The sequence below is a fragment of the Spermophilus citellus genome (assembly GCF_964194105.1).
Source record: "Spermophilus citellus genome assembly, chromosome: 9".
Taxonomy (NCBI): domain Eukaryota; kingdom Metazoa; phylum Chordata; class Mammalia; order Rodentia; family Sciuridae; genus Spermophilus; species Spermophilus citellus.
The window spans coordinates 116568382-116686662 of record NC_138191.1 but is presented as its reverse complement, the minus strand read 5'-3'; the positions used below and the strand labels follow the sequence as shown (position 1 = coordinate 116686662).

The 118281-nt window shown below is 45.6% G+C and overlaps 1 protein-coding gene, 1 long non-coding RNA gene and 1 pseudogene across 3 annotated transcripts; all 3 read right to left on the bottom strand.

Moving 5' to 3' along the window:
* Positions 1-1025: 1025 nt before the first annotated feature.
* Positions 1026-21490, bottom strand: LOC308656895. The gene is made up of 4 exons (XR_014023793.1): positions 21307-21490; positions 19521-19640; positions 19349-19431; positions 1026-1097 (listed from the first exon to the last, which is right to left on the bottom strand). It is a non-coding gene; the product is annotated as an uncharacterized lncRNA (long non-coding RNA).
* A 502-nt stretch (positions 21491-21992) lies between these two features.
* Positions 21993-86899, bottom strand: SPOCD1 (SPOC domain containing 1). The gene is made up of 17 exons (XM_081306917.1): positions 86798-86899; positions 46145-46451; positions 44279-45617; positions 32224-32265; positions 31163-31339; positions 30797-30922; positions 30630-30687; positions 30334-30424; positions 29426-29585; positions 29214-29330; positions 27758-27883; positions 25353-25464; positions 25004-25154; positions 24574-24709; positions 24023-24112; positions 23583-23769; positions 21993-22770 (listed from the first exon to the last, which is right to left on the bottom strand). The coding sequence occupies exons 3-17, from the start codon at positions 45578-45580 to the stop codon at positions 22112-22114; spliced, it is 3534 nt and encodes a 1177-aa protein (XP_081163043.1). The 5' UTR covers positions 45581-45617; positions 46145-46451; positions 86798-86899; the 3' UTR covers positions 21993-22111.
* Positions 86900-89899: 3000 nt separating this feature from the next.
* LOC308655568 lies at positions 89900-90807 on the bottom strand (annotated as a pseudogene). Its single transcript has 2 exons — positions 90799-90807; positions 89900-90215 (listed from the first exon to the last, which is right to left on the bottom strand). The product of its transcript is annotated as an uncharacterized misc_RNA (transcript).
* Positions 90808-118281: the final 27474 nt, after the last annotated feature.

The following is a 118281-nucleotide window of genomic DNA, read 5'->3' as shown; positions in this document are numbered from 1 at the left end:
TGGACAAAAGTGGGGAAAGCGGTCAGGACATGGGTTGCCCACAAGAATCCAAGGAGTGGCCCTTAGAAATCTCCAGGACCCTGTCCTCCAGAGTTCCAGCCCTTTCCTCTTCTACAGAGAGCCTGCCTCCTTCTTTATGAATATTCATGATCATTTGCATACTAGAGACCCAGAGCCCAGAGAAACCCAGGCAGATCTCTTGCAGATGTGATGCAGCTGGATCCCTAAGGCCCCCTCCCCCGCTTCCAGGATCCAGCTGGGTGAGGGGTAATAGGAGGGGCTGGCTGCAAAGAGACAGCAGCGTTTTTGTCTGTTTCTCTTGTTTCTTGGTAACCCTCTGACTTCTTGACCCCATTCATTCAGCCACATCGATGGATGGATGCCCTAGAAGAGACAGGTGGTAGGACAGAGTGAGGGACTGACACAGTTGGTACCTCATACCCCCAAGGAAGGGGAGTTCTCAGGGCAGGCTGGAGTGGGAGGGCTGTGGGAGCTGGGTGGACACACAGGACCTGCGAGGGTTGTGCAGAAGCCGGTGAACTAGGGCAGACCTGTGGAAGCCTCTCCCTGGAAGTGCCTCCTGCATCAGGATTTCCCACCTCCTTTCCCATGAGCCCCTGCCCTTCTAGACTCACTCTGGTGATAATGCCGCCCGCCCGCCGGCCTGGGAGGACTTGGAGTAATTACAAATCGCTTCCATATTCAAATCCAGCTGGTTGGGGAGAAATTACTTCTCTGAACAGCCCAGGCGGGGGTGGGAGGAACAAGTCTTAGCCCCAGCAGGGGCCTCCAGGGAGGCTGGGGCAGTCTGGGCACCCGAAGGGGTGCCTGTGAGCTTGAGCCCAGAGGGCTTGGGCAGACATAGCCCTATCCCCACATAGTGGACAAAGGACAGTGACCTCAGCCCTATAGCCCCATTGGGCCCCCCTCTGGAACCTCTAATGGGATGGAGGACCAACCCCACAGGGCAACTAGGGGCCAGGCTCCCCACCCTGCTCTCACACTGCCATGCTAGGTGACCTTGAGAAAGTCCCTTTGGCTCTCTGGACCTCTGTTTCCTTATCTGTGAAGTGGTGTAAACCATCTCAGCCTGGCTCCTGGAAGGTAAAAGGTATGGATTAGCAAGGGCTATGCCCTGGATAGGGGCCTTTAAAATAACTATCTTATTATCAATTAATCAGTATTTTTATTAACAGTAACAACCACCAATGCACCAGCTGGGAGGCAGCAGAGCCAGCAAAGCTCAAGCCAGGGGGCAATTCACGAGAGGACGGTAGGTCAAGGAAGGGAGCTCCCCGGCCTCACCCGCCTGGCCTCAGCCTTGCCTCCCGCTGGACCAGTGCCGCTATGCTTCGTTGCCCTTTAAACAGATGAGAAAATGTTCTTCTTTCCTTCCCAATGATTTATTTGGCCCAGAGCCTAGACAGGTTTCCCTCCAGCAAGTGGGACCTAGGAGTGCCCCCCTTCAGCCCCTCCCCACCATTGCCACTCAGCCAGATAATCCAGGACCAACCAAAGCCCTGGGTACCAAGACGTCCTTCCAGGACACCTATCAGGAACTCATATCCCCAAAGACACTCAAACCCACGTGACAATCTTCTCACCAAAGTCTGCCCAGAGCTCATAGGACCAATACTTCACTGCTGTAAATGTCATGAATCCTAGAGGGCTGTGCTAGAAAAGGTGAAGTGCCCACTTCACCTACAGGAAGTTCTGCATGTCTAGCTTCCATCCTTCCTGCTGCAGATGGATTAGGAACCTAAAAAAACAATCTGGGCTGGGTGTTTGTTCTGTATTTTGGGGAGGGAATGGAGGATTCATTGTTCCCTACCCATATCATTCCAAAGTTTTTTTTGTTTTGTTTTGTTTTGTTTTGTGTGTATCCCATTTATGCAGTACCGGTGTTCTCTGTTCCTTGGCCCCTTGGGCAAAAGATTCAGAAACACTTTAAGGTCCTGGGTGATCACACACCAGAGGATGTGCACGAGAGTTTACAGAGTCTGGCAACAAGAAGGTTCATTCATTCAACAAATATTTATTGAGTGTTTGCTATGTTCTAGGCACTGGGATCCAGTCCATCAGCAAGTTCGTCAGTTGCTTCTACCTCCCAAAATATCCCCAATCTATCTACTCTTCACATCCTCACTGCCAACACCAGAGTCCAAGCCTCCATTATCCAGTGCCTAGACTCTCCCTGACTTAATTGCTGGGCTCCCACCCCGACCTCTCTGACCCCAGTCCATTCTCCAGGAGCCACTGAGCCAACTCTTTCAAGGGTAAATCAGAGTGTCTCTTAAACCCTCGGGGACTCCCCACAGCACTAAGCACTGTGGCCTCCCAAACCTTGCAGCTGTGGCCACACCAGCCTCTCCAGACCCAGCTCTAGTCCCCACCTCCCCCCCACCCCACACTGTGTCCTAGTCAGTCACAGGAGTAGTCACTCTGAAAACTTGTGGCAGGGACTTGTCCATCTATTCAGAGCTGGATTCCCCGGGCACCTAGCACTATGCCAGGTACAAGGTGGCTACTCAGTCTCTGTTGAGTGAATGCAGGGTCAAAGGGCAAGTAGAGACCCTTCCCTCACAGAGCTTTCAACCCGTGACCCTTGATGGATGCTCATCAGCAAAAGCGTGTCTCAGTATCTCACATGAACAATCAGCTGAGTTCAGGCCACGAAATCACCTAGATCTGGATCCCTGCCTCCCTCATAGCAGGGATGGCTGTGTCACCTTCGACAGGTCTCTTATGAGGTCTAAGCCTCAGTTTTCTCTTCTGTAAAATGGAAATAATGATTCCAGCTTAGCAGAGCTGACATGGGTCACATGAGATGACAAAGGCAAGGAACCTCATCCAGGGAAATTCATGCCACTGGAATGAATGGGAGCCCCTTTCAGACTTACTCAAGGCGGAGGGCTATTCCAGGTTCTGGGGACACGGAGATTACTCCAAATTAGGGTTTCAGGCTTTACTCTTTCCCAGCTCTCCCACACTCCCCAAAAAGAGAGAGGCATAACAGCAGGAAGAGATAACAGCACAGTGCAGGGTGGGGTGGAGGTGGGGCACTGGAGCTGGGTCTGCTGAGATCATCGCAGATAAGGACACCAGGAGCCCAGTAAGAGCCCCAGGTTCTGGTTCTGCCCATAGGGCCAGACAGTGCACATGGAGAAGCAGGATCCGGATCCCTTTCCCTGCGACACCTCCTCTCCTTACTGGGGGCTTCCCTTCCCCTTCTGCCCTCCAGTCTGTGTAAACACACAGGAGCTCACATCTGCATGTCCTCATCCTGCCCAGTCTCCCAATCACATGGCTGTCTGGGGTTCACACGTACATCAGTTACCACGTATGACCCCAAACATGCACCCACCGTTTTTCGGGTGGGGGCAGCAGTTTGCCTCATTTATCAGTTCTGTCACCTCTTGCTTTGGGCTGGGGTCAGGTGCACTCCCTCTCAGGGTTGGCCTAAGCCAACAATTTGCTTCTGAACCCTAATCCCCACCTGCCTGCTGCATATCTTAAGGACAAGGAGCCCTGGCAGCCACTCCAGCCACACAAGCCACTGTGCCTGGTGGACAGGCAGAGAGGGTGAAGGTGCCTGTGAAGAGCTGCTCCCAGCTTCCTGCCAGGGGGATAGGAAGGACAGTCCCTTAAGGGAGGGGTGGGGACACTTTCCCAGGCATGGGGCACACCAGCAGTGAAGGACCAGTGCATTCCAGCTGCCTGGGATGTCCCAGTCCTCTCCCCTGGGCTCTGTGCCACCTGGATCCTGCTGGACTGGACTTGTGCCAAGCAGGACACAATGGGCAGAATAGGCAGGGTGGGGTGACCTAGAGATTGGGGGGACCAGCTCATGCTGCCAAACCCCTTTATGGATAGACACTGTGCCAGCCTTTCACTTATTGTTAAAATTAACTCTCAGAACAACCCTAAAATTGGTATGCCACCCCCATTTCACAGATGAGGAAACTAGCTTAGAGAGAGGCAGAGCCAGGACCCATGCCTCCGCCTCAGGCTTCATTCAGGGTTTATGCAAGACCCTGCCTCAGTCCTGCCTCGTCCTCATCCTCCCTGCCACCCCTAGAGGACGACAAGCTGTGGAAAACAATTTATTTCAGGATTGGAGTTGAGCTTCCAGAGAAGACCAGCTCCCTGAGGGTGAGAGAAGTGGGGCGGCCTGACTGCCCGGGCTTGGCCCTTTAAGAACAGGTAGAGGCTGGACACCAGATTTTGGAGGAGGCAATGTGAGTTGCTGAGGGTGTTGGGAAGAGCAAGGCACAGGACCACTGACACCCACATGCCTGCAGGCATGACCCCTTTCCTCACTGACCCCTGAGAAGGACACCTACCCCTCCTGCTTGGATGTTCACGCAGGATATGGGCGGTTTGCTCTGGCAGGGAAGCAGTTGCTGCTGGATGAGGGGGTGGGCTTCCTGTCACTGCCAGCCTTGGCATGGCTGGACCTCAGGGTGCCCTGGACTTGGGGGTGAGGCCTGGGATGGATGGGGAGGGGAAGAGGTTCCTGAGTGTTGTGGTTGGGGGCAGGGGCCCTGGGAGCCTGGCTGAGCCAGTGTTCTGTGTCAGAGTGGGAGTGAGTGGGGCTGAGCTCGGGTACAGGAGTGGGTGGTTGTGTGCGTCAATGTGTAGGGGGAGAGTCTGTGTGTGTATGGTGTGCCTGTGCGCAGGTTTTGTGTGTGTCTGCCCAGGCCTTGTACGTCAGGCGCCTGGACCTGGCTCTGGATGTCTGCTCCACGCATATGTCTGTCCGTCTGTCTGCATTTCCTTTTCTGCTTGTGTGCATGAACAGTGTAGAATGCCGCCACATGTGTGGGGCTGAGGTTTGTCTAGGTGAACGCGGGGTGTGTCACTGGAGTTTCTATGCAGCCAGAGGGTGGTACTTCCTTGTGTTTCATGTGTGTTTAAGCTCGTGTGTGGTGTGTGTGTGTGTGTGTATGTACAGAGGAAATGTTTTCAGACCTATGTGTTTGGTCTTTGCTGAGTCAGGATATGTGGCATTTGCTGGCCTGGGTGGGAGGTGTCCCTGTGTGTCAGTGTCTTTGACAGTCTCTGGTGTGTTTCCCTGTGTGCTGTGGGGAATGCCAGCCTGGTTCTCAGCTTCCAGTGAGGTCTCTGGGCAACACTATTTGGCATGTGTCTGTGGGGCTGGGTGTCTAGGGGGGGTGTGGGTCAGTGTGTGGTGGTCTGCAGGCGTGCCAGGGCGGCCTTGGGATTCTCATCTGCAGGGACTTGTGGAACTGCTTATCCAGGACACCTCTCCTGCTCCCAGGCTAAAACCTGGGCCATGTCCTCCACTGTCAGCCAGCTTGGACAGCCCTGTACCTGCATTGCCTCCCCTTCCTGAAGGAACCCTGAGACTGCCTATCACTTCAGGTCAAGGTCACACAGTGGGGACAGCAGGAGCTCCTTTTCCTATGTCGTCTGGCACAGCTCCCAGCTCACAAAGGGCCTCACGGCTGAGGCCACCCACTCATGGAGCCCTGCTGGGTCCTCCTGGACTGAATTTTAAATTCCACTTGCTGGGGCTGGCAGGCCTGCATAGTGAACTTCGAGCTAGTGCTGGCCATGGCAGTGGCAGGGGTGCTGAGGGTGGGCACTCAGCTGCAGAAGAGAGCAAGTGGATCTGAATTTCAGAGGCAGCTGGGCCTCCAAGTGCATCTGCGTGATGCAATAGCGTGTGTTGGCAAATGCGCGGTTGTGAGTGTGGCATGTCTGGGTACACTTGTTTTGTGACTATACCTTTGTGAGGCTGTGTGCAAACTCTTGCATGGGTCCTGTGTCAGTGGGCTTGAGGGTTCATGGGTGACTGCCACCGTGTGAATGACCCTGAGGGCTTGTCACTGTGTGGGTGCTGCTTCTGGGCAAGCCTTTGCATCTGAGAGTGTATATTTTTAGGAACGAGTCCCTATGAGTGTGTCTGTGCCTTTGTGTGTCCGTGTTCTGGCCGCTGTGTGTGTCTTTGGCAGAGTCGGTGCCTTTGTGTGCTTGTCTGTCTGTGTCACCGTGTGTCTCTGGAAGTGTTTGCACCTGCCAGGGTTGGTGTGTCTGTGCCAGTGTGTGGTAGAGCATGGCCATGGGCTGGAGGGTACGGGTGACGGAGGGGTCCAGGCCTTCCTTGTCCCCATACTGTGCCAGTGCTGCCACTGCCCTCCGCAGCAGAACGCAGGGCGCTGGCGGCACACCCGCCCTCTCCAGTGGCCGGTTCGGCGACCCGCGGGCGCTAGATGGGCTCTCGAGAGGCAATGGCCGGAGAGGATGGGCCGTTAGCGCAAGGGGCGGGGCGCGGCGGCGCTTGTTCCACCACCTTGCTCCGCGGAGGTCGCAGGGGCAGCCCATCTGTCTCGGGCAATGGGCATTTGCTGCCTTGCGGTCTTCGCATCTTCTGGTGGCTGTGCGGAGACTCGAGCCAGAGCACCCGGAAGACTGTCCTGTCCAAAGGCAGGGAGGCACGTGCACACAAGCACCTAAACTCAGAGGCACAGCGCCCCCAATTCCCTCTGACACGCACAGGAGTCTGGGACAAGCCCCTGACATGAAGCTCAGGGAGAAGGCCACTAATGCACACCCAAGAGCGCATGGGCAGTAAGGGAGGCGCTGGAGAGGGAAAGCTGGTTCAGAGCCGCCTCTCCTGACCCATCAGGAGCATTTGGGGAAGGGGTGGTGCTGACTCCTCCCACAAGGGCTCCCAAGGGTCCTGGCACTAAAGGTTTACTCCAAAAAACTTGCTGACTGAAGGAAAGAAAGAAATGAGCCATAGAGTGCAGGACCACTTAAGAAGTGAGAGAGTACTAGACAGGAGAGGCAGAAAGAGTACAGGCTCTGGACATGGCTGTGAGTGTGTGTGTGTGTGTGTGTGTGTGTGTGTGTGGCGGTAGTTTGAGGGTGGCCATTTGAAGCAGGAAGTGAGTCTGGAAATACATCACTGAGGGCCTTGGAAGCAAAACTAGAGGCAGGTTTTATTCTGAAAGCAAAAAAGATCTATGAAGGGTTTTAGCAAAGAATCAAAGTCAAGTTTGTTTAAGAGCCAACTGGAGATGGGTGTGGTGGCACAGGCTTGTAATCCCAGTGATTCGGGAGGCTGAAGCACAAGGATGGCCAGTCCAAGGTCAGCCTCAGCCATTTAGGGAGGCCCTAAGCAACTTAGTGAGATCCTGACTCAAAAAATAAAAAGGGCCCAGGATGTGGCCCTGGATTCAATCCCCAATACCAAAAACAAAGAAAGAAAGAAGAAACAATGGGGACAAATGGAAGGTGGATTTGAGGACAAAGGGACTGGCTACAGGCTGATTCGCTCATTCACCAAATATTTATTGAGAGCTTACTAAAACTGTCTAGCACGGAGTGAGTCAAACATACAATCTCAGACCCCAAGAAAATTCTAGAACTAGATCACAAAACTGCTGTGCTTACCCGGAGTTTACCTTCTAGTGGGACGGTGCAGGCAGATGAAAAAAATATATATATATACATACACACATGGAACATCTGTGTTGGTAAGTGCACAGAAGGAAATCGCGCTGGTCAGGGGTAGGAGAACAGGGGGATGTTTTAGGTAAGGTGGTCAAGAAAGATGTCTCTGAGAAGGTGACACTGAGCAGACACCTGAGGGAGGTGAGGACATTTAGAGGAAGAGCTGTTCAAATAGGGGAAATTGCGAGTGCAAAGGCCCTGGGGGGAGTGTGCCATTTACTCAGATGGAGAAGGACTTGTGGGAAGTCAGAGAGTTCTATTTTGGACTTGCTGCATCCAAGGTGCCTTCAGGACATCCGGTGAGAGTGACCAAGAAACAGGAGTGATTTAGGTAAAGACAGGGATTAAAGAGAATGGAATTCTAGGAATGAGTCAAAGGATAATTGCAGGGAGGAGAATGAGGGCAACTTGATGTGTAAGAGTCAATTTTGAGGACACTGGCTGCTAGGGATGGAGAATGGGGAGAACCATGTGACTAAAATGGTACCCCAGAATGACTCTGGTACCAATTGCCCCTTTTCCTGATCCTACCCTGCTGCCTGAGAGAGAGCCAGGGGAGCAGGCTAGGTTGTTGACCAGAGCCCCTTTCTAGATGGTCTCCTATGGCCCCCTGAGCTCCCACCGCCCCCATCCTGGCCATCACAGCCAGATTAGTGCTTCCTCTCTCTAGCTTGAGGCTGGATCCTCATCACTGTGCAGCCCCTCTTAACAGTTATCAAACCTGGGAAAGAGAGTCTGGGGGTCTGGGCCACAGACCTCCCAGGTGGCCTGTGAGCCTGTCTCCCTTTGCATTGGGATTTGGAGGTAAAGATGTACGCAGGACCCTCCAGCATGAATGTGACCAGAATCTCTGGAGTGATTTCATCACGCTCAGATGGGTTCAGTGCTGTGCTGGTGTCTGTTCAGAGACTGGCTCGGTGGCTGGGAAGATGCAGCCCTAATCTGTAGCATCTGCCAATTCTCAAGGTGTAAATCCTCCCACAACAGCCAATTTAAATCACCAATGTGAAGCCCACCGGCTGGCACAATTCCTAAAAATTTAACAAGCAGCTCTCACAAGCTGGGGTTAGGCGGCTCTAGCATCTTCTTTTCCAGAGAGATGGGAAGAGGCGGGGAGCTTGGAGTTTGGGTAGGGGGTCTGCCTGTCAGTGGGGGAAGCAGAAAAGCCAGGCTTTCCAACCCCATCTTCCCTTGAACACCCAAGTCACTCCCCAGGGAGAAACCCTCTAGCTTCTTGTAGGCCTCCCTTGCATCTCTGGCTCTAACCACTTGGCACCCTGCTCAGACCCTCTATCCAATGCATTCCCTACTCAAAAGGCAGCCTGGTACCCACAGCCCCACCCACTTTCTCTGCCTACTCTCTTTAGAAAACAGATACCAGAAAGCCACAGGCTAAGTCACTGTGACCCACAGCTATGTCACTGTAGACAAGTAACCTGAATGTCTGGCGCAGCTCTGCCACCAACTCCCAAGAGGTTCCTGTGTCCTCAGCTTTCCTATCTGTGAGATGGGTGGGAAGTGCCAGCCTCTCCAACAGCCCTTTCAACTGTGATGTTCTGCAATTACTGTCACTCCCCGTCTCAGCCCTGATGGCAGCTCAGAGCCTCCTCTTTCAAAGACATTTCCCCAGCCTCCTAGACCCTCACTGCTCCAGTGGCCCCCCACTGCCTCTGGCTCCCCAGGCTCCCCGATAAGGGGCCCAACTAATTACATTAGGATTTCATGCCAATTAGCAAACAATTACACAGGCAAATTGGTGTCTAATTTGGAGCAATAACGACAGCTCCACTGGCCGAGGAAAGATAGCTGCAGACAAGACTGTTCACCCTGGCCTGGCCCTGTTAGGGCCCCTGCAGGATGGAAGTCACTTTCGGCCCTGACCTGGGCCAGAGACTGCAATCCTTGTAGGATCTTTAAGCAGCTGCTATGCTGATTCCATCATCTGCCCAGGCCTTCGCTAAGTGACCAGAGTAAAAGAAAGGAACCAATGTGGATGGAGGAGCGCAAGGAAGACAACAGGCTGGCTTCACAGAGTTGGTGGAGAGGAACTGGAGAGGCAGGGAGAAGGGAAGCTGGCATCAGAGCAGGGAGGACCAAGTGCCAGAATGAGTCAAAGGAGTTCAAAGCTAATGGAGAAACCAGCAGGGTCAACACCCAGGATGGGGTGGGGAGTTAAGGCTACAGGGTATGGAGGGCCAGACTGAGACCGTCCTTCCAGGGAATTCAAACATTTTCCTGGAGTTGTTGGGAGCCACTGGAGGGAGGAGGAGACTTGCTAAGGTGCATCTTGGGATCCTGATCTTGGAACTGACAGCCACCTTCAGTCTGCTGTGGGGTCTGATCTGCCTGCCCTTTTAACTTCTCCGGAATCCACTGGCCTTGTTCAGGACCCCAAGGACCACAGCAGAGCTGCCAGTTGTGTCTGCCTACCATTTCTTGTCCATATTTTCCCCAAGAAATTGCCCCAAGGTACAAACTCAACCATGTTCCTCCTTTGCTTCAACCCTCCATGGCTCCCCAGTGCTTTCAGAATAAAGGTCAAGGTCCCTCCCCTGACATCACTGCTCTTCACCATCTGACCTTTAGGGACCTGCCAGCTTTCCCTGCTCTCCACCTCTGCATGCACCCTGTGCTCCAGGGACTAGACACCAGGCCCTCTCACAACTCCTGGCCCCTGACCACACTGTTCCCTTTGACTGAATCCCCCCCTCCCAAGACCCCTTGCTTTTTACCAAGTGTGCTGCCTCCCCAATTCCTCCAGGAAGGTATCCACTCCTCCCTCCTCTGGGTTCTCTGTAAACTCAAGGCACTGGTCACTCTGCTGCCAGGTGTGTGCATCCAGCTCCGCCTGTCCCAGCAGACTCGGAGCTGCTCTGGGGCAGGGTCTGGATTTACCCCACATCTCCTCCATCCAGCACCAAAAGTGAAAGAACAAAGCTGATAAAGGGGTGAGGTAAAAGTATTTTCCCTTGATGACAGTGGGGACAGTAAGGCAGGAATCCTGAGAAATATTCAACCTGGGGAGCGTCTCTCTTAGAAGGAGGAGTGAGGTCCACTTGCAGCCCTCTGCCCGTTGGAGCCAAGCCCTGATCTGCCCCACTCCTGTGGTTTCTGGACACCCACACAAAGCTCGAAGGTGCCCACCTCTACCAATGCCTCGAGGTGTTTTCATCTCTGCCTTCAGAGAAAGTCCCTACAGCTCAGAGTACCCCTGAAGTAATGGCAGCTCTTGTGAGGGCAGTGGCAGAGCAGACTGAACAGTATGAAGGACTGTGGGCAGGCTCGAGGAGGAACCTCCTGATCGTAAGCACTCAGCGGTCCCAAAAGGAATGACCCAGGCAAGAGAAGCCAAGAAGAGGCCAAGGATGGAACTTAAACCTTCCCGGAGGCAGGGGGATGACCTGGCTGCCATTCCTGGGAGCTTGGTTCTCACTCGGGGGGCTGCAACTCCATCGAAAGGCCCATCACTCACGTTAATTACCGAGAAAAAGTCGATTTCTCCTCATTTCCAGACTCCAAGTGACAGTATCATTAGGCTGGTAATGTGAGGAGAAATTGTGCGTGTCTGTCTTGGAACATGTCCTGAGCCAGAATGGGTGAAGGAACCCCCCCCCCCCGGCAGGGGTTTGTTTCCAAGATACTCCCACGATGTGGCAGAGGGCCAATCTCCAGAAAATATGCTGTGCCACTAGGCAGAGGTGCTCTCCGTCTCTGTTCAGTAGGCATACCAACCAAAGGCAGGGATAAGGAGCCCACAACCCACAAACCTTGTGAGATATGGTCAGAGCTGCTCTTGGACTTACATAAGGAAGCCAGGTATAGTGGCAGACATGATTGTAGTCCTAGCTACTTAGGAAGCTGAGGCAGGAGGATAGCTTGAACTCAGGAGTTCAAGACCAGCCTAAGCAACATAGCAAGATCCCATCTCAAAAAAAAAAAAAAAAAAGTCAGGCATGGTGGTACACGCCTGTAATCCCAGTGACTAGGGAGGCTCAGGCGGGAGGATCCCAAGTTTAAGGCCAGTTTGGGCAACTTAGTGAGACCCAATCTCAAAATAAAAAACAAATAAAAGGGCTGAGGCTGTAGCTCAGTGGTACAGCATCCCTGGGTTCAATCCCCAGTACAAAAAAAAAAAAGACAGTCCTCAGTTCAATGCACCCTGCTCTCCAGGAACAGGTTCTTTTCCCAGCTCCAGTCTTCAAGAGCTGAGGTGGGTGCGGCACAGGCAGGATGTACAAATATAATTATAGCTCAGTGTGATCCATGCATGACACAAAAAAGAACAAAAGGCTTATCCTCAGTAGTAATCAAAGAAATGCAAATTAAAACAATACAATACCTTTTTTTTAACCTATTGAAATTAATACAGGTTTCTGTTTTGTTTTGTTTTGTTTTTTAAAGACAGCAACTGTGTTGATGAGAACTGAAATCTGAGCCACTCTCAGACTCTGTTGACGGAGGGTAAATTAGAACAACTTTTCTGAAAGGCCATTGGGTGGTGGTGTCAAGAGCTTAAAAAACAGACACTTTGGTGCCATTAATCGACTTTTAGGAACTCAAATCAAAAAAAAAAAATCCAAAGATGTTAAAAAGACCCACGTACAAGGATGCTTATTGCTGTTATTTATAACTGTGAAAAATCACAAGCAACATAAATGTCTAGCAATAGAGGGCTGGTAAAATAAATTATGATACATCCGTATATAAGAATATTATGCAAACATTAAAAGTCATGTTCTTGAAGAATTTTTAATAACCTGGGGAAATGCTCACTATATAATAAGTGAAACACAGCAGGAAACAAAATTGTACATACAGGATGGTCTCAATTTTATCAAGAAAATATTTAATCAATTCATGTAAAGAAAGTCTGGAAGGAAATAAACTGAGACTTAATCTGAGAGGATTATGGGTGGTTTTTTGCTTCAATTTATACTTTTCTATTTCTTACAGATTTTCAGCGAAAAAGTCCTTAGGAAAGCATGCAGGGTGTACGTGGAGGGAGAAGCCGGGGTGCTCTCAGAGCTCGCAGGCTCTTCTCCAGCTTCTGCAGGTGCAGTCTGGGAAGGTGTCCTGCCCGGGCCTTGCCTGCTCTGAGCCCGGAGTGAGGAAGCTCTGGCCAACAGAAGGAGGCTGGTGTTCAAGGCCAGGAAGGTTACAAGCAAAGGCAGCGAGGCCAGAGAGATCCTCACCACGCCTCGAAATCCTCAGGAGCTGTGTGACCGGGGTAAAGGGCAACAGGTGGAGCAGGCAGGGGGCAGAAACCAGGCCAGGGAAGGCCTAGGCTGGGGGCTGCACTTTGCCTCTACAGCAGTGAGTGTTGGAGGGGCCTCAGCTGTGTTCTAGAAAGATCCTCATGACCAAAGAATGGAGGTGGGGACAGGGTCATGGGACCCAAGGCGAGGCCAGATGTGACCACCTAGGAACCAGCAGGGAGCCTAAGGCAGCTGGTTTGGGTGAGAGGGGTGGGCTTGGTCTGGGCCTTGGTGGCCAAGGCCTGTTGGAGCAGGGATTGTGGGAGATTTGACAGGACTCGGTGATTAACTGGAGAGGGGAGGCAGCGTGGGGGAGGGGAGCCTCTGTCGTGGGCACCCAGAGGGTGGATCACAGTGTCAGAAGTGCTTCCCCCACGGTTGCCCCCAGAAGGGCAGACTGGGGGCTTATTTGCTATTTGGCGGCAGAAAATCCTGGGAGAGATTGACCCCATGGCCACAGTGGGGCTGACCTCTGGCTTATCCTGGGCCCCTCTATACCTTCCTCACCTCCACACTGCCCGTGGGGTAGGGAAAAGGCCAGGGGAGGTAAGGGGCACAGGCGGGGGAGGGGCACACTCAGGAAGGCCACAGAGGGCCCTCCCTTGGACGCGACAGCCACACGTGGACATGGATCCGTAGAGATAGAGCCCAGGCACCCTCAGGGACCGAGTCAAGTCACAGGCATTGATGCACACCCAGGGACACAGCCCAACAGAGGACACTCCACACAGTCACACGCCCCACAGTCCACAGCCTCCCAGTCAGCTCCAGCCTGGGCCTCACACACAGGCCATTGTGCTCTGCCAGAGTCCCCAAGGTCCTCCTGCCTGTGCCACCCCACCCTACATCCCTCCTCCCTCCCCCAGGAGCACAGGACAGAGGGCTGTCTGGCAGAGGGGCCAGCACAGGGGACTGGCACAGGGACCTGCAGCCAAACGGGGCAGCCCAGCTCAGAGGAGGGAGGCCTCCGAGAAAGGGTTGCCACGGCAACAGGCTCCTGCAGAACCAACCAGAGGCTGAGATTCTCGGCTCTTATTTTTAGAAGTTGGGTCTGGACTGGTTGGCTCGGCCAGGGGCCAGGCTCCCACGGGCATGCCCGAGGGCACCCATACCAGAAGGAAGCCCCAAGGCTCAGGTGGGCACTGTCCCAGCTAAGTTTCTTCCACAACCTGTGGCTCCCTTCCCCGGGTCATGCCCAAGGGAGGGTCTCCTACTCCCCATGTTCACACTGACCAAAGCACCCTCTGCATCTAGGCCCCAGGGTAGAGACAGGGCCCACTGTCCCACTGCAGCCTGTGGATGGCTGTGGTTTAATTTACAGTGTGTCAGGAGAGGGAAGGGGTGGGGGCTCTGCCCAATTTGTATGGTGGTGTGTGAGGCTGTGTGTAAGTATCTGCATGAGCGCATTCGAGTGTATATCAATGGGGCTGCTCCCCCCTGGACTCCGTGTGTGTGTGTGTGTGTGTGTGTGTGTGTGTGTGTGTGTCTATGTTAATGTCCACTTCCACAAGGAAAAAGAGAGGGAAAACACCACCTCTAACCTTCATTTATGCCTGGGTCTCTTTAGAATGAGGGGAAGAAGCTAGGTGTGGTGGGGCACACCTATAATCCTGGCGCCTCCGGAGGCTGAGGCAAGAGGATCACAAGTTCAAAGCCAGCCTCAGCAACTTAGTGAGATGCTAAGCAACTCAGTGAGACCCTGTTTCTAAATTTTAAAAAGGGGGGGGGGGCTGGGGGTGTGGCTTAGTGGTTAAGTGCCCCTGGATTCAATCCCAGTACCCCACCTCCCCCCAAAAAAGGAGGGGTGGGGCAGGGGCGGAACAGTGATCTCGGGCTGGCAGGGTGGTGGCCTCCACACACCCGCCTGTCCATAACTTTCCTGTATCTGAGCACACAGCTCCTGAAGTGGTGGAAAAGCCAGAAAGAGCCCAAACAGACCCAGGTGGACCTAGCCTGAGTGAGGGGGGATCCTGGAAGAGGGAGCAAGCTGACTTTTGGTGACTCCTCCAGCTGCTGGGGATTTCTCTGTTAATCTGGGACTGCTCTGTTTGCATCTCATTTGCTTAAATTTGCATGACAAGGGCCTGGCTGGCACCAGAGTTCTAAATTCCTGGCCTGGGTAATTGTGTGAAAAAGTCTCTAGAGACCAAGCAGGAATCCTGGGGCCTGGGAAGCAGAGGCCGGAAGCTGCTGGGTTGACACTGAAGGTCCCCACCCAGTTCTAGGATACCCCACTCCTTCCCTAAGCCTGGTGCAGGAGAGTGGGATGGCTACAAGGATGGAGTGGGAGAGACGACAAGATTAAGAATTAAGGGCTGGGGTTGTGGCTCAGCAGTAGAGCGCTTGCCTAGCACATGCGAGGCCCTGGGTTCGATCCTCAGCACCACATAAAAAATAAAATAAAATAAATAAAACAAAGGTGTTGTGTCCAACTACAACTAAAGAATAAAACAGTTTAAAAAATTAAAAATTAAGTCTTTCCGGGAGAGCACCCCAACTCCTGAGAGCAAGGAGCTGGGCTCAGAATATTCCCACGGGTAGGAATGGTCTGAACTTAGTGAGGGCTAAGGTGGGAGGAGGACAGGCAACACACAGCAGCCTCTGCCCCTGCCCACCTCCGCAAGAGGGATCCTCCGGCCAGAGAGACTGGCCATGTCATATCCAGGGCCTGCACTTACTAGCTCCAGGACTCTGAGACCTGGGAAACAGGGGTCTCTTCCCTGGGGACCCCCCACTTTAGATGATGCCAGTTTGGCCCTCATCTGCATGGGGTGAGGAATTCAAAAGTAAAAAGATCCATATGCCCATAGAGTTATGTCCACCTTCTAGTCTGTACCTCAACCCAGGACCCCAGGATTCCCTGTTCAAGTAGCCCTAAGCCAGCCACCAGGGTCTTTGGATCTTCAAAGGCTGGTCATTTGCCAGGAGTGTGGATCAAGCAGGGACTGGAATGCAGGGTGTCCAAGGCACACATAGGAAGCCCCTGAAGCTGCAGGACTGAGCCCAGGGTGGGCAGAGAGGGGAGATGGGTAGAGGGCTAGGACCCTCTTTTGCTATTCTTGCCCTGGGTTCTTTAAACATTTGAGGTAGCTCTGAAAAGCTGTTTGACCTTGGTCAAGTTAGTTAACCTCCCTGTGCTCCTAAGTAGGGTTAATAATAGTTGCTGCCACCTCTGTTGCTGTGAGGGTGTACTGAGCTAATTCATGCAAAGCACTTAGGACTGTGCCTGGCACAGAGCAAGAGCACGAACGTGTTAGCTATTATTATCTATCATCCTGGGATTTGGCTTTTTTCCCTCCAGTTGCAGAAGAAGCACCTTCTCTTTCATTTTGAGAAACTTAGGATGAAGTGGAGTCTGGGGTTCTCCCTTCTACTCCTCACTCCACTCTCAGAGCCCAAACCTCCTTTTTCCTCTCCCGCAGCTGCACCTCAGGCCGGGATCCAGGAGGGCAGCCAGGCCATTAGACAGAGTGTAATGATTTATTTAATGTCCTTATTGGTTGAGTGAATCAATGAACAAATGAATGAATGAAAAACAAAGTTAAAATGAATAAAAGTCAAACTGAAGGCTCCGTGCGTGGACTGAGCAGGACAGCCCACCAGGCAGATGTTTTGTCTGTGGGAGCTTCAAATCTGTTTCCCAGACCATCACTGTTTCTATTTTCATTAGCTGATGGGTGACAGGGGAAGCAAGGGACTGGCTGGGCTCTTTGCAAGTCAGCCCTGGCTTTGGGAAGTGGCTCATCTCTGCTAGAATTAGAGTGTCCACTTGTGTCCTACGTCCTTTTGTGTCCTGTAGGTGTCTGAGTGTAGGGATGTCTCTGTGTCCAGGTTAGAAGCCCTGGGGCAGGCCCCATCCAGGTCTGCGGCAGGATGGAGGGAGACGTTGGTGAGCCTCATTACCTCCATATTTACACCCCGCCCCGCTGGTACAGCCGGCCTCAATGCGCCTGCCTGTCAGCCGGCGGGTTAGTGGTGATGGAGAGCTCTCTTGGGGCCAGCTGGCTCCACCATCTGACCTGGCTGGTGTTGGAGGCGGGAGACCTGTCAAAGGATGCCCCTTGGGCTCTCGGGCCTGGCGCTAAGCAAACCTCAGAGTGGAGGGTGTGTGGACACGTTTGTCTAGCCTGTGCTCGCCCAGATGTGGCTGTGAGGAGCATTCATGACTGTCTATGTGTATGTGTCTGAGTGAAGGTCTCCTCTTGGTCTGGAGTTTCTGTACGTGACAGTGCGTCCCACCAACGGTGGATCTTGGCCTTGGGCATTTTCTATGGGAAGCTCTGAGTAGAGGCAGGGGTGCTCTGTGAATTCCTGGCTCAGCTCTCAGTCGGGACAAGTTAACCTCAGGCCCATTTCTTTAGAGGGGTTGGTAGTTCCTGTGAGGGAAACCAAGCCAGCTGGGGAGTCCTAAAGCATCCCTGTCTGTCCTTGAGTCCCATTCCCTGGAGGTGGACTTTGGCTTCGAGCATCATCAGAAATCCTAGGTTCACCAGGAAAGCACCCCCTCACCTGCCCCAGCCCAGAGACAGGACACAAGCAAAGCCACTCTGAAGTCCAGTCACATGATTACCCAGACCTGGACACATGAACAAAGACACTCACATGTGTAGTCACAAATCCACCAGACACAAGCATGTGTACACACTCATGCATACAGCATGGCATGCACACACTCATATGGCCACATGTGTGTGCTTACACATAGGAACACACTCATAAAATGATTTTTTGGGAGGGGGTACTAGGGAATGAATTCAGGGACACTCAACCACTAAGCCAACTCCCCAGTCCTATTTTGTATCTTATTTAGAGACAGGGTCTCACTGAGTTTCCCAGGCTGGCTTTGAACTTTCAATCCTCCTGCCTCCGTCTTCTGAGTCACTGGGATTACAGGCATGTGCCATTGCACCCAGCTCATACTCATAAACTGACAAAGTAAATTCTTGCAAAGATGCACACACTTAGAATCCCATGCATGCAGACGTGCTTACATATGTATTCACATGCACTGTCACTTCTGTCTCTTCCCACCCTCACCCCAGTTCTCTCAGTCCAGTGCCTCACTGCAGCCCTTTGCATGCTCTTTGCAAGGAGGGCATCAAAGGAGGGCAAATGTCATATGCATGTGACCCAATGAGCATGAAACTGTGTGTGCCTATGTCTGTGTCCGTGTGTGTGTACTCATCAGATAAAATGTCTCATAGTCTGTATAGTTCTAGCTCTTTGAAAAACAAGGGGATGACTCTTTATGACGAGGAGCATGTTTTTCTGTGCATGTCTGTGTGTATACCTGGAAGGACTTATGTGTGGCCGTGTGTACCCACATGTGTGAATGGGAGTGAGTGACAGTGGGGATTTTTTATTTCTGTGTAACTGCACCTTGCAGGCCATCTCTTTCGTGCCTGTGTATGCCTGTCTACGTGCATATTTGCATATCTGTGAGTGTCCCACGCGTACCTGGCTCTGTGGTCCAGGCTCCATAGGCTGACTCGGCTGGCTTCACTGCCAGCAGAGGCTATGGCCAGGGTGGGGTCAGGTGAGACTGGACTAAATCCCCCAGCCAATGACAGTTGTATTTACCGAGCTCTGAGTAGGACATAATTGCTTCTATTAATCTTTCTCCGGTTGTTAATTGCTCACTTATCGGGTTGTGTATTATGCCGACTGTTGCTCTTAATTCGCCTCCATAGCTGCAGGTGTTTGCTGCCTTATTAACTGTTAATCGGCGCGGCTAGGGATAGAGATTTAATTGGCCCCCAGAGTGGGACACAGGCAGGCCAACCGGGCACTGCCAGGCTCTCAGCCTGTCCCTGGAACTCTCACCTGTGGAGCACAGGTGGCACCAGGGAAGGGGCTGGCCCACTGCCAGCAGTCAGCAGTCCTACACACAATAAGAGTCAGGGCGCCAACTGCAAGGTATAGCCCCTATGCGATCCTAACTCTTCCCAGAAGCCAACTAACCCATCAGAACCCAGCTCCTGTACTCCCTCTCCATCACCAACCTTCTACCAGGACAGGAGCCAAGCTCATTTATTTTAATTATCTGAACCTAATTGAGAACTAACGTCAACACAGAGTGGAACTGTTTTTTGCCCTTTAACACCTCTTCTGCTTTTTCCATGTGACCCTAGCGATCAAGGTCATAAAAGTTACAGAGACACTGGGAGAAAAGAGCAAGAAGCATCCAGCAGAGCAAGAGGAGTTGAAGTTAGACCCAAGAAGCACTTCCCAGCCTTTGAGAAGGTATCTGGAGCAGCTGGAGTCTACACAAAAGTAAGAGCTTCCAGGAGGAAGTTCTGCTGTCCCATCCCAGCCACACTTCTGCTTGCACAGCCCCAAGAATAGGGAACTCCTTCCCTCCACTGCCCTGCCGCACAGCTGCTCCTCAGCAAGTGAATTCTGCACACTGAGTTGACTTCTCTCCTCCAGACTGTTGTAGCAAAGGAGTCCCAATTGTCATCATGGGGAAACTGAGACCCAGAAAGGGTAAAGGAGTGGCTCCAGGGTTCCCCAGTCCTCTCTGGTAGAGGCTCAAGCCTTCTCCAATGTTTCTGCCCTCCACCTTCCCTGTGGCCCTGCTCCATCCCAGACATCTCAGTCCCAGAGGGTACCTTCTCAGCCGCCATCTCTTCTGCTCAGTCTTTAAGCCTCCCACCTCAGCAGTCACCGCTGCAGCAGCTTCTGGCTCCAGTGTCTTTGGGTTAAGAATGAAAGATTTTTGGAAACACTGGTGTCCCTGTAAGGATGTAAGTGGTGAGGGGACAGGGTCCATGTTGCACCAACCTGGCCTCTAGCCTCCAAGAAGGAAAAACAGGCAAACCAATAATCCTCATGCTGTGTCTGGAATCCAGTCTGTCCTCTCATCTGGAAGTTCTTCCTGGTGTTTAGTTGTCATATCTCGAGCTGCAAAGGAAGTTGATTTGCTTTAGCTGGGTTCTGAAAGGCTATGGACTCAGCAAGGGAGGGAGGAAGATACCATGAGTGCCTACTGTGTGCCAGAAGCAGGAATAAATGTGTGTAAAAGAGGCATCCTATTTCACCTCACATAAACTAGTGAGTTAGGGATTAGTAATCCTCTTTACAGAGAAGGAAACTGATCCATAGAGAGGGAAAAACCATACAGGCAGGATAGGGCTGAACTTGGGTTCCAACAAGTCTTGGCTTTGCTTAGGGAGCTGTCTTCCCTCAGGGATACTTGACTGGGTGGCAGTGGTCACTATCAACTCAAGCCACCCACCCCAAACCTGGGATCCCTGATGAGCAAAACACTCAGGCATGCACCTCCCACGTACTCATCAGATAAAATGGGAAAGAAGCAAAGGGAACCGTCCCGGGATAGTTACCCAAACAAGCTCAGGCCCCGCCTCTATGTTAATGACATGCAGATATGCAAATTTGCACAAGCAACTGCTCAAACCTTAAGTAGCAATGGGGTGACACAGGAGCAGTTGCTATGGAAATCCAAAAATGATGCCCCCCCACCTCCTGCACCAGCAGGTTCATAGACACGTGCACAAAGACCCAGGGTTCCTCGCTCTGGCGCCCAGAGGATCATGGAGTGGCAGAGGGTGTGAACCGGAAGGACCCTCAGAGACTGTGTCCAGCCGGGGGACGCTGAGACCCGGGGAAAGTCGCAGGAAGGGCACCATCTCGATCCTTGTGGGCCTGGGGCACCTTCCACCCAAACCCTTAGGGTAAAGGACGACTCCTACTCCGGCCTAGCAACGCGAGCTCCGCCCAGCGTTGCATAGCAACGTCCTTCGAGCCTAGCAACCCCGGCCACGCCCCCTAGCAACGTCAGGCCTAAGCCGCGCTCCCGGCCCCTACCAAAAGAGAGACGGGGAAGGGACAGTGGACTATGGCTAAAAGGTGGGTGGGGGTCACGTCACCCAGTCGCCGCCTCCAGACAGGCGACGAGATCCTCACATAGACCCCCCTCCCCGCCGGCGAGGCGTAAGAGGGCCGCGTTAGTACCCCCCTTTACAGAGAGGCAAACCAAAGCTCAGAAGGGAAGGCCCTGTCTGGAGGCTAGTGCTTATTCTTCCCGGTAGCGCAGCAAGCGCTTAGTCTCCCGGGGGGCGGAGGGGAGCCCTGGCCTGGGGGAGGGGTGCACAGCCCGTCTCCCCCGCCCCACTGCGTTAGGAAAACCACCCAAGTTGCGGACTCCAAATCGAGCTGCAGGTTTGCATAGTAATTTGCATCATTTGCATATAGTGCGGAGGCTGTGGTGCTCCCTTGTCCCTCAGAGCCAGATAAGTTCTCCAAGGAGCCCTGCTACCTTCCCTGGTTCACCTGTCGATCCCCCTCTCCCTGCCCCCCACCTACAGCCCCCCCCCCGCGCCCCCGCTTCCAACCCCTTCCACTAAGTTCACTCACCCCGCCCCCAGCTCAGCCTCTGTCCTGCCAGCCCCGACCTCCATCCCAAGGCCGAGGGCCCCCTCTGCTGTCGGCCGCGGGTAGGGCAGCCGCAGAGCTCAAGGGGCAGGGAAGAGGGAAACCACCGTGGCCCCTTCCTTCCCAGTCCATCAGGGTCCAGAGCGAGGTGGAAACGTGGGTAGAGGATACATACCTTTAGTCTCTGGAGCGAAGGGGGGGGTTCTGCAGAATTCTCTCCCCTTGGCCAGCCCCTGCTTCCCCACACTGGGCTGGCTAGCCAGGGCAGCTAGTTCTGAGGTCAGTCTTCAGACTCAATTCTCTTTATCATTAGAGCTGCTGTGACGAGCTCATTGCAGGGCCAAGGCAAGGTAGCACCGCCCAATGCTAGGCAATCAGACATATGGACGTGCATAAGGACACACATGCATGCACAGGGACACTCAAAGATACATACACACAGGAATATGGTGGCACTTTGTGGTACCCCTCATCTATCCAAAGGAAGAAATCTTGGTCACTAAGAAGCTTAAAAAAACATTGAAATTTGCTCTCCTTTTGCTCCTTAGCAATTTCCATGTCTGTGCACCTTCAAAAGCCACTGCCCACTTCTCTCCCCCCCACCCCAGTCCTGCCTTTTCCCACTGCCTGTTCTTCCCCCTAATCAGAATACTTGCAGAATGCTTCTAGAAACTACCCAGGGCAACAGCTTTTCCCTGGGGCAAAGTGATGGTTCCAAATTCCAGACCAGCAGTCAGCAAGGCTGAAAATCTATACACAAAAATCCAGACACACCAAACCACATCTGGTTGGAACTAGGGTCTCTCCTGACCAGTCAGCAGATGCAAAACTAACTTTGCCAAATTCTTTATTGAACCAAAATCCAACACCAAACAGATTGCAGGACAGGAAACAAACAGGACAGGTGGGGAGAGCTGACCCTCTTCTTCCTCCACCCTGTCTCTGTCTGGAGTAAGGGAATCAAGATCCCTGTTGATTCATCAAGATCCATCTATAGGGCCCAAAGAGGGGTCAGGGCCTGGGCCAGGGGGTTCTGGAACTGCAGCGGGCTGGCAGAGGAAGCCAAGAATCCCTGGGGCTGTAGGGGGCTGGGCAGATGATACAGAGGATGGGGGGTGGGGGTTCTGGCCTGGGGGCCACAATGAGGCTTGGAACTGGTGAGTCATAGTAACCAGGGACTCTAGGTGCTGGAGCAGGGCTTGGTGGGGACAGGAGGCCCTATGGAGGTGCTGCCCATGGCCAAAGCCACGGACAGTTGGTATAACTGAAAAGGGATATTGGGACTGGAACCATCCTGGTGCTGGGGCCCTCTGCCCTCGCCCAGGACCGTGCCAGGTTTCAGGCTCTGCCAGCAGCCTCCCCCTGCCTCTGGGAAACCCCTGCCAAGCACAGGCTCCCCTTGGAGGTAGGCTACCCTTGCCCTGGCTCTGCTGCAGGGAACCCCCTGGGGGAGGGGAGCCTCTCAGGGGCACATCTTGCCTCCTGTCCTCTTGCTGGTAGCACCGCATCTCCACTTTCCTGTTGAAGGAGACCATCTTGCGAACCTTCCTGCACACAGGGCTGGACTTAGCTGGGTCTGGAAGTCCTTTCTTGGGGAGCAGCACAGCCAGCAAGAGACTTGAGTGAGTAGCCTCCAGACCTGTAAAAAGAATAGGGAGCTATGGAAGGCCTGGTAGGGGACAACACGGAGCCCTCAAAGCTTCACTGTGGCTACAGCAGGTCTGGAGATGAGGTCCCAAGAAGAGCCCCCCAAAGTAAATGGGAGGGTGAGCCTGTCTCGGAGGAGCTGGTCTTGGCTTGACCAAGGTCCACCTGAGGATGGGGCGTGGATGTTTGACCTCAAGGCTCTGTGAATTCAAAGTCTACCTCATTGTCCCAGGACATGAAGCCCAGAAAGTCCAAACACTTTACTAGGGAACTGGTACAGTGGAACCCTTGAGTCCCCAGCCCTCCTCCCCAGGGGCTTTCCTGGAGGCACACTGTGGATTGATCCCTGCATGGAACTCAAACTTGACCAGCGCAGCTGCAGCAAAAGGACCCCTCCCTTCCTCCTGTCCTCAGTGATGTTTTCAGACTGCTATCTGTGGGTCCTGCCTCTGTCCTGCTGCACTTGAGTCAAATGTGGCTGTTCCAGAAGCTTCTACTCAGGGGTACCTAATGGCACAGGCAGTGCAGGGTAGTACTTAGGAGCCCACTTCCTGGAGCCAGGCTGCCTGGATGGGAAGCCCAGCTCTGCTGTTGACTTTGGTCAGGTCACTTTGCCTTCTCACTGCCTCGGTCTCCTCATCTGTCAAACAGTACGTCCTGAGAGGGCTGTTTTCCTTTCCCATCTGCCTGAGTCTGGAGTTCCCTTCTGAGATGTGCCTGACTCTCCTGAGACAGAGGTACCCGTACCAACAAGTCAGTCCCCTGTGAGGGAGGCAAGGTGCTGTGTGAGCAGTGAGCTCTCACCTGGGCCCCCCAGAGGGCGCAGTCTGGTGGGCAGGGGCTGGAAGGCGGGCAGCGGGAGCAGGACCACCTCCACGTGCGCCACAGCCGCCAGGCCATGGCGCTGCTTGTTGTTGAGGTAGGAGTACAGCAGGCGGCAATTCTGGGTGTCCCGAGCCCCGAGGGGACACAGTCTGACCACACAGATGTCCTGCAGTCACAGAAGGAGAGCAGCTGAGGAACAGTTGTCCCCTGGGCCTGCAGATGCCCCTGGTTTCATCCAAGTCTCTAGGAACCCAGGGAAGGAGACAGAGGGACTTGCTGAGGGTCACTCCATGAGGCTCAGTCACACAGGAACTAGACCCAATTTCTCAGGGCAGGCTCCCGCAGCAGAGCAGGAGGGGAGGGAACTCAGGAAGAGGTGAAGCAGCAGGAGAAGCGGGGGCACTGAGAGGGGCAGTCACCTTGGCCTCCGCTGGGCAGACGCTAGCCAGAAGGTCCCAGACAACGTTGGGCAGGACGCAGCTTGCTGAGCGGATCACCTCAGGCAGAGCCTGGGGGCAGGGAGGAGGCCAGTCAGCCCCCCAACTGCCCACCCCCATAGGCAGACTCGTTCCCAGCCACCCAAAGGGCCTGGGGTGAAGAAGGTGGACAGGTAGTGGACAGGGACCCTCAGGGGCTGCCAGAGGACTTACCTGCCCTGGAGGCCTACAGCCTGTCCCAGCCGATCTCTTACAACCCCTCCCCACCCTCACCAACACGCGCCCTGGTCACTGGGTCACTGGACAATCCCTCCTAAAACCCTCCTTTGCTTTAAGCCTGGGGTCACAGGGAGTGCTTTACCCTGTGTGTCCCTGTAGGGATGGGGCTGGGGTCTCATTTGCCCCCATCCAGGCATGGACAGGATGCCGTGTTGTTTTAGCAAGGGTGACAGAACGGATGGATGAAGGAAGGAAAGGGAGGCGAGCAGCCGCGGGGCAGTGTGAGGGAGGGCCAGCCAGCAGAGCGGGAGTACCTGGGCCAGCCGACAGCTGTGTCCTGAGACCAGCTGGGCCTTCACTCGGAACCGCTTGATGGAGAACATGTCAAGAGCACCCTCCCAGGGAGGGGGGCTGGGCAAGGCCTTTGTGGGCCCAGGAGGTATCTGTGGCCTAGAGGGAGGGACAAACAGACTGGGCCAGGCAGAGCAGGTCATCGGAACTGAACCCCAGCAACTCCTTCCTTTTCAGAGCAGGTGCTGGGTCACCAAGGCAGAGACTGGAACATTGGTGGCAGTGTGGCCTCGTGCAGGGGGAATCTAGTAGGCTGGAATGATTAGTTCCATTGTACAGGTGGAAAAACTGAGGTTCATGGAGCGGGAAGACTTGCCCAAGACCATACAGGAAGACAAGTCCATGCTGGGTGTGCCTCTCCCTCCCAGCCTGTTCCTCCCAGCTCCCACACACCTGTCCTGGGGCTCTGTAACAGGGGTGTCCCTGGTTTGGGACATCTCTGGAGAGGACACAGGAGCTGGGCTTGGAGCTCTCTGGGAGGCCTGGTCTTCCCTGTTTCTGGTGGCTCTGGAGAAGCCTGGCAGCCCGCTCAAGGCCTCGCAGTCTGCAAACAGCAGAGGCAGGAGCTCAAACCACAGGCGGAAGAGGAGGCCACCTGGGCTTGAGAGCCGCGGCTGCACCAGGTTCATTTCACAGTGACCTGGGCACAGGCACCCCCACTCTGCCCCTTCTCGCCAGGTCGCCATCCTGCTGCTGATCCCCACACCAGCCCTACTCCACCCAGTGCCCCACCCACCCCCACCTGTGCAGATGCGGCAGTTGGGGTCCAGGAAGTGGTGATGGTGCTGCTCCGTGGTGTCCTCCAGGGGGGCGGGCAGGGCCAGGGGGCTGCATTCTCTAGACACCACGGGTCCCTGGAAGGCACAGGAGCAGAGGGGGCAAATGGAAAGGTGGCTGGGGAAGTCAGCGGCCCTCCATGGGCAGGGAGCCTCAGAGAGATGGTTTATTTTACTTTTCTCATTTTTTTTTAATTACTGTGAACTCAAAGAAAAATTTGCAAATACAAAAAAAATGTTGAAAAAAGAAATATCCTTCCCCATCCTACCACACATACAACTCGTGATATTCCAGGCAGTCATTCCTTTATCATAGTTTTTCCACACATAGGGGTTGGGGCCCTTTGTTAAAACAGCTGAGATGGAGCATTCAACCTGACATCCTCGTTTTATAGCAGAGGCATTCGATGCGGTGAGCTGAAGTGTCCCCGTCACCTCTGTTGCTTACTGTCTGGGTCATTTGCTGGCTTGCACTATTCTGAATAGCACTGAGGAAATCTTTGTGCAGAAGTTATTTTCCTAAATTTTATATTCTTAGATCCAGTCTCAGAAACAGAGGGCAGAATCGGAGAGAATGAGCCACCTTCATTGGACTTTTAAATTTTTTTACATTTTAATTTTTTTTTATATTTTGGTACTAGGAGTTGAACCCAGAGTGCTTTTCTACTGAGCTACACCCTCAGCCCTTTTTATTTTTTGTTTTGAAATAGAGCCTTGCTAACCTGCTAAAGCTGGCCTCAAACTTGAGATCCTCCTGCCCAGCCTCCTGAGTCACTGCAATTACAGGTGTGCTCCGCCGCACCTGGCGTTCCATGGACTCCTGATGTCCCCTGCCGAATTATTGTTCCCTTTAAAATACACACCTAAAAAGAACATGTTGCTTTAGGAGGGTTTAAGAAAATTCTGAACTGCCAGGCATAGTGGCACATGCCTGTAATCCTAGCAACTTGGGAGGCTGAGGCAGGAGGATCCCAAGTTCAAAGTCAGCCTCAGCAACTTAGTGAGGTCCTAAGCAACTTGTCCAGACCCTGTCTACATAAAATATAAGAAAGGGCTGGGATGTGGCTCAGTGGGTTCAATCCCCAGCACACACACACACAAAAAGATTCTGAAACTCTGTCCTTGTCTTATAGCCACCTCGGGAGCAGTGCCGAAGCTCGGGTTTTGAGCGAGGCAGCCCAGCTTGGCCTCAGGCCAATGGCTCCAGGTTCTCCATCCCAGAATAGCACAGACCGTGTATGTCACTGCGAGGTCCGAGGCTGAATGAGGTGCTGTTTGTAAAGGGGCACAGCTCAGTGTACCGTGTGCAGTTTCCCTTCCCTACTCCACCACCTCCCCTCTCTCTGCCTCTCTCTGGGGACTGAGGACTCCTGCTGGGTCTTCCCACCTTCTCCTCTGCAGACACATGGCTCCCTCAGTCCCCTACTCTGAGGGCTGGGCTCTGGTGGGGGAGCAGCCACCGTCTCCCAGGGCTCCTCTCCACCCGGGCTGTGGCTCTCCTTGGCCTGAGCATTGGGGGTGACAGGTTGGGTGCTGGGGGTTCAGCTTGTCAGGCTCACTGCCATTTCCCCCAGAGCCTGGCACCCAGTAGGTGCTCAGTACGTATGTGCTGAGTGAATGGTCATGGTCAAGAGGCCTGAAGCCCTGAAGCTCCCTCTCCTGGAGACACAGCTGATTAGAGCCAGGGGACAAGTGACCCCACGGGAACAGCAAACCAAGCCAGTGGGCTTCTTCTGCGAGTGACTGATGTGCGCCAAGGGGAAGTTCTGTTCGGCTGCAGGAGGCTGAGGTGCCCAGGTAATAGGTTCTGGAGCTGCTGAGCCCCTGGGGCCAGATCTGCGCAAGACGGAGGAGGCCGGGGCAGGAAGGCGTGGGGTGTGCCTGAAGGAAAGCCAGTCCCCAGTGACAGGAGGCGCTGAGACTCTGAACTCTCCTACTGGTTTTCCAGATGCCAGGGCAAGTTCCAGGAGGCCCTCTGGCCTGACCACCCTGAGCAATGGGTGGCTTCCTGCCTGGGGCATCTCCAAATGCACCAAGTAGAGCTTGTCCCTGCCCCTGACATCCGGAAAACACTGCCGGAGCACTGTGGCCCTCCTGCCTCCCCGCCACAGACCTGGGCAGGAGGGCTAAGGCTGAGGCGGACTGTGGCTAGGCCTTGGTGCCACCCGCCTGGGCACCTTGGAGTGAGGCCAAAAGAAAACAGACCAGCACCAAGAAAGCATGGACACAGCAGCCTGGTGGCACTGCCTCACCGTGCCCACCTGGACCCTGCGCAGTCAGGACCACGGTCCCTGCTTTACAATGAACAAGGCGGGCCTCAGAGTAGACAGGTGACTTGCTCTCGACCACACAGCTAGTGGCCCCAACTTACCACCAGGTCCTCCAGGGTCAGCGTCTGGTCCACATCCCTTGGGATCTCCACCTCGCCCTTGTGGGTCAACTTGGAGGCCGGAAGCCCACGAGGCTCCTTCTGTTGCTGTTCAATGATCTCTAGGCCCTGAAGAGGATGAGCTCAGTCAGGGGCCTCTGGCCACCAAGGGCCCGGCCACACCTCCCCACCTCAAGGGCCCTCTCCTGTGGCTCCCCTTCCAACCAGGCCTCTCCCTGCCTCCACACTGGCTCCTTGGTTCCCACCACCCTCAGTCCTGCCTCTCCAGAGTCCACTCATTCATTCACCCTCCACGCTAATCCTGCCTCCTCCAGGAAGGCTTCCCAGACTTCACCTTCACCCATAGTCAGTTCTGCCTCTCACTGCCCTGGGGAGGCTGTGGTGGAGAGAAAGAGCACAGGTGCTGAGTCCCTGCTGGACCGTTAATAAAGACTCATGAGGCAGTGTGGCCTTGGACCACCACCGAGCTGCCCTACACCTTGGTTTACCTGTTCTCTGGGGATTCCATTAAGAGCACTGGATTAAACATCACGTGCAGAGAGCCTGGCCTGGTGTGGTTATCACTGTTGATCAATGTCATCCTACCTGCAAGGTTCCTTGAAAGCCCAGAAGGCCAGGGTCCTTTCCTCCCTTGGCAGGGTGTGGGACCATGCAGTCGCCCAGGGTCCCCGCTTGGCCTGAAGCTTTGCTGTTATCACCTTGAAACTCTTAACAGTTTTTGAGCAAAGGGCCCCACATCTTCATGTTGCACTGAACCCCACAAACTATGCAGCCAGTCCTGCCCCGGGACCCCACAATGCCTGGACAGCAGCTCTGCCCACAGCGGGTGGGTTCACCTAGTGGACTCCGGTTATGAGCTCTGACCAGCCCAGGGTCTTTCGGAAGAGCATCTCAGACCCCACCCCATACCCTCTCACTGGGCCACCAACAAGCATTTGCTGAAAATTCTCCAAAGCTGGCCAGTTCCATAATTTCCCCACCCCTGAGTTCTTAGGCATGGCGAAGCCCATGGACACTGGGTACACAGGGATGTGACTGTGGGGACTGTGAGGCCCCTTCCCCAGACTGGGGTACCAGGAGGCCTCCAGCTTTTCCCAAGGCTTCTGAGGCTGGAATGGGAAGAGGGACTCTTGGGAACTTTTCCCCCTGGAGGGTGAATGACCACCCTGGACTCCAGACTGCAGACTACCACCTGGTCCTCCCTGTCCCACTGTCACACGAGCCAGCTGCACAGAAATCCAAGTGTGTCACCTCTCAACAGAGCCCTCTGTCCCCAGTGCCTTTCACCTCTGCCTCTTCCTGCTTTCCCTGTGACTTCTCCAACGGCTTCCTGGTTCCGGTTCCCCATCTTGCACTTCCCTGTCTGTGTCCCGGTCCTTGTCCCTCTCACCTTCTCCTATCCCTGGCCTCCCTCTCCTGACTCGGCTCCACGGCTCACCCGTTTCTCCTCCTGGTCCCGCCAGCGGGACAGCTCCTGAGGGGCCAGCTGGATGGAGTTCATCCGCACCAGTTTGTGGGGGGTGACGTCCCCGTGAGCCACTTTGAGAAACAGGTCCTGCAAGGCAGGGGGCAGAGGCTGCACCAACCATCCTGAGAGCATCCTGCCAGCGCTCGGACCCTGGCAGAGGGCCCAGGTCAAAGCCCGCTCACCTGGTTCCTGGGGTCCCGCAGGTTGAACAGCAGGCTGCGGTACTTGGTCTTGTAGCGGCAACTGGTGTCTCGCGTCAGGTCAAAGAGGGCTGCCTCGATGTCCCCAGCGATGCCCTCCACCACTTCCTCACTCAGCACCAGGTCGGGACACTCCCGTAGGCTGTGGGGACAAGAGAAGGGCCCTGGGCACTGAGTCCATGGGGTTAGCCACACACTTAGCCCCAGGGGAGACCTGTGGCAAGAAACCCAAGTGGGCCAACTCACTTCCGTCACGGGCATCTCCCTACCTGGGCCTGGCTATTCTTACCCAACTTCATAACAAATAAAAATGACCGTTCTCCCTCCACAGGATGCTGAGGCTCAGAGGAGATCAGGGCTGATCAATGGCAAAGCCAGAGTCAAATCCAGATTCCTCAGCCTGGGCCGTCCCTGGCCAATGGAGCTGGGGAGGTGGGGAAGGGAGGGACCTGGCTGGTGGGGGTGAAGCATCAGCCAAGGGGAGAGGATAGTAGTGACCCTGAATCTTCCATTGACTTGCTGTGTGGCCTCTACAAAGTCCTGCCCTCTCTGGGCTTTGGCCTCACCTTCAGTAAATGAGAGCTCTGGGCACCAATCTCAGATGCTCCAGCACAGCCTCTCATTGTGTCTGAAAGTATTTGCTGTGGGTGATGCCAACAAGGCCCAGAGCAGACACTGAGGGCTGCAGTAGCTGAAGGGCAGAGCATGACCTTGAAGGCAGAGATGCCCAGGTTCACATTTCGGCTCTCCTCAGGCTGGCTGGCCAGGTGAGCCAGTGACCTCCCCCCACCAGTGGGGTTAGTCACACACACAAGCCCTCAGACCACGGCTTGGCCGGCGGGTTCATGGCAGCCTGCCAGCACACTGGGGAAGCAGAGGCCAGGCCTTACCGACTCCACAGTGCCTCCTGCATGGCGCGCACTACAGTGGCCCGAACCACGAGATCCTGGGGGGTCATCTCCTGTCGAAGCTGAAGTCCAGCTGTGGGGGAGAGAGAGCCTCCTGGGAGCCTCCAAGGGCATGAGGCGGGGCAGGGCCCAGGAGCCCAGATGGACAACATCCCACCCTCAGGGACCCAGGCCCCCCTGTCCACAGCTGGGCCCTGGTGGCCAGCAGCGCCCGCCCTAGGGGACGGACTCTAGGCTGATAGGAGGCAGGAGTCCCAGCAGGGGATGGGGCCCTTCACCTGAGTCCTCTGCCCTTTCCTGGAGAGGTTCCCCACCTGCAGCCTCCGTCAGGCCACCCTGTAGGGAGAGGTGAGGAGGGGACACTGCTTTCCCCAGTGCCTGCGGCTCCCCATGCTCTGCCACCCATTCTCCACGGTGGCCAGGTGGCAGGGGCAGGCGCACTCACCCCTGAACAGTCGGCCCTGGGGAAGGGATCCTTGAGGGGCCCAGAACAGCGGCTTGGAGGGAGGAAGAGATCAGAGAGGCTTCCAGAGTCACGTGCTGTCCCTCCTAACGGAGGTGACTGGACAACCTGGGGGCAGCAGAACATGCTGGTCAGCCAGAGACAAAGGCCTGACAGGACACCCTCTCAAACACGCTAGTCCCCCTCCTCCAAATGACCTCCCGGATTCTGGAGGAAGAACACTCAGAGCCCAGGCAGCCAGGCAGGTGGGGCCCCTGGCTACTGTCCTGAGAAGTCACACCATCCCTCTGTGCCTCAGTGACACCTCCAAGTCAGGTGACTGAGCCACACCCACCACGTGTTCTGTACCTGGTGACCAGCGGAACCCCGTGTTTGGGCCCTTTCCCTCCTTCTGGGCCTCTGGGCCGGCAAGGCTGAGCCGGCCTCCATGAAGTCCTGGAGAGCCTCCAGCTTCAGCACCTGCTGTCCCCCAGCCTGGCCGTGGCTGATGGCCCCCAAGAGCTGGATCACCGCCCCAGAACCGAGCTGCGGGGAGAGGAGAACTTGAGAACCAGCAGGAAGGAGGGCCCGCCTCCCCTGCAACGGCCATCTGTCTGTCCCCCAGGAGGACAGGGGACGTGCCTATGTCGGTCCTCACTGTTTACCCAATGTCTGCAAAAGGCCTGGCATTTAGCAGGATTTAGTAAACGTTTGCCGACTGGCTGGCCCCTGTCCCAGGAGAGGAGCCTGGGCTCGCTCCCACCCTCCTGAGCAAGGAACCTTCTCACCTCCTTCTGACCAGAGATGACCTCCTCAGGGGCCACATGTTCTGTTCTCGCACCACCTCCTCCTGTCAAAGCTTTGGACATGTCCCTTTCAGAGGCCACTAACTTGTTTTTTGCTTCTCCTTGAAATAGCCACTTGCAAACATCTCCCCTTCTGTAAGAACTGCCCACGACCCAGCTATTGTTCCTGAGAGAATCCCCTTCATTTCAAGATGCAACAGTTTTTGGTCTTCTAATGAACTATGGAATCCATCCTGCTCCTCTTTTTGCTATGGCTGCCAGGAAGCAGCTCAGTGATAACTTTGAGCCTAGAAGTTTGTGCCTTTCCAGAATTGGTAGAGGGTGGCGACTTCTAATATTTTCTTTCTCTTTTCCTTGCTTTCTTTAGGATTTAATCCCACTTCAAGTGTGCTTTGATTTTTTAAATTTATTGCAAACCACAGGAATTTTCTGGAAAGCAGGTTGTGCCTGAAAATTAATCCTTGACTGGATTATCGTGGAATGGTCAGGTTGCAAGGGAGAAACTGGAAGTCTAAGCTTCAGCATCATAGCCGGAAGAGGATCACCCCTGGGGGAGGACCCACCCACCCCGCCACACTGAAACAGGGAAGAAAAAGGTCAATAAGAAAAAAGTAAGAAACCTACGTAAGATACAAGCTTCACCCCATGGGGCATTTTCACGTCCTCCTTGGAGAGAGAGAGAATGCAGAGATTAGAATCCAAAGAACCCAGTGATGACCCCTCGGCAGGGAATTCACTGTAAGATGTTCTTTCCGAAAGGGTATGCGGCGTTCACCAGGTTGACATTTATAGCAAAATAAAGTCAGGCACAATCCAATTAAAGGGGGAAGAGTGAATACATGGTAACATATTACACCATAAATTCTGTGTGGCCAAAGAGATGAGGAAGTCCCAATAAAAATGACCTTTTACCAGGGCTTACGAAGTAGCGGGCCCTGGAGGAAGCTCATCCCACACAGTCTTATTAAGGTCTCTGAACAGCACGAGGCGGGGTGTACTACCTTTATCCCACCATTTCACAGATGTGGAGACTGAGGCTCAGAGGGGCCCTGAAAAGTCCCAGAGCTACTAAGCTGGAGAGCTGTGTTGGAGTTTAATTCTGATCCGAAAGCCCCAACACTTAACTGCTGGGCTCTGTGGAGATGCAGAAAGATTCATGGAAAGATATCATGGTGTTATTGGGAGAACAAGAAAAAAAAAAAACAGGTTACAGAACAATATTGGTTGCATAAGCCCCTTTATGTAAATATATATTTATAGATGCATAACAGCATGTATCTCTGGGGAAGGAAATTCCAGAGGGACTCTCACTTTCTATGTGTCTACACTTGGATATTTATGTTATTCAAAATGAGCATGTATTTCTTTTATAATCAGAAACATATTTTTTATTAAAAAGCAAGTGCAAAACAATATGCGTAGTGTGCTATCATTTGTGTCTCAGAGAGAATGAATTTTTAAGTTTGTATGCGCTTGAATGTGCATAAATTATCTCCAGAAGTTACCAAAAGGGCCCATAACCTGGGCTGCCAGCAGGGCAGGGGCTGGGTGCTCAGAGGGAGGCGGGTCACTTTTTGGGTGGTGTTTTTAAAACATGGGAATGAATCAGCTTTTTAAAAGAGTAATTGAGAAAGAGGAAGGAAAAAATAGAAAACAGGGTACACCTGGGAAAAGGAGCCGGGAAGATATTAAGACCAGCTCTTCACAGCTCCGAGCCTTTGGCCGGCCCTGGTCTCGAGGGTCCTTCAGCCAGCACTGAGGCTGAGAACGGCAGGCAGCAGGGTGGGAGGTGTGAAGGTCCCCGAGGCCGGACGTATGGGACCAGAATACAAAATACTATGTATAATATGTGTAAAGAAATAAAAGAAGAACCTCGCATATGAGTGAAGGGAGAAGGCCGAGTGGGTGTAGAGATATTTAAAAGGCAAATCTGGTTGAGAACCAAATGCAATTTCTGGGAATAAGGAATATAGGCAAAATTAAAATTAAAAACTCCATGTATAGGTTTCATAGCATATTAGACACAGCCGAAACAAACTGGCACATTTGAAGGTAAATTTTGTTCTTTTGGGTACTGAAGATTGAACCCAGGGGTGCTTTACCACTGATCTCTATCCCCCAATTTTTTATTTTGAGGATATATAATTTGCCCAGGCTGACCTTAAACTTGTGATCCTCTTGCCTCAGTCTCCCAAGTGGCTGGGATTACAGGCAAGTGTCCCTGTGCCCAGCTTAAAGATAAATTTAAAGAAGTGATGCAGGGGGCCGGGGATGTGGCTCAAGCGGTAGCGCGCTCGCCTGGTATGCGTGCGGCCCGGGTTCGATCCTCAGCACCACATACCAACAAAGCTGTTGTGTCTGCCGAGAACTAAAAAATAAATATTAAAAATTCTCTCTCTCTCCTCTCTCACTCTCTCTTAAAAAAAAAAAAAAAAAAAAAGAAGTGATGCAGGCCTGGCTTAGTGGCACACACCTGTAATCACAGGGGCTTGGGAGGCTGAGGCAGGAGGATCGAAAGTTTGAGGCCAGCCTCAGCAACTTAGTGAGGCCTAAGTAACTCAGCAAGACCCTGTCTCTAAATAATATACAAAAAAGTGCTGGAGATGTGGCTCTGTGGTTAACTGCCCCTGGGTTCAATCCTCAGTACAAAAAAAAAAAAAAAAAAGAAGTGATACAGAATATTCATGGCACAGAGACTGTGAAGCACAGCTAAGGAGCTACAAAGGACAGAGTGAAGAAGAGTAATTCATCTAACTTCAGTTACAGAAGGGGAGAAGAGGGGAAACGGTGCAGAGGTGGTATTTGACGATGCGTGGCTAAGAATTTTCCAGAACTGATCAAAGACAGCAATTCACAGATTCAAAAAGCTTGGTGAGGTTGGATGTGGTGGCGCATGCCTATAATCCTGGCGGCCTGGGAGGCTGAGGCAGGAGGATCCAGAGTTCAAAGCCAGCCTCAGCAACAGTGAGGCGCTAAGCAACTCAGGGAAACCCTATCTCCAAATAAAAAAATAAAAAAGAGCTGGGATGTGGCTCTGTAGTCGAGTGCCCCTGAGTTCAAGCCCCAGTACCAAAAAATAATTTAAAAAAAAGGAGTTTGGTGAATTTCAAACAGGAAAAATAAAATCCATACCTAGACACATCAACACCAGTGATAATGTGATCTTAAAAGCACCAAGAGAAAAAAAATTATAGCTAGTATTGTAAGGGCACATCAAATATGCTACTCCTGCGGTAAGCACTATACATTCTCACTATGACCCTATGAGGTACTAGTATGATTATTGCCCTCATTTGACAGAAGAGAAAATTAAGGCTTGAAATGATTAGCTTGTCCAAGGTCACACAGCTAGCAAACCAAAGAACCAGGATTTAAATCCAGGCAGTCCAATTCCACAGGCCACTCTGCTATTAATGCCACTCACTAAAAGACACTGTAGGTAGAAAAAGATTGGAAATTAACTAACAGCTAATTCCTCAATCGTCATAATGAAAGGCAAACCCTAGTGGAATATTCTTTCTTTTTTTCTTGGTACTAGGGATTGAACCCAGGGGCACTTTACCACTAAGCAGCATTCCCAACCCTTTTTGTTTTTTTCTTTTGAGACAGGGTCTCACTAAATTGCTTAGGGCCTCACTAAGTTGCTGAGACTGGCCTTGAACTTGTGATCCTCTTGTCTCAGCCTCTCTAGTCACTAAGATTACAGGCATGCACCACTGTGCCCGGCTAGAATATTATTTTCAATGTGCTTAAAGAAAATAAGTGTTACCAGCTAAGATAGAGCACCCTGCAATCCTGGTGACTCGGGAGGCTAAGGAAGGAGGATAGCAAGTTCCAATCTAGCCACAGCAATTTAGGGAGACCTTGTCTCAAAATAATAAAATAATAGGACTGGGGATGTAGCTCAGTGGTAGAGGAGCCCTGAGTTCAATCCCCAGAACCAAACCAAACCAGAAAACTGTCAATTGTAGAATCGGATGAGAATGAGGATGAGATAAAGATATTGTAGAGAAAACAAAGACAGTTGGTTTTCTTGATCATTTTATTTTACTCAATAAACAAAATGATAAACCATGGAGGGAGAAGGAAAGAAAAATTATCCCACTCAGAAAAGCTGAGATGCAATGAAGAATTCTGAGCAAAGAAAATGATAAATATGTTGTTAAATCTAAACAAACATTGCATGAAACTATAATAACAGTGTGTGATTTGTTGTATTTAAAAAATAGGATAAGGCCAATTTACTGGATAACAATAACACACAAATTGGGAAGGTGCGTGCTCAGAATGAAAGCATTCCAAGATCCTTCCCTACTTCAGAGGAGGAGGAAGACTGTAACTACTTTTACGCTTTGCTAAGTCAGGCATTCAGGCTGAGAGAACTTCTGAGAGAACATCAACAGGACGTAGAAAAAATCTAAATTAGAGATAAAAAAGGAACAAGGGAAATAATCCATCTAAAAGGGAGCAAGTATAGGAATGAGAAATTCTAAACAGAACGGTAGAAATAAATGTAGAAGAATGAGATGAGACCCTTATGGCCCTGTACAAAGTCAACCTGGAATAGATCAAAGACCTGGAAATCAGACCAGAAACTATGCAACTCCTAGAAGAAAACACAGGGTCAGTACTCCCACCTGTAGGTACAGGCAATGACCTTCTCAATAGGACTCCTAAAGCGCAGGAAATAATGCAAGAATTAATAAAAGGGATGACATCAAATTGAAAGGCTTCTGGGGGTCAGGCATGGTGTGCATGACTGTAATCCCAGTGGCTTGGGAGGCTGAGGGAGGAGGATTGCAAGTTCAAAGCCAGCCTCAGCAATGCAGTAAGGCCCTAGGCAATTTAGCAAGATCCTGTCTCTAAATAAAATATAAAGGGATGGGGATGTGGCCCAGTGATCAAGCACACCTGGGTTCAATTCCTGGTTCAAAAAAAAAAAAAAATGGCTTCTGAGGGTTGGGGATTTAGCTCAGTGGCAGGGCACTTGCCCAGGACATGCAAGGCCCTGAGTTTGGTCCTTAACCCTGGGGAAAAAAAATAAAAAGCTTCTGCACAGCAAAGGAAACAATTAAGAATGTGACGAAAGGGCTGGAGTTGTGGTTCAGTGATAGAGCGCTCGCCTAGCATGCATGAGGCACTGGGCCCGATCCTCAGCACCACATAAATATAAAATAAAGATATTGTGTCCATAATAAATAAATATTAAAAAAAGAATGTGATAAAAGAACCTACAGAATGGGAGAAAATCCTTGCTAGTTACTCTTCTGACAGAGGATTAGTACCTAGAATACATAAGGATCTCAAAAAACTTAACACCAAAAAGACAAATAACCCAGTTAATAAATGGACAAATGGACTAAACAGGCACTTCTCAAAAGAAGAAATACAAATGGCCAACGAATACATGGAGACAAATGTTCAGCATCTTTAGCAATTAGGGAAATTCAAATCAAAACTACAATGAGATTTCATCTCACACCAGTCAGAACGGCAGTCATCACGAATACAAAACAGTAAATGCTGGAGAGGAGGTGGAGACAAAGGGACTCTGTGACACTGTTGGTGGGATTGTAAATTGGTACAACCACTATGGAAATCAGTATGGACGGTCCTCAAAAGATGAGGCATGGAACCACCATAGGACCCAGCTATCCCATGCCTTAGGATTTATCCTAAAGAATTAAGGTCATCACACTAGAGTGATACACACATCCCCATGTTTAGCAGCACAATTCACAATAGCCAAACTGTGGAATCTGCCCACATGTCCATCAATAAATGACTAAAGAAAATGTTGTGTACATAACACAATGGAGTTTTACTCAGCCATCAAGAAGAATGAAATTAGGGCTGGGGCTGTAGCTCAGCGGAAAAGCGCTTGCCTAGCATGCATGAGGCACTAGCATGCATGAGGCACTGGGTTCGATCCTCAGTACCACATTAAAAAAAAAAATTAACAAATAAAATAAAAGGATTCTGTCCATCTACAACTACAAAAAAAATTTTAAAAAGAATGAAATTATATTATTTATAGGAAAATGAAATGGATCTTGAGAACACGATGTTAAGTGAAATAAACCAAACTCAGAAATTCAAGGGTCATACGTTTTCTCTCAAATGTGGAAGCTAGAGAGGAACAAGGCAAAGAAAGGTGGGGGGGAATCTTGAGAAAAATCAAAGGGAGATCAGCAGAGTAGAGGAAAGGGACCGGGGGAAGGAGGACAGGAGGGAAAGGGGAAATTCGGGGGGAATGACCATGGCCAAATTCTATTGTATGTCATGTGCATGTACAAATATGTAACAAGGCATTCCACCATTTTGTAGAACTACAAGGCACCAGTTAAAAATATGGGGGGAAAGTTTATGTTAAAAAGGAGGGTCTGGGGCTGGGATTGTGGCTCAGTGGTAGAGCGCTCCCCTAGCACGGGCGGGACCCGGGTTCGATTCTCAGCACCACATAAAAATAAAGGCATTGTGTTGTGTCCATCTACACCTAAAAAATAAATATTAAAAAAGGAGGGTCTGCCCAGGCACAGTGGCACACACCTATAATCCCAGTGGCTGGGGAGGCTGAGGCAGAAGGATCGAAAGTTCAAAGCCAGCCTCAGCAAAAGCAAGGCACTAAGCAACTCAGTGAGACCCTGCCTCTAAATAAAATATAAAACAGAGCTGGGGATGTGGCTCAGTGGTTGAGTGCCCTAAGTTCAATCCCCAGTACCCCTCCAAAAGAAAAAAAATCTAAAACTGATCCAGGGTCCCTGCTATCACCACCCATTTCTATTCAATGTCACACTGTGGTCTCGTACAGCACAAGTGAGGACAGGGAGGGGCAGACGTGAAGAACAGGAAAGAAAATAACAAAAACTGTCATCTGTCGACACATGATTGTCTGGAAAACTCAACAAAAAAATCCTAATAGACAAATTATATGAATTAGTAAGAGTTCAGCAAGATTTCTGGATACAAAATCAATAAGCGAAAATCAATTATAATTTCTATATGCCAGCAACAGCTAGAAATTGCAGTTTTTTTTAAAGTTATCATTTTATGAAAGCATAAAAAAAACTAGACATTATGGGCCTTCCAATAGAAAGAAATCACTACCACACACAAAGCTCACAACAGAATCCAATTCTAATCAAACCTCTAGATTCAACCAATTTACAGAGGACCGTGTTTAACTAAGCCACAGAGATGCAATAAAACGACAGGACAAAAATCTCATTTCTTCAAAAAAAAAAAAGAAAGAAAGGAAGGGAAGAAGGAAAATGAATAAATTCATAAATTTGGATATTTGCAATAATAAGAATTCCCCCAGACTTCTGAGTGAACACACAAAAGAATACTTGAAAGCAGGAATGCAGACAGATATCTGCCCACTAATGTTCGTAGCAGCACTATTCACAACAGCCAAAAGGTGGAAACAATCTAAATGTCCACTGAAAGATGAATGAATAAATAAAATGTGGTATATTATTCTAAGTGAAATAAGTCAGTCACAAAAGAATAACTGCATGATTCCACCACCTGAGGTATTCAGAGTTATCAAATTCACGAAGGCAAAAAGTAAAACAGCGGTTGCCAGGTGCTGGGGAGAAGCAAGAATGGGGAATTATTATTTCTGTTTTTCTTTTTGATACCAGGGATTGGACTCAGAGGCACTTAACCACTGAGCCACATCCCCAGCCCCTTTTTATATTTTATTCAGAGACAGGAGTTCACTAAGCTGCTTAGGGCCTAAGTTGCTGAGGCTTTCTCACAATCCTCCTGCCTCAGCCTCCCGAGTTGCTGGAATTACAAACAGAACTATTGTTTAATAGGTACAGAGTTTCAGTTTGGGATGAAGGAAATGTTCTGGAGAGGATGATGATGATGGTTGTTCAACAATATGAATGTACTTTATGCTACCGAACTGAACACTTAAAAATTGTTAAAATGGTAAAATTTACATTATGTGTATTTTACCACAATAAAAATAATCAAGAACTTCTGCTCACCAACAGACATATAAGGAAAGTAAAAGTATGTGCCACACTCTCCGTGAACTTTGCATAACATATAACTGAAAAGGAGTAGTGTATGCAGAACATATAAACAACTCCTACAAACCAATAAGGAAAAGCTTAACAACAAAAAAAATATTATTTTTGGCAAAAGACTTCACAGGAATTGTTAAAATGCACAAGAATCTCCTTAGTAATAGAGAAATGAAAATTAAAACAACACTGAGATATTGTAGCATATCTCTACTTTGATAATAATAATAAAAATCTGAAAATATCAATAGTGTTGGTGAAGAAGTGAAATCACTGACACATTTATATATGCTGGTGGGATATAAAACATTTCAATCACTTTGAGAGATATTTGGCACTGCTTAAGTAAAGTTGAAGAGGTGTGTATCTTTTTTTTTTTTTTTTTTTTTTTTTGGTACCAGGCATGGAACCCTGGGACACTCGACCACTGAGCCACATCCCCAGCCCTATTTATTTAGACACAGGGTCTCATTGAGTTGCTTAGGGCCTTGCTAAGTTGCTGAAGCTGGCTTTGAACTTGTGATCCTCCTGCCTCAGCCTCCTAAACCACTGGGATTACAGGAGTATGCCACTGTGCCCGGTGAAGACATGTGTATCTTATAACCTAGAAATTCCACTCCATAGAATGTTCCCTGGAGCTACTCTTGCTCATATATGCCAAGAAACACACCAAACCATTCACAACAGCACCATGTATGATAGCAAAAAAAAAACCCTGCAAAGAACCCACCCTTCCATATGGAGTCATCAAATAAATGGAGCATATTCGTGCAATAGGATACCTGCTGTCAATACTTAGGATCTGGGTGATCTTGGGAAAGTTAACCTCTTTGTGCCTCAGTTTTCTCATCAGTAAAATGGGGATAATACCAGTGTCTACCTCATAGCATTGAAGCAAGGATTGCAATCATTATTCAAGAATCTTTAAACTGTGCCCAGAACACGGCAAGCTCTCTCTATAAACATTAATGCTGATAAGGTTCCTTGGCTCCTGCCTTGGAGAGAGCCCTCCTCCTGACACGTGACCACACTTCAGTGTCTCCTGTTCCATTCAATGTTTTCTTCACTGATCTCTCACCTCACTCTTCCCAGCTTGGCCCCAACACACCTACAGCCCCGCTCCATGCTGCCTCCTGTATCTTTGCACATGCTCTGCCCTCTTCCTGCCCCGCCCTTCCTACCTGCTCTGCGTGCTGAACAGTCCTCTGGGCTTCGGTTTGCAGTTAAACTCTGGTTACTTGCTTGTCTCTCACTAGACTGTGGAGTCTGCAGAGGAGGCCTCCTCTTTGTTCAGCAGGAGGCTGTTACACATCCAAACCCTGCTAGCTGGGGCTTTGGCAGCCTGGCTGAGGGCTCAGACTCTGCTGTGGTACCGTCTGGGTTCAATGCCCAGCTTCACCTGTTACTCTCCAAGGGACCCTGAGTGAGTTGCCAACCTCTGAATGCCCATTTTCTTGATCAGCAACATGGGGGATAACACTGACTTTGTAAGCGCTCATGAGGATGACCTGAGATGACACAGGGGAAGCTCCTAGCCTATAGTAAGCACTCTAACAAAAACAGCTATTCTATTTCTATTTCTTCTCCCCCTGCCCGCCCCCCCCCCCCTGTTAGGGATGGAACCCGGGGCCTCCCGCATGCTCAGCAAGCAGCTCATCACTGAGCTACACCCCCAGCCAAAAGAGCTATTCTTAGGCTTCCCACCCGCTGCAACCACTGGCTCCTCCCTCACCAGCCTCTTGACACCACGCAGGTGCAGACAGTGAACCTGGTGCCTAGGAATCTGCCTGGGGCCAGAGGAGCTGTGTGTCCCCTGGTCGTGGTGGGCAGACTGAAGGCAGAGCTCAGGGCACTGACAGAGCTGCCCTTCCCATGTCCCCTCCTATCCCCTGTGGGGCTCAACATAGACAAAATAACGGCTTCCAGATCCCTCCTATCCCTCCTCCAAGAGTCTCTATTTTCTGCCAGTTGAAGACAACATGGGCCACCTCTCTTGCAGCTCTGGGCCCACGGGCTGCTCCCCATTTCACAGAGGATGCAACTATGATTGAGAAAGAGACATCTCTTGTCTGAGGTCACCCTGTCCTAAGAGGCAGAGCCTGACCTTGAACCCATCTGTCTGTCCCTGCCTCCAGCCAGGCAGCCTCCAGGAGAAGGAGCTGGGGCCCTAAAAGGGGGCTCCAGACCAGCTGGGCACTGAGCCCACCCCTGCCCACACCCCATTAGCCCTGTCCTTCACCACCCGCCCGTCCCTGTCACAGCCCAGCCTCATTCTTCTCCTGCAGCTGGCACCGGTCACCATGGCAACGGGATGTTTGGGAAGCTGTGGGATGATGGGCTGTACCGCAGAGTCAAGGATGGGGCCTGGGGAAGGGAGCAGCCGTGGGCTGTTTCCAGTGGAGCGAGGCAGGAACCTGGCTCTACTGCCACGCCTCAACAAGCCCCACCCCCCAAAATGCCGCAGACCCAGGAATCCCAAGTCTGGACATCTGGTCCAGATAAATCATCTGGAGTGGGGAGGAGCCAGGTGTACCGGGATGTCCACCCCAGCATCACTTACAACAGGACAAAACCGCACCTGTCAACCACAGGTAACCTTTTAAGCATTTTTCTTGTACCCAGCGCTGTGTTAAAAGCCAAACATGCGTCATCTCGTGTACTCCTCGCCACCACCCCACGGGGTAAGTGCTTTTAATAGCCACGTTTTGCAGATGAGGAGATTGGGCTCAGAAAGGTGAAGGCACTGGCCTAGGTCACTGGATAGACAAAGCCAGGACGGAATGCCAGCCCCTTGCCTGCTCCGCCACAGCGGCTGGAAATGAGAAAAGGAAGTCCCAGCCCAGCCCCTCATCCTGACAGCGCCTGGGACTGTGACAAAGCTGTCTAAGACAGCTATGACGCAGGGTTCAGGAAAAGCAAAACAAATTCAGCAGAACAACGTGTACCAACTTGGAAAGAGCTTCATCTACCATGGAGCCTACAAAGCCAAGTTCAAGCCCCAGAACAACACAGAGGGCAGAGCCCGAGCCCACTCAGGTGAAAAGGTAGAGATGTTCACATCTGCACAGACGTTCCCAGGAAAGACACTGGAAGGGCACAGGGTGTGACAGGCATTATCCCTGGATGATGGGCAATGAGCCCAGGAGGCATTCACAATAAATAAATAAAATTATAAAATGTGATAAATATGATCACAATTCCAGGTAAAGAAAAGAAATCTATGCACAGGGAAAAGATCGATACCCAAAATGCCTTCAGGAGTTGGTGCTGAACGTTGGCATTATGGGTGACTTTTATTTCTTCTTTATTTTCTATAATGAACACACATCACTTTGAAAATTAAAGATAAATGTTTTGAAGTGATGCTTACAAAGATGATATGAAGACATTCTAATGTAACCATGGTACAAATAGCAATAAACAAACAGGCAGCTCATTGGTTCCTATCCCAGGGCTACGACTTGGCTCTCCGGCCTTGACTAGGCTGTCATTTTACCCCTTGAAGCCTCAGCATCCGCATCAGTGAAATGGGTAGAAGTCAATAGCATCTACCCTGAGGGACTGTTAAAAGATTGAAGATGAAGTGCTTAGCACAGTACCCCACACATGCTAGCCCACCTAGATGTGAGGACTACTGTGCTATGACGTGGAAGATTCATGAGCAGCAAGCTCTCAAGACAGCCTGATTTGTGCCCTGGCTGTCACTGACCAGCTGGGTGGCCTTGAATCTGTTACCTTATCTCTCTGGGTTTCACAGGAAGATTATATCAAAAACATCTAGTGTGTTAATATGCAAGTACAATAACTGTGGAAACTTCAACTGTGTGGGAAATAGTCACTAAAAAATACCTTCCATTTTTGGTGTACATACATGTTAGCTGTGAATTACTATTAAAATTACTGTAAACTACAGAAAGGGAAGCAATGATTTTAGGGATAGACAAAGCCAGGACGGAATACTGACTCCACAGCTGTGTGAGCCTGGACAATTTTGTTAACCTCTCTGAGCCTCAGTGTCTCCATCCAGTCATATAAACCTAATGCCTGTCTTCTAGGGCTACTGTCCACACTAAGGAAAAGCAAATGTTAACATGAATTACATTGTTTACCTTGTACCTTATGCTGTGCTAGGTGAGTTATTTTACCTCATAAAATCTCATTTAATCCCGCAAAGAACTCTATTAAGCTGGTGTTAGTATTTCCTTTTTACAGATGGAGGAACTTAGATTAAAAAAAATATCACAAGGTCACTCATCTAGGAAAGGTCGGAGGCAAGATTTGAACCCAGGACTTCTTGGCTCCAGATGATTAGGACCCTTCCAAGAATTCAGTAGGGTAATTCATTTCCTCTTTTCTGACTCTGGCAGGCCTCAGCTTACATAAGAGTGAGAGAGAATGTTCATTAGGACTCCATCTAGGGGCTGGGGTTGTGGCTCAGTGGTAGAGCACTTGCCTAGCATGTGTGAGGCACTGGGTTCAAGTCTCAGCACTTCATATAAATAAATAAATAAATGTCCATCAATATCTAAAAAATTGAAAAAAAAGAGTCCATCTAGCTTCGCCCTATTGGATTCTACCGCCAAGCATCGTGTGAAGAGGTGGCCTGGCCCTTCCTATTCAAATTCTTAGATTCAACTTACCAGTCTGGGGCAGCCTCCTGGGCTGGCTTCCTCTGGCTCATCCTGGCAGGGGTGGTCTGAGCGTGTATCTGTGTTGTGCTCCTGGGCACCGAATGCGGGACCTCTCCTTAGCCTTCTCTGCCCCTTGAGGGGGCCTATGTCAGCCTTGCTGGTGGCGGACTCCAGGGAGGAGCTGAAGATGTCCAGGCTCTCTGGGGAGCTGGAACAGGCACTGGCAGGGGTAGCAAGTTCCCACCCTAGCCTCTCCCCGGGTGCTGGCTGGGCCTTGGCCTCCAGCTCCTCCTGGTTCTCAGTGCCAGCCCCCAGCAGGTGCTCTGCTTCCTGCTGCTCTGTGGAAGTCCCCCCTGGCACTTCCAGACACAGCACAGGGTTCAGCAGAAGGTCCTGTGCAGTGGGCCTGAGGGACTCTTCTCCAAAGGGCTCTGGGAACCCAACAGAGCCGTGGGGGCTGCCTGGCTGGACCTGGTACCCAGCAGCAGGCAAGTGTCCATACTTCTCTGCCCCTGAGGCCTGCGCAGCCCAACTTCCAACTGGATCTCCAGGCCCAGCGTCCTTGGGAGAGGGAGGCCTGCAGGGGCCCCCCAAGGACTCCAGGTCAGCACCTTGGGGGGAGCCTCCCACAGATGGGCTGTCCCCACCAGGGCTCTGATCAAGCCACAAGAAGCCATCAGCCCCTTTCCTACCTTTGGAAAAGGCCCTACATTTCCTGCTTTTTCTTCGTGACCTCATAGGGCCTGGTGAGGATGGAAGGCCCCTTCCAGGGGGCGCCTCTTTGTTGAGTGTGGGGTTTCTCCCATCACACCCTGGAGAGCCCGTGTCTTCATCTCCCACCTCCCTGGGCCTGGGGCTGCTGGCCCCTTCCACTCCTGTCAGCCTCTCTCTGCCCACCTGTGCTCTCTTCGGGAGACCTGGTGACGTGCTACAGAGGCATCTGGGATGTAAGATGTCATGCAGGGAAACCTGGAGCCTCTTGGGGGGCTGAGCACTCCCCTGAGCAGGCACTGGGGGCAGCTGCACGTGGAGCCTGGGGCCAGGCCTGGAATCTTGGCCCTGCTCCAAAGCTGGCAGCTCCAAAACCTCCAAGCTTGCCTCAGAAGCACTTCCAGCCTGGGAGCTGGCACCTGGATGGGACCCCTCCATGAGGCCCCTCTTCCTGCTCCAAGCCCAAACCTGGGCCTCTGATTTTAGGTCTGGCATGGGGATGGTTCCTGCCATGTCCTTCTGGAAGTCCCCACATCTGTGTTGGGGATGGAGAACAGGATCCTCTGCACTGGAGCCCTCTGCATCCCCCACCTGTGACATGTCTGTTCACCTGGCAGGGCCAAAGGAAGACAAGGGCCTGTGTGGAGACAGAGAAGGGAGACCACCTCAGGGGACCAGGCCTATGGGAACCTGGTTGGTAGCCTCCTTTCCAGGTCCGGCCCACTCCAAGGTCTGGAGGGGAACCCTCCAGGGATCAAGCACTCCAGCTGGACTTGGTGCTCTGGGTGTGTGTGGGGGGGGGGGGGGGGGCTGCCTCCCACGGGAGCTGCTACAGCAGCCGTGGACTCGCCCTCTCTGGGAGCTTACACTTCTGTTTAAGCGGGAGATAGTAATATCCATTGCTACTAATGGCTCATATGCACTATTTCATTTCGCCCTGGCAGATTCCTAAGGAAGCCAAGAGCCGGCATTCTCTCCCAAACCAAACGCCCAGCTCTAAATCACCCCACATGGCGCAGACAGAGCAGGGTTCATACCCATCACCCCTCCCCAGCGCTCCCTTCCGTCCCATTCTGATAGACCCCCAGCCAGTTTCCCAGGCCTGACCTGGACAGTCCCCCACCGTCCACTGAACCCTGGCCCAACAGGTCCAGCGGTTCTCACCTGTTCCCGCTCCTCCAGCTACACCCCCCAACCGGGGTCACGTGAAGTGGGAGAGCCCCGCCTTGCAGCAGGCTGGGGGCGGAGTCCTTGGTGAGGCACAAAAGACGGCTCTCCTGGGGGTGCTGGCGTTGCGGTCCCAGCAGAGGGCGCGCCCTCCCTCAGGAGGGCTTCCCGGAGGAGGTGCCAATCCTCCAGGGCAGGGTTGATGGGCGCATGCGCCAGGGGTACCAGTCGCTGAATGGCTTTACGCGCCTACTGAGTTTAAACCCGATCGTTTGGTGTTGACGGAGTGACAGTGCCTGAGCCCCTGGGGGAATATAAAAATCAGACCTAGATTTTTTTGCTTAATTATTTATTCTAATATTATTTCAAATATAATTTATGTAGCTAGCAATGTGCCCATTCAAGTCCAACCTTAGGGAACAAACTTTTTTTTAACCGTGGATATTGTTTTAGTTTGCTTGATTTCATAATTGTGAACGATATACTTATGCCTCTATTACTAAAATTATCCACTTTAACAGTATTTTTTGACTTTTTTTTTTTTTTTTTGGTACCAGGGATTGAACCCAGGGACGGTTAACCACTATCACATCACCAGCCCTTTTATTTTATTTTATTTTATTTTATTTTATTTTATTTTATTTTATTTTATTTTTGAGAGAAGGGAGACCACCTCATGGAGGGCCGGACCTGCCCGCCCTTAAATTGCTCAATGCCTCGGTAAATTGCTGACTGGCTTTGAACTTAAGATCCTCCTGCCTCAGCCTCCGCAGCCCCTAAGATTACACAGGCCTGTGACCCGCACTGGGTTAATATTTATTGACTTCTGATGTGGTGATTTAAGTAACTGCTCATTCCCCTTTCTCCTCCCAATTTTTAATTTTTAATATTTACATTTCTAGCTTTTCTATGGTTTCTGTTATCCCTGAGGATAATCCTAAGTGTCTGTTTCTTCTTTATATTCCATGTTTTGACTCTTGATATTCCCTCTCCACTTCTGCCACCTTCTATCAACTAAACCTTTACTTTTGCATCCCTGAGACTCATAACCTTTACATTCTATCTTGTAAAGATAATTCAATTTGCCATTATTCACCTATAGACTGATTCTTAACACTGAGAACCAAATGACGTTCCTCACATTAAATTATGGAAACACTTTCGCTATGGAACCAGGGGTCTGGTGGGCCTCAGTGAGGGGGCTGAACTCACTAGCACTGAATACCTTCGTGCCCCCGGGACCCTGAAATCTTCCAGGCCCATGGGATACTACACCACAGTTAGACTGAATGAATTTGATCAATACAGATGTATCTCAATCCAATGTCAAATAAAAACACTATGATGATAGTAATAAGGGAAACTGTGGGGTATATGGAAATTCTTCGTAGTTATCTTCACATTTTTTCTGTAAGTCCAAAAATCATTCTAGAATATGATTTTTTTTAAAAGAGAGAGTGAGAGAGAGAGGAGAGAGAGAGAATTTCAATATTTATTTTTCAGTTATCAGCGGACACAACATCTTTGTTTGTATGTGGTGCTGAGGATCGAACCCGGGCCCCACGCACACCTGGCGAGCGCGCTACCGCTTGAGCCACATCCCCAGCCCCTAGAAAATAAATTTTATTAAAAAAAATTATACGGTTGTCCATATTGAAATTTGTCATGATCTGACTCTCAGGGTCACAAATGAAGTGAGAATTGAGATTCATTATCACCAATAACCATAATTACTGCACTGAGGAAATAAGTGACAGGCAGGTGGCACACACCTGACATCCCAGCTGCTAGGGAGGCTGAAGCAAGATCAGGAGTTCAAAGCCAGCCTCAGCAACTTAGGCCCGAAGCAACACAGTGAGACCCTGTCTCTAAGAATTAAAATACAAAAAAAAAAAAAAAAAAGGTTTGGAGATGTGGTTCATTGGTTAAGCCCCTCTGGTACAAAAAATAATAATAAAATATATGGTTTTGCCTAGATTCTGGCCCAATGCCTTTCACTCTATTGTTAGTTGTTTGTTCCATTGACATATCATGACAACTATGCTGTATACCTGGTTCCCTTTAATACGTGAATTTACTTCTTAGTTATCTGTTCCATTAGTCAATTTGTCTGTTCCTGACCAATATACTATTGTTTTAATTCCATGGAATTGTGATATATCTTTAAATCTGGGGAGCAAGCTCTACCCACCCACCTGTATTGGTTCCTACTTTTCTTAATTGTCTTAACTATCTATCTACATGTGTTCTTCCATACGAACTGTAGAATCAACCATTTTACCAACTTCCCTGAATAATTCTATTGGGATTTCTATTCTAATTTCATTGAATTTACAGATTAGAGGCTTAATTCAAAATTTTTAATACTGTCTTCTCATCTATGAATAAGATATATTTCTGTCCATTCTTTCAGGTCTTCATTTTTATAAATTTTCTTCATCAAAATATTGCATGTTTTTATTCAGTTAGTCTGCACTTCATATTTATTGTTGCTTTGTTAATTGGTTTCAAGGTTGTTACCAATGTAAAGGAAGGCAATTTATTTTGTTGACCTTGCATCAAGAAATTTTCCTGAATTCTCTTATTAATTCTAGTAATTTGTCTACTGATCCTTTTTAAAGTGTGTGTATCTATATGGTCAGATGGTCTATAAATAATGACAATTCCATCTTGTGTTGTATCAGATTCCTATTATTCCTTCTCATTTATATCTTTTGGGTAGATTGCATCAATCCTTATAAGCCATATTTATTTTTCTTGTCTTATTGCATTGTTTAGAACTTTTGGTACAGTAATGAATAGCTGCATGGGAATCTTTGTCTTGTTCTTGACTTAAATGGAAGCAATTTTAAAGTTTCATAGATATTATTTTTTGCTATAAACTTTTTGGTAAATACACATTAGGTTAAGAAAGTTCCTTTCTCCTATTAAGTTATTGAATTTTTTCTCATTAATTGGTCTTGAATTTTATTGTATTTAATTATTATATTGTATTTAATTTTATTGTTTTAATGGTTCTTGAATTTTATGTTTCCTCATATCTTTTGATAGTTTTCTGCTTAAATTGATTAATATGATAACATACCTTGATAGAATTTTCTAATGTCAATTCATCATTGCATTCCTCATAGAACTCCTGCTTAAGTATGACATGTTGTTTTTTAAAATACTGCTACATTTAATTTGAAACATATAAGTCAGGATTTTGCATCTATATTTTTAAGAAAGATAAGCTGATATTATGATTTTCTTACCCAGCCTTTTCTAGTTTTACTATCAAGGTTGTAGTATCTTTATATGAATTAAGTAGATTTCCCACTTTTTCTGGTCTCTGGAACAGTGTGTATACAATACAGATTTTCTTTTCCTTGTTCTTGACTTAAATGGAAGCATTTTTCCTTGAAAATTTGGTGTGTATATTATGGTTTGGATATGAGATGCCCCCTGAAAGTTCATGTGTGAGATAAAGAAGGAATGTTCAGAAGTGAAATGACTCGATCATGAAAACTTAAACCTAATCAGTGGATTGATCTATTTGATTGATTAATAATTTGAAAGGATTGCTGTACTGGGTGGTAACTGTAGGCAGGTAGGGTGTCACTGGAGAACTTAGGTCACTGGGGGTGTGGCTTTGGGGGTTGATATTTTGTTCCAGGGTCCTCAATCATCCCCACACCCTCTCTCCCTCTCTCCCTCTCTCTGTTTCCTGGATGCCATGAGCTGAGCAGCTTCCACCATGATGTTCTGCACCATCTCAGGCCCAGAGCAATGGAGCTGGCCTACCATGAACTGAATCTCTGAAACCTTGAGCCCCAAATTAAACTTTTTCTCTTTTAAGTTGTCCCTTGTCAACTATTTCAGTCATAGCTATGAAAAGCTGACAAACAGGAGAAATTCACTGGAAAACAATTGGGTGCCTCTCAACTTATTAAATGACTTTTAGTTTTTTCAGTTCCACTTCTTTTTTTTAAACAATTTTTGTAATTAATACTTTTCTAAACTTTATCATTTTATTTAAGTTTTCAAATTTAATGGCATAGAGATAAATGATCTCACAATCCAAAAATATCTTCATTGTATCAGAGTTATTTTCCCCTAATTATTCCTAGTCCTGTCAATTCTTTCCTGCTCACTTTCTCTTTCTCTCTCTTGGTCAGTCTTTCTAGGGTTTTCTTTTTCAAAGAATTAGATTTTTTTTATCATTTGTTATCTCTGTTTTTTTATCGTTGTTGTATTTTCTATTTCATTATCTTCTGTTCTTACCTTTCTTATTTACTCTCTTCCACTTCCTTTGGTTTACTTTTATTTTTTTCATTCTTTCTTGACCTGAATCCTCACCTCATTTATAATATTTTTTTATTATTTTTAAATATAGGACCTCATTAAATTGCCCAGGCTGACTTTGAGCTTGTAACCCTCCTGCCTCAGCCTCCAGAGTCACTTCGTTGTAGGTGTGTGCCACCCAGCTTGTTTATAATTAATTCATTTAATGCTGTACATTTTTCCCTAAGTCTTTCTTGAGTTAGAGCCTATAAGACTTGAATAAGTAAAGGTGGAGTTCTTATTGTCACTCAATTGTAAATATTTTATAATTTCCACTATAATTTACTCTCTGATTCATGAATAATTTAGAAGTTTGTATTTAACTGTCAATTTTTTTAAAAAAATTTAAATTAAAAAGTTGAATTGCAGTCAGATAAAATGATCTATAAAACACTGATTCTTCTTGAGAATTCTTAAAATTTCCTCTCTGATCTGATACATTGTCACTGTTTGTTGTGATACATTGTCACTGTTTGTTGTGATACATTGTCACTGTTTGTTGTGTGCTTGAAAAATAAGTACATTATCAGCTTAATAGTGTAAGCTTTTATTGTCTCTCTATATTAACTCAAGTTTTTAAATCACGTTTTTCAATCTGTAGTCTATGGTAACTTAATGTAAAATGCAATCTCTGGTAACTTAAATCAATAAAAATCAGTGTATTTTTATGGAAAAGAAACTGCTCTAGGTATTTTAAGCAAAATGAGGTTTAATATAGGGCATTGTGTGTTCCTCAAATGCAAGAGTGGACTCCCTGTAGAGGTACATTGGGCTGAGCCCAAGAATATCACCACTGGAACCATGTTGACAAGTGTCCCTGTGGTGACAATACAAAGATCCAGATGTGAACACTGCATGCCCCCAACGTCCACAGCACTGGGGACAAACATTGAGGCTATAAACTCAGTGGCTGTAGATTGTGCTTGGAAGCAGCAGTGGCCTAAGGAAAAGGGCAGTGGTCAATGCCTCAAATCTGCCTTTCAGATCTTGTATTAAGAGGGGGAAGCTGCCCCCAGCTACAGGCCCCGTCATAAGGACGTCTGGAAAACAGCTTCCCCTCCCTCCCATCCTCCACTGTGCAGGAAGCACTCTGAGTTGTGGGACTGAATGCGGGCGGGAGTCAGTCCTCATTATTCTCTACAATATTTTAAATTATGTTTTAATCGACTGGATCGGTTTTCTCGGTGGCAAGTTTTTAACGCCTCACATCATTATTGTGAACTTGTCAATTTTTTCCTTTATGTCTCTAAGTTCCTGCTTTATATCTTTCCAAGCACCTTTTCTGAAGCATACAAATCCACCCGTCTCTGCATCTTTCTGGAGGATTGTAAACTTTCATGAGCCCAATGTTCCTCTCTCTTCCTCTTAATGTTCTTTTTTTTTTTTTTTATTGTTGGTTGTTCAAAACATTACATAGTTCTTAATATACCATATTTCACAGATTGATTCAAGTGGGTTATGAACTCCTATTTTTACCCCGTATACAGATTGCTGTGTCACATCAGTTACATTTCCATTGATTTACAAATTGCCTTTCTAGTGACTGATGTATTCTGCTGTCTATCCCATTCTCCACTATCCCCCCTCTCTTAATGTTCTTTTGATTTAATTTAGATTTTCTGATATTAATGTTGGTTTGCTTCTTCCTTTGGTCTGCATTTACCATGTTTAATTTTTCTGATGTTCAGTCTTGGTGGGTTATTTGGCTTTTCACTATGACTCTTACAAATGGCACATATGGTAGTTTGATGTTAGAAACCCAGTCAGAGCATCTCAGGCTCTCACCTGCGGTGTGTGTAACCTCCACGTATTATTGTGACTACTGATATATTTGTTCTTGTTTCTGATGTTGTTTTTCACACTTCTTATCACAAATTCCCTTCCTTTGTGGCCCCTTTTGCCTGCTAAGGATGTATCAATTTATACTTATCTCCTTTATTTTCTTGATCACATGGGAAATTATGTTTCTTCATTTCTAATTTTACACAGTTGCTCTACATATGTACTTAAATCTATATTTCTCCAAGAAAGTCTAAATTGTCATTTTTGTTCTTCTCCCAAGTAAGTCTATTTCTTTCAAACATTTCCATCCCCTTACCCCCGAAGGCACCACCTCCATTCCTTTGCTATTTTAGTTTCAGCTTTTTTCTTTCTTTCTTTTAACAGACATAAAAATTATTCTGAGCTGGATTCAGTGTCTCATGCTTGTGATCCCAACTCCTTGGGAGGCTGAGGCAGAAAGATCACAAGTCCAAGGCCAGTCTCAGCAACTTAGCAAGACCTTTTCTCAAAATAAAAAATAAAAAGGACTGGGGATGGGTCTCAGTGGTAGAGTATCCCTGAGTTCAATCCCCAATACTCCCAGGCCCCCCAAAAAACTGTGTGTGTGTGTGTGTGTGTGTGTGTATATATATATATATATATTTTTATAGTCAACACTTATTTCAGATTGTCACCAGGATTTACCTAGTATCTTCTTATATTAAACTCCTTCAGTGGTGTGCTGGGATATAGCTCAGATGGTAGAGTGCTTACCTTGCACGCACAAGGTCCTAGGTTCAATCCCCAGCACCACACACACACACACACACCAAAAAAAAAAAAAATCCTTCTGTGGAAAAGGCAAAACTAGAGATGGAGAGACTGTGTGGAAGGTTGCAGAAGTGACCCACGTATCAGATAGTTCCTTTTTAGTGGCATTTCCTACGGGTCAGGACGTTCTGTATATGTTCATTTATCGTTCACTCCACGCTCTAAGGTGGGCATCCTCGCTTGCTTTACAGGGAAGGAAAGCTGAGGCTCCTGGGATCAGGCTGCTGGGGAGAAGCAGGAGTGGTGACTAGTCTCAAGTCCAACTCCATCCAAAGCCCCTGCTCTGGACAGGAACTAGATGGGCCCTGCCTCATTGGCCACTTCAATTTCCCTGCCTAAGGTGGTGGCTGTCGTTTATCAAGTACGAAAACATATCCACAGGGGCAAGCAGAGAGGTAGGAAGAAAACAGTGGCAGAGCTACATGAAACCCAAGGAAAGAGTGTTTCCCCCTAATGGATGATTTCTTTTCCTTTTTTTTTTGGTACCAGAGATTGAACTCAGGGGCACTCAACCACTGAGCCACATCCCAGGCCTATTTTGTATTTTATTTAGAGACAGGGTCTCACTGAGTTGCTTAGTGCCTCGCTTTTGCTGAGGCTGGCTTTGAACTTGGGATATTCCTGTTTCAGTCTCCAAAGCCGCTGGGATTACAGACATGCGCCACTGCGCTGGGCCTAATATATGATTTTGAAATAATTTTAGGTTGACAGGAAAGTTGCAAATATGCATAAGAATTCCATATCCTCCCCACCTGTTTCCCCAACCTTGTTTCCATGGTACATTAGTCACAACTAAGAGACCAACACTGGTATGTCACCATTTGCTCAACCCCAGGCTTTATTTGGATTTCACGTACCCCAGCCTCATGCCCTCTTCCTGATCCAGGCTCCAGTACTGGGCACCACGTGACATTTAGCCTCCTTTCTCCTTAGTCTTCTGTGGTCTGCACAGTCTCCATGTCATTCCTTGTTCTTCATGACCTTGACTGTTTTGAGGAGTACTGGTCAGGTATTTTGCAAAGTGTTGCTCAATTAGGGCTTCCTTGTCATTTTTCTGATGAAACTGGTCTTAGAGGTTTTCAAAAAGAATCCCACAGTGGGACATCCTGTGGTGGGGGGGCCATGTTACAGCCACAGGTGATATTGACCTTCACCACTTGGTAGAATGTTTTCCAGACTTCTCTGCTGCACAGTACTATTTTAAGAGTTGTAAGATGGAGAGAGGTAATGTTTTGAGAGATTCATACTGTGATGCTTAGCATAGGAAAAGAACAGAAGGATATGCACCAAACGCTGACAGTGGATCTAAGTGCTTCTCTTTTCCTCTCTTTTGCTTTTCTGTATTTTTCTTTGTTCTACAATTAATATGTAAATGACTTAAAACTTCTTAAGTTTTTAAAAACTATCCATAGTATCATCTCAATTTTACGGACAACACATAGAGCTATTTATTCATAGAAAAAAAGTTACAAGGCATTCATTAAACGTTGACAAGGGTTATCTCAGAGTAGAAATTTTTATTTCTTTATTGCAACTTTATGTGTTTTTCCGTTTTTTACTTTTTGTTGTTTTTAAGTACATAGAATTAGACTTATCATAATCTTTGGGTATACAGTACACATCCTCAATGTTGGTCCAATTCTCAATGTTAGTCCTTCCTTAAATTGTTTATGAATTTGTGTATTCATATGTTTATTTTTATAATATAAAAAATATCCATGGAACCACTGCTCATTATGAAAAATAAATTACTGGTAAGAACTTACATCTACTAATAAGATCCTCCCCACTTTCATCCACCCAAAGTGACTCCTATGAATCTGTTCACTGTTCTTTTGTTTTCCTTTTTATGTAGTTTTATCATACCTATCTCTGTTTCCCTAAGGTATATGTTTTTTCTAGTGTTCAGTTTTTATTAAAAGGATACTCTGTTTAATGTGGTATTTTGGGGATTTACTTTTGCCACTCAAAATCATATTGCTAAATTCCATACATGTCATTGCATGTAGCCACATCACATTCATTCTGACGACTGTACACTATTCCATTGTATGTTGCTCCAAAATGTACATGTCTGTTTTCTTCAGGGATTATCTGGATTATTTCTGGAGTGTTTGTTTGTTTGCTTGCTTTTTTGTTTTTTGCTAATCAGAACATTCTAGAATGTATCTCCTGAAGTATGTGGTAAGAGTTTCTCTTGCATTTGAAGCCTAGGATTGAAATTGCTGGATCTCAGTTGGCTCAGTTTAGGAACCCCTAAAGCAGAGCTGGAGATAAAGTCTAACATGTAAACATTTTATTTGGAAAATAATCCCAGAAATAGAAGTGAGGTATCAGGGACAGTGAGGCACCGATGAGATCAAGGTCAATGCTGGGGGATTGATTCCGGGAATTGTGGGCCTAAAGGATGGATGACCCATGCATTTATCTCTGGGCTCTGAGCCTCATTGGCCAAGTGCTGTCCCTGGAGTGCTGACTTCCCCACACTTCCAGACTGGGCTTGGACGTGGGCTGAGTCCCCACCTCCAACCCATCCCCAGAGAGGTGTGCAGCTTGTGGTGAGTGGGGACCTCTCGGCATAGAGTGAGTCAGAACTGTACCTGGGACTTAAATTGGAAGGGAAGCTGAGGGAAGGTGACCTGGACTGAAGGCTATAGGACTTTACAAATGCCCAGTGACTGCCCGTTCACACTGCCGTGAGCAGCGTGCGAGAACCCAGCAGATCCACATCCTCCCGAGCACATGCTATGGTCAGGTTGCTTACTGACCCATCTCTGACTCTCTTCTTTCTCTTTCCTTCCTTCCTTTTTTCTCCCCTCTTTTTCTTTCTTCCTTCCTGCAATAAGCAGGCCATTTTTGCTGTATTTCTTTTAAATTCAGAAGTAGAAATAAATTTTATGTTTCCAGTTGCTGTATGTTTTCTGTATCAGTTGCTACAGAAAAGCCTGAAAACCTAAAGACTAGGAAAGGGCCCATCTTGAAGTGGCTGAAACCCCAGAGGGATGGTGGTAGGGAGAGAGGACAATAGAGAAGCGACAGAAGAAACCGAGCAAGAAGCTTAATAACAAAAGGAAGGAGAGGTCCACAGCAGAGTCATGTAGAGGAGATTTCCAGAAAAGAGAAAACTGAGTTTTACCCAAATGAAAAGCTACTGAAAATAAGTGAGTGATGGCGGTGCCTCCCAGGTTCCCTCGTTCACTGAAGGACATGTTTGTGGTTGTCAGTCTCATGCACTAGAAAATCAGAAGCAGACCCTTGAAGCCCCAGACATGAGGCTTGGGAACACAGGATACGCAGCTTCACACCCTGGGGCTCAGTCCCCACCTAAAGATGAACACGTCTGCACCCCAGGACTACCAGCACCTGGAGCTTCTGACCCCTTGGAGACTCCCCTAGATGCTGTTGCTCCTTTGCATTCAAGGTCATGCCTGCTGCCACTGGGCATTGCCAACTTGTAGGTGCAGATCACTATCACATCTCCCAGACATTGTGCTTCTGACAGAGCCCTCTGGAGACCCCTCTCATCATGGGTGCACTTCTGGATTCCCTGCACCTCTGTGCTGCTGAGCTGAGAAGATGGACAGATGCTCTGGGGCTCGTGGTCTTCATCCTGCTGGAATGTGGACAGCACAGTCAGGAGGAAGCTGGAGCATCTGCTGCTGGTGGATATGCCTGTGCCAATGAAAAGTGGTCCTGTGCCAGAGCCAGCACTGCATGGACACACAGGAGAGCTATGTGACATCACTGGTATGCCCATCTGGGTCACCTAGGTAGTGTTTGCCAGATTTCTGCTCTGAAAGGGCTGCTCTTCTCCCATCTCCCCTGCTTTCCATACCAAACTCTAGGGAAGAGGTCGCTACTTAAGTGGAGGGCATTTATGTGCCACCTCTTTGCATAGGAGATCTGTCCCTCCTCAATCTTTTATTTATATAATTTATCAGTCATTTATATGTGTATGGATCCATGGATTTTTTTTTCCAGTGCTGAGGATCAAACTCAGGGCCTGATGCATGCTAAACAAGCATTCTAAAACTGAGCTACATCCCCAGTCCAACATTCATAGATTGTTTATTTATTTATCTATGTTTGGTGCTAGGGATTGAACTCAGGACCTTGAACATGCTAAACAAGCATTCTAGCTACATCCTAGCCCTTTCCTATTTTATTTTATTTGTTTATTTATTTTGAGATCAGAGATTAAACCCAGTGGTGCTTAACCACTGAGCCACATCTCCAGCCCTTTTAATATTTTATTTAGAGTCAGGGTCTCTCTAAGTTGCTGAGACTAGCTTTGAACTTGCAATCCTCCTGCCTCAGCCTCCCAAGTTGCTGGGATTACAGGCATGTGCCACCACACCCAGCTTCTATTTTATTTTAAGACAGGATCTCACTAAGTTGCAGAGATTGGCTTTGAACTTGTGATCCTCCTGCCTCAGCTTCCTGAGTAGGATTATAGGCATGTGCTCCCAAACCTAGCTGATATTTGTTTATATTTTGGGTTGTAATATAATTCTAGTTCATTTTCTTGCTCAAATGATTCTGTTTTGGCCATTGGAGGTCTTTGAATTGGCCCCTCTGTCTCTGGCATTTTTACTTACACCCATAAGTGTGTGTGTGTGTGTGTGTGTGTGTGTGTGTGTGTGTGTTATATTTCCTCCCTTCTTGGAGACCTTTAACCCCCTGCCCATGTCAGTTTTTGGAAGCACTTGAGACTGACCCCTTCCTTCCACTCACCCCTGCCACTTGCCACTAGACCCCTGAGCCCTGGCTGTGCCTCTGGGACCTCAGAGCAGCTGAACATTCTGGACTTTGGACCCTGCCTTTTTCTACCTCTCTCAGCCACTGCCCTGAAGAGGCAGTGCCCTTTCCCCTGGTGGAGTCTGTGCTGTAGCTCAGAAAAGCTTTGTGACTAGAGTGATGTCACAGCCACCCTCTCAGTATGTGAACAAACTTATCTAAAGGACAAAACAAAACAAAGTCTGCCTCTCTATCGCCTTTGAAGCCTAGCTTATCTCCTCCATTTCTGTACTTCAGATAAACCCTCTTTTGCCTGAGACTGTTTTAGTACACACTCTCCCATCTGGTCAGCGTAACATCTTTGGAATCAACCTGACTCCAATTCCAGTCTCGTAGCCTGGACAGTCACTTGATCCTCAAAGCATCAGTTTCATCCTCTGTAAAAGAGGAATAATAATAGCTTCCAAATAGGTTGAGCACCTGCTGTGGGTATTAGGTGATAACTCTGAAAAGCACCTAACATGAAGCCCAACACACATAGTAGGTACTCATTAGACACCAACTATTATCACTAGTTGCAATCTAGACGTCACAATCTCTCCCCTGAATCCATCCTCTACACTCACTCTAAAGCTCAGACACGACGATGTCACTCCTGTGCTCTCAATCCTTCCAGGATGTAGAATTCAGAAAATCCCTGCCTTTTTGAATTCCAGATCGTTGGAATCTTACCCTGATCTATGCCCCCAGCCTCATCTTGCTTGTTTCTCAGATCCCACCAGACTATTCACTCTGTCCCAGTTAGAGAAACAGCCACCTCCTGGCCTCTGCTTGGGCCACACCCTCTTGCCATGCTCCTCCTGCCTTCCTCCCTCTGGGGACTCCAGGGCTCTGGTGTGTGACACAGAGGAACCTTTCCCAATGAGCCATCTGGAGCTGGTGTTGCCCTCTGCATGACAGCACCTCCTATCTGCTGGATGTCCTCCCTGCCCCACCCCTGCACCTCCCCAGACTGCCCAGTGGTCAGGGCCGTGCTGTATTAGAGCAGACAATAAGAAGACAGGACATGGACTCAGAGGCCCACAGGCCTGTGTGTGATCTGCCTGCAGATCATGGCCCTGCAGTTCATCAGTGACCTGGCATCAAGCAAGTTCCCTAACTTCTGTGAGCTTCATTTTCCTTATTTATAAAATGACGATGATGATTGCAGCTACTCTATAGGAACGTTATGAAGACTGAAGCCGATAATCCACGTGAAGCACTTCACATAATGCCCTACACACAGGAAGCGTCTAATAAATACTCCCTTTCTCTCCTAATATCAGGCATCCAGGAGTTGCCTGCTCTGCCAGGCTCCATTTGTTGATGGATTCAAAGCTAAAAATAGAGCTGCAGCCTTGGGAGCAGGTCCTTCCAGAGCCTGAATTGATGCCCTTGGTGCTGGAATGGGGAAGAAGCCTATTTTTCCCCTCCAGGGACCTCCCAGAGAAACACGAATCTTAGTTTCTCGGGGGTGCTGTGCAAAAGCATGGCCCAGACAGGCGAGCTCTCAGAGCAAGGGCACCGCAATCTGCACGCAGGCTTCTGCCCCAGCTCTGCCACACACTGGCCATGTGCCCTTGGGCAAGCAACTTTGCTCCTCAAAAGAGTGTTACTACTCTGGCCCAGGACACTGACAGTGTTAATAACATCGTTTGCAGTAACAGACAGCCGACACTTGCAGAGGCCTTGAGGCCAACCACTGGCTCTGGGACTCTGATTGTGGTGTTCCCTCTCTGAGCCTCAGTTTTTGCATCTCTGAAATAGTCCCAGCAGCCCCAATGGATCCAGCCAGGCCATGGACAGCAGCTCAGAGCAGTAACTCCCGATGGCAATCCAAGTTATCTAGATGTCCATCTCTCCAGCTGAGGGCACAGGGAGCAGAGACAGAAATTTATTTTAGCTGTTTGTAGTTATTGATCCACCAGCCTTGGAAAATGCAGAGAAATACATCCAACAGAAAAACGCCTCTCATCTCAGACTGCTAAGCTGGTGCTGCCAGTGGATAAACCATTTCTGTGCAATCGACTTCCCTGCCATGGGCCCAGGGTTCCTGGCAAGTTGTTTTGTCTCCCAGGACAAGATGCTGATTTAATTAAAACAGATCCAGAGTTGTGGCAGAAGCCCATTTCCCTTCCTGCAGATAATCTTCACAGTGATGTCAAAGGGCATAAATGTGGCTCTCAGAAGGACCAAGCCAGCCTGGTAGATATGCTGGAGCTGGATGACCCAGACCTGAGGGTCACAATCTTAGATTGTCTCTGCCATTTCCCTCTTCCTGTGACAGCTCCATCAGGCTCCAACCCCCAGCCCGTCACTCATTTCTAAATCTGAGATGGATATAGAATCATATGACAATAACATTTTATGAACACACAATCTCATCTCACTGCAGTCCATGCAAGAGATAGAGAGCCTTAGGCCATTTGTGCCATGCGCAAAAGCTTCTCCCAGCCACCTGGAGCCTGTGCACCTGACAAGGGGAGAGAAAATCCCAGTTCTGCCCACAATGAGTTTAAAAGCAGGAAGACAGAATGATCAGCCAAGGGTGTGAGCAACGCCCATAGAACCCATCCCACCCACTGGGAGTGTCCATTGGCAACATCCAGGGTGCAAGTTCTGGTTTTGGATTCTCACTCTCCTGGGTACAAGCTGTACCATTGCAAGACCCCAGGCCAGTCTCTTAATCTCTCTTAGATTTCTCAGATTACATTTTTTTTCTTTGTTTGTTTGAAAGTATTTTTTTTTTTAGTTGTAGATAGTAAACCTGCCTTTATTTTATTTTCTGCAGTGCTTAGGATCCAACCCAGTGCCTCACATGTGCTAGGCAATCGTTCTACCACTGAGCTACAGTCCCAGCCCTGTTTGCAAGTATTCTTGCTTGCAGACAACAGAGTCCATTCTGGGTAGTTTAACTAGAAAGGGAATTTGTTGGGGGATGTTAAACAAACAAACTCTAAACATAGCTTTCAGGAGCCTCTCCAAGACTGCACACTGCAGCGTCAGACTCCTGGGGGAGCTGCTGCTGCCGTCACTGATTCCAGAACCAGGCTGTTTTGGCTACCAACAAGAGATGTCCCACTGGCAGCTGTACATGCACATGGTATCTCGGGTGATGGTGTGATTGGAGGAACTAGGTCACACGCCTTCACCCTAGCTGCAAGGGAAGCTGTTTTTGGATTTGGGAAGGAAGGACTCAAGTTATCAGGGGTAACCAAAAATGTAGAAAGGAATTCTTAAGATTGTTTACCAGTGATGGATGACAAATGTTCAGGTCATCTTCCTTCTTGTCTGTCTCCCCTGATTAGATTGTAAACTCCATGCAGGCAGGTATCTGGAATGTCTCATCCACCTCCGTATCCCCAGCACCTAACATGGAGCCTGCAATGAATAATGGATAACTAAAATGGGGGTGATAATAGACCCACCTGTACTTTGAAGCTACTGAACAACTTACAGTCTCTGGGGGGTCAGGGGTGTGTCTCCATGTCTTTGGGGTCTGTTTCTTCTTAATGGAATACCCATTCTTCCATAACCCCTTGCCTAACAGTGAAATCATCTTTATTCTTCAGTTCTCAGCTTTGACTCACCTGTCCCTGGAGCCTTCCTGGGTGTACAACTGCATGCCCACCACCACCATTGTCACCACCCCCACATCCTTGCACTGGGGAGCTCATTTAGTGGAATGGTCAAGAAGACCATCTCTGAAGTTGAATGACCTGATTTCAAATGCTAGTGGCCCTGGCTCTTGCTAAGCTGTTAGATCTTGAATAAGCCATGTGACCATTCTGAGGCTCATTGCCCTCCTCTACAAGATGGGGATAAATAAGTCACAGGATGGTTGTGAGGTTTAAATGAGATGGTGTATGCAAGTCCTGAGGGTGGGAGTGGAACAGAGAAAGCTTGGTATCTATCGTTGCTGCTGATATTCTTACTGTTCTAGCGCTTATCAGGGCAACATTATGTCTGTATCCCCAACAAAACTGAGCCCCTGGAAATCAGAACCTAGGGTGACCTTTAACCCAGCACTCTTTCATGCCCATCCCATGCAGATCAGATGTCCTCACGATATTTGTCGCACAAACTCAAAGCAACTACAAATGCCAAGATGGGAAGATGAACCATTTAAAATTAGCGTAACAGAAAAAAATAACTAAAATTAAAACACACCTGAAAGTGGGGGAGATGGCAAATGGCTAGCGTCAACGTTATGTCAAGATTCCACACATGTCCATACAAAAATGTCTGAGTTGCTAAGAGATAGCTGACAAAGGCTACAACCAGGCAATTCAAATGAAGAAATGAAAGTAGTAAATAAACGTGGAAGAAGTGTTAACCCTCAATAGAAGAAATACAAATGAGACTTAAACGAAAGCAACAATAACATAGATACGGAATTCAACACAGAATTATTTATAACACTCAACAGTGTCCAAGGACAGAAGAATGGTTCCATAAATAATGATATATCAGTTCAACTGCATGGCGTTCCACCATTAAATAATCATGAAAATGTTGAAACAAACGCCTTGGAATAGTAAGTTTATAAGCAGATTGCAAAGTTAAATTTGAAGCATGATCACAATGTGCAAAATGTTCATCTGGACTTGATGAAAGCTTGGCAGAAAATACGAGAAAAGGAAAACAGTTGCCTTGATTTAAAAAAAAAAAAAAAAGAAAGAAAGAAACTTTACCAAGTGCCCACCATATGTCAGACTCCGTGCCAAAAGCTCACACGTATGATCTCACTTGATTTTCCCAACTCCCCCCATATCCCTCTGAGGTCAGAGTTGTTCCCCTTTCCAGGTAGGACAACGAGGCCCAGAGAGGGGCAACAGAACCTGCCCAAGGGGGCACAGCCAGTAATTGGGAGGTAGGAATGCCAACCCAACTCTGGTTTGTTGGACTCCGAGTCCAGGGCTTTTTCCAGAGCATCAGATGTATAAGATGGATGGAGTCCAGTGGCTTTTCTTGCTTTTTAAACATTGCCTTTGGTGCTGTTTAAATGTCATTTGCACAACTAAACACAATTTCAAGAAAGCAGTTCAGTTAGTCCTTCTTCCTGCAGAGAGCTCCCTATCATTGGCGGGCACCCATGGTTTTGCCTAAATGATACCAGGAAACAGCTTCTGTCCTTCTTCTTTGGAAGGGGGACACCTGGCATTATTTCCTCCATTCTCTTCATCAAGACTCTCTCTTCCATCCCAGGCTGCCCAGGGACTCTGGGTGTCCCCACCAAGGGGTCCCAGTGCTATTGTCAGTATTTCCAAAAACCAAATAGAAATTGGGCTTTCACCCTGAACTATACTTGGTGGACTGATAAAATGGCCAGCGTTACCCCCTGGATGGAATTAGAGCACCACATGTCCTGACTCTGTCCTGGGGGCATCGTTAGGGCTGTGAACACCTGTTGGGGGAGTCAGGGAGGTCCCCTGGGGGAGATGACTTTTCAGCTGAGATCTGGAATGTGAGTAGAAGTCTGGCAGGCAAAGAGCAGGAGGAAGAGGGAGCACATGACAAAGAAGACATGCAAATGGCCAATCGGTACAGGAAAGAAATGCTCAGTCTCATTAATCTTCAGGGAAGTGAAAATCAAAATCACCATGAGATATCATCTCACCCAAGCTAGGATGGCTATCCTCAGAGAGATAAAGGCGGGCAAGGATACGGAGAAAAGGGAAGTCTTATATATTGTTGGTGAGAATGTAAATTAATACAGTCACTATGGAAAACAGTATGGAGATTCCGTAAAAAAAAAAAAAAAAAAAAAAAAAAACTAAAAACAGAACTGCCATATGATCCAGAAATTCCACTACTGGGTATGTATCCAAAGGAGATGAAATCGTTATACCAAAAAGATACTTGGACTCCCATGTTTATGGCAATACTATTCACAATAGCTAAAATATGGAGGCAACCCAGATGCCCCTCCATGGATGAATGGATAGAGAATGTGGTTTATATACACACTGGGATATTATTTAGCCATAAAAAAAGAAAGAAAGAACAAAATTCTGCCATTTCCAGCAACATGGATGGAACTGGAGGTAACTATATTAAGGGAAATAAGCCAATCGCAGACAAGCACCTCATGTCACATTGGAAACCAATGTCAATCATGCAGAGCAGAATGCAATAGTGGAGATAAGGAGTAGAGACAGTAGGAAGAAGTTCAATAGGAGTGTAAAACACAGTGGGGGCGGGGTGTGGGGCTCAAACCTGTAATCCCAGCAGCTCTGGAGGCTCAGCCAGGACGATTATGAGTTCAAAGCCAGCCTCAGCAATTTAGGGAGTCCCTAAGCAAGTCAGCAAGACTCTCTCTCTAAATGAAATATTAAAAAGGGCTGAGGATGTGACTCAGTGGTAAGTGCTCCGGGGTTCAATTCCCAGTACCAAAAAACAAAACAAAACAAAACAAAAAGAAACAGTGGGGAAGTCTTTTCTGATTCTTCTCTAGCATAGTAGGAGAACTATTGTTTTAAATAATCTAGGATACATTGCAAAATGACTCCACGAGTACAAAGTTCCCAACACATAAAAATGATCCATGCTTGAAAAAATGGCTATCTTATTACCCTAATTTGATTATTATACCTTGTATACATGTATTGAATTACCATAATGTACCCCATAAAGGTTACAAATATTGTTTCAATTTTTTAAAAGAATTATTAAAAGAGAGAGAGAGAGAGAGAGAGAGAGAGAGAGAGAGAGAGAGAGAGAGGCACCACATGGGAAAGCCCTGGAGGCAGAGAAACTATGGACTTTCAAGGAAATGAAATGAAAGAGGTCACCAGGGCCAGAGTGTAGAGCAATGAAAATGAGCCCAGAGAAGTGAACGGAGGCTGACCCTGCAGCATTGGGAAGCCACCGAAGAGGAGCAGGGAGGAAGGATCACATCCCAGAGCAAGATGGGAGGGCTCACAGGGGAGAGGTGCAGGGCCTTCCTGGAGCTGTCTGGGTTTCAGAAAGCAGAGGACTTGGGACTGGATTAAAAATCACACACCGACACCTGGGTTTAGGGCGGGAGAGGGACGGGATTATGAGGAGTCCTCTCTTCATTAGCCGTAGAAGAGTTAAGGCTCACAGAGCTCAGATGCAGCCCAAGCCAGGAGGAAAATTCCGCTACCCTGAAACAGCCCTGGCCCCTCCCCAACTCCAACTTCTTTCCAATCGCTGGTCCAGGGAAAGTTTGCCTCATTGAAATATTAGTAATCCACAATGAACCATCTCAAGCCTATATACAGATAGAGGAAGGCCAGGACGAGAAGAGAGAGGAAACAACCAAAGAAACGAATGAAAACAAAGAATATTTACCAGGATAAACACAAAACAAAACAAGACCCCCCCTCCCAAAAATTCTCAATGGAGCATTTGTTTCCACATGCCAAGGTTCAGAGAGAGGTACAGGAGCTCACGGAGATAATGGCAAGATAACAAAAGGAAATAAAACATAAGCTGTCAGGGCTCAGGAAAAAGCGGAAGGAAAATGACGACATCCCCGAATGAAAGCCAAAGTGAAAGTAGCACAAAAGAAAACAGAATCTGTCAAAACATAGTAGGATGCAGGGCGGTGGAAACGAGGAAAGTGAGAAAAAGGAAATGAAAAAATTTTTTTTTAGGTTGAAGTGATAAAAAACGACTGCTGTGGCTTGGGTATGGTTTGACAGTGTCCCCCAACGGTTCCCCTGCTGGAGGCTCTGTCTCCAGTGTGGCAGTGTTGAGCTGGTGGAGCCTTTAAGAGGTAGGGCCTGGTGGCAGGTAATTAGGTCATGGGGATCCACCCTTGGAAAGAATCACTGGGACTGGGTTTGTACTGTGGGGAATAGGTTGTTATAAGGGAGTCTGGCACCTCCCCTGAACCCTTCTTCTGTACCCACTGCCTGCAACTCTCACAGGTGCTCTCACCTTGGAGATGTCATTTGCCATGGGGCCATCACTAGAACTGAGCAGATGCTATGCTCTTTAATCTCTAGAACTATGAGCTAAATAAATCTCTTTTCTTTATGAAGTAACCCAGCCTTGTGTATTTTCTTATGGCAACACAAAACAGACTTAGACAATGACAAAGAGAGACTCAGGCAGGTGTTTAATCCTCAAAGTTATATATTAATGATATTAAGAGAGTAGAAACTTAGTCTAAATATAGTGTGTACAGGTAGGGACTTTGGGAAGTGATTATATTAGATTAGGTCATTAGGGTGGAGCCCCCCATAATTGAATCCTGGTAGCTTTATAAGGAGAGGGAGAGAGACCATACCAACACAGAAATGCATACATATTCTTGTCATGATGTGAAACAGTCCAGTGGAACCCTGTCAGCTAAATAAACTTCCTTTATCTATAAAGTAAACTTCCTCAGGTATTTCATTATAGTATTGAAAAGCTGACTAATACAGACTATATATACATAAGGAGTCTCTGAAGAAATAAACTAAAATGATGTCATGATACAAATATTCTGACATAATTCAAAAAAGTATTCCAAAAAAAATGGGAGACTAAACAATTGAGATCCAGGAAAATTAGAATATGACAAAATATACCCTAATAAAAAAGTTATTAGTCTATAAAGTTATGAATTCCTTGAGCATCTCAAAGAAAAGGAATACATCTCTTGTAAGGGGGAACATACCAAGCCTAGGCAGCATTCGGAATTAGAATACAATGGAACAACACCTACAAGGTCTTCAAGGAGAGACAATGTGACTCAAGAATTTTATTTTCAGCCAAGCTGTTTTCTGAGTATAAAACCAAAAGACAAATGTTTTTGAACATGTGTGGGTAGTTTAGAGGCTAGGGCAATGGAAGAACAGGGTTTTCTCCTTGTGGTGACCTTGAGTTTTAGTCAAAGGTTCATTCCCATATTTATGCAGCAGATCCTTGAAGATGTGACTATGTGCTAGGCCTGGATCTGAGACCAAACGAGTTCTATATCGAATGTTCCAGAGGTGAGAGAAAGCTTCCCCAAGGAGGTGAGCTGCCTGAGGAGGAGGAGAGGAGTCCAGGAGAGGAAGGGGATCCCAGGCAAGGAAAAGAGCAGGTGCCAAATTGGGGCAGGAAGCACTGGACAGAGGCTCTAATGTGGAAGTCAAGATGTCATCAAGGGTGGGATCTGAAGTTGTGCGGGAGAACCCAGAAGACCCAGGGTGGACAAGGGTAGGGGGCCATGAACCCTGGGCTTTCCAAAGCCTTAAACTTTACCTGATAGGCAGCCACGGAATAACTGACGCAAAAATGGCTGTTACACTGCAAGACTGAGGGGTGTTCTCGTGAGAAGAAGAACAAGGCCAGGCTGCCCACCATTGCTGATTTTGTTCAATGTCATATTGGAAGTTTCTGCCAACAGAAAGACAAGAAAAAGAAGTAAAGAGCTTAGGGATCATTGAGACCATCTAAATATTTTTCACTGTGGAGTCAAGGAGCGTGCTTGGACAGATTTCCTTCTTTCTGCATCTTCACGTTTACTCCTGGGGTTTTTGATGGTCTCTCCCCTCTTCTGGCACTCTTTGCCTTTATTATCAAGGACAGAGTCTTCTATCAACTCTGCAAGGCCGCTTCTTATTTCTGTTTTACAGATGGAGAAGGAGGTGGTGAGGAGTAGGCAGCCTGAGGCCACCCAGGGCATAGGGAGACTCGTCTATCTGGTGGGATGACTCTGTCAACTCCCCACAAAGACGTGGGGTTCTCATTAGGCTGGAGAACAGGAAGGCAGTGGGAGTGTCACAGCTCTTTGAACTTCACCAAGCTCACAGAGAGGAGGACCTTCACAGGAAACCCCAACGGGTGACCAACTGGAGAAGGTTCTATGAAGTGACACATCGATGGCCAGCCACTATGGCCCACGTTCAACTTTCCAAAAGCAACAAGCAACCTCCCTGCAGCCTCAGGAGTGTTGCGTACCCAGCCCCAGGCCTAGAGTGCTCCTCTGTGCTCTTCACATGGCTGGCTCCCCCTCACCTTTCAGCTCTCCGCCTTCCTTCCTCTCCTCAGAGAGCCTCCGAGGGCTCGGTCCCAGGTTGCTCCAGGCTTTGTTATCAACTCAGGCTTCACCTGCCCTAGATAGGATGCTTCGTGTTTGTTCCGGGTCTCATCCTACTGGGGTACCATCCTACCGGGTCATCAGACTGTCCCATTTGAATGGGAGTCTCCATCTGGGCACTGCAGAAATGCATGAAATAAAGCACTTGGAAAACTCCAGGTTTTTCTGAACTTCTTTTTGGGCACAAATGAGAAACTTTCAAGGAAAGAAAGACCCTACCATCTCTCCAAACCCCCACACGCATTAGTCAACACATTTCTTGAGCACTGCCCAGGTGCCAGCCTGTGCTCGTCACAGGGGTACACACCAAGGCAGGTGCTCATGCATGAGGGTCCCCAACCCAGGGGTACTTAGGGGCCCAGATCCAGGTCAGGGCTGTTCACCAAGCTGTGGGCCCACAGATCCATGTCTGCCCCAAAAGGTGGCTTTCTCTGGTTCCCTCAGGAGTGCTGCAGGCTGGCACCTGGTTAGGAGATTGGGAGACAGACAAAGCACTAGAAGGCATCCTATTTGCTGGTGAGGGCACTGGGCCTCTGGGAAGATGAGTAACCAGTAAGGGACAAATTCCAAAGCCACAATCTGCCCTGCAGCATGACAAGGGCATTGTAGCAGCATTTACTAGGGTTGCACACCAGCCCCAACCTCCAACATCCCAGTTTCCCCCTCTCCCGGATCCCTGTGATGATGAACGCAGGTTCCTCTGATCCCCAAGTTCCCTCCTCTTGACCTTGCCAGCTCCTTCAGCTGAGCTCAACCTCGCTCCTCCCTGTTGCTGCCAAACTTCCTTTATAGCCACCTACCATTGTGGAAGGCAGAGGCTCTGATGAAATTTACTTGGTGAGATTTATTTGGTGCAATGCCTCCCGCAGCTTGTATTTCCTGTCCCAGGTATCTTTTAGAGCTAGTCATGGATCCTGGGCTGGGGACAGACCTGAGCAATGGCCCCTGTGCGGTACTCAGGATTCTATTCCCAGTGGCAGTTAAAACCATCACGTACCTAGGAATAAGCTGATATGAATAAAATTATACCACTTTCCAGAAGGGCATAAAAGGAGATCTGAGGAAATGGAGAAGCACTCCATGTTCCTGGGTGGGAAGACACAGGGCTGTAAAAATGTCAGTTATCCTCAAAGTAATCTATACATTTAATGTAGTTCCATTGAAAATATCAAAGGACTTTTTATGGAATTTGACAAGCTGATTTTAAAGTTAATCTGAAAGAAAAAAAAAAAACACAAAGAAAATGCACAAGCGAGGCTGGGGTCATAGCTCAGCGGTAGAGCGCTTGCCTAGCATGTGTGAGGCATGGGGTTCAATTCTCAGCACCACATATAAATAAAATAAAATAAAGGTCCAGTGTCAATTAAATATATACATATATATTTTAAAAGAAAATGCACAAGCATAGAATATCTAAGGGAAAAAATATAGTATTTTGGTTGTAGTAAATGTTATATCCCATAATATTTGCCTTATTAACCATTTTTCAGTGTACAGTTCACTGGTATTAAGTACATTCATGATTACATAAACATCATCACCACCTGTTTCCAGAATTTCCCCATCATCCCCAACTAAAGCTCCAGACCTATTAAACAATAATTTCCCATTCCCCCCTCCTCCAACAAGAAAACAAAATGTAAACAAGTAAAAATAAGGGGAACAATCAGATCAGAAATAAAAATATCTTATAAAACAAGATAAAGCCCACCTATCTATCTATCATAAGCAAAGTATTTCATAATAAATGGCATCAGGATAAATAGCCCTCTCATTAAAAAAAAACTCTATATTATACCCAACACCCATACAAAGTCCCTTTGATTTAAAGAACCCAATGTAAAAAACAGAACCCCATAAAAGTGTTAGAAGAAAAACAGGACGGATGGATACATTTGACTACATAAAAACAGTTAACTTCTGAATGACAGAGATTCTAAGAACAAAGTTAAGGGACAAGTAACAGGCTGGGAAAAACAAACCCGCCATAGACATACAGGAACGCTACAAGAACAGATCTTGAAATAATAACAGCTTGCTTTCATCTTTCCCACTTCCTCACGTCAATCAGAGGTTCCACTTTACCTCCAGGAGAATTAGTTCTTTTATAGCAAGAAAATAAAGACAGAAGCAGCCGATGTTTAGATGTCATTGTTTTTGTAACTTCCCAGATAGTCTACTGAAGCCCACATCAGAAACCATACTTTTGAAAACCAAAGGCTTTGATTTGCAAGAGTCTGCTTTTGCTGAGAGAAGAAAATGCTCTTGAAAATCAAAAGGGAAGGTCCTGAAGGAAGCTGGAGAGAGATAAAATTTATGCCTTAACTACAGATTGAAAAGGACTTGAGAAGACCCAGCCCGTGTGCCTCTGGGAAAGAAAATGGGGTCACTGGACTAGTAGAGAGGAAGGGAGTGGGAGTGAGGCATGACCTTGGGAGAGGTCAAGGGCATCTGGGAGCAGGGAACAGGACGTGCAGGATGAAGGACGGGGGAGTGCCTTCAGTGCATAGAGCTCACTGAGCTCCCTTCATCCCACTCCTGGGAGCTTCTTGGGGCTGCGCCACCACTGCAGACCCTCTGTGCCCTTTCAAGTGCACACAACAGGCCACTCTGGCTGAAGAGCTACATTATCCATTCAGCTCTTTACTGTCTGACAAAGGCCTCCATGGTCAGCTGTCTGGTGTGCTCAGCAGGAGTGACGCCCAACAATGTCCTGAGACTGTGCAGAGGAGCCCCATCTGCACGTATCCCTATTAATGCATCCTCTTTTCATATGCCTCAGGGCACTCATCAGCCTCCTCCACCAGAGTGGGGGGATCTTTAAAATCCACAGAGCAGGTGGTAGTATGGAAGTGAAGACCCTCTGTGACCTGTATTTGTGCAGAACTAGATCATGATAAAAATCTACCTTGGCTTAGTAGCACCACCATATATAAGGAGGCACCGATAAATCAATGATACCCCAACCCAATAGAAAAATGGGCAAAAGGTATGAAAAAGAGAATTCATATAAGAAATATAAACATCTAATAATAATATGAAAATATTTCCAGTGCCAGTTTTAATTAGGGAAAAGCAAATTAAAACAATAAGATTTAGTCAAGTGCATTGGCACATGCCTGTAATCCCAGCTACTCTGTAAGTTGAGGCAAGAGAATCACAAGTTCAAGGCCAGCCTGTGCAATTTAGGAAGACCCTGTCTCAAAAATAAAAAGGGTCTGGGGTTGTGGCTCAGCGGCAAAGTGCTTGCCTAGCATGTGTGAGTCCTGAGTTCAATCCTCGGCACCGCATATAAATAAATAAATTAAATAAAAGATCAATTGACAATTAAAAAAATTTAAACAAAGTAAATACAATAAAAAGGACTAGGGATGTATTTCAGTGGTAGAGTGTCCTTGGGTTCAATTCCCAAGAAAGAAAGAAAGAAAGAAAGAAAGAAAGAAAGAAAGAAAGAAAGAAAGAAAGAAAGAGGGAGGGAGGGAGGGAGGAAGGAAGGAAGGAAAACTTGGCAATTATAAAGGTACACACCTTTAAACTCAATAATTCCACTTCTGCCAAAGTGTCCAGGAGTTGGTTGAGAAAATCAAGGTTAAAGGGATCTGCCCAATATGTGTTTGAAGAGTTGTTTAGCAATATTTTTTATAGTGAAAAACTGGGTAACAGAGATTGGATTCAGAAGGAAGAAGAACAGAGCAATTGAGAGTTGGAGATGGAGGTCAGAGGCCAAGGCAGAGACAGAAATGGAGCCAAAGGCGAATGAACCCAAGCAGAGGCTGATGAAAGTACTCAGCAGGGCTGATGAAAGGGATGAAGGAGGAGGGAGATGCCAGGCAGACAGAGATGGGGAAAAGCAAGCCAGAGTCGTGAGAGCCAGAGACAGGCAGGGGCAGAGGCCTAATGAAGCCCAGGGCAAAGACTTAGGCACCTCCCTGGGCTTACAGAGGGGCCCAGCCCCAGTATAGCCCATCAGTCCCTTGACACACCCATCAGTGCCACAGGCCTAGGACCTGACCCTGGCAGCTGAACAGAATCCATCTTCCTGCCCCATTCCAGCATCCCAGAGTTGGAAAGCTCGGGAACCATGGGTGGCTGCTAAAATAACCTTAAGCAGGGAAGTGACCTGCGTGTTCACAGAAGTCATGTCTGTGAGGAGGAATGGGTTGGGCCTAGCAAAAATATTCTGAGAAATCCTGGGTCCTTCTGAGAGCAAGGAAGGGCCATGAAGAGGTTTCACATCACACACATTGGCAGAATACACATTCACACACACACACACACACACACACACACACACACACACACACACACACATTGTGGGGGGCGCAAGGCTGTTACAGCCCACCCAGAGGTGTTCTAGTGCCTAGTGAGGGCCAGAAGTCTCTGCTGGGGCTGCCTGGGTGGGAGAAGCTACACCTGGCCGCAGGAACTCGTTTTTGAACCCACATGAGAGTCTTCCAAGACTGTACAGATGGGGGTCCCTCCCTGCCCTCCTGGGCCCACCTCCTGGGCACCTTCCCCATACCCACTTCAAATGTGCCCTGCAGCTTTCCCCTGCTTCTCTGCCTCAGGCTGGGGAAGGCCACTCACCCATGGGCCAGCAGAACTCGGTAACCTAGGGAGCCGAGGCTCTAGACCAGCCCTGAACAACAGGGGACAAGAGTCCTAGAGAACATCTCAGCTTTCCGACCTCATGTCAAAAAATTCTGAGGGTTCTCCCTGTGGTTCCTTACGGCTTGGGGCCCAGTGGCCCACAGTGGTGACAACTCAAGGAACACCCTATAGGAGAGGTCCCTTGTCAGAGTGTCCCACAGTTGGGATGTGTTGACTTGCTTCTTCCTGGTGTTGTTTCTCTTGTTCCTCCCTCTTCTGTATTTCCGGTAACTAGAAGACAGCCAGGGTTCATTGGTCTGGTGATGTACTTTCTTAGGCTCTGGCACTGCCCGGCTATATCCTCTTGGCCAGTCCTTGAGGCTGCAGACAAACCATCCCAGTGCCTTTCTACTGTGCTACCTGAGGATGAGCTCAGGACTAGAGTGGCCTTCTACTGGAGGGCAGGGTGGGAATGTGTGGGTGGAGCCCCAGCCTCCAGCCTCTCTAGGGGAGGCTCCTGACATGCTCTGCACATCTTTCAGGGGGTCCCTGGAGAAACTGATCCCCAATTGCCTGAGTGTGAGACACTCATTAATTCTTTTTCCCCCCTTTCTTCCTTTCCTATATTACTTCTCTTCTCCTCTAAAGGTTTCCTAAGACTGTCTCCCAAATATGCTATACTACTTGCACCCACATCCTTTCCCTAGGGTCTGCTTCTTTGGGGAATCGGAACTAAGGCAGACGCTTCACAGATGGGGCTGTGTCCTTGGGAGACACACAGAGTGGCGCTCGGTTATGGAATTCCCAATCAGCCTTTCGTATTAATCAGCTCAGCCACGGGTGACTATTGCCTGAATCCATTATTTTATTAAGGGGTGTAAAAAAAGTAGTTTTCTAACCCTATCAATCCTTCCACATTTATTAGTTGGGTTTTTTTTTTTCATAAAGAACTTTCCCTCGTAAATGAGGGCTTTTAAGTTGAGATGAAATAGTAGAAGAATGACAGGATAAAGGCCTAATTCTTTCTTTTTCATTGCTAACTCTCAGAACAAGGAACTGTGCCCTAGTTACCACTGAGAGAATTTAATGATATTTGTTTGATTTGGATTCTGTGTGTGTGTGTGTGTGTGTGTGTGTGTGTGAGTAAACAAATGAGTGTTCATATATTCATTCTGTTTCAATACATTTCAGTCATTATTCTTTCATCTTTAACTATTGGGCAATCCTTCTTGTTGGCCCCTAGGAACTTCAGACATGATCTGATCACTCTTTGATGATGTCCTTGTTTTCTGGCCCAACAAGATGTCCCAGGTTCATGTTGTCCATTTCCTGCCCCAGACCTGGAATCCTCCATTCCTGCTAGAAGCCCTGGTTCCTGGGAGTGGGAAGATACAGTCTGACCCCTGGGGGTGGCTCATTGGTAGTGGATTGTTACTGATTCTGCACTTCATCAGTGGACAGAGCTGTCAAATACTTTTGAACAGAAGAAACCAAAGGATTATGAGTTTCTGCTGATCTTTCCAATTCAAATATAACATTTCAGGGTTTTATGTAATCTCTTTGATCTTATCCTCATATCTCTTTTCTCATACACTGAAGATCTTAGAGTCTAGCATTAGCATAATTACTTATTTGCATTATCCTGTGATTTTTATAAGTTTCAAAAATAATGTCAATACTTTTTTAAACTAGCAATAAGACTTTTAAATGAAGTTTTAAGATTTCTTTGAAGATCTTTTTGTCCTTAGAAAATATTTCTTTAAGGACATACAGTCGATATGCTGTGAGGTAAAGCCACTTGAAATAATTATTTTTACTGAGTGGTTATTTCACCAATTTGATATATACTTAAAGTTCTTCATTTCAGATTGCTTTCAATTTTTAGGGATTGCTTTTTCCCCTCTTTTCCTTTTGATTTAATGTTATTTGTGAATGTGTTAAATATTTATGTGATTCCAAATTCAAAACCACATGAAAGTGTGTATCTAGAGAATTTCAGTTCCATCAGTATCTCTCTGCCCTGTCTTCCCCTGTAAGTAATCATTTTTATTGTTTTTTCTTATTTGTTTATCCTTCCAGTGTTTCTCCTTTTTTTTTTTTGCAAATATAAACAAATATGCATACATATTTATAACCTTCCTTGTCCCATTGTTACACAAAAGATCGCATGCTGTATATTTAGCTCCACACCCTGTGTTTTTCACTTAACAATATATCCTGGGGATCATTCCATTGCAATATGTCTTCCATGCTTCTTCTTATAGCTTAATAGTATTCCATTGTGTGAATGTCCCAATTTACTTATTAACCTCCTAATGATGGACATTTGGATTATTTCCAGTATTTTGCTAATTCAAATAATGCTACAATGGATAACCTTGTGCATAAGTCATTTTAATATTTTTTTCCAGTGTTTATTTAGGATAGAAATCCACAAGTGGGATTACTGAGCCAAAGGGTAAATACATCAAGTGATTATATTTCTTTTGTTTAGATTTTTCCAAGTTTCCTTCCAAAGAGTTGAACCATTTGTATTCCCATTAATAACCATTTTCTGTCATCCATTCAATAAACACATATTGCATACCCTGCTATGTATCAGACAATTTTTTTTTTTTTATTTGGTACTGGGGATTCAATCCAAGGGTGTTTTACCACTGAGCTACATCCTCAGCCCCTTTTATTTTTATTTTGAGACAGGGTCTCACTAAGTTGCCCAGGCTGGCCGGGAATTTGCCATCCTCCTGCCTCAGCCTCCCAAGCAGCTGGGATTGCAGGTGTGCACCACCGCACCTGACTGGGCATTTTCTTATTTGCTGAGGAAACGGCAAACACGGTTCTTTGATGCAGAAGTTATAGTCTGGCAAGGAAGTGAAAGTGAACAGATCGTCATACAAAGAAATCATCATTTACATATTTAGAAGGAAAAGTATGGATTCTACAAGAGTGTAGGATAAGGATCTTTAACCATATTTGGAGGTCAGAAAGATTTCACTGATGAATAATGTCTGAGGAGAAACCTAAGGAACAAGTAAGGATTAACCAGAAAAGTGGGTGGGGGAAATACTTGGGCCAAAGAAGAAATCAATCTTGAATCAAAATAAATTAATTTTAAAAAAAAAGAGAAATGCTTTATAGCAAAACCCATAAGGTACAGTGATCAGTATTTAGAAAACAATTTCTAATTTCAAGTTATTTTATTGTTTAAAAAAAGCTAAAATAAATGAAGTAAATGGGCAACTTAAGAACCCAGAAAAAGACTAAGATAAAAGAAAGTGAATAAAATTAATAAAGATAAAATAAGAAATTAATGAAGTAGAAAATAAAGAAATAAAAAGCAGTTAAAAGGATACATTTTTAAAACCAGCTCTTTAAGGGCTGGTGATGCTGCTCAGTGGTAAAAAACTTTCCTGGTACACAGGAGGCCGTGGATTCAACCCCCAGCACAGCAAAGAAAAAAAGGATGAGAAGTACAAAATCACTAGCAAACCTAAATAAGCAAAAAAAAAAAAAAAAAAAAGAAAGAAAAAAGAAAAAATATACATAAAAGATGAAAAGAAAGATACAGAACTAAGAGAATTCAAAGATAGCGTTGTGGCCAGGCACAATAGCACACACCTGTCATCCTAGAGGCTTGAGAAGTGGAGGCAGAAGGATCAGAGCCAGGAGTTCAGAGCCAGCCTCAGCAGAAGTGAGGTGCTAAGCAACTCAGTGAGACCCTATCTCTAAATAAAATACAGAATAGGGCTGGGGATGTGGCAACAAATATGTTGTCTATAGGAGGCTGACAATCAATTAAAATAGAAATCACCGAAATTGATATAAGAAGAAATAGAAAGAACAATCAAAGAAAGGTTTAAAAAAGCCATCGAAACAGGGCATAGGTTTCAGTCTCTCTCTCCACCTTTGTGTGTGGGCTCCATTCTTGTGTTACACCTGCTATAGTTTGAATGTAAATTTCTCACCCTCTCCAATTCATATGGTTGGATGGTTGGAACCTAAGACCCAATGCAATAGTATTAAGAGGACCAAATCATGAGGATTCTGGGATTAGGATCCTCATAAAAGGATCAGAGGGAAGTACCTACCCTTTGCCCCTTCATCCCTTTCATCATGTGGCGGCATAGCATTTGTTTCTTCCAGGAGATGCATCAATAAGTCGCTATCTTGAAATCAGAGACTGGGCCTTCACCAGACATGGAACCTGAGAGCACCTTGAAGTTGGACTTCTAACCTCCAGAACTGTGGGAAATAAATTTCTGTTCTATGAAAATTACCCAATCTCTGACATTTTGTTCAATCAGTAGGAACTGGGCCAGCTTCCATATGACCAAAAGATATCCAATGGTAATCTCAGAGAGCCTCACTAGCAGCCTACATCCCATTCCCTGGTGTAACCTAAGAATGAGCTCTCCTGTTGATTATGATAGTAACAATAATAATAATAAAAATGAAATCTATTGGCCGATCACCCAGCTTCAGAACAAGGTCAATCAATTCCGGCATCTGTAGGATGCACACTTAGGATTGGCCTAGACTGGATCATATGCTTCCTCTTCATGGCTGAACAGACTGGGGCCCAGTGACTGGTAACTTCACCCAGACCCCATGGAGTTGGGGGCAGTTACCGAGGGACCATAATCCTGTGGATCGTTACAGTCCACTGCAGGTGCTCCATCCATTTCAAACAACAAAAACAGGAAGGAACAAGTCGAGTGTGTAATAGTTGGGAGAACAGCATGATGAATTGTGACCCCAAGTCAGACAAAGCCACACTGTACAGCTAAAATTTACCTGGTTACTAGCCCAAATATCATCCATTTAACATTTAGCAAATATTTGTGAAGCATCTACCTTAGTCTGCACACTGTTTTAGATGAAAATCGGTTAAAATTTTTTAAAAAGTCTGGAGATATGGTTCAGTGGTATAGTATTTTTGCCTAGCAATGCAAGAGGCTCAGGGTTCAATACCTAGCACAAAAGGAAGGGAGAAAAGAAAAGAAAGCTGGACTTGGTAGTGCACTCCTGTAATCCCAGTGACTCGGGAGGCTAAGGCAGAAGAATTGTGAGTTCAAAACCAGCCTCAGCAACTTAGTGAGGCTCTGTGTCAAATAAAAAATAAAAAGGGCTGGGGATGTGAATCAGTGTTTAAGCATCCCTGGGTTCAATCCCCAACCAAAGAAAGAAGGAAGGAAGGAAGGAAAAAAGAAAATAAGAATACTGTCCTCATGGTGCCTCTCTGTTCCATCTCTAGAGTTGTGGGTGCAACCAGATGAACAAAAGAGCCTATCCAGTTCAAAATTCTTTATTGTAAAATGGAAAACCATGTTTACATAGCTTTTTTAAAAAAATTGTTCTAATTAGTTATACATAACAGTAGAATGCATTCTGACACATCATACACAACTTCTCATTCCTCTGGCTGCACATGTTTCAGAGTCAACACCAGTCCTGTAACCATACATTTGTCTATTGAAGGTCATCTAGGTTGGGTCGATAGTTCAGCTATTGTGAATTGAACTGCTGTAAACATTGATGTGGCTGTGTCCCTGTAGTATGCTGATTTTAAGTCCTTTGGATATGAACTGAGGAGTGGGATAGCTGGGTCAAATGGTGGCTTCATTCCAAGTTTTCTAAGGAATTGTCACATCCAATCAATAAATGGGCTAAGGAAGTAAACAGACACTTCACAGAAGAAGAAATACAATTGATCAATAAATATATGAAAAAGTGTTCAGCCTCTCTGTAATTAGAGAAATGCAAATCAAAACTGAGATCTCACTTCAATCAGAATGGCAATTATCAAGAATACAGAATGGCGGGGCTGGGGATGTGGCTCAAGCGGTAGCGCCTGGCATGCGTGCGGCCCGGGTTCGATCCTCAGCACCACATACCAACAAAGATGTTGTGTCCGCCGAGAACTAAAAAATAAATATTAAAAATTCTCTCTCTCTCTCTCTCTCTCTCTCTCTCTCTCTCTCTCTCTCTTTAAAAAAAAAAAAAAGAATACAGAATGGCAATCCTGAGTGTTGGCGAGGATGTGGAGGAAAAGGTACACGCATGTTTACATATCTTAAGGACAAAAAAAAGCAAAACCCAGCCCCAACCTGAGTGAGTGCACTGCCTCCTTTGAGGAAAAAGAACTGTAAAATGAGCACAATCCCACATCACTTAACAGCAGGGGTGTGACCGTACACCAACCTAGAAGGTACAGCCTACTCCATTCCAGGCTCTAGAGGACCACCCTCATATATGCAGCCAGCTGCTGATTGAAACGTCGTTAAGCAGCCTGTGACTATAACTGGAATCCAGGAAGTAGCCTCCAAGAGCTTCCATTTTATCAATTCAAAGAGGCAGTTTTAAAAAGTGTTTAGCACATGGATTCTCAGTTCTGCTCAGTACTTGAGCATATGGATTCCAGCTCTACTACTAATTGACTGGATGATCTTGGATAAGTTTCCTAGTTATTTTTGTGCCTCAGCCTCCCCATCTGTAAAATAGAGATAAAATGTACTTCTCTCATGGAATTGTTCACAAAGAAAGTGTCTACTGGGTACCAAATGCCAGGCACTTTTCTAGGGCATTTAGTTGAGATGAGGAAACAAAACAAAGATCCAGTCCTCTAGCAGAAAGAGACAACCAGTGAACACAATAAACAAGCAAATTGTATGTAATTTCTGAAAGTGATAAGTGTTATAGAAAAAAAAAGAGTAGAGTAGAACAAGAGGGAGAGAGAGGGCTGAGGGGACGGGTCACTAGATTCATGGTGTGGACAGAGAGAGCTTCCTTGAGATGGTGAGTTGAACTAGAACTTGAAGGAGGTGAGTGAGGGGAAGCAGATATTTGGGGAAAGAGCTTTGCAGATAGAAGGACCAACTGATGCAAGGCCTTATGACAGGCACTTGCCTGGGAGAATTGGAAAACCGAATGGCCAGTGTGTCCGGAGCATCATAGGGGAGGGAGGAGTAGCAAAAGGAATCCGATTGCTGGGCGCAGTGGGGCACACATGTAATCCCAGCAGCTCAGGAGGTCGAGGCAGGAGGATCACAAATTCAAAGCCAGCTTCAGCAACTTAGCGAGGGCCTAAAGCAACTTAGAGAGACCCTGCCACCGAATAAAATATAGCAAAGGGATAGGGATGTGGATCTGTGTATAAGCACCCCTGGGTTCAATCCCCAGTACCAAAAATAAATAAATAAATAGTGGGATTAGGTCATGGTGAGGCCTGGACTTTGTTGTTTTTTAATATTTATTTTTAATAAATATATCAGCAAAATATGTTATTTTTAATATTTATTTTTAATAAATATATTATAATATCTTTATTTTATTTGTTTATTTATTTTCATATGGTGCTGAGGATCAAACCCAGGGCCTTGCATGTGCTAGGCAAGGGCTCTACTGCTGAGCCACAACCAAGCTCCTGGACTTTGGTTTTTGCTCTGAATAAAATGTGGAGCCACCGGGGCTGGAGCTGGGGCTCAATGGTAAAGCGCTCATCTAGCGTGTGTGGGGCACTGGGTTCCATCCCCAACACCACATAATATTAAAAAAAAAGAAGTGTGGCTTCTGTCAGTCCTTTCCCACTTTCTTCTTTCTCCACAGATAAATGTTCTTTAAAAAAAAAAAATGAGGAGCCGCCGAAGGTTTTGAGCAGAGGAGTGACATGAACTGATTGACATGTTTAAAGGACCTCTCTGGACACTATGTGGAGAACAGAGTATAAATGGGCAAGGCCAAAGCAGGGAGACCAGATTGGAAGCTGGTGCAACAGTCCAAGTGAGGTGAGAGGCAGCAGTGGTTGAGAGGAGGGCGACAGTAGTGGGGGTGGTAAGGAATGGCCATCTGGATGCATTTTAATGATAGAACCAATGCAGTTTTCCAATCCAAATATGAGGCGTGGATAGACTGGTCTTATCTGAGCAACTAGAAGGAAGCACATCAACTTCAGTTTCAGATGAAGTGGGTTTGAAGGGGGAAGATCAGGAATTCCATTTTGAACAAGTTTAGTTCGAGAGGTCTCTGTACCTCCAAGTAAAGAGGCTGAGCAGACGCTGATTGCTTAAGTGTGGAGTTGAGAAGAGAATTCTGGACTGACAATAGAGATTTGGGAGTCACAGACATGTAAAGAAAGATATGGAGGATGATGAAACTGGATGAGAACAGCAAGGAAATTTGAAAAATGTGCAGCGCAGAGAAAACCATCAAGATTGAAGATCCAGGGGGGGGGGGCTGGGGTCACGGCTCAGTGGTAGAGCACTTGCCTAGCATGTGTGAGGCCCTGGGTTCAATTCTCAGTACTGCTTATAAAATAAATGAATGAAATAAAGGTCCATCAATGTCTAAAAGAAGGAAGTCAATGCAGGTAGTGCTGGGAGAAAAGAGACTCGAGGGATGGACATGAGGAGGAAGCAACCTTTCCAGAGGAGTTTTGCTACAGAGATGGGTAAAATAAATAAATAAAGTGGTAGCTGGCAGGGATATCTGGTCAGTAATGCTTATTTTCTTCCTTTCACTTATTTATTTAGCTACTGGGGATTGAACACCAGGACACTTAACCACTGAGCTATATCCCCAGTCCTTTTGATTTTTTTATTTTGAGACAGGGTCTTGTTAAGTTGCTTAGGGCCTTTGCTAACTTGCTAAGGCTGGCCTCAAACTTGATTAAGATCCTCCAACCTCAGCCTCCCGAGTTGCTGGGATCATAGGCGTGCACCACCACACCTGGCTCTTCATTTTATAAGCTGGGAACACTCAGGGTGTGTTTGTTTGCTGACAGTTGATGGTGAGAGGCAGGTCACTGGCTAAGACTGAGTTGGGAGGAGGTGCTGGGAAGTTGGGCTAGAAAGAGAACAGAATCTGAGAAATGGACCCTTAAAAGCCTGTGGGGCAGTGAAGCCTGTGTGTGGCATGTAGTGTCCTAGCCAGGCAGCCTTCAGGCCCACTTGAGATTTGTGGACAAGAATGGTGAGAATTCAATAGGCTAATATATTACCCACGAAAAGCACTTAGACCAGAATCTGGCACATAGAAAATGCTATTTCAGTATTAACTATTATTATTTAAAATTAAGTATAGAAAAGCCTAAGATGATCTAAGCCATAGTATTAATAATTTTGTGATAAGAAGAAATATACTCATATCTGGCATTTTATGCTTTTGTAATGATTGAGAATATGTGGCCCTTTTGAATGACAACTTTGTAACTTTAATTGAAATGTGCAACGCGGATTGAATAAGACTCATGATTTCAAGATGAAATCTTACTGAAGTAATGCACAAATTAGAACATCTGAGTTTTAGGCTCACTATATTTTTTAGTTTAATTTTCTGGATTGATAAGAACAATTTTGTTCTACGGAGGGTTTTGTTAAGTGAGAACATTTAAATACTTAAGAAAGAAATCAATTATGTTTAAATTTATCATTGCAGTTTTACAATGGCGAAGGTGTTTCATTCACTGAATTTGTAAGTGGGGCCAAGCATTATTCAAGATCTTCTTAAAAATGATTGTTAACATTTATTAGGCTTATCAATAGAATAATACGATTTGTAAGCTGAACATAAAAGCCTAAGGAAGGACCAAGGTTTTTGGAATGTGTAATTTTAATAAACTGATTCCACTTTTAAAACCAAAATAAACCTTCTTAATAGTCTTCTCTGCAGACAAAAATCATCCTCAAGGGCATTGAAGAACAGTTTTGACCAATTGGAGGAGTAGCTAGTTCTTGTGGGAGAAAAATCAGGACTCAAGACAAACTCTCTAGGCTCGGGTGGGGCTGAGTGGTACAGCGTCTGCCTAGCATATGTGAGGCCCAGGGTTCAAGTCTCAGCAGCACAAATAAATTAATAAAAGAAAGGTCCATCGACAACCAAAATAAATTTTAAAAAGACAAACTATCCAGGGAGGGTCATAGTGAGCTCTCTGAGAAGGAAGGGAAGGGGGTGCAGAGATAGATGGTCACCCAGCTGAGGTGGGAGCTAAGAGTGCAGGGTTAGGTCTTCAGTGCCGCTGAGAGGTGTGAAGGAAGCAGAGTGAAAGGAAAAAAGAGACAAGGAGCTGGGCCTGGGCCGTTGCGGCACATACCTGTAATTCCAGCAACCCAGGAGGCTGAGTCAGGAGGACCTTAAATTCAAGGCCATCTCAGCAATTTAGTGAGGCCCAGTCTCAAAATAAAACATACAAAGGACTGGAGAATATAGCTCAGTGGTAGCGCACTCCTGGGATCAATTCTCAGTGCCAAAAGAAAAGAAAAAGAGGTGCTATTGTAATGCCAGATTCGTGGGACCCCAATAGACCTCCAGGAGCCGAATCCGATGGAATCACACAAAAGTCTTTATTGCAAGCTCGAGCCTGGACTCACAACCCTTTCCGTCGCAGCGGTCCCAGGGAGTGAGTCCTGACCCTTAGTTCAGTGGGGATTTATAGGTTTTGGGGGGATACTCTATGTGTCACAACATCACACAGAAATAATTTCACACCGCGGGGAAAGTCAAACAACAACTCTTAACATTGATTAGCACATTAGTTGGCGGGAACAAGTCGGGTAAGGGTTAGTACAAGTGGTGGATGCGTTTGAACTGATTGGTTTAGGCCTCGAGGGGTTGCAAGGGGTTGCAAGAGTATATATGCTAAAGTTGCAGGGTTGCCTAATCATGTTATCAATCACCAAACTACTTGGACCCTGCTTGGCATTTCAGGTATCTTCCCTGTCTCACTCTGATTGGTCTGAAATTAGGCCTCAGGCATTCTTTTGGTCTTTTCAGAAACTTGCATTTGTTGAGTCAAGGACATCTGGTGTGGACAAATGACTCAGCAGGGTAGCTTATGTGCCTAGTAATGGGTTTTCCAAGGACAAGGGTCACACACACACACACCCCACCACCACCACCACCCACCACCTACCCCCACTTTGGACAGGCCCTGCTCTGAGGTACAGGCTGGTTTTTAAAAACTGGAGTCACATCAGTTTCTCAATATTAGAAATGAGCATCCTGTATTGAACCCTATTAGTTAGGCTCTCAAGAAAAACAGAACCTATAAGGAGATTGAGATACAGATAGATGGATAGACAGATATTAAATGAGTTGGTTCATATGATTATGGAGTCTGAGAAGTCCCATGATATGCCATCTTCAGGCTAGAGAACCAGGGAAGCTTGCAACACAGCTCAGTCCAAGTTCAAGGCCAAAGACCCATGAACTTGAGAGGCTGCAGGACAAATCCCAGAGTCCAAAAGTTGGAGCACTGGAGTTTCTGATGTCCAAGGGCAGGAGAAATAGATATCCCAGTTCCAGCAGAGACTGAATTTGCCTGTCTGCTTATCTATCCTGACCTTCTACCCATTGAATGATATCCACCACAGTGGGTAACATGGCCAGATCTTCCTTACTTAGTCTGTTGATACAACCTCCAATTTCTTGCAGAAACATTCTCACAAACATACCCAGAAATAATGCTATATGAGCTACCTGGGTCCCACATAACCCAGTCAAGTTGACACATGAAGTTAATCGTCACAAATTCCTTCAACATTATTTAAAATGTGCCAGTAAAACTGTGACTTACTTCATTGTTGTTGTTGTTGTTGTTGAAGAGTCTTCCAGTACAATCCCATGCCAAGACTGACCATGCAGGGCCCTGGTGTGTATTTATTTCTATATGGTGTTGACGATCGAACCCAGTGCCTTACACATGCCAGGCAAGCGCTCTCCCACGGAGCTAAAACCTCAGCCCGCTAGAATCAAACTCTTAACCACTGGTACTATTTGAAGTATGTGTCCCTCCAAGAACCATATCTGGGTATTTAAACCTCAGAGAGACGGTATGAAGAGGTGAGGGCTTTGGGGAAGTTATTATTAAATGGCTCCAGAGAACTAGCAACCTCTTTCTGTCCTTCCTGCCCTTTGTCACAGGAGAATGCTGCTGCAAGAAGACCCCACCAAAGGAGCATGCCCTCACCAGACACCAAACTTATTGGTACCATGATCTTGGACTTTCTAGCCTACAGAAATGTAAAAAATAATAATAACAATAATAATCTCTGTTGTTTATAAGTCATCTGGGGTCTCAGGTATTTTGTTATAGCAATACAAACAGACCAAGACAACCACCATGCTGCCCTGCCTCTCAGCCACAAAGTTCACCTTCCAGAAACCTTCATGTCGGGCTTAGGTATGAACCTTAGTTTCCTCATATATAAAATGGGAATAATTCATTCTATGTATTGGCAGTCATATCAATTAACAAGGAAAACTGTCCTAGAGCATAGAGAAAGATGGAAATAGATCTAGGGTTCTTTTTTTTTTTTTTTTTTTTTTAGATCTAGGGTTCTTTAGAAAGACTCTGACCCCCAAACTTGACTAGGATAGTGCAGAAAAGCAAAAGAAAAGGTCAACCTCCATTACTCATACCAGTGCAAAACTCCTAAATAAAACTGTGGCAGAATGAGAAATGTGATATTTCTTGTGCAACTGCGTTTATAGACTGGGTTCAGACCCTTTTTAAAATATCAGGAAGGCTTGGTATTGTGGCACACACCTGTAATTATAGCTACTCAGTAGGCTGAGGCAGGAGGATCACAAGTTTAGACCAGCTTCAACAACTTCATGACACTCTGTGTCAAAATAAAAAATAAAAAGTTCTGGAGGTGTAGCTCAGTGGTAGAGGATCCCATGGGCTCAATTCCCAGTACCATCACTACCACTACCACCATCATCATCATTAATCAGTTGTTTTTTTTTTAGAGAGAGAGAATTTTAATATTTATTTTTTAGTTTTCGGCAGATACAACATCTTTTGTTTTTGTATGTGGTGCTGAGGATCGAACCCAGACCGCATGCATGCTAGGCGAGTACACTACCGCTTTAGCCACATCCCCAGCCCCATGAGCCACATCCCCAGCCCCTCAGTTTTTAAAATATCAGCAAGAAGAACCTACCAATGCATTAGAAGAGAAATATATCATGGTCCAGTGGTGTTGATTATAGGAATGTTAGGATAGTTCAACATTAATAAATCTATTAATATAATTTATTCTAGGAAATAAACTATGACAATGATTTAGAAGAAAATATACCCTGACTGAGTCCTTTTATTATAGTAATAAAAAGATCTGTATTAGAGGGGCTGGGGCTGTAGCTCAGTTGCAGAATGCTTGCCTAGCATGCGTGAGGCACTGGGTTGGATCCTCAGAACCACATAAAAATAAACAAATAAAATAAAGGGGAATTCTGTTTATCTACAACTACAAAAAAAAATTTTTAAAAATCTGTATTAGAAAATTCATATAATTTATCTTATTAATAAGCAGAAAAAAATCACATTACATGTTAAAAGATAATGAAAACGCATTTGATAAATATAATATCCATAACTAAATTTTTCAAATGCAAGCAAAAAAACTTTTTTCTTATAATTATTCTTTAAATGTCTCAAACCAACTTTAAGCACATGTTCCAAAATGAAACTCTAGAAATAATTCCATTTGGTGTAGAACAATCTAAGATTCCTACCACGACTCTTAATTAACATTGTTTTGAAAGTCCTAGTTAACGTAATTAGGGAAACACAAGAAAAGAGATATAAATGTTAGAAAGGAGGCAAAAATAATCATTATTTAAAGTCCATATGATTATCTATCTAGAAGTCCCCCCAGAAATCCATTAAAAATATTAAGTCCAGGAACACAGCCAATTACAAAATAAATATATAAAAATCAATAGCATTCCCATCAAACAATAAATAGCAATTAGAAAATGTGACAAGGGGGCTGGGATTGTGGCTCAGCAGCCGAGCGCTTACATCACACGTATAGGGCACTGGGTTCCATCCTCAGCACCACATAAAAATAAATAGATAAAATAAAAGTCTTGTGTCCATCTTCAACTAAAAAAAAAAAAAGAAAAGAAAAAAGAAAAGAAAATGTAACAAGGAGAGATCCCATTCATAATATCAGGAAAAGCATAAAATAGGTAGGAATAAACTTACCACAAGTATGCAGAACCTTTGGGAAAACGGTATAGGGAGGAAGAATGAAAAAGACTTAAAAGTACTAGATACACTTTGTCTTAACTAGAAATACTCAAGGTTGAAATCCCACCTATCTCCCTCAAATTAATATAAAATTTACACATTTCAACCCCAAATACCAAAATGCCTTATCTTAGAACTTAGAAAAGTGATTTCTAAAGTTAATTTGGAGAATGAAGCTAAAAGAATGTTCTGGAAAAGTCTGGAATACGTATGAGAACGGAGTGGCCCAGACACTTTGCCTGTCAGGAAGATTAGGAATGAACTAGTCCCGGCACACTCGCCCTCAGGGTACCTGGTTTCCATTTTAACCAGCTGTGGGGAGGTGACAGACACAGAGACAACTGCCTTGGGAAGAAGGAGCTGTATTACGTGCAGATCCCCACGGAGAAGGCTGGCTTCACCCCTGGGGGACACTTGGGGAAGCACCGGGGTCGGGCAGGAAGCTGCAGGAGCGGGAGGAAAGCGTGGGCGCGAGCCTTCTGCAGGAAGGAATGGGCGAGGCCCTGCGAGCAGCTGAGCCGGTGGGACGGGACAGTCTGAATGATTTCAGTGACTCTGAGAATTTAAAGACGGTCCCTACACCGTCCAATACCTGGCCCTGGGGGGATTTTGGGGCAGGGGGAATTTTGGCTCCGTGTGTCAGCATTAGATAAAGGAGTTGGTTTAGGCTAGGGCTTTGGATTGGTTGGTTTACTTACTGAAAGTGCACACAACTGTTGACTGTCTCAGCATTAACCCTGGGAGGTGCAGTCTCTCCAGGATTAGTAAAACCCCAAGATGTCAAAGCATTATAAAATGCAAGAAAATTTTAAAAGTATGATAAATACAGCAGAATAAACAAGTGATAGCCAGGCGGGTTGGCAGAAACCTGTAATCCCAGCGGTTCAGGAGGCTGAGGCAGTAGGATCAGGAGTTCAAACCCAGCCTCAACAGTTTAGCAAGGCCCTAAGCAATTCAGCAAGACCCTGTTTGTAATAAAAAAGGTCTGGGGATGTGGCGCAGTGGTTAATCCCTCTGTGTTCCATCTCCAGTACCAAAAAAAGAAAAAAAAAAAAAAGAATTTGATGTTTTCTAAATATTTTTTTCATTGTAGATGGACCTTTATTTTATTAATTTATTTTTAGGTGGTGCTGAGGTTTGAACCCAGTGCCTCACCCATGCTAGGCAAATGCTCTACCACTGAGCTACAATCCTAGCCCCAAGAATTTGATTAATAGTTTTCCAAATCAGTGAAAAATTGCTAGATTAATGTTGGGACAAAATCCTGATTATTTAAGAAAAAGTTAAGTTGTAACTGTAGCTCATAAAATAAATTTTGAAGTGATTCAAAAATAAAAGTGAAAGTATAATATGCTATAAACATGTGCAGGTGAATATTTTTTATAATCTTAGGGTTGGGAGAGGGTTGCCAGATAAAATGCAGACATGCTCCATGCAATATTTGGGACATATTTATACTTAAAAAGTGGCACACACCTGTAAGCCCAGAAACTAGGGAGACCGATGCAGCAGGATCGCAAGTTCAAAGCCAGCCTCAGCAATTAAGTGAGACTCTAAGGAACTTAGTGAGACCCTGTCTCAAAATAAAAAATATAAAAAAGGGAGTTGGGGGGTTGTAGCTCAGAAGTAAAGCACTCACCTAGCACCTGTGAGACCCTGGGTTCCATCTTCAGCACCATATAAAAATAAAGAAATAAAATAAAGAAATTGTGTCCAAATACAACTAAAAAAAAAATAAATGTTTTTTAAAAGGGGGTGGGGGTTTGGCTCAGTGGTTAAGCACTTCTAGGTTCAATTCACAGTACCCCAAAAAAGTATTTGTTGGGCTGGGTATGTTGCTCAGTGATAGAGTACTTGCCTAACATGTACCAGGACCTGGGCTTGACCTCTAGCACTGAAAAAAAAAAAAAAAGAGTTTTCATATACTTCAGATTTAATTGGGCATCCTGCATTTTTATGTGCTAAATTTGCCAACCCTAGGAATGAGCAACTTTTCTAAAAAAAAACAAATGACCAAATGACCAACCAACTGCACTGATAACCAAAGAAATGCATAAAAAATAATAAATAATAATAATAAGAAGAAGAAGAAGAATGAGAATGCACTTTTACCTGTCAGATAGGGCAAGATTAAAAATTTGCTCCATCCAGTATTGCTGAAGGGGCGAGAAATAGGCATGACATCTCTAGTCAGAACCACTATTCTTTTCCCTCAACGGTTCCAAGCCTGTAGAGACCTGACCCTCAGGATCTGCTTCCTCAGCCCCATCTGCTCCTCAAGCTGTTATAATCTGACTTCTAAACTGCCCTTACCTCTTGTCTCTAAGTTCAAATGGATGTGTCTCTGTCTTATCCAATGTCTCCATCATGGAACCCCCTCTTCCCTTGGCTTCCGGGGCCTCTCCTGACCCTGGTCTTCCACCTGTTTCCCATCACTCCCTCCAAGTCTTCCTGCTCTGCACATCTCCAGTTTTGGCATTGCTCAGTTTTCTCCAGTGGGAATTCTCATCCACAGACAAGGACTTAAACTCCCACTGACATCTGTCTTCAGAGCTTCAGGCCTACAAATCCAGCTGGTTACTAGACTTTGGCGTCCCGCAAGGAATCTCAAACTCCAGTGACCAAAGTGAAAGCATCATCTCCACCTCCAATCTTCCCCACCTCAGAACTGCCACCACCTAACAGCCAGAACCTGGATGTCAACCTGTTTTTGTTTTTTTAAAACAACTCAGCAAAATAAAATTCCGGTTTATTGTTGGACAACATTGTTTCACACATACATCAAACAGGCCAAAAAAATAAACAGCAACTTCATAGACAAAAAAAAAGAAACCTTTTTATCTTTGGCCTTTTAACCATCTCATACAAACCAACTACTTACAGTACAGCTGAAGTGCACACACAAAAAAAGTTACTGGAATGCTCGGAATAAGATTGTTTTGTTGTTGTTGTTTTTGCTTTTTTTACAAGGTTTTTTTCTCCTTTGAGATTATAATGAACATGGTCACATCACAAGTAAAGTCAGAAGTAGGACAGAGAACGCTCCAAAGGCTGGTTTGGTCATCCCAGATCATTAAAAATGGCTGACCCCTAACAATATGTACAAAAATAGAAAATGTAAATACAAAATACAAACCAAGTTTACTTTTTTTAAAGTACTTTTAAGAAAAAAAGCAGGGCCTTGGAAGTTTTGGTTCTTTTTTCCTCCCCTGTTGCAAATTCACACTGTGGTTTTGGTTGGGTGGTGAAGAGCGTGTGTCATCTGCGGGTGGCACTGCCCACGGAGGGCGGGCGGGCTACTCGAAGGTGACCACGTTTAGATTCTGAGGCAGGAAGTGGAGGGTGAATAGGTCCCAGTGGCCTTTTATTTTTAGTTTGGCTTTTCCTCTTTTGCTGTCTAGTCATCCTCATCAGTCTTCTGCTTCTTGCTATCAACATTATCATCCTCTTCATCTTCAGCTGCCTGTTTGCCCCTAGCTGCCTCAGCCTCCTCATCTTCCTCTCCATCCTCTTCCTCACCTTCCTCCTCCTCCTCACCACCGCTTCCTCTTCTTCATCTACCTCATTGTCAGCCTCCTGCTCCCCACTTTCCTCACTAGCATTCCCATTAGCAGGGGGTCTCTTCCACTCTCTGCCTCCTCCACAACTTCCTTCTTCTCCTTTACGTCCTTGGTGATGATTTCAGAGCTAGTGTCCACGGCCGGCTGTGACTGACAGGTGGGGCACACGGTGATCCAATTCAGTGGGTTAAAAAGGAGACTAGAGTGCAGGGACTCTGGCTATACAGCTGCCGGAGGTGGTTGCAGCGAGTGGGGAGCTGCACCCTGGATGTCGATCTTAACTGCTCTCTCCTCTTCTCCACCCACATCCAGACCATCTCCCAAATCATCATGGATTCTGCCTCTTACACTTCTCTTGCATCCATCTATTTATTGTCACCCCCAGGTCACCCAAATCAATGTCAGCTCTTCCATCTCCCTTGGCCTCTACAGCTCAATAGGAACAAGTAAGGGGTGAGAGCAGGAAGCCTGTGGAAGAAATTCATATGGCCAACGAACACAAAAGAGTGACGGACCTTGTTAGTAACTAAAGATAGGCCCATAGTATGAATGAAGTTCTAGAGAAATGGAATATTCCTACATTCATACAAACCCTTTTGAAGAACTTTTTTCAGTATCAAAGTTCTGAATGAGAAACTATAACCCAGAAGCTCATCTTTTAGGAATCTGTCCTAAGGAAATGATTGGGTGTCACACAGGATCTATGAGAGTTAACTATCCACCGACCACTTACCCTGAGCATTTTCTCACTTAATCTTTGAAGACTCAACCCCTGTGAAGCTGGGAGTATTGAGCCCATTCTACAGATGAGAAAACTGAGACTTAAATAACATTTCCCAGAATGCTTGTAAAGGTCAAAGCTCACACCACAAGCCGAGAGCCCACGACGCTGCTGTCTCCTGAGCACAAATGCCTTGACCCTAAAGGGAACAGGTTCAGGAGAAACACATGTGGGTGCCTCCTGCTTGGGAGCTCAGTAGGGAGATAGGGATGGAGCACAGGGGCCGGGGGATATATGGAGCCCAAGGTAGCTACAGAAGCTATGGAGGGCCTAGGACAGCAGGAGGATCCTGGCCTACTTGCCTTCCTGTGTACTGGCGTGGGGGAGCGTGCTGTCCTCCCCTGGCTTAGGCACTGGTGGAATCAGGGAGAAGTAGCAGCACGTAGCTGGCCACTGCAGCTTGAGGAAAGGAGTTTATATTGTCTCCAGTGCTGCTTCTGCCTTCTTCCTCTGCCCTTCTGCTGTTTGGGCATCACAGTGAGGAAGAAGAGGGAATGGATATCGACCATGTAACCAGTAGAGTCTGCCATAGGGGAATAGAGTCTCCAGGCCACCTCTGGGCACCACCTCTGTGGAGACTTGAGTTTAAAAAAAAAAAAATCACTCTGTATGTTAAGGAGGATAACTAGAGCCCGGGAGTTCAGGGCCAGTGTGGGCCACATAGCAGCACCCTGTTGGGTGGAGAGGGTACCAGGGATTGAACTCAGGGTACTCAACCACTGAGCCACATCCCCAGCCCTATTTTGTATTTTATGTAGAGACAGGGTCTCCCTGAGTTGCTTAGCACCTTGCTTCTGCTGAGGCTGGCTTTGAACTCAAAAATCCTCCTGTGATTACATGCCTATGCCACCACGCCCAGCCTCCAACAGCCTGTCTCTTAAAAAAAAAAAAAAGTTTCTGTGCACTCCCAGAGCCAGCCAAGTCAGTGGAGAAGCTGGAGGGGTTTGGGATGCTCTGCTCCATTTCTCTCTACTGCATGGTGCATGGGCAGCCCTGGACTTTACCTGAGAGGATATGACAAGGCAGCCTTGGCAGGGACATTAGTGTTCTTAGGACGGCAGTGGGGTTGGGGCTCCAAAAGCCTTCATTGCAGGGGCCTCTGCCAGAGGAGCTGAGGCCCCCCTGGGGACTGTAGTTTACTAACTAGTTTGGGGATCCTTGTTTGGTAAACTGGCTCTAATTTTTTTTTTAATTTAAAAAACCACGCTGATTTGTAGCACTGGCTGATATCCATGATGTAAATATTCCCAATGGGGCCAATTTCAAGCTACCACAGTGTAACAACCAGCTTACAGAATTCCTGAATATTTAACAACTGGCTCTCGGGTGCCCTTACACGCCGACTTTCACACACTACTCCTGTAAGCCCTCCTCTGGGGACTCCCAGAAATAACTGGGGAGCCCTCTGAGAAGAGACGAGTGTTTATCATCACAGGAATGGGCTGTTAAAGCAACCGGGGAATTAAATCCAGCTTTGTAGTAACAAGTTGGTAAAGTCAGGGGCTTGGCCAGTATTTGTATCAAAGTGCTTTCATACACATTCTCATTGTAAAATAGACATTACAATGCCCATTCATTCATTCAACAATTATTATTCATATTTTTTATTTATTTATTTTGGTACCAGGAATTGAACCCAGGAGTGCTCAACCACTGAGCCACATCTCCAGCCCTATTTTATTTTTTATTTTGAGATAGGGTCTCACTAAGCTGCTTAGGGCATAGTTAATAGCTGAGGCTGGCTTTGAACTTGTGATCCTCCTGCCTCAGCCTCCTGAGCTACTGGGATTATAGGTGTGCACCACTGCACCCGGCTTCAACAAGTATTTATTGAAAACCTCCTATGTGCCAGGGACTGTCCTGGACACTAGGGATGAATAAAATGAACAAGATAAAGTTCTTGTCCTCAAGGACTTCAATGGTAGAGTACTTGACTAGCATATGAGAGGTGCTGGGTTCCATCCCCAGAATAAAGAAACAAACAAACAAACAACAACAACAACAAAAAACAATAAACTGAAATGGTTTGCCACCAGTAAATCTAAATACACAAAAGATATTTTAAATATTTTATTTCAGGCAGATAGAAAATGATTCCAAGTAGAAGGTCTAAATTTACATTGAATGTAATAATAATATCTTGTGAGGTATAAAAAGTAAATGTTTCAGTCAAAGGCAAAGATTGCCAGACTGGATAATAAAAATTCAAATGTGTATTGTCTATAAGAAGTACATCTAAAGCATAAATTTACAAAAAAGAGAAGTGGAAAAAGCATGTTATGTAAATACTGTCTTTGTCTATTTTGTGCTGTATAACAGAAGACTTGAGAATGGGTAATATAATGAATGGAAATTTATTGGCTCACGGTTCTGGAGGCTGGGAAGTTCAAGATCAAGATACTGGCATCTGGTGAGGGCCTTCATGCTGAATCATAACATGAAGGAAGGCAGAAGGGCGAGGAGAGAGAGAGAGACAAGAGAGAGCAGGAGCGAGATGGGACTAACCTACTCCCAATCTTAATTTAAAACACCTCTTAAAGGTCCTACTTCTGAACACCAAACAAACTTCAACATAAGTTTTGGAAGGGATAAACATTTGAATCATAGCAAATATTAAACAACAGAAAGATGATAGAGCTAGATTATTTATAGAAGAAAAAAACCAATACTTCATATTTCAGTCAATATAGTCCAAGGGACTATTTCTCCCTAAGTCTGTGTTATACTTTAATGTGTGAAGTCTGCATTTTTGTGACTCTTGAAGCTGTTGGTGAGGGAGAATGAGTGCACTTGCTTCTTAAAGCAATAAAGATTTTCTTTGCCACACATATACACACAAAAAAAGAAGAAGAGGAGGAGGAGGAGGAGGAGAAGGAGGAGGAACAAAGAGGAGGAAGAAGAAGAGAAGAGGAGAAAGGAGGAAACTAAGTTTGTTTGTTTTGGTTTGGTTTTGGTTTTGGGGGTTTTGTTTTGTTTTGTACCAGGGATTGAACCCAGGGGCACTTAACCATTGAGCATATCCCCAGCCCTTTTTATTTCATTTATAAAATTTTGAGACAGGACCTCACTAAGTTGCTTAGAGCCCCCATTAAATTGCTGGGATTATAGGCGTGCACCACTGCATCAGTTTTGTTGTTGTTGTTGTTGTTGTTGTTGTTGTTATGTTTATTTAGTTATAGATGAACACACAGTATCTTTATTTATTATTTTTTTAATGTGGTGCTGAGGATTGAACCCAGTGCCTCATACATGTGAGGCAAGCACTTTACCACTGAGTTACAGCCTTAGCCCCAAAACCAAACAAACAAACAAAAAAAATTTGTAATCTAGGATAAATTCAAAATTATTTTTGAAAAACCAGTTTCCCAGTAAGGTATAGCAATTTTATATTTGCATGTACCTCATAACATGGTTTAAAAAGAAAAAAGAAAAAAAAAATTATGAGGGCTGGGGATGTGGCTCAAGCAGTAGCGCGCTCGTCTGGCATGCGTGTGGCCCGGGTTCGATCCTCAGCACCACATACCAACAAAGATGTTGTGTCCGCCGAGAACTAAAAAATAAATATTAAAAATTCTCTCTCTCTCTCTCTCTCACTCTCTTTCCTCTCTCACTCTCTCTTTAAAAAAAAAAAAAAGTATGAAGCCCAAAAAACCAAAAGGCAGAAGAACAAAGAGAAACACAAATCTACATTCCTAGTGGGAGATTCTCTCTCTCTCTCTCTCTCTCTCTCTGTGTGTGTGTGTCTGTCTGTCTGTCTGTCTGTCTCTCTTTCTCTCTCTCTCTTTGTAAGTGCAAGGACCAGCAGCAGACCAAAACAGTCCTAGAAGATGGACCGATTAACACACCCAGCCTGGCAGACATCCACAGAACACAGTATCCAACCCCAGCAGAATGCACGTTCTGTTTCAGCTGTCATGGAGCATTTAAAAGAAATCAAACATACCCTGGGACACTGAGCAAATCGGAACAGATTTCAAAGTTATTAAAATGATGCAGATATGTTTTCAGACCATAACATATTGATGCTATAAATTAATAAAGAAAACTACAAAGTCCCTACGTATTTGGAAATGAAGATGTTCGTAAATAATACATGTTATTCATTGACAACAGAAAATTAATAATAATGTCTTCTGAGAGTTAAAAAAATAAGGAAAAGTTAAAATATTCAGTGACAATTGCATGTAAACTGAAGGCTGATTAAGTGTTTAAGATTGTTACATAGTCTTCGGGGGGAGGGGAGGAAAACATTGATTAATTTTAAGATTTCATAAGTCAGATAGCAAGTTGAAATTACTAGGGTAACCCCCCAAAAGAATAGAAACAGAAACTAGAGGAAATAAGAACAAGATTAACTGGGCACGGTGGCGCATGCCTATAATCCCAGCAGCCCAGGAGGCTCAGGCAGGAGGATCGCAAAGTCAAAGCCAGCCTCAGCAATTTAGCAAGGTCCTAAGAACTTAGTGAGACCTTGTTTCGAAATAAATTTAAAAACAAAACAAACAAACAAAAAAAACTAGGGGGCTAGGAATGTGACTCACTGGATAAACACCCCTGGGTTCAATCCCTGGTAGCAAAAAAAAAAAAAAAAGACCGAAATTAAATAAATAAATATTAAATAGATAATCTCCCTGATGTAGAAAGAAGAAAGCAAAAATGTAAATAAGGAGATATAAGATTTGAATATATGTCAGCTTCCGTATGAATGTTTAAAATGCTGCTTCTAGCTATAGGTAGGGACTACACAGGAAGATCTAGCTCCTAGTGGGATCAGAGAGGGTGGAGATGCCAGCCATATCCCTCCTACCTCCTCACTTCGGCCTGCTCTTGTCAATTTATATCTTCCAGTTTCTGCCTCTCTTTTCCTGGACGCCTTTTTTTTTTTAATGGGGTGAGTGATTGAACCCAAGGACTCATGCATGCTAGGCGAGTGCTCTACCAGTAAGCTGTTCCCCAGCCCAACCTGAAGGAGACCTCTCTGCTTGAGCAGGACGGACAGGTGGAGCCCCCTCACTTCCCAGGGGCGATGAGCCTGAGGCATCCCCTGGTTGCCCCGTGGATTTGAGCTCGTGGTCACTGGTGTGGTAACACTAGGCAGGCTTTTCTTCCTTGTCTTACGTGTATCCTCTGCTGGTGTTTCCTGCTCCTCCCCAGTTACTGTGCCCTTAAATCCATGTCTTAGGGGCTGTTTCTGGAGGAAGTAGACTGTTGTTCACATGTCTCCTGTGCCAATTCCCAGGCCTCTGTCAAAAAGAGGCAGTTGCCCAAGAGATTGCTGGTCGTGAGAGCCTTCCTGAGTGACTGCTGCTCAAGTGGTGTGTCATTACAGAGGCCAGGGACCTGGGCCCTTGGGGGAAGCACAAGATTCGGGGTTGGGCTGGCCAGCCTCTAGCCCTCAGCTGGCAATAGAAAATTGGAGGACCCAGTGTGCTTCTTTTAGTACAGCAAGTGCAGCTGGTAAAGCAAGGACTCCAGGGCAGGAGGCACGTGCCGTCCTGGGCCTGCTCCCGGGCAATGAGCACCCAGAGCTGAGGCCTTCTGATCCGTCCCAGGGAAGACTTGATATCTTTGTTGGCAAGTCCATGGACTTTCTTAAGGTGAAATGGGTCCAGGACATGTGGTGCCATTTTGTTTTCAAAATAACTAGATAGGGGACTTTCTAGTCTCCTTGCTCACAAATTCTCTACCTTCTGTGACTGTAGTGAAGGGATTTTAGGGAACTTGATTTCAAGTAGTTGGAACAGCCACAATTCAGAGGAAAGAGGATTTGAATACATATCAACTCCTATATGGGTGGTAAAAGCCTTCGGATCAGGAAGAGCTCCATTCAAACCCCAACACTGCCACTCAGTAGCTGGATGATGTAGACAAGTGACTCAACCTCTCTGAATGGCAGTTTCCCCATCTATAAAACAGGAATCATAATTGTATTACCTTACAGTATCATTGTGAGGATTAAATTAGAAGTGCTCGTAAACAACTTAGTCTCTGGGATATAGCAAATAATAAATGGGATGATGATGATGATGATGATGATGATGATTGCCACAGCTTGCTTATAATAGCAAAAAATAATGGGAACAACTTAAATTCCATTAATAGAGAATTGGTTAAGTAAAGATGTTACGTCCATCCACATTGTGTAAATATGGAAGCAGCCCTCTAAAGTAAATAAGCACTAGAATCCCTACTTTACCGATTTTGATGCTCAGGCTCAGAGAGGTGAAGTCACATGTCCAAGGACACTGTGCCACATGGGCAGAAGGACTAGGTTATGTCATGGTAACAAATGACCCCCAAGCCTCAGGGACCATTTTTCTCCCAACAAATATTTTTTTCTCACTCATGTCACTTGTCATCGTAGAGAAGCCTGGCTGTATTCCATATCATCTCCAATCCAGGCTAGCAGGACAGCTCCTTTCCGGGACGCAGCTGTACTCAAGGTAGAAAAGAAAAAGATGACGGTGCACAGGTAGCTCTTAAGTCTGCTTTAGAAGAAGCCCAATTTGTTTACATCCACATTTTGTTGGTCAAGTTGAGTCAAATGGCCACTCCAGAGGTCAACTGAGCAGGGATGCTGAATTCTGCCCCAGTAGGGACAGTCAACAGTTGGAACAGAAGTGCGGTCTACCAGGCTGGGGTCGTAGCTCAGTTGGTAGAGTGCTTGGCTAGCACGTGTAAGGCATTTGCATTTGCAAAGCCCTGGGTTCAAACCTCAGCACCACACAGAGGCACTGTGCCCATCTACTATTAAAAAAAAAAAAAAAAAAGTGTAGTCTACCCCCTGTCCACAGCTAAGGATCCTCCTGGAGCTAAGAAGGGTGACAGCTGAGCTATGAGGGAAGCCGACAGGTGTTCAGGCTGGATCATGGGGCTATGCTTTCTACTTTAGCATGACCTCCTCTGAGCACTGACCCACATTAACCCAACTCAAAGGAGACTAAGGAGAAGAGGAGGCCAATAGAATTATAAAGTGGGAAAAACTAAAAGTAGAATTACCATATGGTCAAGCAGTGTCTGTCTGGGTGCATGCCCAAGGGAACGGACATCGGGATGTTGAAGATGTCTGTGCTCCTGCGGAATGAATCCCAACAGCCTCCACATGGAAACAGTCCGAGTATTTGCGAGTGGAGGACTGGATGTTAAAATGGGGCATATGCTCAGAGTGGAATATTATCCGCCTTCACAAAGCAGGAAATTCTGTCATTTTCGACACCATAGATGGACCTAGAGGACACAATACAAGGTGAAATGCCTAGGCACAGAAAAATACTGCTTGATCTCACTTATATGTGTGTGGAATCTCAAAAAAAAAAAAAAAAGGAACCCTTAGAATTAGTGAATGGTGGTGGTTATCAGATGCTGGTGGGGGAGTCTGGTCAGAGGGCACAAAGTTTCAGCCAGACAGTAGGACTAGGTCCTGGAGATCGTGACATGGCATGATGACTGTGACTACTAATAATGCACTGTGTATTTTGAAATAGCTGAAAGAATGGATTTTCAGTGTTCTCACCACATAGAAACAGTATATGAGTTTATATTCATTAGCCTTCTTTGTTCACTCCAGGATGAGGACGTGAGCCGCAACACTGCATTCTATCCCATAAACGGATGCCATTATTATTAGCCAATTAAAATTAAGTGAAAGTTCTTTTAAAAGAAAGAGAGACCATGGTGGTCCTTCCAGAACACAGTGACCTTCCTAGTAGAGGCCCATAGGTGCTCTGCTTTCACCAGGAGGCAGCTTGTTGATCTCTGCTGTCCAGACTGCAGAATAGGGGTCAGGTCTTGAGGCTGGGCTTGGGAGAGCACACGGCAGGTCTGTGACCCTCCTAATTTCCTGAAATGCCACCATCCTCCTCTCTTCACCTAGAAACAGCCTCCACTGGGCAGGCACCCTTCCCTCAGGAGCCTCCCTGGAGCCCCTATTGAATAGGGATCATTAGGACAGTTAAACAGAGGAAGGATGGGAGGCAGAGGGACCCCAACCCACAGGCAGATATGACTAGAGAGGGGTCAAGGTTGTTTTTTGTTTGTTTGTTTGTTTGTTTTCCTGGATGATGCAATTATGGATGAATATTTAGATTTTTTGTTGGTTGGTTTGCTTGGTTTGGTCCTGGAGATTGAATCCAGGGCTTTGCAAATACTAAGCACATTCTCTACCACTGAATGATATATTTTGCTCTGGATATTTTGATTTTTTTAAAAAATCTTATTTTATTTTAGTTTTCAATGGACCTTTATTTTATTTATTTATATGCAGTGCTGAGAATTGAATGCAGTACCTCACACACCAGGCAAGCACTCTCTGCCACTGAGCCACAATCCCAGCCCCAGGATATTTTGATTTTTAAAAAACGATTTTCTGGGGCCCGGATTGTGGCTCGGTGGTAGAGTGCTCCCCTAATACGGGCGGGACCCAGGTTTGATCCTAAGCACCACATAAAAATAAAGGCACTGTGTTGTGTCCATCTACACCTAAAGAATAAATAAATAAATATTTTTAAATAAATAAATAAATATATATTTTTTAATGAATAAATATTTTTTTAAGAAAATGATTTTCTGGGCTGGGGATGTGGCTCAAGCGGTAGCGCGCTCGCCTGGCATGCGTGCGGCCCGGGTTCGATCCTCAGCACCACATACCAACAAAGATGTTGTGTCCACCGAGAACTAAAAAATAAATATTAAAAAAAATTTAAAAAAAAAATGATTTTCTGAGCTGAGGATGTGGCTCAAGCGGTGGCGCACTCACCTGGCATGCGTGCGTTTGATCCTCAGCACCACATACAAACAAAGATGTTGTGTCCGCCGAAAATAAAAAATAAATAAATAAATATTAAAAAGTTCTCTCTCTCTCTCTCTCTCTCTCTCTCTAAAAAAAATTTTTCTGATCTGCACTGAGCATCTAGCAGTCTAAAATCAGGAAATACTTATTAAAAATTAAAATAATCTAATAAAAACCAGTAGGCTAGCCGGGCACATTGGCATACACCTGTAATCCCACAGGCTAGGGAGGCTGAGGCGAAAGGAGTAAAAGTTCAAAGCCAGCCTCAGCAATGGAAAGAAACTAAGCAACTTAGTAAAACCCTGTCTCAAAATAAAAAATGAAAATGGATTGGGGATGTAACTCAGTGGTTGAGTGCTCCTGGGTTCAATCCCAGTACCCTCCCCTCAAAACACACACACACACACACACACAAAAAAAAAAAACAACAGTAGGCTGAACAGTTGTGATACTCATCAGAATTAACCTTTTTTGGATTTTCTCCCCCAAACCCATTGCAGGTATTTGATTCGAGGAGTACCCATTGTTTGCCAGATGCTGTGAGTTGGAGAGAAGGCCCAGATACATCGCTACAGGGTTTACAGGGTAGCAAAGGATAGTGAATAAGTGATTTCCATAAAGTATTTGAGGTCCTGAGAGTAGTTTAATGATTTCCCCAAAAATTTCCAGTGATTAAGTGGTTTGTACTGTAAACATTATGTTTAAGAGTGACAGCTTTAGACCAGAATTCAAAATCCTAGTTCCACAGGCTGGGCACAGTGGTGTACATCTGTAATCCCAGCAGTTTAGGAGGCTGAGTCTGGAGGATTCAGAGCCAGCCTCAGCAACTTAGTGAGGAACTTAGCAACTCAGCGAGACCCTGTCTCTAATAAAATACAAAATAGGGCTGGGATGTGTGTGGCACAATGGTCAAGTGCCCCTGAGTTCAATCCCTGGTACCCAACACCGCCCCTCTGCCAAAAAAAAAAAAAAAAAGTTCCATCATTTGGCTGTGTGACCCACTGCCCACTCCAGACAAATTACAAGCCCTCTCATCCTCAGTTTTCCTCTTTGTAAAGTGGGTCCTTGTAGACTAACTGGGATAATGCCTGTAAAATCCTGAGGTCAGCACCAGTCACAGACAGTTAACAAAGCATTTGATGCAGGATTCCCAAATCCTCCTTCCTGACCTCAGCTCTGCCTCCAGCTAGAGACAAGGCCAAATCCTCAATCACAGTCGTGCTCCATGCAATATGGTAGCGACCTCATGTCTCTTCAAAGACAGCGTCTGGTAAGAAACTGTTGGAGAGAGAGCACTGGAAGGCAGGGGTTGGGGAGACAACATATCCTTCCTAAGAGTTCAAAAAAAAATAAACATTTACTTGTTTGTGCATTTCTTTTCAGCCTTAAAAATATAGGAATAAAAATATTTTAATAATTTGAATTAACGAACCAATCAGTTACTCCTTTGGTGAAAAGCTCTTTTCTCCTATAGAGCACAGTTTTTCTCAAAAACTGTCTGAGGACCATCTGTCTTAGAATCCTGTGCTTCCCCCACCTCCATCTCCACTGAATGAGAATTTCTGGGGCAATGAAGAAATTGGGGGGGAGCCTGCTTGGCCTCTCTTTTAATTAGCTCCCCAGGTAATTCCTAAGGACACCAAGCTTAAGAGCCACTACTTTATGAATCCAGTGGCATATCAAGTGCTCAGAAACCTTACCTTCAGTCTACTGACACTGAGATTATATTACACTTCAGTAGATTAAGTGAATCCACCTGTGACTTTGTCATTATTTATTATGCCAGCCAAAATGACTCATTCCTTCATCTTACCAATACCAATGGCCAAATGCTGCCTCAACTGGTTACGTATAATGGAATACTATGTAAATATGGAAAAAGAGGGGCTGGAGCTGGAGCTCAGTGATAGAGCACTTGCCTTGTACACGTGAGGCACTGCATTTGAGTCCCAGCACCACATATAAATAAGCAAAATAAAATAAAGGACCATTAAAAAATATATGGAAAAAGAATGAGGAGGTTTTTCCCATTGTGCTGTAGACTAAGTTCTTAAAATAAGTAAGGGGAAAAAAAGCATTCAACAATGTGTTTAGTCTGCTCAGGCTGTGTAAAAAAGAACACCCCTCCACACACACACACATACAAAATATACACATTTATATTTATATATGCAAATCTCTGGAAGACTATGCAAAGAACTGGGCGGGGGGGGGGCGGGCAGGAGTTGTGGTTACCCCTGGGAACATGGGGTGAGTGGCGATATGGGTACGAGAAAGACTTTTCGCAATGCTGTAAACCGCTCCAGCTTTTGAATTTTGAAACATCTGAGTGCATTTCTTTTTCAAAAATAAGTTAGATGTAAAATGCTGCCCACATGGGCTGTCCTGGAGCTGCTCTGAATGTGTGGGCCTGGTTCTCCGGCATCCTTGTGGCTCTACGGACTGTCTTTTCTTCTAAAGCTCTCCTTCCATGAGTCAATCACTGACCTTGTCTAGCCACAGGCATATTTTGATCGGACTGTTAAGCCAGACAACTCCTCCTGCACTTAACATTCTGGTCCAGAAGCAGCAAGCACACACTTGCAAAAGATTTCATGATTTTAGACTTTGGTGAGAAGCAAGAGGTCAGTGTGCTTATGTAAGTCAACATCGCTTCTCAAAGGCTACGTGCTCAGGAAGGTAAGGTACAGGCACAGCCTAGCGCTCAGTCTGCAGCAGCATGACTTGCAAGGGATCAGAGGCAGCTTGGAGGAGGTCAGCAGAGAGGGAACTGAGGCCTAGTCCTATTGGAGACTTTGACCAATCCTAAACTAATGAACTTAGACAAAAAAGAGAGACCTGTTTTTAAGGCTTACATAAGGGCCAAATGCAGTGGTGCACACCTGTAATCCCAGAGACTTGGGAGGCTGAGCCAAGAGGATTGCAAGTTCAAAGCAAGCCTTAGCAACTTAGTGAGATCCTGCCTCAAAATAAAAAAAGTAAAAACGACTGTGGAGTGATAAAGCACCCCTGGGTTCAATCCCCAGTACCAAAAAAAGTATTAAGGGTAATACATGGTCCAGCTCTCCCACTCATAGGTTTCCATGCAAAAGAAAATATATGATATGTCCACATAAAGACTTGTGTATGAAAGTCCATAACAGTTTTATTAGTAATAACCCTAAACTAAAAGAACTGCAATATCCATCAATAAATGAATGAATAGACAAATTATCACATATCCATGCAATGGAAAAACTTACTGACACACTCAATGCCGTGGATGATTCTAAAAACAATTATGCAGAGTGAAAAAAGAATACACACCATCTGATTCCATTTATATAGAACTTTAGAAAATGTCAGCTAATCTATAGCGACAGAAAACAGGTTAGTGGTTGCTCAGGGGATGAAGAGCAAGGAGGGAGGGATCGCCCAGGGCGGGAGGAGACTCTGGGAGGTGGTGAGGATGATATTTATTATCTTGGATGTCACTTATACCTCAACAAGACTTTTGATTTTTTTAAGAATCTTGAAGTCTCATGTGAAACTGAAGAGACAAGTTATGCTTTTTGGATTGAAGGAAGTGTTTTATATCTTAATTGTGGCAATAGTTACATGACTGTATGCATTTATTAAAGCTCTTAGAGTTGTAAGTTCAAAAACAGTGATTTTGATTGAATATAAGCTATGCCTCAATGAAACTGGTCATTTAGAAGCAGAACATGCCGGGCGTGGAGGCACAGGCTGCAATCCCAGCAGTTCGGGAGGCTGAGGCAAGAGGAAAGAGAGTTCAAAGCCAGCCTCAGCAAAGGTGAGGTGCTAAGCAACTCGGTGAGACCCTGTCTCTAGATAAAATACAAAATAGGGCTGGGGATGTGGCTCAGTGGTTGAGTGCCCCGGATTTCAATCCTAGTACCCCTCCCCCCCAAAAAAAGAAACAGGACACATACGTGGAGAGCAGGTTAGGCAGCCCAGGACCCAGAACATTGTATGGTGCCCACCTGCCATGCTGCGCAGATGCCCTCTCCAGCTCTCATCTGTCTTCTTCTCTGTTCTCTAAATGACTACGTCATTCTCTCTCTCTCTAACCCTCCCCAGTGATTGATTCCTTTCCAGCTCTCTGATTTAAAAGGCAGAATGTTTGGCTGCTGAGACTTTCTGAGCCATATGTCTTAAGACCCAGGTACCCAAAGAAGAAAGGAACAGCCTTTTTTGTCAAGTTGCAACTTCATGATGAAGGACTCTGATGGGTCCATTTTGGGTTATGTGTTAGACCTTTATTTATTTATTCAAAAGATATTGAGCAGCATTTTCAAGCCTCATGCTAGCCCAGGGACACCTCAGAGAATGAGACCAATGAAGTCTCTGCCCCAGCATGGCTTATAGTCTAATGAGACAACAAACACCCAAGCAAGTAACACTCCCATTTCAAATTGTGAAGAATGCTTTAAAAGAAAAAAAAAAATGGTAAGGGAATATAGAACAATTGGGGACATGGTGCTATTTAATGCAGTAGTCGGGGATGGACTCTAAGGTGGTCACTTTGAATCAGACTTAAGGATAAGGGAATAGCTCTCCAATGAGCTACTTAAGAAGTTAGAACCAGAAGAAGTTAGAGCAGGTTGAAGACCCTGAAGCTGGAATGTGGGTGGTATAAGCCAGTGTGGCTGGAACGCAGAGAACAACATGAGGCCGGGCCATGTGGCCTTCCAGAGCAGAGAAAAGAATTTGCATTTTATTCCCAATGTCTTTGGAAGGCTCTTGAAGCAGTTAGGCTGAGGACTGACTGGTTGTGATTTATTTATTCAAGATTCCTCCCGATGTTAAGAATAAATGGTAATGGGACAAGAGTGAAAGCAAAGCCAGTAGGCTATTATTGTCACATATGTGGAAGGATCAGTCAATAGAACGGGGAGGAAGGAGGACAAGAAATAGGGAAGAAGACCATCAGAGATCAGAATGAATGGGATAAATTTGGCTGGGGCAAAGTCCCTTTATAACCAGGTACGTCCAGCCGCTATCACTAGGCTGAAGGTGGGCATGGGATGAGCAGTCGGAGCAACAGGCACCAGCCTGGTGCAGTGGTGCACATCTAGCTACGCAGGAAGCTGAGGCAAGAGGATCACAAGTTCAAGGCCAGCCTCAGCAACTAAGCAAGGAGGCCCTGTCTCAAAAAAATTAAAAGGACAGGGGATATATCTCAGTGGTAGAGCACCCTGGGTTTAATTTCCAATACCTAAAACAAAGCAAAACAAAAAAAAACCAGTAAAAGCAACAGGCACCTATTTTAAAAGGCTGAGCCTGGAAACCTAGTCTGAAAAAGGAGAGGGTTGGAAAAGCTTCAGGAATTCTCAGCGGGGGTGGGACCACCCACTACAGTGCACTGATATTTAGAGGCTGAAGGCTGGGAATATGTAAGATGGCCCACACAAGGAACAACGTCCCGTGTGCCAAATGTACTGTTGGACATTTACAAAGATGAAAACCCTATAAAATTATCTGAGCCTAGAATTCAACTCCACTTTATGTTCAAGTGTGGTTGTTAAAAATACTTCCCGGAAATGTAACTCCAGTGAAAATCAAGGGATTTAATCTATTTAGAAATTTATTCAAGAACTGATTTGAGGCCAGGCACAGTGGCACACACCTGTAATCCTAGTAGCTCAGGAGACTGAGGCAGGAGGATCACAAGTTCAAAGCCAGCCTCAGCAACTCAGTGAGACCCTCTTATAAATAAAATGTAAAAAAAAGGGCTGGCATGTGGCTCAGTGGTTAAGTGCCCCTGGGTTCAATCTTCCTGGTACAAAAAAAAATTTTTTTTTTAATTGATTTGGGTTATGGAGCTTGGTGGTAAAATGCTTATGCAGCATTCAAGAGGGCCTGGATTCAATTCTCAGAACTGGAAAAGAAAAAAAGAAAAAGAATTGATTTTGGAAGAGCATGTCACCAACACAATGCTCCTGATGTTTGAGTTGTAACACACCTGAATCACTTTGCATTTACGGGGGTGGCAACAGGGTGATTCTACACATAGGTGCAAATATTATCTCCATCTCTTCTAGGGTAACCTTGCCTATATCTTTATATATTTAAAATTCACTTTTTACAATTATTTTCCTTTTATTTCTCCTTTTTCTAACAGAAAACTGTAATCCTAAACATATTACACATAGGCATATTTATCTAATCCTCAAAACAATCCCATGAGGTAGACATTGTCATGGACCCCATCTTATAGATGAAACTGAGGCACAGAGTAGTGTCCAAGATCACATGGCTAGTAAGTAGCTGAGCAGGAATTTGAACCCAGGAGTTAGCTCCAACATTCACATTGTCTAAAGCACTAACTACTTATATCGACTTGCACTTGATTATGTTTTGACTCTTATCTCAGGGTAATAAGGTGGTTCATAGGTCTTATAAGGATGAGATTCCATGGTCCAGGTGCTCTCTTGGTCTCTCCTAGCTCTAAAATTCTCTTACTAGAGCTGTTTTTCTAAACAACTTTCAAATCAACTTTTGTGTGTGTGTGTGTGTGTGTGTGTGTGTGTGTAGGGGGGTGTAGGTATGGTACTGAGGATTGAACCCAGGGCCCTCAAATCAACTTGGAAGCACAAAACTTTCCCTGAAGAGGAACAATGTTATATCAAATAGGTTTTGTTTTGTCTTTAGCTGTAATACCCAAGTATGGCGAGATGCAATTCAGGCTCTCTGTGACTGCTGGTGGGAGGGCAAGAAATGATCCTTTCACAACATATGTTCAGCAACATAGCCCAAGAACTTGAAGATGTCTACATGCTTTGGCTCTGACTTTATTTTGGAAGATTTTTCGTAAGGAAATAATGTGTGACAAAATACACATAACACAAGTTTTACCATTGTAACCACATAAACGTGTGCAGCTCAGTGCACGTAGCACATTCACGGAGCTGTGAAATCATTACCACTGTCTAGTTTCAGATTATTTCATCAGCCCAGAAGGAAACTCTGCATCCATTAAATGCTCATTCCTATTGCCCACCACTGTGCACCAGCCTGGACAACTGCTAATCTGCTTTCTGTCTCTGAGTTTGCCTATTCTGGACATTTCCATATAAATGGGATCATACAATCTGTAACCAGTGGCTGGCTTCTTTCAACTTGGCATAATGTTTTCAAGGCTCATCCATGTCGTAGCATGCATTAGTACTTCATTCCTTTTGTTTGTTTTAGTTTTTTATTGAGGTAAAATTTGTGTAACATGAAATCAAACATTTTAAAATGTACAATTCAGTATGATTTAATACATTCACAATGTTGTATAGCTACCACTCTATTTCCAAAACATTTTCATCGCCCCAAAATAAAATCCTGTACCCATTGAGCAGTTAGTTCCCGTCTTTCTCTCCCCTCAGTCCTTGGCAAGCACCAACCCACTTTCTGTCTCTATGGATTCTGAATATTTCCTCTAAATGGAAATCACAATGTGACCTTGTATATCTGGCTTCTTTCACTTAACACGAGGTTCTGAGGTTCATCCATGGTATAGTATGTTATCAATATTGCATCTTTTTAAGACTAATATTTCATTGTATGGTTAATGTACCACATTTTTTTTATCCATTCACCTATTGACAATAATTTCTACCTTTTGGTCATAGTGCTGAATAGTGCTGCTATGGACATTCATGCACAAATTTTTTGATTCTACATCTGTTTTAATATATACCTAGAAGTAGAATTGCTGGGGCAAGTCTGTGTATAACTAATTGAGGAAAGTCCAAACTATTTTCCACTACAGCTGTACCATTGTACATTTCCCCCAGAAAAGTTCCAATTTCTTCATCTCCACATCCTCACCAGTACTAATTATTTTTTTTATTATATCTATCCTAGTGGCTATGAAGTGGTATCTTATTGTGGTTTTATTTGCGTTTCCCTAGTGACTAATAACACTGATCATCTTTTCATGTGCTTGTTGGTCATTTATAAATCTTCTTTGGAGAAATGTCTGTTCAAGTCTTCTGCCCAATTTTCAACTGGATTGCTTGTCTTTTTGTTATTGAATTGTGCCTAAGGGAATAATTTAAAATTTTTAAATTCATCACATATTATTTACATTAGTGAAAAGGCTGAAAATCACACTAATGTCTGACACTAGGGAACATACAGATAGTTCCAGCCTCAAAGGGCACTCTGTCTTGTTGAGAAGGCACAACAAAAATAAATTCAGGAAGTTCTATGTTCCCAATATGCACAGAGTACCAAAGCAGCTCAGAAGAGGGGAGGGAGTCAGGGGCTTCCCCAAACCGGTGAAGAAACATGAGAATTGGTGTGTGCAAGCAGAAAGGCACTCGTCAAGAGTGGTAAAAAAGAATACTATGGGGAATGACAGTTTTTTGGGCTGTGGTAAAAGGTTCAATGTAGAGAGAAAGGTAGTACACGGAGCAAGTAGGACCTATTTTGCTAAACCTTTACCTGAAAGCCCAGGGAGTTTCAAATGGATGTGACATGATTGACTTTATATTTTGGAAAGATTACTCTAAGAGCCACACAGAGGATGGGCTATGGTGGGCCCAGATGAGGTCTAGTCAGGAGGCTGTTATGAGACAGAATGAAGTAAGACAGTACTGTAGGGAGATAGGAGGTAAGATATTAAGACTTGTAGCATTGCTGGACTGTAAACCATACCAGGTCAGCGATCACATATGATCCCTGTATTATATAGTTGAAGTCTTTTATGGGATGGATTGTGTCATAGGGCATATCATAAACTAGGCAGCTTATAAACAACATTAATTTATTGCACATAGTTCTGAGTCTGGGAAGTCCAAGATCGATATGATGACAGAATGTGTCGGGTGAGGGCCTCTTCCTGTTTTCCAGGTGGCACCTTCTCACAGTGTCCTAGTAAAAGAGCTGAGCAAGTGGTCTGGAGCCTCTTTTATAAGGGCACTAATCCCATTCTTAACCACCTCCCAAAGGCCCACCTCCTAATACCATTACCTCGTGGGTTAAGATTTCACATATGCATTTTGGGAACACACAAACATTCAAACTATAGCAGATCGTGTCCCCCACAAAACAAATGTCCTGAAGTTCTAAACCCCTGCACCTCAGAATGTGACCTTACTTGGAAATAAGATTGTGACAGATAAATTAACTGAGATGAGATCATGCTGGAGTAGAGTGGACCCTAATCCAATATAATATTACTGTTGTCCTTTTAAAAAGTCAGTCATGTGAAGACAGAGACACACAGGGAGAACACTATGTTACTACAAAGGCAGAGATTGGAATTATGCCCAAGTAACCAAGTAATGCCCAAGATTGCCAGCAAAACACCAGAAGCTAGGAAGAGGCCAGGGAGGATTTAGTGAGAGCATGGCCTTACTGAAACCTTGATTTCTGACCTCAGCCCCCAGCATTGTAAAACAATAAATTTTTGTTGTTTTTTATGCCACCTAGTTTATGGTACCTTGTTATGGTAGCCTTAGGAAAATAATGTACGGCCACTTAATTTATGATACTATCCTGACATAAATATTTAGCTCCAAAAATACCAACAGCTAACATTTCTTGAATACTTACTCTGCATCTGGCTTCAGAACAACCTATTCTTCCTAGCAATTTCCCATAAGAATGATTCTATAATTACTCCCACTTTATATTTAAGAAAACTGAAACATAGAGTGGCCAAGCAAATTTCTCAAGATTACAAAGCTAGTTAAACAGAGCCAGGAATTAAGCCTTAGTGCTCTTACCCAATACAATATATTATGCAGTTGTTCTAATAAATATTTACTGGAAAGTTCGATGGCTTAATAAATGACTGTGTTGATCTGGTTCAGAGTCAGGTTTAAAAAATGAGGGCAGTGAAGCAAAGAGGAACCAAGGATGACTCTCTGGTGTCTGGTTCAGATGACTTAGCCACAAATATGTTCCTGAAATGTTGAGTCTGAACACCATAAGACCAGTGAGTGAGATGTTGGATAAATGGGTCTGAAGCATTAGAGAGGTGTGGGTTAGAATTAACAGATTTGGAAGCCATTAGTACACTTAGTGGCAGGGGTTTAGATGAGATCACTAAAGAGAGTGTATAGGAAGAGAAAAGGAAACCATCCAAAAAGAATCCTGAGGAACACCGGAACGTAGGAGGTAGGTGGAAGAAAAAGAGTATTTTCTTGCAGAGTCCACCATGGAAAGGACAAAAGTCATGTAATGGTGAGTTGAGGAGTGAATAGAAAGTTCATCAAAGAGTAAGTGTGTTGCTACAGGTGAGAAAGTGAGAGGGTGGATCGATGGGCTGTGGTCAGAGTAGGTGCAGAGATGACTAGACACAGGGTATGCTGGAGGCAGCTCACATCAAGTGAGTTTACCATTAAATTTCAGGAATTTTGCAAGTTAGTTAAATACAGTCAACATTAAATATTATAATGTAGAGAAATTAACAAAAAATTAAAAACTTCTTAAAATCATAACTTCCTAATTATTTTACTATACCTATGCTTTTGTATTTTCTGTATCTGTATGATGGAAATACTATAATGCTGAGCTACTGCACTCATCCCCAACTCTATGTTTAGTGACATCAACCAGTAGCTTGAAATTGACCACAGCAAGACTTTATACCATGAAAATTAGCAAGAGTTACAAATCAGTGCTTGAATTGTTTTGTTGATTGTCTAGACTTAAGAAAGTAGTGGAGAAAATGTTAGATGCAGATTGAACTTGAAAGTACATCATGTCTATAACCATTACATCATAATGGCACAAAAATTTGCACCCAAAATTGAGGAAATAGTCTTCCAGCATTCAAAAACTATTATCCAATTCCATAGAGAAGGTTCTCACATCTCTGATGAGTAAGTGAAATTCTGACATCACTTCATTGTTTTACTTCTGAGTCTTAAACATAAAGGAAAATAATATTTATATTGGGTTGGTCAATTTCAACCATAGATTGGCCAGAACATAAAAGTTTGGCAGAAATTAACCAAAGCAATTATTATTTTTAATTGTTACATCTTTTTTACATCAGTAAAATCTATAGCAAACTAATTTATGTATGTATGAGTGTGTCCATATAAACACATGCATAAATACACACACATACACATACCTGTTCTCTCCTTAGACAATGGCAAATCTCCTGACTAATGAGAGGCAGAGCAGTTCCACTCCATGGGAATAGGTCATTCAGATTAAGGTTAAAGGCTTCAGAGCTGAGACGGCTAGAAGAGGCACTGAATTCAGAGGACAAAAGAATGACCTAGGGTAGATCTTCGAGGCCCAAGGAACTCCATGCATTGAGTGATGGGGAGGGTGGCAGTCAGAAATAATGGGGATAGTGGCTATAACAGCCTGACAATCACCATCTCAAGATAGGATTGCCCAAGGAGAAAAAAAGCAATGATCTGGACTTGACCATAGAGAGGTAACCCCTCAGTTCCCACTGGCCTGTAGTACATAGGTCATTACTGAATGAATAGCTTTCATTTTTGAGATCACAGAGAAAGAAGTATCTTCTGGGATCAATCTGGTTTCAGTTAATAATCATAGCTTCCACTTATTGAATGTAAGGGAAGCACACTGTAATAATATGATCAGGTTTCTAAGTTAGACATTTCAGGTTAGCATGTCTGGCTCTGCCATTTACTAGATGTGTGGTACTGGGCAAGCTACTCATCCTCTCTGAGCTTTCATAGCCTAGCATGTAAAACGGAAAAAAATGCCACCTACCACTCAAAGGATAATATACTTAAAACACTGAGCATAGTGCCTGGCAAATGATATACTTCCAATAAAATTGTAAGTATTATTTGGAATATATATGTGAAAATACAAGATACATAGTTACATAATTACAACTATACCTAGTGGGAGGTGAAAAGTATACATCAAAAGATTAATAATGGTTGCCTCTGGATGGCTGGACAATGAGGGTTTTTTTTTTTTCATTTCATTTTTTAAAACTTCTATAAGAAACCAACTTAAATTTTCATTCTGAAAAAAAAATCTTTCAAAACAAAGAAAATATATAGGAAGGGAAATTTTCATTTTTTTTTTAAAAAAGGCCAGTATCAAATAAGAACATGAAACAATTAGTCTTCTGTAATACACACAGGCTTGACACATGAACAAATTATTGTGACAGGTAGAAAAAATACTTGAAGAGTTTAGCTCTTCCAAGTCATCCTTTTCACCATTAAAAAGTGTATAAGTTCAAAGGCTGTCTCTCCTCTTCTCCATCTTCTGTCTCATCCATGATTTTTAGATTTCAAGGGGACTTATGAATAATGGGGCTATAAATTAATCTAACATGATTCAAATCCTTAATTTATGCATTCATTAGATTTTTACTTGTTATCAATCTTAGGGTTCCAGGTGTTAATGGCAACTCTAAATGAAAGTCAAATATAATCATTTGCATAAAAGCATTAGATGATGATTAATTGGTATTTTCATGCAGCTGTGATTTATTCTGCACTTCTAGAGTTGAAAAAAAATTAACTAGAAACATTTACCTCTGCTAATCCTCATAAAATTGCAGAATATCCTCCAGTTTTCCATGTACTCAGCCATATTTATAATATTTTAATTACTGGGGTTATATTTCATATTTCCTGATTTTAAAAGGTATTACAATTGTGCCCTCTTGAAAATGAGACTGATTTTTATACCATTCTTTAAATATTTATGTGTTTGAATCCAAAAGGAAGATAGTGATCAAATCTACTCATGTTGACAAATTCCCATATGTAAGTTTCATCATGATTTGTGGAATGCATTCCAATTTCAAGGGACCTAAACTTGAGACGCCCTAAAATATAAGTCACAGAGCTTAGGCAGAAAGTGCTTTCAGAAAAGTGACTTATCTCTGCTGAATAAAAACTGTACCACTGGCAACTGAGATCCAGTTATGATTCCTAAAACATGTCCTGGCTGGTTATCTAATGCCTCTGCAGGAATTTAGGCCATGCATTAATGCACTGAAGATAAAATCAATTTGAAAATTTCTTAAATCAAATACCAATCCTGGACTAATACTCTATGTGCAAGAGCAGCAGCCAACCGTAATAGGAAGCCAATTATAAACTATAAACCACTCTGCTCAAACATCTTGGTTTGCTACTGGCAGGGACCATTACACACCATTTGCACAAGTTAAATCCACTGACAAGTCAGAATTGCTATACACATGCATGCACAGGAGTATGCCAACCCCTACCTGTCCCTGCATTTAATATCAAGGTGCAACTCAATTAAAAGGGATTCTTTAAAAAATATATTTTTTAGTTGTAGTTGGACAAACTACAACCTTTATTTTGTTTAGTTTTTATGTGGTGCTGAGGATCGAACCCAGGGCCTTGGACGTGCTGAGAGCTCTACCACTGAGCCACAACCCCAGCCCTTAAAAGGAATTCTTATTGAAGACAAAACCTCACAGCAACACCCTGAGCAACTCTACTGTACTGCTACTCTACTGTGACAGTACAGCTGAGGAGTAAAGTACATTTTTAGAATCAAGGCAGTCCCAGACTACAGTACTGGCCCTGCCACCCTGCTTGCTATTACTTCACTTAGTTTCCACGACTATAAAGTGGGATTAGCAATGAGGCTATGTGAAAACTTATGAATTTTAAATATAATCAGGGATATGAAATTCTGAACATAATACTAGACAGTTGTTGACTAGTATTATTCCCTCGTTCCCCTATCTTTTCAACTCCCAACACTAAAACAGCAAAGGATACATAAATGGTATGGCTAATACCACATTGTCACATTTGTCAAAGACCTTTCCCAAGTGGTTGGCAAGGTTGCAAGCAGTGAAGTGTTTGAATTGTTTTCATTTGCATGTGTGATCTGTGGAGAAAATTAGAGGCAGATGGAGAGTGAGGGGTTACAAGTCTTTTCCATGGCCAGATATCCCAGTTGGATGTATTTAATCCCTTGAAATGTGAATGTAGATATACAGGTCAGCTTTTCACGTAGATCTAGTTTCTGATGGTTAAAAGAGAAGAAGCCTTCTACCCTGTTCTTCTGCTGCTTCCTTACTTAAGGCCCCAACACCTCTGTTTGAACCACTTGGGCCCATCGTCAACCACCACTCAAAAGGATCTCTCAGTTTCTACCCTCTCTAACTCATTCAACTGACATTATTTCATCCGTAGTACAAATCAGGCACAGAGTTTACAAGTATGGCCCCTAAGGAGATTCTTGAATAACCTTTTTGAACATAGATCTGACTATATAACTGCTGGGCTTAGCAAACTTCAGTGGTTCCCCAGTGACCGAAGTTGATTCACAGTGAGAAATTCTGATTCAGAATGATCCGAGTGGTACCTGGTCATGGACATTTTGAATAAACCAGAGTTTAGTCTGATGTCTCCTCCAGATTCAGAAATGATTAACTTTCTAATTTCTGATACATAATACTCTCCGCAATATGATTCCAACCATCTACCCAGCCTCACCAAATCAACATGAGGTAGTCTCTAAATTTTGCCTTCCTTCCTTCCTTCCGAACTGTATTCTAACCATACTACCTGCACTGCTATTTCTGACATACCAAGCCTACTTTTTGAAGCTTAAACACATAGTTACAGTGCTCAGGAAACACTGGCACATCTTCACATAGCATGTGCACAAAGTAGCCTCTTTCCCCTTCTTCACTGATGGTCCCTGACCAACTATAACCCTTGTCCCTATCCCTTCCATGCTTTATTTTCTCCCTGTCCTCAGAGCATTGGTTACTACCCAAAAATGTATTAGCTGTTTATTCTCTATCTTCTCTACTAAAAGTTAAACCCTATCAGGGCAGAACTTGACTTGTTTTCTACTATATCCTTAGTGCCTAGAACAGTGTATCATGTGTTATAGATGTACAAATACATGTGTGTATAGAGGCACACACACTTACTGGGGATTGAACTCAGCAGAGCCTCACACATGATGAGTACATACTCTAACACTAAGCCCCAGCCCTTTTTTATTTTTTGAGGAAAGGTCTCTCTAAGTTGCTTAAAGCCTTGCTAAGTTGCTGAAACTGGCTTTGAACTTGCAATCGTCCTACCTCAGCCTCCCAAGTGGCTGGGATTACACAATGCCACAATGCCTGACTCTCAGCCCAATCTTTAAGTGTACAATTCAGTGGCTTTTAGTACAGTCACACCGCTGTACAACTGTTTCTACTAATTCCAGAAAGCTTTCATAATCCCCAAAAGAAACTCGTATCCATTAACAGTCTTTTCCATCCCCACCCCAGGCGACTAGTAATGCTTCCAATTTTCTTGGGAATATATCTAGAAATGGATACTAACTATATAGGAATTGCTGGGTCATATACATGGCAACTCTTAACTTTCTGATAAAAAAAAAAAAGCCAAATCATTTTCAAAACTGGCTGCACTACCATTTTACATTATGACCAGCAATGTACAGCAGCAATTCCAATTTCTCCACTCACGCCAAGTGACTGTCATCTTTTTTATTATACCCACCCGAGAGGATATGAAGAGCTATCTCACTGTGCATCAAACTCTCTCATACTTTGAAACCCAGCTCAAGCCAGGCATGGACACCTGTAATCCCAGTGACTCAGGAGGCTGAGGCAAGAGGATCTCAAGTTCAAGGCCAGCTTCAGCAACTCATCAAGACCCTGTCTCAAAAATAAAGGGCTGGGGATAAAAAGTAAAAGTGAAAAAGCTCAGTGGTGCCAGGCGCAGGTGGAACATGCCTGTAATCCCCAGGGTTTGGGAGGCTGCAACAGAAAGATTGCAAGTTCAAAGCCAGCCTCAGCAAAGGTGAGATGCTAAACAACTCAGTGAAATCCTCGTCTCTAAATAAAATACAAAAATATAGGGCTGGGGGTGTGGCTCGGTGGTTGAATGCCCCCGAGTTCAATCCTCAGTACCCATAGAACCTCCCCCCCCCAAAAAAAAAGCTCAGTGATAGTGTGCCCTTGGTTCTCAGTATCATAAAAAATGAAAAAAACCCAGCTTAAACATGACAATATGGAACCTCATGTGCTCCAGTGCAGCTGTATTAAACCCTAGTACCATAGCTCATTTATGCCTCTATGAGCATCCTTTCACTCAATGTCTATTGAGCATCTGCCATGTGCCAAGCACCAATCTACATGCTGAAAATATGAACAAAACAGATGCAACAAAAACCATCCACCCCCTTCACAGCTTATGTTCTGGCAGGGAGGCAAATCAAAAGTTTGAGACAGTGGTGCATGCCTGTGATGTGGTGGAGGCAACTGGGTGCTCACAAAAGCCTAACTGAAATTTGAGTAGAAATTGAAATTTTAATGCAAAACAATTATGAGATCTTAAGGAGGCAATGAACATGGGTCTAAGAGTCCAGAGAATAAAGTTCATGTAGATAGAGAAATGAATGGGTTAGGATTGTGGCTTAGTCCTAGCACAAGCAAGGCCCAGAGTTCAATCCTCAGCACCACCTAAAAATACAAATTATCTATACTCATTTTCTATTGTTGCTTTAATAAATTACAATATATTTTTAAAAATTTTTTAGTTGTTGATAGACATTTATTTTATTGACTTATTTTTATATGGTGCTGAGAATCAAACCCAGTGCCTCATACATACTAGGCAAGTGCTCTACCACTGAGCCACAACCCCAGCCCTAAATTTATTATCTTAACAGTTCTATAGAAGGCCCATGTAGGACTAAAGTGAAGGTGTTGGCAGGCTGGATTCCTTGTTTCCTTGCCTCTTCTATGTTCCAGAGACTGCCCTTAATCCCTGGCAAATGGGTCCTTCCTCCATCTTCAAAGCCAGCAACATTGTATCTCTAATTTCAGCCAGGAAAGGTTCTCTGCTTTTAGAACCCATGCTATTGGATCAGGTTCTCCCAGATCACTCAGGAGACACTTCCCATCTCAAAACTCTTGACCTCATTTACTTAATTCCTTTTGCCATGTAAAGTAATATTCACAGGTTCCAAGGACTTAGGACATGGACATCATGGGGGTGGGTGGGCAATGGGTGTGCACTTTTCTGCAAAAGAACTTTCAAAGAGGGAATAATCAACCGTGTCCTGTTAACAGGTCAAAAATATTATGAGAAACAAGGCACAGTGGCACTTGTCCGTAATCCCAGCAACTCAGGAGGCTAAGGCAGGAGGATTCCATGTTCAAGGACAGCCTCAGCAATTTAGCAAGATGCAACCCAAAACAAAAAGAGCTGGGGATGTTATTCAATGGTAGCGCAACCCTGGGTTCAATTCCCAGTACTGGAGATTTAAAAAAAACTAATGAGAATTGACTATTGGATTCAAGTGCCACAGAGGTTCTGATGGTGTGTATATATGGGAAGCTCCCATGGAGTTAATACCCTCATTTTAAGTGCGCTCAAAAGAGAAAAACAGAAAGTAGAACTTCGGAGTTTTGCTATGAAGGGCAGAAAAGAATAGTAGTGGAAGGTGTAGATGTGGGTTTAAACAAGGTTTTTTAGAATGCAAGAAATAAGAACATGTTTGAAAGCTGATGAGAATGATTTAGCAGAAAGAAAAGATAATGAACAGGAGAAGGAATGCCTAAATTCGGGCCCTTTGAATACGTAAGAAATGGAACCTCGTCACAAGAGGAAGAGCTTTAACTAAAAAAGATGGAGGCAGAGTGCTTGCCTAGCAATGTGTCAGGCCCAGATTCAATCCCCACCATTAGAAGGGAAAAAAAAATGAAGAAAAATCTGTAACTAAAGTGTAGCACAGATGCAGGTGGGTGGGTAGGAACCTGTGGAAGTTTTGTTTCTATTTTCTAAGCTTATGGGGTTGGAAACTGAGTGATGATGTATTCTAGTCTTCAAGGAGAATAGAAAATGGAAATAATGTAGTAGGACTATGAGATCTACAAGTCATGACAAAGACCAAATCAATGCATTCAGTTGCACAAAATTTAAATAAGGTAGGACACTGAACTTAACCTAAAGTGGAGTCTAACAGTATAATGAGACAAAGCAAGGCAATTTTATATAGCCAACAGTGATTATCACAGTGGACCACAGAATCTAAGCTAGGTAATAAGGTTAAAATAAGATGAAAATTGGACAGGCAAAAAGATCAATGAATTATAGGTAACAGTGGTTCAACCACCCATTGTAACTGTTTATGTCTACATATCCGATTCCCCTCTCTAGACTGAGATACTCCAAAGTAGGATCCGTCTTACCTTTTAACTCTTAAATACTTTGAACACATAAGCTATCCAGATGTATAAATGAAAACTCATAATTAAAGGGAAATTTCCTACCCCAAAACCCTACGATATGTAAACTTGCTATTCTCAATTGCTCTTCAAGGGTTTAAATAAAAACTTGCAATGCTTCATCAAAATTTATTAATGCTTCATTAAAATTTGTTTAGGTGTTAAAAAAAATCCTTTCAGGGGCTGGGGATGTGGCTCAAGCGGTAGCGCGCTCGCCTGGCATTCGTTCGGCCCAGGTTCGATCCTCAGCACCACATACCAACAAAGATGTTGTGTCCACCGAGAACTAAAAAAATAAATAAATAAATATTGAAAAAAAAATCCTTTCAAATGAGACAAGATGCTGAATTCCCACTGTGGTGACCAAGAACTAAACCAGAAAAGTACCAGTTCTATCTCAACTATGGTTAAGTTTTCCCTTATTGAACACTTGGATGGTACAAAA

Excerpts from the sequence above, each read along its gene's own strand:
- SPOCD1 (XM_081306917.1), bottom strand. The coding sequence starts at position 45,580 with ATGTCACAGGTGGGGGATGCAGAGGGCTCCAGTGCAGAGGATCCTGTT. Across the intron at positions 30,425-30,629 it reads GGAAAGGGCAGAGGACTCAG|CTGGACTTCAGCTTCGACAG; the intron begins GTGAAGGGCCCC and ends TCTCCCCCACAG. Across the intron at positions 23,770-24,022 it reads TCTGCCCAGCGGAGGCCAAG|GACATCTGTGTGGTCAGACT; the intron begins GTGACTGCCCCT and ends CTGTGACTGCAG.